This window comes from Lygodium microphyllum, chromosome 9 (genome assembly GCF_053477565.2).
Source record: "Lygodium microphyllum isolate KBCC chromosome 9, Lygodium_microphyllum_v1.1.10, whole genome shotgun sequence".
Taxonomy (NCBI): domain Eukaryota; kingdom Viridiplantae; phylum Streptophyta; class Polypodiopsida; order Schizaeales; family Lygodiaceae; genus Lygodium; species Lygodium microphyllum.
The window spans coordinates 53,092,398-53,236,576 of NC_141143.1; the positions used below are offsets into that span (position 1 = coordinate 53,092,398).

General features: G+C 40.8%; 1 protein-coding gene across 1 annotated transcript; it reads right to left on the minus strand.

Moving 5' to 3' along the window:
* Positions 1-46,178: 46,178 nt before the first annotated feature.
* LOC148031040 (uncharacterized) lies at positions 46,179-103,279 on the minus strand. Its single transcript, XM_087684559.1, has 5 exons — positions 102,999-103,279; positions 102,855-102,913; positions 48,704-48,782; positions 48,050-48,616; positions 46,179-47,607 (listed from the first exon to the last, which is right to left on the minus strand). The coding sequence occupies exons 1-5, from the start codon at positions 103,062-103,064 to the stop codon at positions 46,378-46,380; spliced, it is 2,001 nt and encodes a 666-aa protein (XP_087540685.1). The 5' UTR covers positions 103,065-103,279; the 3' UTR covers positions 46,179-46,377.
* Between the last annotated feature and the right edge of the window lie 40,900 nt (positions 103,280-144,179).

Genomic DNA, 144,179 nt, shown 5'->3' on the forward strand with positions numbered 1-144,179 from the left:
ACTGCTGCGCATCCGAGGTGTGAAATCCACCCAAAAGTTGTGTGTGTGGGATTTGATACTTTGTACATACTTAGTCGTTATGTTTGCATTTTTATTCTGCGTGGGTAATATAATGAAGAGGGGTTTTGCTAAAGGAACTTATCCGTAATGCTCTGGTTGACATGTACGCTAAATGTGACATGCTTGTAGAAGAACAGGGAGTTTTTGATAGATTGATAACTCGAGATGTAGTCTCATGGGCTACACTTATTTCAGGATATGTAGAATGTGGGCTTCGTAGACAAGTGCTGAACTGTTTGGAACAGATGCAAGTGGAAGGTCTGACTATGAAAGCTGTCATGTTTGTCAAGGGGATTAAGGCTTTTGGTGCCAATGGAACCTTAGAAATAGGAGAAGTCTTGCATGTTGAAGCAACCAAAAGAGGTGGAGTAAAGTGATGGATAATTCGAAGTTTCATTGTCTTCTACTCTCCAAGTACTCAAGTTCATTGAAGAAAATCGCATTGGATGGCGACAAAATTGTTTGCACCAAAGTACTCGAGATTCCAAGGTAAAGCAGTCTTGGCTTAGACTTGTGATGTGGGTTAGAGCATCAAGATGAAGGCTTGTATGCTTTTCTAGAGACCGCTTTTCTAGGGCCTATTGTGGAAGGATTGAATGTCCGGGGAAAGAAAAAAATAAAGCCATGGATGGCTATTTTCAAATCGGAGGCTTTTTGGGGGGAAAGAAAAAGCTTGCGGAGCTGAAGTCGAGGAGGGTAACAGAAGAGAAGGACGAAAAGATGAAGACAAAGAGACCTCAGAGGATGTTTGGGAAACTGCTGCTGTGATAGAGGAGGAGGCGAAGAATAGCTGACCTGGTGCTTCCTTCTTGAGGACTAGCTACAACTTGTCTCCACGCACTGTCAATTGCGTCTATCAAGAAGGATTGTTCTGTGACATCCTAACAACGACGGAGAAGAGACGAGGAGAAACAAATGATGCAGAAGCTAGCTGGGAGATGCAATACGGCGTTGCAAAGGAAGAGCTGGAGCCACTCGGACAACACTGTGGCAACTGACGAAAGAGAAGCATTGACGAGCTTTGTGATTTCGAAGGAGAAGAAACGAAGTGATGCTCATGCTAGAAGGCGACGATGATCATCGTCTCAGAAAGCCCGAGACCTGCAAATTCAATCTTGATCAGGGTACAATAATTGGAATCTCCTGCATCAATATTCCTTGCGTTGATCAGTCTGGAGGGTGTGCACACGGTGCAATATTCGAATTGAAGTCTTGTGTGCATTGTGGATCAGCGCAGCAGCCATCTCGACTGCAAAAACGTCAAATTGATCAGTCTTTACAAAATGCACATACAACACTATTGGCTGCTGCTGCTTCAGTCTTGGAGGCAAAGGAGGCTTCAGATGGGCTTCGGACTCTACGAAGTGATGCTGCTCTTGAGAACTTTCATCAAAGCTGGATGCTTTTTCAGGCTCTCTCGCTGCTCGAACTAGAAATGATGAGAGGCCAGGATTGCCTCTACTCAGTGCTGTAAGGCTTGAACAAATGAGCAAGGCTGTCCGTTGGCTTTTAATTGAGCTTCAACATGGTTCTTCATCTCCTGCAGTAACCCCTAATCAAATCAATATGCCAAATGCTACTGCTCCAGCCTCTGATACGAAGCCATGGTGGAGATTGTTAGAAAGCCTCGAGCAAACATGTGAATTCAGCGAAATCCAATGTACAAGTAAAATATGATGATACAGTGAATGCAACAATACTTTCTTTGGTATTAAATCTAGTGTAGCAGAGAATTCGTGGTACATGCACATCATTGTTCTTGCAATGCCCTGCGCAATAGCATAATTGTGCAAAATAATGCATACAATGCATCAGAAATTTTGGATGTGATGTGCTTTTATTACAGAGTACATAAGGAATAAAAAAAACATATGCAAAGTCTTTGTACCTGGAGGTGTCATACATGGCATTCCTGCAATGACACTCTTGGAAATGCTCCTATCATGATTCTTGGATCACATTGTTATTCATGTTACTAGAGCCCTGCAAGTATTGGTATTGCTTGCTGAAATGAAGCAAATTACAGCAGACACATGATATACACCATGCGGAACATCCCTTTCTTATGGCAAGAAAGTAAAGATGATTGCAAAATATTCACAAATTTCAACGATTTGCATTAATCCACATTCTGAAATGATGAGAACGAACCAGAGATGCCAAAAACATGTTGATTTATGATAGGAAAATTCATAGCAGTGAATAAGACTGATGTGTGTGCTTCTTCCTCGTTTATGGAGGACTGCTGGTTCACTCAATACAAAAGGTTGTGCATGACCATGAACACTATTGATCTTTCCAACTGATCAACATCACAGGAGGCAATTGCAGTCATATCAGGCCTGGAACTGAAATTAAATGTTGATGGGCATGATTGTTAAAAATATTCTTTTGCTCAATGCACATTATGCTAGAGTTGCTGTTACAGATTTGTATTCATTCACTTGATTGATCTTCCATCTTGAATTTATCAAGGTCTTCTGTAGACACGACTTTGCTTTCGAAAACCCTTCGACAGCGCGTACAACAACCACAACCGCATCAACAACACCTCCTCCCGTGGTTTTCGCATAGCAATCCGTGCGGTGGGTTTTTATCGTCTCTTAGCGGTTGTTCGCGTGCGTGTACGTGGGAGCGTGTCTTTTTGCAACTGTTCACGCGTGGGACGCGTGTTTGGACTTGTCCATGAGGTGGTGTGTGCTGGTTCGTTCACACGCACCTGTTCACGTGTGTCCGGGTATTCCTTTTTGAAATCTCGAAAATCATTTTTTAATCACAAAATCCATTAAACACATTTAAAATTTTAAAAAAAATCATAAAATTTTCAAAACAAATTTTGAAAAATTACCAAAAATTACTGAAACCTTTTTCCATAGTTTTTTTTTGCCTAAAAAATCCTATTAAAATTTTCTTGAAAATTCTAAATTGGTTGAAATTATTTTTAAATTGATGGAAATTGATTTAAAAAATCCAAAAAAATACATAAAAATCAAAAAATAATTCCCAAAAAAATAAAAATAAAAAATCACATTTACCCTCTTTCCTATTTTGGACTTTTTTTTGGAATAAAAATATTCACATAATATTGGGAATTTATTTCTTTTTGGAAACATCTCATGATAATGTATTTATTATAAATAAAATTTTTCGAAACTCCCCAACATCACATGAACATTTCCATTACATTGAAACAATATGGGTTTCCATCCTCGTAGTGGGAAATTTTGGGTTCTTGGTTAAATTTAAACTTTAAATTTTTAAAAAAAACAACACAAACAAACAAAAAACACCACAAACCCCAAACAAAACAACAACACATATACAACCATACACAATAAACACACACACTTCAACTTAACCAAACACCACAAACTAAAAACATAAAAACCCTACAAATCAACACATCCAAATAAATCCAAGACATACATTTTTCTTCTTCTTTTCTTTTGGTCATCCGTTTCATTATTCTTTGTTGTGGTCATGGTGTTAGCTCGTTTTTGTTTTTCTATCCAACAGGACGACTCTTGGCAGTTGACTGTTTGACCTTTTTTGGATTTTTGGGGGCTAGGCATTCCACTTTTGGAGGTTGTGATTTCAGACTTCGCAGGCACACCCACACATTACAAGGTTTCTTCCTTTTTCCCTCTCTCACTTGCATAATAACAAACATTACTTGTAAATTAAATCAACCGAACGTTGCACACACATAATTAACAGACTGCACCTCATAAATTGTAAATAAAATGAACCGAAAGTTAATTGTAAAAAGAACCCCCGCTGTTGCACATGCACCTTTGCACCCTAACCCACGTAAGTTGTAAATTAAAATTAATTCACAAATGCACACGCACACGCATTTCAGACACATTAACTTGTAATTAAAATCAACCCCCGAAGTCACGCATGCATGCACGCAAGTGCCATACATCATCTAATTACAACAAGGAACTGCATTAGTAGAGACCCAATCAGTCAGTCTAGTCGTGTCAAAATCTGAGTGGGGCTGGGTTACGATGTTGACTCACCATGCATTAATGGGTTAATTTAATAATGAACGATGCTTAATTGTTTATATAATAAAAAATGAGTCGTTAGTTTCACTCACACACTCCACCGCACTGTAGGACGTGAACGCTACGTGGGAGTGGGAGTAGTAATGTGACATTGGTCAACATGGTATTTATTCTCGTTTTTATTCAGAATATTTGATTGCGTCATGATTTTTTTGAGTCTCTATTTGGGCTACGGAATGTAGTTTTATTTTATTTTCTGCCTGATACGGGGTTACAGGGTGCATGTATGTTTGCATACCATGAAGCTTTCGGTCGCACGTGTGTAGAGGTCATGCTGTTTTTTTTCTAGGATGTGGTTTGCCTGGGGGTTGTTATGGTCTAGTCAGTCGTGTAAATTAGTCGGTTTCCTGTCGATGGTCTCAGTCTTGGTTTTGTTTTTGGGTTTTGCAGGTTTTCTTTTTGTTTTCCTGGTTGTGTGTGTGGGTTTTTTTCACCATAGTCTGAATGGCACCTCTTTCTACACCTCCAATTGTGGTCCAGCATGTTCCTCTTATGGTCCATGACTATTCTCTTCTGTTAGAGGCAGATTGTATTCGACGAGTTGGCCTTCGCCCAGTTGTGGCTCTCACTATACCACTTGTGGATGAGAAGCTATGTTATTCTTTCCTCGCTTCTTACAAAAACCAGTCTGGCCTGGCTTACAATCGGACATTTTGTTTATCAATCGCCAATATCAATGAAGCATTATGTTTTCCCTTATCTACTTCCGTTGTGCCCAGTGGTAACCAACTACTACTGATGGCTGAGGAGATAGTCACACTAATGAAGAAGGAAACTTCCACCCCCTTGCTCCTTAACCAGCTCATTAATAGCTCAGGGGTGTCTGTTGCCCACATTTCTTCTCCAGTCTGGAAGCACTTATGCCAGTTCCTACAGGACCAGTTTATGTCAAGGAAAGAATGCATCCAAATACCTGTCAAAAGAATTATTCACAGCTTCTGTGAAGATTCTGGAATGAGCTAAATTCAACTGGGCAAGTTTCATGTTATCTAAGATGGATCAGCATTTTTAGCGTGTCAGGAAGGGTCAAAATAGTATTGTTTCTTATGGTGCCTTCCTACAGAATATCCTTACTTTTGCACCTCCTCTTGGTGGTATTCCAGTGCCAGATCCAGCTCCTTTACCAGTGCAACCTACAGTATCAGTTTCTTCTCCTAGGCCCATGCAGCTTAATTCAGAATATGAGGAGTCACCTGTTATTTTTTCTAGAAAGAAACACCTTCGCACAAAGGGACCTTCCAATCCTTCTATCCAAGATCCACTAGTGCAGACATCCACTCCTACTGTGTTTGGCAGTGCCCTTCCTTCATTCCTTTCCTGTACCAATCTATTTACCGCTCAAAAGGAAGGAAAATTAGGTTCACAGATCCCTTCATCATTACAAACCATTTTAGCTGGACCCATGCTTCCACAGATGGTTTTCAATGTCCAGTCTACTCTGGAAACTTCCCTTACTTCTTGTCTTCAGACACTGTACACCAATGTTTACACTTCCATGCAAGACAAGGTGGATTCCCTCACTAGTCAATTGAGTAAGACACTGGAGGATCTATCTTCAGAAAGGGCTACCCTCAGTGATATCCACAATCAGATGACTACTTCCATAGCCTTAATGGATTCACAGAAGGTCACTATTAAGGAGCTAGAAAAATTCTGCCCTTGCAAAGATGGTCACTTTGGCTAGTAAGCTTGCTACTAGTGAGGGTCAGTTCCAGCAATCTCAGGACACTGTAGAGTCCCAACAAAAACTCATTGAAGAACTTAATCAGAAGGTGGATGTTCTTTCTATTTCCCCTCCTGCTCCTGTATCTTCTATTGTGTCATCCCAAGAGGAGCTTAATCAGTTGCAACATAAGACTAAGCTCTGTGATGGGTTCTCAACTAAGGTCGATCGCCTTCAGCAGAGCGGATGGATTGTGTGTAGAATGATTTTGTGCGTTATACTGAATTGGTGTCACCTCCTCCATCATTTTGGGTGAAATATCATCAACAGAGGTTTGCCTTATATATCTCTTTGAGCAATGTGGATTTAGAGCCTCCATAGGATGGATGGTCCAATCTCTGGCCTGTGGACCTCTTACGAGCTGTTTTTGACATATTTGTGGATGACTTGATTTCCCATGAGGTCCAGTTACTCTCTTTCATGTATCTTACAGGCTATCTACAGATCCCTGATGAGGAATATTTAAACGTTTATGTGGGAGATGTCATCTTATAGGCAGTGATGTATGTACATTCAATTGAGCTTCTGTTAGTAGAGAGTTTACAAACTTATCATGAGCAGACATCTTGGTGCAAGGGATATGCTTGGTATCCACCTTTGGAGAATGTTGCTTTGGAACCTCGCCGCCTCAGAAGTATCTTTCATAAATCAGATATCCAGCCTCTTCAATCTCAGTTATTGAGCTTCATTGCTGATAACCCATTGTTTACTGAGTCTTTCTTTCAGGATTTAAATTTCCGATGTTCTATTTATCCTTTAGATCCTACTGATCTTTTATCATATTCGCTAATGCCTTATCGTTTCCCATTATATGTTTCTCTTCTTTCATCTAGTCCTGATAATATTCCTCTCTTATCATTTACCCCTTCAGGATTTCCTCACATTCCAGTGTTCACTACATGTCCTTTCATTGCTGATCCTACACTATCTCTTACTCCTTCTGACATTCCTCCTACTGTTCCTCCTGTTCCTTTAGTTTTTCCAACAGAATCCCTTCATACATTTTTTATGTATTCTCCATCTTTTCCACCTTCTTTATCCCTTCAATTACCCTCTTTTTATGATCTGTCCTATCCTCCATTACAATGCTCTCCTTCCATTCCATTACGCTCTCCGATAGATTACATTAACCTTCCTCCCCAAACAGTGTTGGATACCCCAGGGTATGATGGTGACATCCTTCGTAGAAGACAGTGGACATTACATGATTCAGTGTGACAGGTCCAGTGTTTAATTGGCCTTTCATTCCAGGGTCCTGGGATACTTCTGCAGCGTGTTCCAATTCTTACCTCCACTTTGCTAGGGTACATGGTACTTTTGGAGATACCACAGTTCGTCTTGCTGCTCATTTTTGCTGGTATCTTGTGTTCATGCATCATTAGTCACATTTGAATACTCGCAAGGGTATCCCCCAAATGCTAATTAATCCAAATGAGGATGTAGCAGTTACTCAAATGGATCTCTTATATTATTTTTCACAGGCCTTTCCTACCAGATTCATCATTTTATTGGAAAGGATGTGTTGCCTACAATTCCTCCAAAATGTACCTCAGTACTTTGTGGATGAAAAAAAAGCCTTGGACCGTCTTAAAATTAGTTTGCAGTTTAAGAAGAAATACCTTCATCCTACTTAGTAGGAGGGTTTTATTGATTATATCCACTCTCTTCATTTTAATGGCACTTTCTTCTTTCTCTTCAACATTTTTGAGGAGTTGTGCCATTCAGATTATATTTGTGTATGGGTTTTTTTTTTCTTGTATTGGGTATTGTTGTTTTTCTTTGTGGATGAGGAGCTGATGAAGATGGAGCTTTGAAGATTGATGATGTTGCTTATTAGCTGGATGAAGTTGCAGTTGAAGATTTGGAAGCTGAAACATATTATATAGGTTTTATGAAGCTGATGTTGGGGTCGTGATTGTAGCTGGTACATTGTGCTGATTGAAGATTTTTTAGCAAAGAGATTAGAGCTTTTATTCATTTTTTCCTTGGGTGGCAAGGACGCTTCCTTTCTAAATGGGGATATGTTGAGTGTGAAATATATTGGTTTTTGGGCTGATTTTTTGTTGTTTTTTATGATAAATGTTGTTTATTTTGAAGTGTTTGGAAAAGTTTGGATAAGTTTGAAGGGTTTTTTATGGTTTTTGATGAGGATGTTTGGTTCTGTAAGGTCTGATTTTCTTCTGTTTTGTTTCTGTTTTGGTAGTAAAGATGGTTGAATGAATGTTTTAAGTGGTGTGAAGAGGTTTATGAAAGATTGAATTGGTTTTGTTTTGGTTTTTATGATTTTTATGGGTTCTGTTGATCTTTTGTGAAGTTCTGTAAGCTTCTGTAGCTCTGTTGTTCTGTACTTCTGTTGCTCTTTAGTTCTGTTCAATTGTTTCTATTGAGTGTTATGATGGATGTGTGGATATTTTGGGAAGTGTTTTTATCTTAGGAAAGGATGAATGGAAGCTCTATCCAAGCTAATTGAAGTGAACAAGTAACTGCTGAAGATTCACAGAAGGTTACAGAAGACAGATCTCACAGGACACTATCATGCAATCTCTGGTGACCCTTCATATCAGATATACTTCTTGGAAGGTGTATCCACGACCTAAGAAGGAGTATTGAGTGTGATTATTGATTAATTGTAGTGAGGATATGATGTACTATTAATTGATAGAGAGAGAAAGAGTCAGAGATAGTCAATTTTATGAAAACAATGTATCTACATGAGAGAAAAGAGAGAATGACTATGAAGAAAATAAAGAAGAATACTATGTGATGTATTTCCAAGCAAAAGTGGTGTATTCCTTTGTGTTCTTTGTTATTTTGATGGAGATTATGAAGATTATGAAGATTATGGTTGATTCTATCAAATCCATCGGAGATCTACATAATGTTGCATGAAGATTTGTTGTGCATGGTGTTCTTTTCTTCATTGTGATCATATAAAACCTAATAAAAAAGCTTGTTGATGATGACAAGATAGATTTTCTTGCAGTAGAAACCCTATTTCCTTAGTGTCTCTCTTGGGGCTCCAATTTAACTTGAAGCAGTTAAAGAATTAATTGTAGCAATTGAAGCTCAAGATAAAGAAAACATGAATGCAAAAATTAAAGAAGTGAAAGCTGAAAATGTAATGGTCGGCTGGTCCAAACCAATTGGACAGCCCACCTCTCAAAAAGAAGGTTGTCTACAACACATGCATAAGGAAGAAGAGGCTCGGTTCATTCCAAATAGTCACTACTCCTGTACGCATTGGACAAGAGCAACAATGGAGACAATCGTCAAAATTGGAGAAAACGAAACACCATGTATTGCACTCTTAGACCATGGCTCGGAGATAAATGTCATGGCGAGTCTCTATGAAAGTGGCGGATGGCCCATAGATGTTGATCCAGGTTGGCAAATGAGAGCTGTAAACAACTCTTCTGGAGAGTTATATGTTGCATGTCCTAATGTGCAGGTAACTATTGGAGACATAAAAGACAATTTTCACTTTTTTGTTCAAGAGTTTTGTAGTTACCCTATCATTCTTGGGCAACCTTACATTTCTGAAGCTTGCTTGGAAACAAAAGCTCTTGATGATGGTTCTTCCTATGCTCGAATCTGAAGCAAGTATAATGAACCAGCTGTCTGATTTCTTACTGTGTGTGTTAACCATCATCGAAACAGAGATTGACTATGTGATTATCCTGTGCTTCCGAATGCCCGAGAATTCAAGGGTTTTCAGGCTGCACCACTATAAAGGGAAGCTATGGTAGTGCGTCATGTAAAAAGATTGAACCTCCTTATGCTACAGAAATTGTCTCTAGCAAATTTGTATGTATGTACAACCAATAGTATGGGATGTTATAAGTCTCTTTCGACCATGACTAAGGCTGAAAGAAAATATTTATGTCATGTAAAAAGGGAGCTGAAAACTTATGACATGATGGTTACAAATGAAGATATTTCAGGCATTTTTTTTGGACTGATTACTATTGATACATTGGCTGAAATATATGCAGCTGCTCATGTAGAAAATGAGGCTAAAAATCAGTCCATAGAAGTATGTACATTGGATTTTTATCAAACAATTCAAGAATTTATTGACCAGGAAGACAATGGTTTACTCAGCAAGGCTAAAGCACAAGTGGAGACAAAATAGTGGATAAGAAAGTCAAACCTGCGGCAGTCCCACTGCCTCCTGAAACTGAAGGGCTCGCTGATATGGCAAAAAATCAACCAAGTCTTCGTGATCCTTCCAACATTGGTCACAAGTTCACATCTGAAGGTATAAAAGAGCTCAAAATAGGTGAAAATTCCTTCCTTTCGTCGGCTGAAAAACACTTTTTTATGCAAATGCTAATGAAACATGGAAAATTTTTTGCATTTCAACCAAGTGAAATAGGTTGTGTGGATCCAAATATTGTGGCTCCTATGGTCATTTTTATGGTCCCACATATGCCTTGGAACCTCAAGCCCATTCCCGTTCCAAGGACGCATCTGCCCAAATTATTTGAACTTCTAAATGAAAAGATCAGAATGAAGATTTTAGAACCTTCTTCAGCACCTTACTCAAACCGATGGTTTACTGTGCCTAAGAAAAATGGGCCTTTACGATTCATTCAAGATCTATAGTCTGTCAATCGATGTCACAATCCGAAATGTTGGTTCGGGTCCAATTGTTGATGAGTTTGCTGAAGCTTTTGCAGGTAGAGCAATTTATTCTATGGGCGACCTATATTCAGGATATGACCAATTTCAGCTTTCATTAGAAAGTCGAGACATTACCACAATGAAGACACCTCTTGGATCGGTCTGCATGTGCACTCTACCACAAGGTGCAACAAACTCTGTAGCCCATATGATGAATGCCATGCACAAAGTCTTAAGGAACTTAATTCCACAACTTACTCTTCCATTTCTTGATGATGTATCTATCAAGGGATGTGAAGTCAATGAAAAGAATGAGGAGCTTGACGAAGATGGTTGCAGGACATTTGTAGTTAACCATATTCATGATTGTGAAAGGATTTTGACAAGGCTAGAAGAGGTACATCTTACCCTTTTTGGAGCTAAGTCAATTTTTGGAGTAGAAGAAGTCCTAGTGGTCGGTCATCTATGTGGCCCCTATGGACCCAAAACTTCTCCAATCAACATAGATGCCATCAGCAGAATGCAAGAAAAATGCACAAATGTTTCAGAGGTGAGAAGATTTATTGGTGCCTGTGTATTCTATCTCATATGGATACCACATTTTACTCATGTAGCCGAAAATCTTTATCAATTATTAAGAAAATACCAAAGATTCTCTTGGAATAAAGAGCATACTCTCACTATGCATAAATTAAAGAAGCTATTAATTTCAACCCCCACTCTCAAAAGGGCTGACTATTCAAAAGGGATAGGATGGGCTATTGGCCAAGAGGATCTTCAAGGTAACAGGTATGCAATTCGTTTTGGAGCAAAAGTTCTCACAATGAACGTCAAAGAAGGTATGCACAAATAAAAATGGAATTGTGGGGAGTTGTAACAGCATTAAAGTGTGATCGTGAATACTTTATAGGTGCTTCCGTAATGGTAGAAACTGATTGTCTTCCACTCTTGGGAATAATTGCCAACTACTCTACACCCAACATTGCTATGCTAAGATGGATTGCATATATTAAGTCTCTCAACCCCGAATTAAAGCATTTTGCAGGAAAGGCGAATCCAGTTGCTGACATGCTATCATGTGCAAGATATGACAATGAAGAAGAGCTGATGGAAGAAGATGAAGCTGAAGAATCTATACTTGCTGAATTTCATTCCATGGCTACTGAAAATACCTTTTCAATTACTGCATATACTGGTCCAAAGCTGAAAACAACAGGATGGTCAACTAGAAGCCAAGATGCTCATTGCATTGCTCAAGTTCTAGTTCATTACCTTGAAGAAGATTATGAAGAAGATTGGCTAATGGCCAATATTTGAGCACAATCAAGAAGAAGAAGACTTGGACTGATGAGGAGTTCAAGCATATCAAGAGGAAAGCTTATGGCTTTTTTCTTAAAGAAGGACATCTATGGAAGCACGCAAAGAAGAAGAAAGGAGCGCATGTCCGAGTTGTAGGTAACAGAAGATTGCAACAATAGGTAATGAAGGAATTTCATGAAAGCCTATGGGCTGGCCATAGAGGCATATGGGGAACCTTTAGTAAAGTCAAAGAAAAATATTGGTGGCAAAACATGTATCAATACATAACATATTTTGTTGAAACCTCTTATGTGTGTCAAATGTATTCTATGGTCAAGCATTGAGATGGGTTACAACCAACTTATCCTTTGTCTATACATTATAAATGGGTTATTGATCTTGTAACCATGCCTACAGGAATATGGAATATGTGGTATTTAGTGCTTGCAAGAGAGAATTTAACCAATCAAGTTGAAGGCAAAGCCTTAACAACCAAATCCACTCAGGCTGTTTTTCGTTTTTTGCTTAAAGAGTGTTTTGTAGATATGGTTGTGTGGGTAAAGTAACTGCAGATAGAGGAGAGTTGGATGCTGATGAGGCACACAACTTCTTTGCTCAATTGGGTATTAAGTTGGCTTTAACATCATCCTACAATCCCGAAGGCAATGTAAAGAGCGAGAGAGGTCATCAACCTATTATCAAAGCTCTAGCAAAGTCTTGTAGAGGAAAGATCAAACAATGGCCTAAAATGCTACCTTTTGCATTATGGGCTGACCGGACTACTCATAGTTCAGTGACTGGCTATATGCCAGCTGAACTTATGCATGGACTACAACCAATTATACCAATTTGTAATATTTCCGTTGATAATATTTCTAAACTGCGTGATACTCATGCAAGGGAATGGCGGCATTGAATAAACGGACGGTGCGATTATACAAACTCTATTTGGCATAAACATAGGAACCGAATATCCTCGTATGAACCTCCTCTTGGGAGGAGGTCAAGAGGATAAGGATTAATTTATGACAAATAAAAAAATCTAATTATCCAGCCGAAGCTGTGCTGGAGGGGAGGGAATAGACGGGGATGAATAAGTTGGCTTGCTGGAGCTCGTGGGAGGGAATGGGCATGCACTCGGTCCGCGTGGGGGAGGGGAGGTACCTCTCCCTCTCCCATATAAACCCCCCTGTGGGGAAGGGAAAGATAGAGGTGATCATGGGAGCCGCCATACTGCCGGCAACTGACAAAGAGGAGGAAGGATGTTTCGAACAGAGAGGAGGAGGCAGTAAACATCCTTGCTGCCGTAGAAGGAAGGTTGTGTGATTGTTGTCGCCGTCGAAATCGTCAGCTGCTGCCGCTGCCGCCATCAAACCCATCTAGCGCCTCCATCCCCTCTCCCCACGTGGCTCCTAACCACAGAATCTTCAAGAAGCTTCTTGAAGCTTCTAAAGGGGGGGGCTCTTCTAAGCCCCCCTTCCCGTGGAGCCCCTTAAGCCCCTTCCCATTGGAACCCAATTTCCTCCCTCATGCCCCTTTTTTTTCTTTACACACCCTTTTACCCCCCTAGTGTTAAAATTTCCCCTCTCACCCCCGTGTTTGACCTTTAAAAAGCCCCTTTTATACCCGTGCTTAAACCCCGTTTCCATTCCCTTGGAACCATCATCACCTTTTTCCCCCGTGCCATAAGCCCTTTCACCCTTCACCTTTCCACCTTTACCCTTTCACCCCCGGGTTTTAAACCCCTAAACCTTTTTCACCCCGTGTCCTAAAAACTCTCCAAGAATCCCCCTTCCTATACCCTTTATTAACCTTTTCTCCCCTCCTGGTTTAAATCCTTTTTCAGGGTCTTCTTAGCCTTTTCCTCTGGTTCAAATCCACCTTAAACCCCCCGTGTTAAAAGTCACTAAGGCCCCTTCTTGTGTTTTTTGAAACCACACTCACACACAGCCTTTTCACCGTGTATAAATCCCTATAGGGCCTTTTCTCTAGGCTTTGTAAACCTTGCCCTCCTGATGAAATTAAGACCTTAAAGGTCTTATTACCCCCTTCTCGTGGTTAATCCCTTAATGATTCCTTGCCTCAAAAAAAGAGAAGAAGAGTATTGAAGCAACGGTGGAATTCCGAAAAGGAGTGTAAAGCTGCTTCCACGTTCGAAGGACTACAACTGCGATGCCGCCTAAGAAAGTCCAAGGAGTAGCTGCGGGAGGGTCATCTCTCGGGATCCATCTAGATATCTCACCCCAAACCCAGGTTTTTCCTTCTTAATTTTATATCGGTTTTTTGCTAGGGATAGGATATATTTTGTCCTAGTTATTTACGACGACGGAATTTAGTCTAATTAAACATGCAAAATAAATAAAGTATAAACATAGTTTTCCTTCAAATAGCATTATGCATTGAAACGAATTATGAGCAAGAATTATTTACCCACTAAAGTAGTGTACTTCGGTTAAGCCTAGAAGGTATAACAGTGCATCTTGCACTCTTTTTACAACGAATCATCATGGAAGGTGCAACTCATGAAAGGTTTCTTACGATGCTTAAACTTTAGGAAGTTATCATTGCTAACTGCATAACTTAGCAAGGGAAAGATTGCTTATTTGGCATGAGTTTTTGTTCGCAAGAAAAAAAGAAGATTCATTGAATTTACCTAACCTCAAAGCGATAAAGTTTAGGATTGAAAAATCAATTGACACATAGATAACAAGTCGTGCGGAAGTAATCTCGATATTACCTTCTAAAAGTTAACCGAATTAATATAACTTAGAAATACCTATGCTGCGAAATATTCATTGGGAATGATTTAAAATCCAAGAAACATTTATACCTTAAATACTTGCCCACATTCCCTCATTGTAGGGTCAGTAAATCGTAAATGTAAAAGAACTAGGGTTTGTCCCTGAGCTTCTTAAAGAAAATAATACAAGCTAGCAAACCCTAGGTTGTCAGCTTAAACGGATTATTTCGTAACTCCATTATCGCATAGTACGATGCATGACTTGCGCGGCAAGTACGAAGTCATATGGTCTTGTGATTGATTCACAGGAGGAAAGGTTAAATACCCTCAATAAGGATGGCGGATCCTTATGCAAGTTATCTTGCAAAAGATGTATTCTTTGATATCCTTCTAAAGTAAGGAAGGTTAAAAACCGGAAACTAAAGTATCCAATGAACTTTAGAGTTGACCAAGTTGGGTTAATAGGGTATGCCCTAACCCAGAATATAAGGGATCTTGCCAAGTTGCAAGACACCCCGGATCGAGTGCTGGATGCACTCGAAAGGAGAGACTCCTTCCTTAGCAGTTTGCCAACAATAAGATCGATCAATGGAAATGTTTGTGCTTGCTAGAGACTTTAGAGCACTGTTTGATTTATTAATTACAAATTAAATGAATATCTATACTTCAGGTTGAAGGCGTGAAGGGAGAGGCAGCTTCAGTTACCCCCGACTGTCTGACCCTATCTAAGGGGGTTGTTGACCGCGCCGGGAACGTGGACTGAACCCACCGCGAGAGGTCTCTCCGTTGAGTGCTACTTGGAGCAGGAGGACCCTTGGGTGCCAGGGGGGCTCTGGCCATAAATCCCTTGCCTTCCGGGTCCTGCGCAAGAGGCTAATGTGACTCAGGATTGGATCTCGAGGCCCGTATACTAGTCTACGGGTGAAAACTTGGAATAGTGATCCCTGAGGATTGCTGGATAGCCTTCGGGCAGATTATGGACAAGCCTACGGGCGGAATTCCTTGTATTTCAAAGATAAATATGATGATATGTTAATAAAGAACTTGTCTGATATTGTTTTTTAATGTCACGTGATAAGATTACGTGAAGGAACCAGTGCTTAACGGATTAATTAAAGAAACTGATTGTTACATGTCCAATTAATGTGTTAGATAATTACATAACTAAAGCAAACCGAGGAAAGTGCGGAGGATGGGCTATGGGTCTGTCCTACGGTTGGGTGGTCCCGGTTGGCCGGGAACTTTTTTCAAATCTCGAAGAACAATGGGATGATTATCAAAGGACTCGAACAACGAAAGCGTTGACCTAGAGTTATGTCTTAACTGATTTACGCTGTTTTAGGGGAACAGAATGGGACTATGCCTTATGACAGAGAGGTTGAGCTTTGCATCCCTCTCATTTCCCATTCTCCTTGAACCAAGTGCAGCATGAATCCGCTTCAGACCTGGCGTTTCTGTGTAAAGTAGTTCGCTTGGGTCCAACGCTAGTTGCTGTTAGGAAAGGACCAATCAGGAAAACCCTAATTCTGGTCGCGATCCTAAGTGGGAACAGCCAGAATACTTCCGCTACATGGCAGACGCGGAAAGCCCTAGATCGCAAATCCCGTAACATTCCATGGGAGTGCCGGGTGGAGATTTCTAGACATCCTTTTCGATGGACTGCTAAGACGTGTCCTGGATGATACTAGTGGACACGTTACAATTGGTATCAAAGCCGACCAACAACGGAATTGTTTTTATGAAATCTTAATGAAATGAAGTAAAGAAATTGTTTTTGTCCAAACATTTCCTTACCTTCAATGCTGTCTTGCAGAATTACGAAGCGTGGAACAAGTTTTTGGTATTTCGGGTCATGTTTATGACTGCAATGCATTCTCCGCTTTATAGACAAAGAATTAGGATGATGAACATCCTGGAGCAGATCTATAATCCATCACCTTTGTACATGGAACGAAGATGGACGGGTGCTTCAGGAATCTACTATATAGCTGCCCACCGGTTTGCTTATCTACAGACCAGCCTAAAAAGGATCAAGTGGTTGGAAGACGTGAAAGCCGTGAAGCTATTTGTTTTTGTGGAAGCTCACGTAAATTCGACTTTACATATTCGAGGTCGGAGGGTTGAGATGAACTCATATGTATATGAGGAAGTAACTCGTGTAATCCCTGCCGACAGGATTAAAGTGTTGGGCTGCTATGAGAAGTATGGATTCCAACGGAAAGGATATCCTAAACTTCCAATGACTTATCGATTCCTGAAGATCCATGACCCAAAACCCTACTATTACACAGTTCCTGTAGATAAATGCAATACAACGTTGTTCTCCCCAAACTAAATGTAACAATTGGCTTATCATCACATGAAATGTTGTATTCAAAAGGGCTATGCCCATATAAATACAAATAAAGACTTCTTTTTACCAATGTCTGGCTGTGCATAAGAGTTGATAAAAAGTTAAGTAGCTACATTGTTTATGAGATAGCTGAATTAAAGATGTAATATAAGCTAACGTCGATTATCGTATAATAACGTTAAGAAAACCTTTATTCAAGCACAACCCCAAGTACAGGTTCCTAATTTGCCTCCTACATCAAGTACTGCTGTGATCCAGGAGAAAAAGTTCCTTCTCAAGCAGATTAAGCCACCCGAGTTTGACGGGAGAGGCAGATTCATTCAAGCTGATGCTGAAATTTGGATTGAATCCATGGAGGATTACTTCAAAGCAGTCGGTACTGCACCCGCCAATCAGGCTATGCTCGCCAAGTTAAAGCTCACCGACGAAGCTAGACTTTGGTGGAAGCAATGGTGCAGGGATCAAGTGATCGCAAAGGGATCCGTTACCTGGGAGAAGCTGAAGAAAGCCGTGCAAGGAAGATACTTACCACCTGCATATCGCATGCAGAAAATGAATGAGTTCTATGAGCTAAAACAGCTGGGACTCACTCTTGACGCATACTACTCTAAATTCCTCCCACTTTTAAAGTATGCGCCACAGATGGACATGACACAGCAGGTGTCCAAATTTTGTGTGGGCTTAAATCCACCAGTAAATGCCCGTCTCGAATCTATGCATCCATCAAATCTTCAGGATATACTCATTCGAGCGGTGCCTATAATTCAGGAGGTACAAGCTAGACCAAGGGGTAACAAAACTTGGTCCTATAATGACCCGAACAGAGGAGCATTCAGACCTCAAATAAAGAGAGTTCAAGGTCATAATCAGGGACAAAGAAAGAAAGCAAGGACGAATAACGTCAACAACTTTGTTCTTACTCAAAGTAATGGCCGAAACCTCCGTTGTTTCCAGTACAACGAACCCGGTCACTTCAAGAGGCAATGTCCCAAGCTCGGCGGAGGACACCGCCAAGTGCCTTTCCAAGGAACAGGACGTGGTCAAGGAGCTACTACCCGAGGAAGAGGAAGAACCACCTGCATTGCCAATAGGCAAAGAGGTGAAGAAGAGGAAGAAGAAGATCTGACCATGGAAGCAGAATTCGAAAGAGCGACAGTCCATGCCGCTTTACACAAAAAAGGGCTGAATCGCCACTTCTCGGTGATTCAGACATCGTCGGACTATCAAGGTAAAGGTTTCAAGACCTTGATTGATTGTGGCAGTACACATTCCTTTATCTCACTAGCATGTGCAAAAAGATTAGGAATAGCCACAGTAGAAGCACCTACCCTGCTTGTGGAATTGGCAAATGGTCGTGAGGTTACTTGTACTAGGCAAACTGCTAAGGTGAAATTCTTTCTGGGAGGAAAGAAGACTTCAGTTAAATTCAGAGTCATGAATTTAGGTATCCATGAGTGTCTACTCGGAATGGATTGGCTTAAGCCTAACAATGCCCACATTCACTGTGGAAAGGGTCAAGTTTCCTTTCAAAACTCTAAAGGGGAATTAGTCACAACTCAAGGTGAGGCAGGAGTGCCAAGAATCCAATTGGCCAAAGTATCTCGAATCATAAAAGGAGTCAGAAAAGGATTACCTGTTTACTTGATCAAACTCAACAAATTAGATCAAAAGCAAGAGTCTCATGAAGGACCTTCTTGGCTAAAGGAATACGCGGACGTATTCCCTGAAGAGTTGACCGAACTTCCGCCTCAAAGAGAAGTAGATCATGAGATTAGGTTAGTATCTGGAGCTACGCCAATTGCAAAGAGACCTTATAGAATGTCCATACCAGAAGCAATTGAGCTGAAGGAACAACTCAAGCAACTGTTAGATCAAGGCTACATCTGGCCTAGCAGTACTATTCTAGAAAAAGAAAGATGGGACACTTCGACTATGTATTGATTACCGAGGGTTGAATCAATCAATAGTCAAGAACAAGTATCCTATTCCTAGAATAGATGAGCTTCTTGATCGTCTTCAGGGTGCAAACATCTTCTCCAAGATTGATCTCAGGTCAGGTTACTATCAGATAAGGATCAAGGAAGAAGATATCCCAAAGACGGCCTTCAATACAAGATATGGGCACTTTGAGTTCCTAGTTATGTCATTCAGGCTTACGAATGCACCTGCCACCTTCAATAGGTTAATGGAGGATATCTTTAGGCCATATCTTGATGATTTCGTGCTTGTCTTCTTCGATGACACTTTAGTCTATTCTAAACGGGAAGAAGATCATGAACCCCAACTTCGGATTGTCCTTGAGACAATGAGATCGCATAAGCTATATGCTAAAATGAAGAAGTGTGCATTCTTCAAGTGTCAGATTGAATATCTGGAATTCATAGTATCATCAGAAGGAATATCAGTGGACCCAGCCAAGGTCAAAGATGTGCTTGAGTGGCCAACACCAGTATCCGTCAAAGAGATACATAGCTTTCTTGGATTGACAGGATGGTATAGAGTCTTCATCAAAAACTATGCTTTGATTGTACCACCTCTAACGGATTTACTGAAGAAGCAGACTTCCATTGCATGGTCAACTCCCGAACAAAATAGCTTTGACAAATTGAAGCAAAATTTAGTATCAGCACCTATTCTAAAACTTCCAGACCTCAATAAGGAGTTCGAGGTAATAACTGATGCTAGCATTCTTGCCTTGGGGTGTGTACTTATGCAGGAAGGTCATCCAGTAGTGTACTCTTCAAGGAAATTGAAGAATCATGAAAGGAATTATACTACGCATGATCTGGAATTACTAGCTGTCATCCATGCTCTAAAGCTTTGGAGACACTACCTGTTGGGTAACAAGTTTACTCTAGTAACCGACCATAAGAGTCTCAAATGGATCTTTACCCAGAACGAGCTCAACATGAGGCAATGTCGGTGGATTGAAGTGTTGGAGGAATATGACTTTGAAATCAAGTACCGACCAGGGAAAGAGAATGTAGTTGCTGATGCACTTAGTTGCAAGGCACTCCTAAATTCCCTAATCTTGCAAAATCCATCAACGGCTAGATCTCTAGCTATAAAAGTATCTATGCCAAACAACCTTATACTTGAGTTAGCTAGAGAGGATGCATGCCATGATTTGGCCTACCAATCAATCCTAAAGGAGATCTCTATCAAGGATCAGAATCAAAAGTTGCAAGCTAAGTATTAGGAATTTTCCATTGATAATGGACTTGTCTACTACAGAACAAGGCTATGTATACCAGCAAGCCAGTCCCTTAAGCAGAAGATAATATGGGAAGCTCATGATTCTCCTTTCACAGGACATCCTGGCTACGCTAAAACTCTAAATGCAGTTAGGAAGAGCTACCATTGGGAGAGGCTCAAAGGTGACGTTCTCAAATATGTCATTGAGTGTTTGTCTTGCCAACATATCAAAGCCAAACATGTCATGATGCCAGGGAAACTGCAACCGCTTGACATTCCCCAAATGAAATGGGAATTCATCAGTATGGATTTTGTTGTAGGCCTACCCCAAGTCTAGGGAGGGTACAACTCCATCATGGTTGTGGTTGACATGCTTACCAAGGTTGCACACCTTATTCTAGTAAAGACAAACTATAAAGCCTTCGACATTGCAAGATTGTTTATCAAAGAGATATTCAAGCTACATGGTTTACCTAGAAGAATCATTAGTGACCAAGATTCTCTCTTCACATCACACTTCTGGAGAGCTATCTTTGAAGCTATTGAGACTCAACTCTGTTTTAGCACCGCCTACCATCTCCAAACGGATGGACAAACAAGACGAGTAAATCAAGTCATCGAGGATATGCTTAGGGCATACTGCTGTTGAGAGCCGAAAAGGTGGATTCAATACTTGTCGTTGGTAGAATTCGCATACAATGCTTCTTACCAGTAGAGCATTCAGATGACCCCTTTCCAAGAATTGTATGGTCATGATTGTCGAAGTCCCCTAAACTTTGTTGATCCAACCTTAAGGGTTGAAGCTTCAAGAAAAATGTTAGAAGACATGGATGATCAAATAAAGTCAATAAGACAAGACATACAAGCGGCCAAGGATAGACAGAAGGGATACGCGGATTCGAAGCATCAAGACAAAATCTTCGAAGAAGGAGACATGGCCTTCATTCGCGTACGCCCTAAAAAGAGTTCTCTATCCTTAGGAGATTGCAAGAAACTAAGTCCAAGGTATTGTGGACTATACAAAATCCTCAAATGCCTAGGACCTAATGCTTATAAACTGCAACTCCCTGAGAACCTAAAAGTTCATAATGTATTCCATATTAGCCTATTGAAAAAGTATGTACCTAATCCTAACCACGTACTTGACGACCAACAAGTTGTAATGCCTAGTCAAGGAGTCCTTGAACTACGGCTTGACAGGATCTTAGATGTTAGGGAAAGACAATTAAGATCCAGAACTCTAAGAGAATGCCTTGTCCAGTGGAAAGATTATCCCGAGGAGGATGCCACTTGGGTAGATGAGGGCACTCTCAACCATCAATATCCCCACTTTACCTCAAAATGAGGACATCTCGATTCCTTCAAGGGGGAGAGAATGTAATATTTCCGTTGATAATATTTCTAAACTGCGTGATACTCACGCAAGGAAATGCCGGTATTAAATAAACGGACGATGCAATTATACAAACTCTATTTGGCATAAACATAGGAACCGAATATCCTCGTATGAACCTCCTCTTGGGAGGAGATCAAGAGGATAAGGATTAATTTATGACAAATAAAAAAATCTAATTATCCAGTCGAAGCTATGTTGGAGGAGAGGGAATAGATGGGGATGAATAAGCTGGCTTGCTGGAGCTCGTGGTAGGGAATGGGCATGCACTCGGTCTGCGTGGGGGAGGGCAGGTACCTCTCCCTCTCCCATATAAACCCCCCATGGGGAAGGAAAAGATAGAGGTGATCGTGGGAGCCGCCATACTGCCAGCGACGACTATCGAAGAGGAGGAAGGTTGTTTCGCACAGAGAGGAGGAGGCGGTAAACATCCTTGCTGCCGTAGAAGGAAGGTTGTGTGATTGTTGTCGCCGTCGAAACCATTAGCTGCTGCAGTTGCCGCCATCGAACCCATCTGCCGCCTCCATCCCCTCTCCCCACGTGGCTTCTGACCACAGAATCTTCAAGAAGCTTCTTGAAGCTTCTAAGGGGGGGCTCTTCTAAGTCCCCCTTCCCGTGGAGCCCCTTAAGCCCCTTCCCATTGGAACCCAATTTCCTCCCTCCTGGCCCCTTTTTTTTTACACACACCTTTTACCCCCTGGTATTAAAATTTTCCCTCTCACCCCCGTGTTTGACCTTTAAAAAGCCCCTTTTATACCCGTGCTTAAACCCTGTTCCCATTCCCTTGGAACCATTATCACCTTTTTCCCCCGTGCTATAAGCCCTTTCACCCTTTACCTTTCCCCCTTTACCCTTTCACCCCCGGGTTTTAAACCCCTAAGCCTTTTTCACCCCGTGTCCTAAAAACTCTCCAAGAATCCCCCTTCCTATACCCTTTATTAACCTTTTTCCCCCTCCTGGTTTAAATCCTTTTTCAGGGTCTTCTTAGCCTTTTCCCCTGGTTCAAATCCACCTTAAACCCCCCATGTTAAAAGTCACTAAGGCCCCTTCTTGTGTTTTTTGAAACCACACTCACACACACCCTTTTCACCGTGTATAAATCCCTATAGGGCCTTTTCTCTAGGCTTTGTAAACCTTGCCATCCCGATGAAATTAAGACCTTAAAGGTCTTATTACCCCCTTCTCGTGGTTAATCCCTTAACGATTCCTTGCCTCAAAAAAAGAGAAGAAGAGTATTGAAGCGACAGTGGAATTCCGAAAAGGAGTGTAAAGCTGCTTCCACGTTCGAAGGACTACAACTGCGATGCCACCTAAGAAAGTCCAAGGAGTAGCTGCGGGAGGGTCATCTCCCAGTATCCATCTGGATATCTCACCCCAAACCCAGGTTTTTCCTTCTTAATTTTATATCGGTTTTTTGCTAGGGATAGGATATATTTTGTCCTAGTTATTTACGACGACGGAATTTAGTCTAATTAAACATGCAAAATAAATAAAGTATAAACATAGTTTTCCTTCAAATAACATTATGCATTGAAACGAATTATGAGCAAGAATTATTTACCCACTAAAGTAGTGTACTTCGGTTAAGCCTAGAAGGTATAACATTGCATCTTGCACTCTTTTTACAACGAATCATCATGGAAGATGCAACTCGTCAAAAGTTTCTTATGATGCTTAAACTTTAGGAAGTTATCATTGCTAACTGCATAACTTAGCAAGGGAAAGATTGCTTATTTGGCATGAGTTTTTGTTCGCAAGAAAAAAAGAAGATTCATTGAATTTACCTAACCTCAAAGCGATAAAGTTTAGGATTGAAAAATCAATTGACACATAGATAACAAGTCGTGCGGAAGTGATCTTGATATTACCTTCTAAAAGTTAACCGAATTAATATAACTTAGAAATACCTATGCTGCGAAATATTCATTGGGAATGATTTAAAATCTAAGAAACGTTTATACCTTAAATACTTGCCCACATTCCCTGATTGTAGGGTCAGTAAATCGTAAACGTAAAAGAACTAGGGTTTGTCCCTGAGCTTCTTAAAGAAAATAATACAAGCTAGCAAACCCTAGGTCTGACAAACGTCAGCTTAAACGGATTATTTCATAACTCCATTATCACATAGTACGATGCACGACTTGCGCGAAAAGTACGAAGTCATATGGTCATGTGATTGATTCACAAGAGGAAAGGTTAAATACCCTCAACAAGGATGGCGGATCCTTACGTAAGTTATCTTGCAAAAGGATGTATTCTTTGATATCCTTCTAAAGTAAGGAAGGTTAAAAACCGGAAACTAAAGTATCCAATGAACTTTAGGGTTGACCAAGTTGGGTTAATAGGGTACGCCCTAACCCAGAATATAAGGGATCTTGCCAAGTTGCAAGACATCGCGGATCGAGTGCTAGATGCATTCGAAAGGAAAGACTTCTTCCTTGGCAATTTGCCAACAACAAGATCGATCGATGGAAATGTTTGTGCTTGCTAGAGATTTTAGAGCACTGTTTGATTTATTAATTACAAATTAAATGAATATCTATACTTCAGGTTGATGGCCTGAAGGGAGAGGCAGCTTCAGTCACCCCCGACTGTCTGCCTGCTGACCCTATCCAAGGGGGTTGTTGACCGCGCCAGGAACGTGGACCGAACCCGCCGCGAGAGGTCTCTCCGTTGAGCGCTACTTGGAGCAGGAGGACCCTTGGGTGCCAGGGGGGGCTCTGGCCATAAATCCCTTGCCTTCCGTGTCCTGCACAAGAGGCTAATGTGACTCAGGATTGGATCTCGAGGCCTGTATACTAGTCTACGGGTGAAAACTTGGAATAGTGATCCCTGTGGAGTGCTGGATAGCCTTCGGGCGGATTATGGACAAGCCTACAGGCGGAATTCCTTGTATTTCAAAGATAAATATGATGATATGTTAATAAAGAACTTGTCTGATATTGTTTTTCTATGTCACGTGATAAGATTACGTGAAGGAACCAGTGCTTAACGGATTAATTAAAGAAGCTGATTGTTACATGTCCAATTAATGTGTTAGATAATTACATAACTAAAGCAAACCAAGGAAAGTGTGGAGGATGGGCCATGGGTCCGTCCTACGGTTGGGTGGTCCTGGTTGGCCAGGAACTTTTCTCAAATCTCGAAGAACAGCGGGATGATTGTCAATGGACTCGAACAACGAAAGCGTTGACCTAGAGTTATGTCTTAACCGATTTACGCTATTTTAGGGGAACGGAATGGGACTATGCCTTATGGCAGAGAGGTTGAGCTTTGCATCCCTCTCGTTTCCCATTCTCCTTGAACGAAGTGCAGCATGAATCCGCTTCGGACCTGGCGTTTCTACGTAAAATAGTTCGCTTGGGTCCGACGCTAGTTGCTGTTAGGAAAGGACCAATCAGGAAAACCCTAATTTCGGTCGATCCTAAGTGGGAACGGCCAAAATACTTCCGCTACTTACTTGGCAGACGCGGAAAGCCCTAGATCGCAAATCCCGTAACATTCCATGGGAGTGCCAGGTGGAGCTTTCTAGACATCCTTTCCAATGGACTGCTAAGACGTGTCCTGGATGATACTAGTGGACACGTTACACAATTGAAGAATCTATTCTCACATGGAATCTTCTACCTTGGGAGGAAGGCATCAGTAGAGAAGAGTTGCTGACTTTGTGCATATGGTAGCTAGAAAGAATGCTTGAAGATGTTCGTGCAGCTATTGAGAAGCTAAAGACATCAAGACTAAAGAACAAAAGAAGATTTGATAAGTGACATCGACTTCGGCCAAGAGCAATTCAAGAAAATGACTGGGTGCTTGTCTATGACAGTGGCCTAGACAATCAATACAGTGCTTCTAGGAAGATGGTAAAGCGTTGGTTTGGCCCATATATGGTAAAGGTCGTTCATGACAATGCCACATATTCATTGGCTGAATTGGATGGAACAAGAATGAAGATACCCATAGCTGGAAAAAGAATTAACCCCTTCAAACGAAGAGAATGTTCAACATATGAGCTAGATGACTTGAATATAATTCAAGGACAGGAAGACATAGAGGAAGAAGAAGAGGCACAAGAGATGAAGACATTGACATGGCAGAAGATACTTCTTCTGACACTGCAAATCCGTAAGACTTTGGCACATGCCAAAGGATGTGTAGGTTAGGAGGGGGTGGATGTCATGCCACTACGCGCACGCTGTGTAAAAAAATCTAGAGTGTGGCTACCTTTTAGATTTAGAGAGCCAACGCCACTTTAGGCATTAGTATTAGTGTCCATGGTTCAAAATATTAGATTTTTTGGACAAGTTTTTAGTCAATTTCTGATATTCTAGATATTATCTCTTGTAAAAATCCATAAAACTATAGATAACTTCTAGATTAGGAGGACATGTAAAAGAAAGCATGTAGGTTTCAGCCAATTTGAGAGGATTTTATGTAAAAAAAGGGATTAGCAAAATCGCATGACACGCGATCGCTACTTTCAGGCAGTGAATAGCACTCCGAAAGTGGGAGATGAAAAAGGAGTGATCTGGCAGGATTCTGGTCAGGTGTCCTGATATGTAACCCCCCTTTCGGAGCTATTGGAAGCATCAGATTGGCGATCTGAATAGCATAGAGGAAGGTATTATTTTGTATACGTTTTTGTCTATTAGAGTTATATTTTCTCATAATGCTGAAAGAAACTGGCAGGCTTCATCTCTGTTAGTATTCTTCTATATTTTCTAATTCTTTTTTGGAGTATTCTTCTACATCTTCAATCTCTTTGAACCCCTTCTCTTCCGTCTACTCCTCTCCTTGAATCTACCTACACCCTGTTCTCTCTTATCTTCAAGAACTTCGCTTGAAACCTTTAACCCTTCTCTTATCTCTACCATCTACGAAGTCTAAGCTCTTGAACCCCCATACATTCTTCTCTTGCCAAATCCCTGTGGTGACCTTCAACCCTCTACGCGTTGTGACAACATGGCTCAAGTGATTATTGTGGAGGTACCGACACAGTGTCTCTGTTTTGTCATTCAGCTGGAGTTGCATCACCTTCAGGATTTGTCACACCTAAAGGGATGTCTACTCTAGTCACTCCGGCTTTTGCTCACTTGTCTGCAGGTGGCACCCCTATGGGTGCTACTCCGAGAGATACTATCCCAGTAGGTACACTAGATGTACAAGGGTCTCCTAGATATGCCCACGAGCATCGTTGCAGGTGGGAGAGGACCCATCTTAGGCATACCCTAGAGAGGTATGCATACCTTGTAGATGATAGGTCAGGAGCCATCATCATGAATCATGAGGGGAGGAGGGTGATGGCTCGCATGAGAGAGTTGTGCCAACACGTTTTTCAACACAACATCTAAGATCATTGGAAGAATATACCAGAGAGGAGCAACAAGGACTACATAGTAGCACCCTTGCATGAGGATTTTCCAATTGTAGCCGCAGCAGATAGGTTTTCTATGGGCTGGATGATGGAGTGCATGTGTGCATACATGTCACACAAACGATCGGACGCATGCAAGGCACTCAAGAGTGGGACTTCAAAGCCCGGTGGCTAGACGCGAATGACTGGCACCGACTCATGGAGGAGGCTACAGGTTCTCCAAGACATTGGAGATAGCAGCGCAAGGCGGCGAGGGCACGACTAGAGGCTGGAGTGGTCCATCATCTTGGGAGTGGCGCACATGACATATCTGGAGGACTTTGTAAGTTTTTCTTTTGTTTTGCTTGCTTATTTTTTTGCAATATCCTTTGTACTAATAATCATGTTTCTAACAGTTGTATTTTGTTTTCTTTGCAGCACTCCATTACAAATCGTGATCTCATCGGCCTTGAGACTCGACATGCAAAGAGGCACAGTCTCACTACATTGATTGACTGATTATATGGACACGACAGCCCTATAAGTCACTCATCTTTCTTGAATGTAGTTACTAAGTTTAATTCAAATGCATTATTGTATGGTGGACTGATATGTAGTTGTTTCTTTTTTTGCAGAGTCCGTTCGATGCTCCTTTGCAACGGGATGAGGTTTCAGATGGCGAGGATCTATAGCTCACCCTTGGATCCCCGGAGCTCACATACTCTTCTTTTTTTGTCACGTGATCTGTGTAGATATTTTCTATATAGTAGTAGTATCTTGCCATGATTGTACTCGTCTCTTTCATTATGCGATCATGTATTTATTTCATGTATCAGTGTTATGATTTAAGTACACTTTGCCTTTATTTACACGAGCATTGTACACATTACTGAAACTATTTTGTATGGCCCAAATAAAGCACATAATGCTATATGCCACAAATTTTTTTCCCTGTAATCGTCGCTATTAGCTCGCAAAATGCATCGCAAAGCGTCGTTATCAATGTCACTATTTAATTTGCGATGCTGATATCGATGCAAATAGCGACGCTGATAACGATGCTAATACCGATTGTTATGTGGCATCACCAATAACAACTTTTTTTGCCATGACGGAGGCAAATTTCTTTATGAACATTTTCGTCGCTTTTAACATCAGTATAAGGCCTATATCTTGTAATGTTTGGTGCACAAACCAAGTTTAATATTGTGTTCAATAAGGCATGAAAATTGCAAGCTCATTACATATAAAGTTCCATTTATATTGGCATGAAAATTACATTTAATCACTTAATGCAAGGATATTGATCCACTTGTAAAAAGTAAAACTCCATTACCACACTACTCCTAAGGTGGATTCTCCAATGCAAGATGGACCTTTCCAAATCCTAACAATGGGATTAATAGAGAACAAGAGAGAATGATGTTCAACTACTGAACCTCAATAATAAATGAAGACTATTAATTGGGTAAATCCAACTATTCTAAATACTAATGGACTAAATAAATTTGTAGTTGAATTCTTTGCATAAGGTTCTCTAGCCACAACATTAGAAAAGGTTCCATGCTTGAAGACCTCCTACACCATTGGATGCACCCTACACATTTTTTGCCAAAATTCAAGGGGAGACTAAAAGACCTACTTATATCTCCTTAGTTATCCATCTCAAAGTTGTGGATGAAGTAAAAATCCACACTTTTTACTTTACCAAACTAGCAAGAGATTTGTGTAACATTTTTTTCTCTTTATAGCAAGTGCAATCTCATTTGATCATTTAGTGAAAGGTCATCTCAATCTCAAGCACATTGCTAATTGGTCCTACCTTTTAGTGGATCCATCTAGATCCTACTATTTTTTATGATAATTATACCTTACAGTTAAAATTTGAGATTAGTGACATCAACAAAGAAAGTAATGAAGATGATGGTACCTATGGTATCATGGATGAGGATGGTATTCCTAGAATAATAGGTTTGTGAGTCCTTGTATTAAAGATGAAAAATGGTGGTACAAAAATTAACCATTTAGAGAAAACATGTCATTTGTTCATTCTTATTTTCAATCAATCCATATCATTTTTTGTAGAAAAATCCATTTTCAACAACATATAGCTCTCATCGTCAGACCACAAAGACTAGGTAAGATTAATGATTTGGTAGATCCATTTATCATTCCCATCGTCAACTATTAAAATTCATTTGATATCATGATCTTTATCTTGTAATAGACCACTTTGTGAAAATATAATCCTTATCTAATTTTTTTCATATTTTCCTACTTTGAACAAAAATAATCTTGTAATCATGTCATTCCCAAGTTTATTTAGTCACCCAAGGTAGAATACTACTAATTTCATGGATAGCCTAGAGATGTCTTTCCTTGTCTTAGGAAGGGATGATGAGGTCACAAACCTTTGTGGTCTACCATTGGTTCTTAAAGCAAAAGCAAGGGTTTGGTATTGTGGCCTACATGATGAAACTAAAGCCACATGGAAGGCCCTTAAGAAGGTATTTCTTCTTCAATATGGAGAATATGATAATCTTGAAGATTTATGAAGATAGCTCTCATAACTATACCAACATTCTCTTGAAGATTATCCTAATTATGAATCCAATTTTGTGAGCACCCAATGGAGAGAGACCCTCTAATTTTATAAGAAAGAAAGATTTGTGGCAAGTATTTTCCTTCTTCCCCAAGATAAGGTAAGGAGCACATTTTCAACTATATTTAAAGAGAAAATGGAAGTGGCAAGAGCTAAGGATTGCAAATTGAGATTCCAATCCCAAGTATCAAGGATGGAATACTTGCAATCACAACCCATACCTGCCTTGTCCAACCACCATCACTACCTACCATTTCCATGAACCCCTCATATGGGGGATCATAATCAAGAATTATTGAAAATGATAACTAATCAACTAAATAATCTTTCAATAAATTTGGAGCATGGTCTAAGGGTTTCACAACAACCACCTTGAGTAGTAGTTAGTGGTGGAAATGATTGAGCTCCAAGGAGGCCAATAAGAGAATATTTTTGCTACAATTGTGATGAAGAGAGGCATGTTACGTATTTTTTCTCTTATTCAAGAACTATAAGAGATGCATGACCTAGACTATACTAATCATAAGTTACACATACTAGAGAAAGGTCTCCTGCCCCGACTCATCCCCTTTTACAAAACCCACCATTGGGAAAAAATTTGAGACCTCCAAGAACACCCGAACTACCAGTTAAAATACCTCCCTTGCCAAAAGATCGTGTTGTGAACATGATTGATTTGGAGAAAACAAAACAAGAGAAAGGAAAAATGGTAGAGATGAATGCCATTCCAATCAAGAAAGCTCAAGTTGATGAATCTCAGCATCTACACCAAAGCAAGATGGAGACTAGAGATTGTAAAGGCACTTCAAAAGAAAGTAAGAAGAGGTCAAATCACCCTTGACTCAAGATAGAGATCAAAGATTACCCATTGGGAGAGAAATTTGAGCCCTATAGTCTAATCAAGGATTTGAGTTCACAAGGACCAAGACTCGCATGGCCACAACTAAAGCATTTGTCACGCTACAAGTGCAATGACAATTAGCCTATATGGTCAGTACAAGAAGAGTAGTAAAGAAGATGGGCTTAATTAAAGCCTAAGGCATTGAGGATGTTTTACCAATAGTAGAGACTCATATCAAAGGACAAAGAGTATCTAAGGTATATATTGATGAGAACCTATAAATTTGGTGCGCAGATCGGTCGCAGATAGCTCACGTGGTGAATCCCGGAAGGTCCCCAAGAACAAAGTACTCTACTTTTTAGCACAAAAACCCATGTAAAAGCAAGCACGACATGAAGCAAGAGACAAATTGGGTTCAATCTCCCCCATGCCTTGTGTGAGCGCTTCACAAAGCATGTATTTAATGTATATTTCCAATCTTCATGCTCAAAAATAGCCCAATTACAAAAATATAACAAGCTTTTAGCTTTTGAGTTTGCTTTCTACCAAAAATAAGAAAATAAAGCTAATGGACGGTGCCCATAGAGTCTGGCACGCCCAATCTCAATGTCCAAATAGAAATAACATATCCAGGCGCATAAGCGCATACAAAATAATAATAAATAATCAATGTCTCTATAGACATAACAAAATATAGGCGTGGCGCCTATCAAAATATAGTCCAAAGGTCGAAAATCCGCTAGACTCCAATGCTTTCCTCCGCCACTGCTGCTATCTCTACACATCAACTGAAGCATTCACAATCGTTAGTAAAATAACACAATTAAACCGACAAAAGTGAATACCTAGCAGTCTTCAGCTACATAAATAAATCAACTGGTTAGAAATAAATCCTAACCTTAATTTATTACGAGTGCGCACTCTAAACTCATAAACGTTTATTAATTTAATATGCATTTTGTGGAATCACCCGCTATGGAATCACCCATGTACACACTAAATTAATGAAACGCCCGAAAAGGACAGGCGTCCCCATCAACTTCTCGCACAAAGAATCCTCTTTGCGTATGAGCCCCGGTCATCTAAGTTTACGGAATCCACCGTAAAACCTCACGGAATCCACCGTGGAATATGCCTCCTGGCATCAAAATTTGTATAATGAGTGACAAGCTAATGCACAAACCACTTAATATAATGAGAAAGAGGGATCATTTTTCTCTCTCATTTCAAGATGAGATTCTCAATGAGATAGCTAGTTATGAAATATACACCATTTGTGATGGATACTTAGGCTTTTTTATTTGCTAAAGAAGATCAAAGAAAGACACCATTCATTAGTTCTTGGGGATATTTTACATATGGGATCATGACCTCTGAGCTAACTTATGCTCCTATTATCTTTCAACATTTCATGAACTTTGTCTTCTAGCCTTTCTTTTATTAGTGACTTTTGTACTCACAATTCTCATGATCTCCACTTGGCTAGAGTGGATGAAGGGCTAAGTAGATTGGCACAAATGGGTGGACAATTCAACATAGATAAATGTTGCATTGGAAAAAAAAATGCAATTTTGCTAGGCCGTGTGGTGTTAGAAAATAGAATTGAAGTTGACATGGAGAAGGCTCATGCTCTCTCGACACTATGGGATCCTACCTTAATTAGGGAGCTAGCTTCTTTCATCCTAAAATTTAGGTACCTAAGTCGATTTATTCATCTATTGGCACACTTGGTCTTGCCCTTATAGTCACTCACTAATATAGAAATACTTGCTTGGGATGAAGTGAGTGAACAATAAGTCCAAAAAATAAAAGAGATCCTCGCATCACTTCCCATTATCCTATCACCATATTGGGACCAAGATTTTTATGTGAATCCTAGCGTGGGATCAAAGTCTCTAAGAGTACTACTCATACAAAATAATCCAAAGACCCCACTCATAAGGCATGTCTACTTTGCTAGTAGAGTAATGAAACTAACAAAGAGCTATACTCTTGTTGAGCATATGGTTTTAGCTCTTATATTTGGTGTGAAGAAGTTTCCCTCCTATTTTTTGTCAAGGTGCTTCATTATTATTACTATAGAGAAAACATATCCTTATGTCGTGCAATACATGGATATTACCACTAGGATTTCTAAGTGGATAATCTAGTTATAAGAACCTAACTAATGTATTCAACCCAAGCATGCCTTACCAATGTATTGACTCAAAGATACTATGAAAAGAAGGTAAAACCAATGACAAGCTCATGCTACAACACAAATTGAGTCACACAAGGTACTAAATGAAGCATTTTCACTCTACTTTGATAGAGCATATAAGAGAAAGGAAGGAAAAGCAACATCAAGTATAATGGTTTCTAACCCTATGGGAGACAAGGTAATGCAAAAAGGAGGTTTCCTATAAGGGGTGAGATCAAACAAAGAGACAAGGTATACAACTCTTTCCATGCTATTGATCAAACAAATTCATAGCACTTGGACCTATAAAAGTGAAAATTTAGCATTAGATTAAGTGACGTGAGAAGTATTATAAAGAATTTTAAAGATATACTGGTACACTTTGTTCCAAGAGACAAGAATGTGATTTTAGTGCCTTGGCTAGTAAAAAAATGAAACATTTGATGGTAGGAGTTTCAAAACTACAATATCCTAAGTTTTAAGGTAGTGAATATCTCTAGGACATTATTTGTATTTTAGAGATACGAGAGCATCCACATCACTTAACTAAGGAGCAATGAAGGTGGCTAGCTCAAAAGGTTATTAGATATCAACACATCAACCATGACCTATATAATCAAAGAAAAGTTCAAGTTCTTGTGGTGGCCACTTTTTCCATGATATCACTAGTAGAAAAATACTCCAAGAAGGATATTTTGGGCTAAGTTTACATCAAGATGTGCAATTTTAGTGAAAGGCTTGTGATATGTGCCAAAAAATAGGGCAAAGGAAGCTCATTCCTGAATCTCAAACCCCTATCAAATCATATACATCATTTGAAAAGTGGTGGGTTGATGCAATTGGTCCTTTTTGATATACCAATACTTAAAATAAATACATCATAGTGGGAGTAGACTACATGACTAGATAGATAGAAGTTATTGCCACAAGTAAGATCACTATCATAGAAGTGAAAATTTTTATTTTTGAATCCATTTGTTGTATATTTGAAACTCCACTAGAGATTATTTCGGATAGAGGACTAGGCTTTCATGGAGATCTTGTAAAGGATTTCATGGGAAGGCCAAGTATTAAACATAGGTATTCTACTCCTTATTATCCCCAATGCAATGTTGGTAGAGAAAGTTAATGGAATGATTTGTAAAATCATCACTAAATGGGTTTATGCTAAGCCTAAGACTTGGGGTAAGCATTTGAATATGGCTTTATGGGCCTACCATATCTCATTCAAGAAATCATTGGGATTTACTCCATTTTATTTGGTCTATGGCCAGGAGGCACTCTTGTCCATTGAGATAGAGCTAGCTAGCTTGCAAGTGCTAGAGAGAAAATATTTTGGGCCTAAGGAGAAGATCAAATAACGGATTCTTGATCTTGAAAGATTGCAATTAGACAGGAAAAAGTCCAATCCAACATTATGCTACCTAAGCAAAGAAGAGTAGAAAAAAGCTCAAAGACAAGCTCTCAAATAAGGAGATTATGAAAGTGTTTCCTTGTGCTTACCTATGATAATAAAAGGTTTGATAATAGGAAGGAAGGAAGGATAATAAACTTTTCTCATACTAGAGAGGTACTCCAATGGCAATTATCAATTAGAGAAAATCTCGAGCAAGGTACATAAAACTTGTGTGAATGGTTGAAGATTGAAACTATATCATTGTAAAGTCTTCCACCATAGTGTTTCTTCATGGAAAGAAGACCCTATCAACCTATTGATACAAAAAAAAACATGAAGATGAAGTTAGAGGCATGAATAACTCTAACTTGAGGGGCGAGCTAAATATGATGGGTGCATTTAACAAAATTTTATTCTTTCCATGTGAACCTCCTCCTAGAATCACGTAATGTGTACATAGCTTTGGGATGTGTAATTTAAGCTTCTATAGGAATCAATATTTATAAAGGATTATACATTTCTACTAAATAAGATTATTTACTTTTTCCCTTAGGAAATTTATTTCTAGAACGGATTCTCTTTGAGAGTGTTTATCTATAATAATTTTAGTATTGGGCTTGGATGGATTTGAATGTGGGCTACATGACATTTTAAAAAACCTTGAAGTTGTGCATGAGAATTTCCGTACATTTAGGAAAATGGTATATAACAAGGGAATATAATGACACCTTCTGTAAAAATTAAAACTTGTCACTCATTTGGAGCTCAAATCTTTGAAAATAAAAGAAGGAGGTGGGACCAAGCTTGGATATACATGTCTTTGAGTATTTCAAAGAAATACTCAATGGCTCTCCTATATGGTGCATACATTTGGTTCTCTTTTTCCTCTCTCATATTTTTCTATTTTCATTTATCTCACTTTTTCACATTTATTATTAAATTAGCTAAGAAAATCGGGAATAATGGAGCATTAGTAGACTAGAAATATCATTCGGTACTACATCTATAGTTAGTGCGTAGTCTGGGAGACTAAGGAGTAGCCCCACATCTTCATGTGTATCTATAAGTATTGCAAGTAAAAGCAAAGGAAAGAAGAAAGTGTCAAATGGTAATGATGCATCTACTAGTCATTTGGAATTTGATGGAGATTCTATTGTTTTAAAGAGTTTGGATGATGAGCTTGGTATTCCTTCAATTAGAACACCAAGTGTATAGAGAGCACATCGTAATGTAAAGGCTCCACTAAGTGATCTAGTGGTATGTAGGTCTAACAGGATCAGATACCCTATTAAAATATTTAGTTTTGAAAGTCATGTAGCTCATCATTATGATTATATGGTAAAGGTTTTTGAGGGTGTTGAGTCCCACTTTCTTTGAGGATATTGTTGGTCATGCTCATTGGAATGTAGCAATGGATGATGAGATGGCTACATTAGAAGCCAATAAGACTTGGGATCTAATACCATTGCCTAAGGGAAAGAAAGTTATTGGCTCTAAGTGAGTCTACAAAATTAAGCATAATGCATATGGTTCTATTAGCATGTATAAGGCTAGGCTAGTTGCAAAAGGTTATGCTCAAACATATGGTATAGACTATCAAGAGACATTTAGTCTAGTTACTAGGATGGTAACTGTTAGATGTGTGATTGCTTTGGCAATAGCCAAAAGTTGGAGTTTATAGAAAATGGATTTCAAGAATTTTTTCTTGCATGGTGAATTGCATAAAGAGATGTATATGGAGCAACTAGTAGGTTGTGAGGATTATGAGCATCCTGCATATGTGTGTGAGTTAAATAAGTCACTCTATGGAATGGAGCAAGCATCTAGAGCATGGTTTGACAAGATCGAAGAGCATCTTATCATCAACATTGACTTTTATATTTTTAATATTGATCACTCACTTTATGCGAGAAAGAGAGATGCACATTTTGTCACTATAGTCATCTATGTGGATGACTTGATTATTATAGTTGATAGTGATAATGGGATTATTGAAATTAAGGATTTTTTGAAAAAAAAAGAGGATATCCAACCCTAAAATATGATCATCCATGGTTGATTGCCATTAAAAGAATCCATTTGTCTAGCTCTCTCCAAGATAGAAAGAAAATTTCTATCTTAGCTTAGTTAACCTTGGATCCCAAAAGACGATAAAATTTTGGTTTGACCTTCGAGAGCTTAGACACCACAAGTCTATCAACCTCCACAATAGAGGCATTGTCATCTACAAGGAAGAGGACTGTCATTTGAGACCCATCTAGTAAAGACAGTCCTTTGATAGTGCCAGCTTGGTTGCACTTATCTATCCTATAGAGGAGTGGATCCATTATGATGGCAAACATCAAGGGTCCCAAGGGGCACCCCTATGTGATGGACTTGTGTAAAGCAAAAGGAGATGAGAAGACTCCATTAATATTAATAGACGTAGAAGCATCTTTAAAGAGAATAGCCACCGTATTGATAAAGATTGGACCAAAATGCATGGCCAAGAGGACAACTAGAATGAAAGTACAAATAACTCTATTACAGGCTCTATTCCAAACCATATTGATTAGGATAAAGTCATCTTGTCTACTAAGAGTAAAGTCCATGGAGAAGATCAAGTTTAGCACTGCATCATGGATGCATTTGTCATGGACAAAGCCAAATTGCTCACAAAAATATGCTTTACTCTAAAGGCTAGGACCTTCAAGGAAAACTTAAGCATGGTTGGGTCACCAATTGCAAACTTTGGTCCGGTCATGTGACTTTAGGACAAGTTTAATCACTCCCTGGTTCATAGTTGATAGCATAGCACACATCTCAAGTAATTAGGTAGAACTACAGAACCTCATCCACAAGAATGCCAAAGCTTTTGAAACGTTTCTACTTTGGGTAGTGTTACAAAACATGGTTGAGCAAGAAGAGAAGATGAGCTATGGGGAAAAGAAGAAAAACAAGTGGAGAAGCATGATGCCATCAAATAGAGTTGATTGATTTAATAGTGAAGCAAGTACATTATTTTATAGCCTTTTAACTATCCCACTCTTCCTTCTCTTTGCTTATGGGATATATTTAATACATTGTAGGTGTCCTCTTTTTAGTGCCAATCGATCCACCCACATATCTATCCATTCTCTTAGACCTAGTTCCCATACCTATTTAATACATTGTAGGTGTCCTCTTTTTAGTGCCAATCGATCCACCCACATATCTATCCATTCTCTTAGACCTAGTTCCCATACATATGCATCAAATGTGCTAACAAACCCCCCCTTAATACGTGGTTGGTGATTACCAATTTCCACTATCATCAAGGATGTGATCACAAAATAAGATTGCCTCCTTAAGTCCCCTATCATGCTCTTGATCAAAGGAAATTCCAAGATAGATATCATGAAGGAAAATAAGTCTAAGAAAACAAAGACATTCAAGAAAATCAAGCACACCATGGAGGTCACTATGAAAACTATCAAATAATGTCAAAGGAATTGAGAAGATCGAAATTGGAGCCAAAGTCAAGGAGAAGAAGATCGATAAAGACTAAACAGTCAAAGAACATTAAGAACCAAATATGAAAAAAAAAAATTGTAATGTCCATTGTTGGCACCAATGATGTAGCCAAGAGGACAAACTTCCAAATCAAATTCAATGTCTTATGATATTTTCATTTTGATGGATACACAAGGATACATTACTTTGGTTTGATAGTTTGCTAAGAGATTACATGGATCATTTTGGAATACATGAGATTTGGAATTTTGTTTGACTTTGGCTTAATGGTTTCATAGCATTGGAATTGATTTTGAACAATAAAATTATGCACTCGTGCATAATGGAAAGAAAACATCGTTTTGTGGAATACGAGAAGGACTTACCACTGTGCATTTTTCACTCAATGGCAATCTCTAATCCTAGTTACAAAGAAGTGAAATATTTGAATATTAAAAGTGCATGTATTAATGCATGAAAGCCTTGCCTCAAGAGAATTTGAATTCACACAGATAATTTGAACTCAACTCAAGAATATCTAGTTCCACATAGTCTAGTGTGAACTAGGTTCAAGGATACCGTATTTGATTTACCTTAATGTGAACAAGGTCTTAAGTAAACCAATTTGGAATCAAGTAAGTGTGAAAGGAGGATTTCAACCTTCATGCTTCATGCAAAGGTTGGAGATAAGACAAAAGAAAGTGTGACGGGCAGCATGGACGGAAGAGCTAGTGGCTATGTGTGGGGAGGGAAAGGGGGGCTAGATTGTCGATGAGTGAAGGATGTCGATGTATGGGGGTCCTCACCTCCTGTGGGGAGGGGGTTTATAGATTCATGAGCTTTCTTTCATGTGACCCCTCATAGAGAGTGGTTTCACTCCTATCACAGTATGACTGGATTTGTCCATTTGGGTAATGACCTAGCATTGGAAGTTGTCGGATTTGGTAATGTTCAACTATATTTTGGTTCGGGTAGCATATTCACTCTTTATGATGTACATCATGTACCAACTCTCACAAAGAGCCTTATCTCTGCTAGCACCTTGGATGATGTAGGTTATATTGTCCCTTTTGGAGTAGCCAAATTGATGACCTTCAAGCATAGATTGAAGGAGTCAAACAACAGATCCCCACTCATGCAGAACAAATTGTTGCCTTTAGATTTGGTCACTACCTACATATCAAGTCCCCCACCTCTCTTCTTTCTATGCCTTCTATTTGACTCAATGAATCATGCCTTCAAATGATTGAGGTTCAGCCTTCCTTGAAGGGGAAAATGATAGCAATTAAAGAAAATATAATTTCATGGAGAACAATGCTACATGGAAGGTGCCAATTTTCACCACATCCAACCCATCCTTTCATAGCACATGAGCAGATTTGGGAGCTCTAAAACCTTCAATTAAAAAGCACACACTTCTCTTTCCTTATCTCTATTGTTGAGACAAAAGCAACCCCTTATCTTGTAGGTAATGACATTCAAAAAGTAAAACATTGAGCTTTGGGGCTAGCATCTAATGGTTGTAAAACACCTCCTCTTTAATAATGATAACCTTTCAAAATATGACAATAATTAAATTGAGAACATGTCCTTTGATACCTTACTTGAAACAATGCATTTTCAAGAGAACCACTAGCCTTCATATGCTTTGCAAGCCTTCAATTGGACATCAGAATCTTTCTTTTCTTGAGCTTCTTCAACCTGATACACAGTGATGGATGCCTATCTACCTCTCACAGCCTCAAGGAAAGAGGCTCTAATGCCATGTTGCAAAACATGGCTGAGAAAGAAGAGAATATCAGCTATTGGGAAAGAAAAAGAACAAGTGGAGAAGCATGATGCCACCAAATAGAGATGATTGATTTGATAGTCAAGCAAGTACATTTTTGTATAATCTTTTAGCTATGCCACTCTTACTTCTCTTTCCCTATGGGATACATTTCATACATTGTAGGTATCCTCGTTTTAGTGCCAACCAATACATCATTATCGATGCACATATCTATCCATTCTGTTAGACCTAGTTCCCATACATATGCATCAAATATATTAACATACCCCCCCCCCCCCCCCACCCCCCCGGTGATACATGGTTTGTCATTACCAATTGCCACTATCATCAAGGATGTGATCATAAAATAATGTTGATCCCCCTAAACCCCCTATCAGGAGGTCACTATGAAAACTATCAAAGAATGTCAAAGGAATCAAGAAGATCAATATTGGAGCCAAAGCCAAGGAGAAGAAGATCAACCAAGACTAAAGAGTTAAAGAACAATAAGAACTAAATACGAAAAACAAAAAGTACATTGTCCATTGTTGGCACCAATGATGTAGCCAAGGCGACAAACTCCCAAATCAAATTCAATTTTATTTTCTCGCATACTAATTGTATCATGCCACTTGACTTTAAGTATTATAATATTCACTTTTTTATGGATATACAAGGACACATTGCTTTGACTTGATAGTTTGCTGAGAGATTACAAGGATCATTTTGGGATACATGAGATTTGGGAAAAAAAAAATTACTTTGGCTCAATGGTTTCATGGAATTGGATTTGATTTGAACAATGAAATTGGGCGCTATTGCATAATGGAAATAGAACATTGTTTTGCAAGATACGTGAAGGTCTTACCATTTGGCATTTTTTGCTCAATGGTAGTGTCTAATCCTAGTTACAAAGAAGTAAAATATTTAAAGATTACGAGTGTATGTATTAATGCATAAAAGCCTTGTCTCAATTGGATTCACACTCCAACATATATAGTCTAAACTCAAGAATATCTAGTTCCAAATAGTCCAATGTGAACTAGGTCTAAGGATACCCTATTTGATCTACCCCAATGTGAATAGGGTTTTTAAGTAAACCAATTTAGAATCAAGTGTGAAAGGAGGATTTCAACCTTAATGCTTAATGCAAAGGTTGGAGATAAGAAAGATAAAAATAATGAGAAACAAATCATCTGAAAGTAGTAGCATGGAATGCAATGGTGACTTGCAAAATTGCTCAAATCGATCAGATTCAAGTGTAGATCTGAAGAAGGAGTCGAACAAATCCCCACTCGTGCAAAACATATCATTGCTTTTAGATTTTGTTGCTGCCTACATATCAAGCCGCCACATCTCTTCTTTCTCTATCTTCTATTTGACTCCATGAATCATGCGTTTAAATAATTAAGATTTAGCCTACATGAAGGGAAAAAGGACACCAATTAAAGAAAATATGATTTCATGGAGAACAATGCTACATTGAAGGTGCCAATTTTCACTAGATCTAACCCATCCTTTCATAGTAGGTGAGGAGATTTGGGAGCTCCAAAAACCTTAAATTAAGAACTAAACACTTGTTTTTCTTTATCTCTCTCACTGAGATAGAAGCAACCCTTAGCTTATAGATAATGACATTCAAAAAGTAATGGATTGAGCTTTGGGGCGAGCCTTTAATGGTTGTAAAACACCTCCTCTTTGACAATGGCAACCTTTCAAAATATGACAATAAATCAAATGGAGTAGTTTTCATTTCATACCTTACTTGAATCAACTCATTTTCAAGAGAACCACTAGCCTTCACAACCTTTCCAAGCCTTCAATTGGACATCGCCATCTTTCTTATCTTGAGCTTCTTCAACCTTGTACGCAACAATAGATGTCTCTCTACCTCACAGCCTGAAGGAAAGAAGCTTTGATATCATGTTGCAAAACATGGTTGAGCAAGAAGAGAAGATGAGCTATGGGGGAAAGAAGAGGAACAAGTGGAGAAGCATGATGCCACCATATAGAGTTGATTGATTTGGTAGTGAAGCAAGTACATTGTCTTATAACATTTCAGCTATACCATTCTTCCTTCTCTTTGCTTATGGGATACACTTCATACACTATAGGTGTCCTCTTTTTAGTGCCAATCAATCCATCCTTATCCATCCACATATCTATCCATTCTCTTAGACCTAGTTCCCATGCATGCACATCAAATACCCTAACAAGTAGCCCATCTGGCCTTGGGGATTTCCTAGCTGTGAAGCTAAATACCATTTGTTTTACTTCCTCTAGGGAGAATGGTGTGTCAAACAAAAGAGCTTAATCACTAGCAATAGAAAACACAAAATCATTGAAAGTTCCATAGTCCAGGATAACCAATGGCTTAGTGCCCACTATGGCTCCCAAATGGTCCTTGAAGATTTGAGTTATTGAGAGCTTATCATGCATCCATATGCCACCCTTCTCTTCCATATAGATTATTGCTTACTTTTTCTATCCATCTTGTAGTTTAGAGAAGTTGAATTTGTAAAACTTCCCATTGTCCTTTGAGGTGTAGTTTAGCTGCTTTGACTACTTCTTCTTCTTGAGACTTGAGGAAAACTTCTATGTCATTAAGGCAACTTTGCAAGGTAGCATCATGCAACATATCACATAGGGTTACAAGACCATTAGACCTTGCCTTGCATGCCAATGCCTGAGAGTTTCTCCTGCCAACAACTTTAGATCTTCCATGCTCCTTGGTAACATGAGTAATAGCTTCCTAACATTTAAGCCATCCGTATAATCAAGGGAGACAAAAGGGTCTTTGGCTCTCTTCCAAGCTTGGGAAAGCCTAGAGAGAAAAGCCCTATCATCCAAGAAGGACACATTCAACTTGAAGGGAAGCAGACCAGTGCAACTACTAGTTATAGAAGGATAACCCTAAATGTTATCAAAATGGGTAAGTGATTGTAGGCAACCAAATCCTCCAATTAAAAAATATTTAAGTCCACCATTAAGCCACCAAGCTCCTTATGTAGCATAGACTCTATCCAATCTGCTTCCCCACCAAGTAGAGCCCATGTGGGAATTATGCCACATGAACTTCAATTTTCTCCCATTGTAGGCCATTACAACAATATCCTTCAACTCACAAGCAAAGTATTGCCAAGAATCCCTTTCTTCCATTACCATTGATCCACTTCATGTGAGCAGACGCCATCTCTACATGTCATGTTCTAATCTCCACCAATCATAGCATTCCTACCTTGTAATTATTGATGCAAAATGTCACATAGCTTTGCCCTAGTTGCTGAGCAGTTAGTTGCATATATATTGAACAACCCATAAAATTTTATTCATAGATTGAAACTTTGGCTCCCAAAATGCTACCATTACCTACAGTAAACGAAAATGAGGGTTTGTACTCCTCCCAAATTAGCAACATTGCTCGCCCCTTGCCATTAGATGCCATGTCATGGAAGGTAATGTAACTAGAGATCTTAAAAGACCTACAAGCCTCCTTATCTAGCATAATCTCTTGGAGGGCAAGGAATTGGTCCTTCTACCTTCTAACCAATTCATACATAACTTCTTTCCTGAGATCCAACATAAAACCCCTAACATTCTAGGAAGAAAACTTGAGTTTGGAGGAAACAAAGGTCCTCTCATCACATCAAAGACGGCTTAGCCAGCATTTCATGATCCTTGATGGGGGCATAAAAGTTTTGATCAACTAAGAGAGGGAATTTTGTTATTTTTCTTGGCTTTACCTCTATCGTTAGCAACATTGGGGTCAATATTTTCTTTGTTGATCCACTTGCCATTCTATGGCACAACCTCCTTACTTGTTAATTGAGGGCCAACCTTATGAAGAGAAGGCACTAAGCGTCCCTTTGCTTCCTTCTTCAAAGCCTTGCCACCCATTTGCTTGTCACATCTAAGTACCACTCCCTCCAGCACACTGTTCTTTGGAGTTCTCAGGGGGTTGAAGAGATTCAGTCATACATGCTTTAGTGGGGTAGTTGTAAGTGAAATGACCATTATAGCCTTGCAATGATAACAAGCACCAATTGTGGGGTTCAAAGGGAACTTGGTTTGTGTCCTACCTTGCTTGTCCTCCCATCTTGACGAGGTCATGTCTCATGAATGTCTGGTGTGGAGTGAGTTTCTTGGGTGGTGGATTTAGTTGGTGCAATCACTGCTACATTGGGCAAAGTGTTATACTCATGACTTTTGCAACATCCTGGAGACTCCTAAAGTCAACCAGTCGTGTATGTATTCTCTAGGACAAACATAACAAGCCCCCTGAGTTCCTACAACTTCAAGTTCGTGTCGGGAATGGAGGTTTTGCTTAGTGTCAAAAAACAATGCATCCTTGAGTGTCATTCTATTCACCCCTTCTTGTCACTCTTTTGTGAACTCTTCATTTATTAACTAAGACTGCTTGATTAAAATATCAAAAAACTACGTATTTTTTGTTTTGAGTACCATATGATGTATATAGGATTTAAGTAACTTGTTTTTTTAAATAATGCAAGTAATATACTTTGATTGGAATAAACATATTTACAAACCTTCTTCATCAAAGATATTGACGAGTTAGGAAAAGAAACTCAAATGCCATAATATCAAAAGTACGTTGAGCGTGCGCCTAAGCCAAAACTAAGCAAGCACCTTCGTAAGGCATGCCTCCACGATGGGTTGTAGGTGACAGAATGGATGATGCACGCTGAGTTTATGCCCAAACTCACGATTGGAAAGGAACACAAGGTTCCTGGAACTCAAAGTTGATTGATCATTCTTTGATGATTGGTGATTGGAATACCATGGACTCCCCCTTGCATCACTCTCATGTGCAAGATAACATCTCAGACGGGCTCAACCTATGGCCCCGACCCTCTTTTTCTACACAAATGCAGTGCAGGGAGCTAAGGTTCAACCTAAACTTTAAAGGTTAAATGAGGGAGATTGCCTTGCGGACACACAGAAGATTTCCAATATTCCTAATGGTCCAGAATGCCTACACTTATCACTAATGATAAAGGCATAGCCAAGGTATGTTGGATGGTCACGGAATGTGAGAAAGGAATATCCAAGGATTGTTGATCATAAGCTACTTGGGATGCCTTCTTCATTTGTGCATATTTATGAAGTATGAGATTTTTATGGCTGTTTGAGAAAATCAAGGTAAAGGTAAGACAGTCGAAGACTTGTTACTTTCATGCCTTGGGAAGTATACTTGTATTTATTTAAAGTGTGTTCTACAATCTCACAGTATATGTTGCTACATATAGATTACGATAACAAGGAAATTTTAGCAAAACACCCTTGCAGTTTATGGAAATACCCAAATTACCCTTCAATTTTCAAAGATTAAAATAAGTTGCTTTTTTCAAACCACTGTGAAATTCGCTTTTGGGTTTCTTACATTACACTACTCGTTAAATGAGCTGAGCTCAAGAATCTTGACTTTCAATCTTGTTTGTGTTGGCATTGGATCATCCCATATTATAAAGTTGCAAAACATGATGTATTAAACAATTTTTATGACATTATAGAGGCAAATTGAAATTTGGAGATTTTGGTCATTGTCACAAACTTGAGGACTATCCAAAGAATTAAGGAGAGCAGAAAGAATGAGTTTTCTATGAATTGGTGTGCACGTCTATTGGAATGTCATGTTTCGGGAGAACCAAACTTGCAACTCTAACTAGGTTGCACAAATGGACAATTATTTATAGTGAAAAGCTGCAGCATGGTGATCAAACGCCAAACAACCACTGCATTGTATTGCTCAACCCAACACCTTAAAGGATACTAAATAAACTACATTCCCTCGCACTTTGGAAAGGGTAACTTATGGAGCATAACAAAAATAAAATTACTAAGCAGAGAGAGAGTATGCTAGCAGGAAACCATTAAATTAAGTGGCAAACTCACTGCAAGAGAGAAGCAGACCACAACTCAAATACAAGTATCAAAATAACTCACTATCCCTCACAAACTCATAAATCAATAGCATAACAACGATAATGGAATTAGGGGGGTTTTCCAAGCAAAACGGTCCATTTAGAAAGATATACTTACACATGGAGAAATGGTTGTTTTGAGCTTGTGAAGCTCAACATTACATCCTAGCCTTGCTTATTCCAAGCACTACCTTAGTTTTCACAAGAGAGCCCTCAGCCCAGTTTTTAATAGCTAAAAAGAAGGGGAACTTAAGCTGAATAATGTTGAATACCACTTTATTCTCTAGACCTGTGAAGTATTCCCGAGATGGCACTGAGCATATTTAAGGTAATAGAGGATGATCATTGTTTCTAGTGCAGGCCAGTCATCTGTAACATCATTCAGCCCATACACAGAGAGTACATCTTTATTAGGTCATCACTCTGCTATTTTCTTTTTAATGACACACATGCCAAACAAAGGCAGGCTTACTATCTGTGTTATGTCATCACTGTCAGGCCATTAAGCATGGACCCTATCATGGTTGTGAGTTCCTACAGGAAGCATATCCATTACATAAAGCAGTTAGCTGACCTCTCACGAGTATATGCTGCATACCCAAGATATCAGCTATGCTTCATTTTTTGCTGCCTTTCGTGCATTGACAGTAACAGGTTAGCTCCAGAAGTCTGACCCAGCACAAGATACTAGTAAGCGCAACTCAATTCACACCAAACAGTTATGACCCTACATTTTAGCACAAATACTCATTTCACGCCAACAGTTATTATCACCCTACCGAGGTTAAACATGACAGAGGTTGCTTGTGCACGTGCCTGCGAGAAGCTCAAGGTCACCATCCCAAAAGGTACGTGCTCACAATCATGGAGTACACCAAATCTTTCCTGAGTCCTGCTTAAACAGGACATCTATGCATCTTTCCAATTGCAAAGCTAGACAGTTCATAACCAACTGAACACACCAACGAACATTTTGCACACATTGAATCGAGGGCCCATTGGAAAGATCACAAAGCTTTAGTACTAGTCTTCTCAAAGGGATTAAAAGTATTACATTAGATCAGTAATCATAAGTCACGGGCAATTACTAATGAGTCAGAAAACAGCCATTCCTAGCAACAAGTTCCCGAAACTCAATAGACAATCCAGCATATACTTTGTTAGCACGCACATAGCCAATGAGAGGTACGACCAAGTTTAGATATCTATTTTCATTAAATGGCAATTTTCTGACACCTACAACCCTGCCTTTAGGCAAATAGTTGGATGTCTGGTATAGAGATTGCAATATATTAGGTATAAATAAATAGATGGGAGTAAGAGTGTTGAATACTAAATTGCCAAATCAGCTATAGCCAATCCTACATTAACTCTTTGCTTCCTCCTTCAACTCAACCTCTTCATAGTCTGCTTCGGAAACTGTTGTATCAACAGCAGCATCAGGTGGCACACTGGCTCCAGACAAGACTTGCTGTAGAAGGAACGTTTTCTGAGCTATTTCTCCCATGTCTTCACCTTTAAGAGAATCCTTCAGGGCCTCCAAAGCTTTTGATATATTGCCAGTATTTCCTTGAGATCCCTTTTCTTTTTCCTCTTTCATTTTTGTTTCAGCTTCTCCAATAACTTGGTCAGCATTTGCTTTGACAGTTGCAAATTCTTTTTTCTTCTCATCCGCCTCTGCATAGGCCTCTGCTTCTTTTACCATTCTCTGTATATCGTCCTCAGTCAACCCTCCAGAAGACTGTATGGTAATTGTCTGTTCTTTCCCTGTTGACTTTTCACGAGCAGAGACCTGGACGATGCCATTTGCATCAATGTTAAAAGTGACTTCTATTTGTATTCTACCCCGTGGGGCTGCCGGTATATCTACAAGCTCAAACTGTCCTAGAAGCTTATTATCTGCAGCCATTTTCCTTTCTCCTTGGTAGACAGATATACCCACCACTGTTTGAAAATCTCTAGTTGTTGAGAAAATCTCACTCTTCTTTGCAGGTATGGTGGTGTTCCTCTCAATTAGCTTTGTAAATACTCCTCCAAGAGTCTCAAGCCCCAGAGATAGAGGTGTCACATCTAAAAGTAAGATATCTTTGACATCACCTCGAAGAACCCCTGCTTGAATGGCAGCACCCATGGCAACAGCTTCATCAGCATTAACATTTTTATTTGGCTCTTTACCAAATATCTTGGCCACAAAATCACAAACCCTGGGCATTCGGGTCATGCCCCCAACCAGGAGTACTTCATCCAGCTCACTAGGCTTCAACCCTGCATCTGCCAGACAATCATTGCATGGTTTGCGAGTTCTTTCAATCAGGTCCATCACCAGAGCCTCAAGCTTTGACCGTGTAAGGGTGAGGTTGAAATGCTTCGGACCAGATGCATCAGCCGTAAGAAAGGGCAACTGTATGTCTGTTTGCATGGAAGTAGAGAGCTCAACTTTTGCCTTTTCAGCAGCCTCTCGCAACCTTTGAAGAGCAAGTTTATCTTTTGTGATGTCCATGCCCTCTTGCTTGTTAAACTCCTGAACAAAATGATTCAGCAGTGCATTGTCGAAATCTTCACCACCAAGGAAAGTGTCCCCATTGGTGGCTTTCACCTGTACAAAGAGATCAACAAGCATAAAAGCATGAGGAAGTCCTAACTCAGTAGTTATACTGCTTTCTCAATCTTGAGCCACCATGTGAATTGACACACAATCAGAACCAGGTAACATGCCTACCGAATGTTCTGGATTAGCTAACAATCAATACTGCCCTGGTTTTGAAATGCACATACTATCAGTTCGTTGCATCATACTATGATGCTGAAAAGAAAAGGGAGAGAGAGGAAGTAGGAAAGGATGTTATTTAATAATGCATTACTCTAGCATATATTTTAGTGGTGCTAATTTAAGAGGAGAAAGAAAGGATGCTATTCAAAAATGCATTACTGTACTATATAACTTTGAATGATGCTAAAAAAGTAAGAAAGGATGCGTAGTATAAACCACCTCCTCTTACTAACAGCCAAGGAGAGGTAACTAGGTTAGATGAAAAAACCTCAAACACACCATCCAGCATCTCCAAAATCGAGACATCAAAAGTGCCACCACCAAGGTCGTAGACAGCAATCAAGCCCTCCTTCTGTTCGAGTCCATATGAAAGAGCTGCTGCAGTTGGTTCATTTATAATCCGTAGAACCTCAAGACCAGCAATTCTGCCTGCATCTTTTGTAGCCTGTCGTTGTGCATCATTAAAATATGCTGGCACTGTGATAACAGCTTTTGTGACTGTTCGACCCAGATAACCCTCTGCCGTATCCTTCATTTTCTGCAAAACAAAGGCCCCAACTTGACTTGGGGACAGCTTCTGTCCCCCTGCTTCTACCCAAGCATCACCGTTTTGAGCCTTAATAATCTTGTACGGCACCATCTTCATTTCTTTCTGTGTTTGTGCATCATCAAATTGCCTTCCAATCAGCCGCTTGACACCAAAGACAGTGTTTGATGCATTAGTTACTGCTTGCCTTTTAGCAGGTATGCCCACAAGTCTTTCACCTTTTGCGGTGAAAGCAACAACTGAAGGCGTAGTCCTTGCTCCTTCAGCATTTTCTACAACTCTAGGGAGCTGTCAAAATGCCATGATTATTCATTCACAGGCCTACTAAAGATCGCAATCTTCCCCATCCTATCTGGAGCAAAAAAAAATACTTACCTTTCCTTCCATTACAGCAACACAAGAATTTGTTGTCCCTAGATCAACACCAATCACATCATTGCCCGAAGCCTTTGTACTGCAGAAAACAACATGACTATCTTTTCAAATGAAAGTTATATTTTATGATTATGCATTGCTTTGATCATTAAAACAGCACAGTATACTAACCAGCAAAAAATTCACCCACTCTATGGGGTGATTAATATGTACAATGAAAAACAGAAGTGTACGATAAGGAAGCTTCCATCAAGGTGCACATTACTATTGAATGCTGGACCACTGATAAGGAATGGAACCAATCAGCTATAATTACCAAAGGCACAGTGAAATTGTTGGAAATTTGTCTCCTATATGTGCCAATTCGTGGGTATATTGCATTGTCAGACAGCAGTATTCATAAGTTGGCCAGCATGTATGACTAATCAGCCAGTTCTACCAACACAGACAGCTTTTGTACAGCATTTCATGTGATCATTTTATTTGCATTATTTGTAGCAAGTCATCCCATATTCAGGTCCAACCTGACTCCTGATACACTCTATTAATTAGCCTGCACATGTGGTTGTCATTATTCAGATTGTCTGAGAGGCTCAATTGGTCTTGTGAGGTTCTCTGAGAGGGATCTACTACACATACTATTGTACAGATTCTTCCCTGATGATTCAGTATTCTCTCTCTCTCTCTCTCTCTCTCTCTCTCTCTCTCTCTCTCTCTCTCTCTCTCTCGTAAAAGGTAATTGTATTAATTACGAAAAAAATGTACAAGTTTACAAGATTACAAGATACACGATGGCTCTAAGCCAGCATGTGTCAACTGTCAGTACCAAACCAGGACAGAGTTACACAAGTCATGGCAAAGACGCAGAGGAAATTGCCATATGCCAGGGAAGTAAGTCTTCCCGAGGGAGCAAGTCAGAGTGCCGAATGAGATCTGGCAATGTGTCCCGGAACATTAGAAGCCGAATCAAAAAGAAAGGCATTCCGAGTGGTCCAATTGCGCCAACATCCCCAGTATCTAAGAAAATGGAACAAGATCTTCATATGCAACTGCGCTGGTGTGGGGTATTTTGGGCGTACAAAAGCCCAATCGAAAGGGCTCAGTGAGAAACCAACCACAGCTTGCCAAACCGCTAACAAAAGCGACCAGATATTCTTAGCGAGAGGGCAAGAGATAAATCGATGACGGGCCGATTCCACAGTAGTGGTGCAGAAGAAACAATTGCCGTTAGAGATTCGACGCTTGGAAAGGGCCGAGGCAAGAGGAAGACCACCAATCATTACCCTCCAAAGAAAGACCTTGCATTTGAAAGGTGCCTTGTTCACCCAGCCCTCCATCACAGTTGCCTTCCACCATGACTGAGATTTCCGCAACCCCCATACAGTATTAGCTTTAGTAACCAACCATTGATGATCTTTAATCAGAAGATGGTACACCTGGTTAGCTGAGGCCTTTTCTAAATTCAACTGCCCTGCAAGAACCCAGTCCTGCCAAGGACAATCCACAGCAAGGGCACGAAAGGGTTGCCTGCTCTGGAGCACTAACAAAAGCTGTTCCCATAAATCACGGTATCCACGAGGGATTCTAAAAAGCCTCCTCGCAGAACAAAACGATATGAAGACATTACGACCGGCAAGGGTGGCATCTGCAACTGAAGTCAAACCCAAACGGGCCATGCAGTTAAATTTTGGTCTGAGCTCATGTTTGCCTTCCCTGAAAGTAATCTCGAGGCTGCCAACAATTCCAATTGAAAAGAGTTATAGTATGTAAGCGGTCAACGCACCTTCTGAAAAACCAATTGCCAAAGAGCCGACCAAATGAACAAGCAAGGATGGGGAAGGACTCAAAACCGAAAGTATACATTAAGAACATGCCACCAGGAGCTTCGAATTTGTGTATTACCATGCATAAGACCGCGGTCCTCAAGAAAATAACGGGCTATAACGGCCCACGGGTGATGCTCCACACACGTGGCACGAAAAAGAGACCAACGAAGTGCCAGCATATGAGTTTCAGCATCCAAAATAGACCCACCACCCACGTGTTTAGGGGTATATGTATGCGACTACGAAATCCACGAAATACTTGCATACAATGAATCCTTCTTCCATAACATGAAACGAATGGGCCGAGTGAGAGCATTCAAAGTAGTCGGAGTCCAAGGCAGCAATGGCAAGAAATATGTGAGCATTGGCAGCATAATTGTCTGAGCCACTTTGAGGCGGACATGGAAGGGCCACGCTTGCGACTTCCAATACAGAAACTTCGCTGCCAGTTTCTGTAAAATCCACTGCAGTACTTGTTTTGGCCAACTGAGTAGAAGCTGCCATGGAAGATAACATCGAAAGAACCAGATGAGTCGCCAGGGCAAAGAAGAGAGGACTCAAAGGACAACCCTGTCTCACAGAGCGTGCAAGGACAAAGGGCTCTATAACACCACCATTAAGCATAACTCGCGAAGAAGCGGCAGCACTAATGGTGTAGATCAAGCGGGACATCCGAGTGCCAAAGCCCATAGTAGACATAAGTTCTACAAGGAAAGACCAATCTCAATAGTCAAAAGCCTTTTCCAGATCCAATTGAATCAAAACCACTTCTTGACTAGAGTACCTTGCATAGTCAATAGCCATTTGCACATTTAAGATATCATGCAGAATGTTGTGGCCCTTAATGAAACCATATTGAAGAGGATGCACAATGGCGGGAAGATACTTGTGGAGCCAATTCACCAGCACTTTGGAAAAGATTTTATACATCAAACCCATCAAAGAAATTGGTCTCCAATGTTGCAACATTGACGGCGAAGGAACCTTTGGAAGCAATTTGATAAGACCTTCTTTCCATGAGGAAGGCATGAACCCTGTTTTCCAAACCTGCTAAAACATAGCCGTCAATGGCTTCGCCAGTTGGGTAGCAGAACTCTCAAAGAATTCATTGGTGAGACCATCCCAACCGGGACTTTTATCTTTAGGCAAGCGCAACAAAACATCCGTGACCTCCTCCTCACAAATATCTGTCTCCAAAGTAGTTTGCATATCAAGTGGAACCTGATATCGGACCAGATCATAGAAGACTGAATGTGCATGCGTAACCTGGTCAAAAGGTGACTGAGAAGAACCAAAAAGATTAAGAAAATAATTCCTGCACATATTGACAATAGTCTGAGAGTCAGTGACCATTCGACCTCCTGAATTCTGGAGTCTAGTCATATTTTCTCGAGCAGGAGAGGCATGCAGAGCGCGAAAGAACTTATGAATTTGACAAGCACTATCTTGCAAATTCTCAAACAAATTTTGCAATTTGGCCTGCTGATAAGACTTCAACTAAAACTCTTTAATAAGATCAGCCAAATGTATCGCCAGTGACAGCAGAAATTCATCATCCGGAGTGTCCACCAGCAGAGAACGAATGAAAGCCAGTAAGTCCTCCGCTGCGTGTCAACACCGCCGACAAAGAGAGACATGGTGGATCCCATACTGCCGAGCGACCCACTGCACATTAAAAAGCAATCGTTCAAAGGAAGTAGTGCCCTCAGAGGCGAAGTCCAATAAAAATCTATCAATCAATTGCTACATATAGCCCCGAAAGATTGAATGCTTCAAATAAGAGGAGTTGAAACGTAAAGGGAGTCTATCCAGCAATTGCATGAAAGGTGCAATGGGTTGTGCAAGTAGCTCAAGCTGGAGAGGGAAATGGTCCGACAAGGTATATTGCTACAAGACTGTCATTTCCAGCATCTCAGGAAGAAAATCATCATCTTACATGATGTACATTCGGTCCAACCGCGACCATGTAGTTGCATACTGTGCCGAATGGAAAGTAAACCCTGTAGAAGAAGGGTGTAGCCAAGACCATAGATCTTGCTTAAGTACAGCAAGAGCAAACACATCCCACACCCGACTTTCCGGAGCGTCCATCACCGAATGCCCTGAAGTGGACTGTGAAGAATCAACACACATATTAAAATCCCCCATCAAAAAACCCCGTCTGCCAAGTGACAAGCAGGTCTTCAAGGTATTCCAAAGATCCTGGCGGGATAAAGGGTCATTCGGAGCATATAGGCCCAACAACCATAAGATCTCTCCTTCAAATAAAACTTCAACTACCACAAAGCGGCCATGTACATCATTTTTAATAAGAACCGACTGATATTTCTCATGTACAATCATAAGCACACCAGAATCTCTCTCTCTCTCTCTCTCTCTCTCTCTCTCTCTCTCTCTCTCTCTCTCTCGTGATTCATTCTGGTCAGACCATGCATTCACTCCTGCATCACAGCACTCTGACATGGTATGAGAACAGCAATGAGTTGTTGCATAGGTGGACAAACCTGGAGGAGGAGTTTCACCATGCAAGTGCAGACAGGAGGGCTGCACATCAAACTACTGCTGTGTTGAGCCAAGAAATGCATTAGAAACTTAAACCATTCAATTCGCTATTTAAAACAGCCCCAAAACATATTATTACCAACTTTTCATTGAATTACAAAACTTCTAGAGTGTCTATGCCCCATAAGCCAAATCCTCATTTGAGGGAAGGTCCACACATCTACGAAAAGAAGGCTTGCCTTCAACTCAGTCCATCCTTGTTGCTGGCGCCCATTTTCCACTACTGCCTACACCCCTCCTTCAGCGGATACTTCAGTTCATGGTGCAGTCAGGCATCCATCAGCCTGAGGCACCCTTCCAAGCTATCATCTACACTTTCATTCAGGTGCTGTCCAGCCCTGTGTTTACTGCCAGCTGCTTCCCTATGCAGTCCAAGCTTGATCAACACCAAACAGTCACCAAAACAGCAGCAGATTGCTGTGTTTTCTACAGCCTGGGTTGCCGCCCCAGCACTTCCAGCCTGCCCAGGAGCAGGGGACTGCTGTCTACACTGCGATTTCAGCCTGCTGCCTTGGCATCTTCTCTTGTGCAGATTGCCCTGCTACCACTATCACTTTCAACCTGATCCACACTCTCAGATCTGCCTTTGCAGCTGCTGATTGCTTACACGAGCTACCTACTATGTTGCAAGGTCTGTTTAGAGTACAAGACACTCTCCAACTCATCTCTCTACCCTGGTCCTTTAAACAAACACTGAAGTTTGAGGTTTAGTATTCACTCTATAGAGTGTGTTTATTGCATTAAGCATTATATTGTTCATTCATTCTTCCATTCTTCACCTCTATGTTCTTCCATTATCACTTGTGTTTTGTTGTACATTTGTGTTTATTTTTGGTGCTTGGGTATTTCTTTGCATGCAAGAGAAGGCTGGAGAGAGTGTCAACAAAGAGAGAAGTGCTGCATTTTCTGATCAAGAGGGCAACCTACACTTGCATTTTGACAGGAGGCCACAAGTGGACCTGACTTTGCGAAGATTTCAACAAAAGTGCTGAGAAGGGTGTGTTTTTCAGCAACCCATGGCAAATGTTTTCATTGTGAAAACAGCCTTTCTTCTCAGATAGGGTGGCGAATGACCTGCTTAAGCACTAATTACAACAAGCATAAAATCCATATAAACTAAAATTACAAATGCTACCACTTAATTTGGACACTGGACACCTAGTTGGCCCCAAAACTAGCGCCCCTTGTGGTATTTCTTGAACTTGTATTGCTAAAACTTAAAGGACACTAATATCTAGCTTAGAACAAGTCTTCAAACCAATTTGCCCCTTGGTTTGCTTGAGGATTGATTGTCAATCTTGCCCCTTGGATGACAAATTCTCCCCCAAACTTAATGTTGGTTGGCTGGCCTCTTAAAATTTTCTCCAATCTTCCTATATTTCAGCTTCTGAATTTCAAGTACTAGGCCCTAAATTCCAAGCACTCTTATCCAAGTGGCTGGTAAACCCTAATTTCTATTGTAAATCAAGGTTTGGCAGTAGGAATTCTTCAATTACACCCTCTTGGGACTGAATTTGACTAAAAAGTTCTCTTTAGGAAAGCTATGAATTACTTAAGAAAATGGACAAGAAACTAAAGAAAGAAATTTAACAGTCTCATCGAGAAAATTGGCTGAATTCGAATGCTGCCTTACTATGAATGGCCGATTGGCTACAAACCCACCATCAACTGGTAGCCCACATGCACGCAAAATGTAGGCTATCTTGTGCACTACACATTGATACCCTTTAATCCAGGATCTGGGCTCCCTAGGCATTTAAACTATCATTGAATGCAGTTGTTGCCCCTAGTGTCCTAGCACTAAGTGACACTAGAGTTAGGGTTTAGTTTAGGGATTCCTATGATAGCTAAGCCATTAGAGTTTCAATTTTTATTATTTAAAGACACTTTTGTTGTGAGTGGCTATCGTGAAGAATAAAGATCTTTAGTAGCAAAAGAGTGAATATGTGAGTGAGAGTGAGAGAGAAAATACGACACGATTTAGGTGTACCAACAATGTGTTGGTACACAAATAATAAAATGTATTTATACATGTGCAACTAAATAATACACGTATGCATACACGGAGGTGAATAAAGGACCTTCATATCCCAACCACAACCTCCCACTTAAAGGTCCGAAGTGAACCTTTAACCAACCCCCAATAGTCGTATGCAATGGCTCATGTTGAGCCTTGCTTAAACTTTTAGTGAGAACATCTACAAGGTTGTCCTATGTTTTGATCTTGATCAATGTGATTAGACCATCTTTCGGAATCTGTCTGATAAAGTGATATCGCACATCTATATGCTTTGTACGTGAATGACACACGGTATTCTTAGCCAAATACAAAACACTCTGGCTATCACATCCCAACACAGGAGTACTCATAGACATGCTAAGATCCTCTGTAAGTCTGCTCAACCATATAGCTTCCTTAGAAGCTTCAAGAGCTGATATGTATTCAGCTTCAGTAGTACTTAGTGCTATGATGTTTTGCAACCTAGAGCACCAAGAAATGGCCCCACCAACAATTGTAAAGACATACCCGCTAGTGGACTTGCGAGTGTCCAAGTCACTTGCCATGTTTGCATCACAATAACCCTCCAGACTAAATGCACCCCTCCCATAGCAAATACACTTTCTTTGTGTACCCTTTAGATATCTAAGAATACACTTGACAACCTCCCAATGTGTTTTGCTAGGATTTGACATAAACCTGCTGACAACTCCCACTACATGAGCAATGTGTGGATGAGTAGCAATCATAGCACACATGACAGAGCCACAAACTAATGCATAAGGGACACCCTTCATAGCATTGGCTTCCTTGTCATATTTTGGGTTGTTGGCTTTACTAAGCTTAAGATATGGAGGTAAGGGCACCCCAAGAGGCTTAGCATCCTTCTTGAACGTTCTTCTAAGGAGGACCTCTTTTTCATATCTACACGGTTGGAAAGTACATGGAATAGAATATAAAGCTTTTACTCTCAATATTTGTAAGAATTTGGCATTTTACTAGGAGAAAATATGGCTTTACTCCATAAGGACTAAGGATTCTACTAGTTGGTGTAAGTTCTAGTTGGCATATTTCAATCCATGCAGAGTAAGAGTTACTAGTGTAAGAAAAAGATTGATAGCAACAAAAAAGTTACTAGTGTAAGAATGAGAGTGAGGTTTTGACTCTGATACATTCTCATGTTGGATCAAGAGCAAGATAGCTTAGGATGGTGAAGTGATAAAGTGACCTTCTCTTTCTAGTCATTCCAAGCAACTTCCCTGTTGTATAGAACTAGCCCTATGTATGGTAGATCATAGGTTTTACTCAAAAACCAAGAGAGAAAATTTGCATGACATGAAGCAAGAAGACTAATTGGGTACAATCTGTTAGAGATCACAACCTGATCAGGAGCAACAGGTGCAGTCGGACAGTTTCTGTCCGTGTGCAATCGGACTGCCACGTAGTCGGACTGCCACGTGGCAGTTCGAACTGTTCAGACAGTCGGCTGCATTTAATGCAGCCGACAGGCTATTTCTGGCCAGTCGGACTGCCACGTGGCAGTCCGACCTGTTCAGACAGTTGGCTGCATTTAATGCAGCCGACAGGCTATTTCTGGCGCCCTGGTTTTCGCCCAGATTCTGGCTATAAATAGCCGAGTTCTCCAGCAATCTCCTACACTTCTCTGCTCACAGATTACAGACCGGTGGCACGCGCAAATTCCGTCTCTGTTCGCAGATTTCAGACAGGAGACAGTGCAGACTACAGCGGACTTCGAGGTGAACAGCAGGTTGCATCATCGAGGTGGAGACACGCAGTCCAGCGCACTGCGCCCGTGTATATATCTGCATATCTTTGTATTCAGCACACTTTATACAGCAGATCTTCATCTTCCACTGTCTCTTTCTCTCTCTCCTCTCTCTGCGTTCTCTCTCTCTCAGTCCTACGCTTCCGCATCGTTGCACTCTGACATGGTATCAGAGCAGTGTTAAGGGGTTGACTGAGCGTAGAACCAACCTGAAGAGGAGTTTCTATCACGACACAAATTTGCATTTTCAGTGTTTGAGGGCAGACAGGAGGGCTACGCCTCGGAACAAGGCTGAAGCAAGCGTGGGCGCGCAGGAAAGGAGTCCAAGTGGTGGATTTGCTGCTGTTTGACGCAGAGGAAATTTGAGTTTTCAGCTTTCAAGTGCAGGTTTTGCTTTTTCATCGCCTCCAGCGGGTAAAGAAGTTTCAAGACACGGAAGAGCCTTAGCAGGCTGAGTTTTCACAGTCAGAGGGGGCTGCTTTTGCGTTTGTGAAGACATTATAGGTGAAGATGTCTACAGAGATTGACTTGGAGTTCTAGTCGATTATGGACCGGAAGGTGCCTGTCTTACCGGCTCTTCCGGTAGATCAGAAGCTCGACGGCGACAACTACCGCATCTGGCGCGTCATGATGTTGGCCATCCTTGAGTCCTACAATTTGGCGGAGCTTGTACAAAAGGAGATCGACCGGTAGAGATCACAGCCTGATCAGAAGCAGCACATGCTGTCAGACAGTTTTTGTCCGTGTGCAGTCAGACTGCACAATCGGACTGCCACGTGGCAGTCCGACCTGTTCAGACAGTCGGCTGCATTTAATGCAGCCAACATGCTATTTCTGGCGCCCTCGTTTTCGCCCAGATTCTGGCTATAAATAGCCGAGTTCTCACGCAGTCTCCTACACTTCTTTGCTCGCAGATTACAAACCGGTGGCACGCGCAGATTCCGTCTCTGTTCGCAGATTTCAGACAGGAGATAGTGCAGACTGCAACGGACTTCGAGGTGAACAGCAGGTTGCATCGTCGAGGTGGAGACACGCAGTCCAGCGCACTGCGCCCGTGTATATATCTGCATATCTTTGTATTCAGCACACTTTATATAACAGATCTTCATCTTCCACTGTCTCTTTCTCTCTCTCTGTCCTACGCTTCCGCACCGCTGCACTCTGACACAATCTCCCCCCATGCCTTGTGTGAGCGCTCCACAAAGCATGTAAGCCATTTTCAACATGCTATTCATGCTATACAGCACCTTCATTTTCATTACCAGCACCTACATTTTCATATTCAGCAAGTCTATCTTGCTGTCTATGACCTCCTTGTGCTTCTATTTGCTATCCATCATCATCTAGCTCAAAAATAACCAACTGATCATCAATTTCAACATGCGAAAAAGCATCATGAGGCTCATCATTTGAAGTAATAGGTGGCTGCAGATTTTGAAATTTGACCTTTTTCATGTCTTCATCACAAGCTAAAGTACTTTTCAGCAACTTTGCTTCATTAAACACAACATTACGGCTGCAAACAATTTTCTTGGACTGTGGTAACCACACTCTATAGCCAAATTCACCCTCATCACCATAGCCCATAAAAATGCCTTTGGTGGATTTCGAGTCAAGTTTACTCCTCAACTCATCTCTAACATGCACAAACACATCACAACCAAATATCCATAAATGGTCATATGAGACCGATTTGCCAGACCAAACCTCCTCAGGGATGCCATTATTTAAGGACCTATTTAGAGAATGGTTGCAAATGTGAACCGCGGTTTTGAGTGCCTCTCCCCAAAATTCATAAGGGAGATTAGCAATGGACAGCATGCACCGCACTCTTTCACATAAAGTCCTATTGTATCTTTCAGCCGCCCCATTTAAAAAGGGTTGTAAGGAGTTGTAAGCTCCCTCTTGATTCCACACAAGTCACAAAGAGACTTAAACTCAGTAGATGTGAACTCACCCCCATTATCAGTTCTCAAGCATTTCCGCTTTCTACCTGTCTTAGTGGTCACAAATGCATGAAAAGTTTTAAAAACAGCAAATACTTCACTTTTCTTTTTCAACATCTTCCTAGAACAATCATCAATAAAAGAAAGAAAATATGCAGCACCACCCAACGATTTCACAGGCATACTACATACATCAGAATACACTAAGTCCAAGACATTGGACTTACGAGAGACACCAGAGTAAAAGGAATTTTTCATTTGCCTTCCAAACTGACAGTCATTACAAAAATCAAGTTTAGAACCTTTTTCATTAACCCTCTTCAAAGAGGTAAGGACATCAAGCCCTTTCTGGCTCATATGGCCTAATCTCTTATGCCACAACTCCAAATGACAACCAATTTCAGCAACTGCAAGAAACTTGCCATTCAAAGCTTTACAGTGCAAACAATACAAAGTGCCCTTCTTGGTTCCTTTTGCAATCAGCATGAAACCCTTTTTCAATTTCCACAAACCACCACCAAACAGTGCAATGTAACCATGCAAGTCAAGCTAACAAATAGATAGTAAACTCCTCTTGATGCCAGACACATATCTAACATCTTTCAACACAAGCTCTTGCACATTATCCAAAGACAAGTGTACAATGCCAATCCCATCAATATTGCAAGCATGGTTATTTCCAAGATATACTTTTCCGTAACTGCCTCCATTGAACATAGCAAATCACTCCAAGCAAGGAGTTACATGGAAAGAGGCACTAGAGTCTACAATCCAAGTCTGAGTGACACCATCATCAACTGACAAAAGTGCATCAATCACATCAACCTTGGTAGTCTGCATATCCTACATGTGACATACAAGGGCATCATAATCTACTGCACATAGTACATCAACCTCTGCATGTGAGAGCTCCTCTATGACTACACTGGAGGCCACATTGGCCTTTTCCTTGCCTTTGGCTGCCTCTCAGATACACCTGTCTTATCCTCTTTCTTCTTTTTGTCTCCTACAGTCTTCTTTTTCTCTTGTTCCTTCTTGTAGTATCTACAATCAGGCTTTTTGTGACCCTTCCGACCACACTGATAGCAAGTAACATCACTCTTTTCCTTTCCTTTTCTCTTGCTTCTACTTCTCTGTCCACATCATTTGCATTTTCCCTTTCAGCCCTACCTCTAAGGTTGTACGCTGAGTTGCTACCTTCTCCACTAGACTTACGTCTAATTTATTCATTCAAGATTGAACCCCTCACACCATCATATGAGAGATTGGGGCTATTACTAAGAGAAACCACCAAGGTCTCCCAAGAATCAGGTAGTGTCATGATTAGAAAGATCGCCCTCAACTTATCATCAAAATCCAAATAAGCATCCTTCCCGCGCGACCTATTCATTGGTCATCTGCTTCTTCAACCCCGTGAGCCGGTCCCGTTAGGTCACACCTGATTTGTCAAGCAGTCCATACCACCTGCCAATCTCAATGAAGAATGTACTGTGTGCAGTGACTGTCGGCTTGTACCGTCAACTCTAATACCAATTGTTGTGAGTGGCTATCGCGAAACGTGAAGATCTTCAACAACAAAAGAGTGAACTAGTGAGTGAGAGTGACAAAGAGAAAGTACGATATGATTTGGGTGTACCAACAATGTGTTGTTACACAAAGAATAAAAGTATTTATACATGTACAACTAAATAATACACATGTACATACACAGAGATGAATAAAGGACCTTTATATCCCAACAACTTTGTGCTTCATTTGCACAAGTGCGGCATTATTCAATGTGATCGCCTGGAGTGTTGTAATCTCTCTCTCACATTAATTCATTACTTCCCATTCGTGATCAAAGTATTGTTGTGCATTAATTAATTCTTTCAATCTCATTCATTATCCATTGAATTAATCGCACAATTACTCCACACTTGGGCCAACAATGGTATGAGAGCAAAGTTCGTTCATTACACTTGCCATCACTCGCAATCATTCACTACCAGCCATCACCATTGAGCTCCTCCCACTCGGCTAACTATCCCACAAGCCATTAGGCCTTGCAACCGACTCAAGTCTCATTGGTAATTGCACACTTTGTGCCACTATCTTTGCTCGTTGGTTGTTACCCATCACTCAAGATTCAAGCTCTTACAAGCTTGTTTTGAATTGTCAATTGCATACTATCGATAGCCCCTATTGATCCTAGCTACCACCTGAAGAGAGCCACCCCTGAAGTGATACTAGTCACATCAACCCACCACCGACCAACTCACACGCCAGTCTGCCTCCCCTCTTCCAATTACTACCACGCTGCCTTGTAACGCCATCAACCATGTTGCATGTTACTTGACACCACACTGACCTGCCCATCGTTCCCTGTTCCGAGCAGCTGACTCTCCTGCAGACACATCATTATGTTCTTGTCGCTTTTATGCATGCCTTTCATTGACTTGCAAATGTGCCATTCAACATGCCAAACGTGTCGCCTATCCATATCACTTTCGCCTATTGACCAACCAACCGAAAAGCTCTTTTCACCATGCCACATCAGTCGACTATCTGACATCCTATTTCCCAACAACCTCAACATTTCAAAAATCGCTTTGAATAAAAGCAATCATTTCTCTCCCTCATTTTTTCAACCAACAGACCACTGTTCACACCAACTATCCCTCTCAAACACAAATTGCACCAAAATTGGAGATTTTTGCCAAACCCACCCAATTTGCTACCAAGCTTTTGCCTAAATACCACCGAGATGCCCAAAATTTAGAACTTTTGCCTCAATTCACTTTCTTGGCTCTCGACATGCTCCAAAATCATATTATTTGGTTGCTGACCCTACTTTTTCCCACCATTGAAGACAAATTTAACTATTTTGGCATATTATTAGGTAAATTTATATTTTGTTGTCATTTACATTATTGGAGCATTTCTAGCCATTAATCTCTATTTTAGCATATTGCTGCTCACTGCCTTCATTGGGTAATTTATTTTTGAAAATTATTTTCTACATGTTTCTCTCTCCTGAGCAAAAAAACAGCAAGATAAATTATTATTCTCCATATTATTTGGCTTCATTGAGGCAGACAACAATTCTTCTATCAGTGACTTATTATTATTCAGGCATCCATTTTCTCTCTCTTCACTTGGAAAATGTTATTTTATTGCCGATTATCACTCATGGCCAGAAATAATAATGATTTGTCAAGCATGCTTGGTGCCAATGACAAGCTCGATGGCACCAATTACCCAATGTGGGTTTACACGATGCAACATGTTCTTATTGCGAAGAATCTATAGCATATTGCCAATAGCAACAAGCAAATGCCGGCTTCTCTAACATCAGCACCACCTCCTCCTTCCGCATTGCGAGGTGGCTTTCATGATGCCAAATCATCTTCTTCTTCGACAACACATCCAACTCAAGATCAGATTTGATGGAATGGCCATGACACCCAAAAGCATACCCTAATCGCCTTATATCCATGAAGAGTGACATCATTCCACACATCTGATCGTGCAAGACATCCAAGGAGTCAAGATGCATGGCAAAAGCTTACATCATTATATCAAGTGCGCAATGAAGTGCGTGTTGCTTACCTACATAAGCAACTAGAAGATGTTTGCATGGAAGGAGGAGGTAATATGGATGCCTATCTCACCAACATCACAAATCTTATTGAGCAATTATTAAATAGTGATAAAGAAGTTCTTAATAACCAGCTTGTTTCCATCACTCTTAATGGTCTACCGGAGTCATACCGAGGTTTTGCTACCACCTTGTGGTTGGTAACTATGAGTAACCAACTTACCTACAACTTCGACCAACTTGTGTCTCTTTTGTTGCACAAGAAGCAAAGCCGTTTGAACCACAATGCCACCATGGCAACCGAACAAGCCTTTTCTACCCATCATCATGGAAAACCCAAAACCAAGGTGAAAAACAAGGTTGCTGGTCAAAAAACAGCCAACTTTCATGCTAGTCGTTCTTCTTCTTCCACTCCTTCAACATCGAAGATACCCTTCAATCCTAGTTCATCCTCTCCTAATCCTTCCAACGGTACATTCAACAAACCTAAGAGGTGTAATTATTGCCGTAAGACAAGGCACGACATCACTGAATGTTGTAAGTGCATTGCATCAAAAAAGAAAAAGGAGTATGATCTTGCTCTTGACATCGAACTATTCTCTGTTTAAGGATTATACCTTTTTCATTCAATGTTAGTTTGATCGTTCTATTCATGATGTGTGTTTTTCTATTGATGATGCATCTTCTACTTGGTATTTCGACAATGGTACATCAAAGCACATCACCTCTTGCCGAACATTATTTTCATCCTTCTCTGATGTACATAAGGGGAGAAAAGTTATGTATGCTAACAATGTCTCTTATGCAATTAAAGGCATTGGACATGTGCAGGTTGTCTCCATCTTGGGCACTTCTTTGATATTGCATAATGTTCTCTATGTGTCCAACATCAAGAAGAATCTTATTTCCAGTTCAACCCTTGCAACTTTAGGTTTCATGTCATTTTTTATGGCCCCTACAAAGGGTTTCGCATCATTTTTTATGGCCCGCAATGTTCGGTATATGATGACAAGATTTCTTCTTCTATTTTCTTGATAGACACTCTCGCTAAAGGTCTCTATCATCTTGATACTTATGATCAACAACTCCCTAAAAATCCTATTGACAATGCCTTATTAACAAAAGAATCTTTTCATGATACACATTTATCAGAGGCTTGATCACATTAACTATCGAGCATTAATGAAGCTCTAGTCAAAGGATATGGTCAAAGATCTTCCAAAATTTCACTTCCCATCAAATCACATTTGTGAGATTGTTTACTTGGTAAGATGCATCGATTCTCCTTTCCTAAGGATTCTCATGTTCATTTGCCATCTATTTTGCATCTCCTTCGCACTGATGTTTGTGATCCTATGACGACTAGTTCTATTGGTGGATTTCTATATTTTGCCACATTCATTGTAAACGCCCCGAACAACGTAGTATGCTTAACAATTATGATATTCGCTTGTTTTCAAGATTAAATATAAAAGAGAATGAACAATTAAGCTGAAAATGAAAATTACTCACAAAATTACAGCCATGAAAATGTAAAAGTAATAGAGACAAGATTGAGGGTTGAAGATGGGCAACCCCCCCCCCGAAAGCAATGTATTTCTGCTCAACCCAAGTTCCTTAGGAAAGAGCTTAGTTACAATCAACCTGAGAGTGAGGAGAAGTAATTCTCACTCTCACAAGATCATGCAAAGATGTACAAACACACATGCATTATCTATTATGCAATGATAAGAATTGATTTCTTTACACTATGAGAGAAGAAAGAGGGGAAATCAGCCTTTCTCCATCGTTGAATAGTAGTACATGGATAGGGCTTGCTTCTTGTTGCTAAAATGGAAGAAAGAGCTTGAGAAGGAGGTGCTGTAATGAATTTACAGGCTTGCTGTCCTGTAAAACAGTAGTGATAGAAGAGGGAATATGGAGGAATTTGATAATGGAGAAGTGGGGAATGATGATGGGAATGGATGGGGCCAGTTTCTGGCTATCTAGGGGTGTTGTACATGAGTTTACAGCAAAGAAAAATGATGCTGAATGAAGAAAAACGAGCTCTTATTTATAGGAGAGGGAAGAGCTAGTACAAAAGGGGAAAGTGGAGCAGCACAAGACAAGTGTCCAGCCACATGTCATGAGATGTGACAAGTGGTGGGACACTTGGAAACTTGTGTGACAAGTTTCTTGACACTTGTCTCTTCTCTATGGCCTTCCTTTTTGGGCTGAATACTGTCAAAAATAGAAACAACCAAATTTAGTAAGCACAATCAGAGTACAGAACTTACTATTTTTAGAATGACATCCCTATTTTTTAGGACTAGCATTTTTAGGCTAATTCGAGGCTCCTAAAATTTAGGGACCTCCTAAAATTTAGGGATCTCCTAAAATTTAGGGACCCCCTCCCCGCCTCCCTCCCAATATGGGTGTCATATGAAAGCTTTTTCCGTGTACATCGCAAAAACGGTATCAGAATCTTCATGTGACTTTCCTATACAAAGAAATGTGCATTTCAAGCTTTCAATCCACACATGCACATTATACAAGCATTTCATGATCATGCCATCTTGTTGATTGTAACTGTCTGTTCTGGTGGATCTAGCCCACACTTCAAGGCATCAATCTTTTCTGTGTGCGAGTCTAACCCTGATATGCGTGAGTTCTGGTCACAGGCGCCCAATCGGCCATATAGGTGGAAGTGTGAACTATCTTTTCTCTAACCCACCGCGTGGGTCCACCATAACCTGTGACCACTCATCAGTGGCCAGCTCCAATGCACTTTTCTTTATATCTAATTAGTGCAAAGGAAATAAATTTAATAAATCATTATATAAAAAAATTAATGAAAAAGGATACAAATTCTGTTTCTACAGAGTTGTGACAACCCTCTGGCTTTTATTCAGCTGTCCTCAGCTGAAAAGCTTCTTGATATGGCTGAAGAATGTTTGGGTAATCCTTCATGAATTTTTCACCTACCCACTGTGCATCTATTGTGGGTAGATTCTTGAATTTTAGTAAGAATTTTTGTCACAATGCCACTTCTCGTGGTTCGACCCTTGTGAAACAAAATCTATTCATGTTCCAAGAGTTGCTCTATTTCTTCAACTTATGGGGGATCTTCAGTAATGGGTTCCTTTGGTTCTGGTTCTATGTAAGATTTTAGCAAACTTACATGAAAAGCATTGTGTATTTTCCAATGAGTAGGAAGCTCAAGTCGATAAGAAACTTCATTTATTTTCTCAATCACTTTGAAGGGTCCAAAGTATCTACTGGAGAGCTTTGGAAAAGATGAATTTTGATCGAAACCTTGTTTGAGCCTACTTTATCAAACTTTAGCAAGACATATTGACCTTTTTCAAAAGCCAAAGGTCTTCTTCGTTTATCTGCTTGCTTTTTTTGTCGCTCTTGGGCAACTTTGATAGTGGCTCGAACTTGATCCATTGTGGTTTTTAAATCTAAAGCAAACTCTCAGCAGAGCAAAAATCTTATCTTTAGTGCGAATAATTGGAGGAGGAATCACTTTACCCTGTACTATTTCATTTAGAGCTTTCCCTGTGGATGAGTGCACTGTATTGTTATAAGCAAACTCCAATAATGGAAGATATTTCTCCCATTGTGACTTAAGTTCACTAACATAAGCTTTCAACATATCCAAAAGAGTGAGATTCATCACCTCTGTTTGGCCGTCAGTTTGAGGATGAAAAGCTGAGGAGAACTTTAAAGTGGTTCCCAAATTCTCAAATAAAGCACACCAAAAGTTACTTGTGAATTTGGAGTCTCTATTTGAAATGATCTCAGAAGGCATACCATGTAATCTGAAGATATGTTGAATGAAAAGTCTTGCAGCTTGTGCGGATTTCAATGTTTTATGACATGAAATAAAATGTGATTGTTTGCTGAATCTATCAATTATGACCCAAATCATATCATGACCTTGAGGTGTTCTTAGAATACCTGAGATGAAATCCATTGTGATAGATTCCCATGGATCTTTGGGCACTGGAAGAGGTTGCAACAATCCTGGAATCTTCTGCCTATCATACTTGGATTTTTGGCATACCAGACAAGCCTCAATGAAGTTATGTGTATCTCTTCGTAATGTTGGCCAATAAAAGTAGCACTCAATTGCACTTAGAGTGGCTGCCCTCCCTCTATGCCCTGCATAAGGGGATTCATGACTTTCTTTAAGCACCTTTTGTCGAACAGGAAGAGTGACACAAAGGCGATTGTTCATGAGAAGGTAACCATCTTTGATGGAATAATCTGGATGAGAATCTCATTGCTGTAAATTTGACCAAATTGCTGCAAAATCAGTATCTTCATCATAAGTATTCTTCATCGTTTGAAAATCTTCATGATGAGCCACTGTAATAGTTGCAATGCGAGGCACTCTAGAAAGTGCATCAACAACTACATTTTGTTTCCCTGGAGTGTACATAATTTGAAAATGAAACATAGACAAGAAATTTTTCCATCTTGCATGTTTCTCCTACAAATGCTTTTGAGTCTTGAAATACTTCAAGCTTTAATGATCAGTTTTAATAAGAAATTCATTGCCTAAAAGATAATGTTTCTATATCTTTAAAGCATGAACCACTGCTAAGAGCTCCTTTTCATAAATGTCATACCTTTTCTCCACATCATTTAGACGGTGGCTTTCAAAGGCTACGGCATGGCCTTCTTGATTTAGCACTGCACCAATACAATCACCGCAAGCATCTACTTCCACCACAAATGATTTTACCAGATCTGGAATGATAAGAACAGGTCCAGAAATAAGAGCTGTTTTCAGCCTTGTGAAGGCTGCCTTCTCTTTTTCCTTCCATTGAAAAGAGATCTTCTTCTTTGTAAGGTCATGAAATGGAGAAGCCATATGTGCAAAATGCTTAATGAAGCGGCGGTAATAAGAGCATAAGCCAAGAAACGATCGCACCTCATGTACATCATAAAGATGAGGCCATTCTTGGATTATCCTGATCTTTTCACGATCCATCTGAATCCCTTCAAAAGAGATGACATGCCCAAGGTAATTTATTTTATGCATGAAAAATTCACTCTTTTTACCATTTACCAAGAGTCGATTTTGTTGAAGTAATTGTAGAACAATTTCCAAGTATTGATGATGCTCCTCTTCATTCTTGCTAAAGACAAGAATATCATCAAAGAAAGTACTGACATATTGTCGATGCTTTCTAAAGATGCACTCCATCATTCGATTAAAGGTGGCTGGTGCATTGGTTAATCCAAAAGGAACCACCAAGAATTCATAAAGACCGTATGAAGTACGGAAAGCAGTTTTGTGTACATCTTGTGGTATTACCCTAATTTGATGATAACCACTCTTTAGATCAATGCGGCTGAAAACCTTTGAGCCTCCTAGACGATCCAAAATGTCGTCAATTCTGGGAATAGAAAACCGATTCTTCACAGTGATTTTGTTGAGGGCTCGATAATCAATGCACATCCTGAATGTGCCATCTTTCTTTTGAACAAGAAGAACCAGTGAACAAAATGGTGAGCTACTTGGCCTAATTAGCCCACGGTTGAGTAGCTCTTTGACTTGCTTTCTGATTTCTTCTTGTTGAGGACAGCTCACACGGTATGGTGCTATATTAAGAGGAGAACTGCCCGGGATAATATCAATATGATGGTCTTCTGGCCTTTCTGGGGGAAGCTGATAAGGAAGATCTTCCGAAAAACAATCTTTATACTTTTCCAAGAGCTGAAGTCGCTCTTGGTTTTCAGCATTCATATTATCTTTTACATCAGTGACATAAAGCAAACAACATTGAACACAATCCTTAATTGCTCTAGAGACTTGCATATGGCTTACCATAGGTATGGTGTCTCCAGAAACTCCAGCTTGGATCTCGTACTTCTTGCCTTTGTTGGTGAGTTCTACCTTCTTTTTCTGAGAAAAGATGGTTGAATCTACTCTATGATTCCAGGGCATGCCAAGAATCACATCGCAACCATCAAGGTCTCCGATACAGAAGGTATCTTCGTCACTGTAGCCTTGAATTTGAAACTTGAGCTTGCCAATGTAGGGTGTCACAGTCTTCACTGTGTCACATTCATCAGCATTTAAAGCTTGGTGAACTTCTACCGGAGTGTCCATCTCTTCATTCTTTAATCCAAGCTCTTTAGCTAATTGCAAGGAAATGATATTTTCATTCTCCCCAAGATCTATCAAGAATAGTGCTTGCTTACCTTGCAACTGTCCCCAAGCTTTTAATAATTTACGCGTCTCTGGAGTGTGAGTTGTGTTTGCAACTACATCACTAATAGCATTGATTTTCATTGGCAACTTAGGCTTGTTGTCAGAAACCTTGCTTTGTCCCTTGTTTGGACATTGCTTCGCTATGTGGCCTATTTGTCCACATTTAAAGCACTTCTCTTCTTTCATGAAGCATTGCTTTTCTTCTTCGAAAAGTTGCTTTGCTTGTGGGTATAGATTGGAGCGAAATTGAGGAGCATTAGGAGGTGCATAGGGCTTCATCTTCTTTTGATTTGATGGCTGCTTTTGCCGTTGTTTTTGTGACATTCATTGATGACAAATCCCGATTCACTTGGGTATATAGGCTGAAATCTAAGTCCGAAGTCTTCTCTTGCTTCCAAACTTTTATTGATATAGTGGAAAACCAAAGCAGCTTCGCATCCAGATCCTTCACACCAACAAGGAGGGCGAATATCTTTCCAAACAATTTTCAAAGTATCTTACATCTCGAGGTATTCATCAGCAACGCACTGTTCCTAACTCCCGACAACAAAATGGAGTAGCGGAACGAAAAAATAGATCACTTATGGAGATAGCAAGATGCATGCTGAAGAGTAAGAATTCACCTAATTCTTTTTGGTTCAATAATATTCTATGTGTCTCTTACATTTTGAACAAGTGTTCCACAAGAGCTTTAAACACCATCACTCCTTATGAGGCATGGACTGGCTCCAAGCCTTCTCTCTTACACATGAGGATTTTCAGATCATTAGTGTATGCTCATGTGTCTTCTCAAAAAAGGCATAAGCTGGATGATAAGGCTGTTCGCTGCATATTTATTGGATATAGTGCTGAAAGCAAAGGAAACCATCTTTATTAACCCTCCACAAGCAAGGTTAATGTCAGCAAAGATGTTATCTTTGCTGAAAATGTTTCTCACCCCTTGCTGGACTATCAAAAACAATCTACTATTGATGCTTCAATTATCTTTACAACCTCCTACCGTTTTTCCATAATGGTTCCGTGGCTAATCCTTCTTCTCAGCCTTCATTTACACCATCTACAAATACAATACAGCAGTCTATTGAGCCTGATTTACAGCAACAGCAGTATCATGATACCTTGTTTAAAGAGCAATCCCCTATTTTTCATCAATTGGAGCATACAAGGGCTGAAATTCAGCAGCCTAAAAGAGTCTCTTGCTGGCTGCTAGACACTCTTCAGGACAGCAAACAACCTCTTGCTTTGGCTGCCCGCACACAAGCCTCTGCTTGTAAGGACCAAGTTAATCTTCTTACATGTGCATTGGTGACTACAACATGCAATGAAGAGCCTCAAGATGCTTTTTCAAATCATCGTTGGATGGAAGCAATGAAGGCACAAATTGATTCCATCCATGAAAATAACACTTGAGAGCTATGTGACTTGCCTCACAACAAGTGCACTAAGGTACCAAATGAGTTTACAAACTTAAAAGAAAATCAAATGGTACTATTGATAGGTACAAAAGCCTGCCTTGTTACCAAGGGAAATACCCAACAACAAGGACTCGACTTTGAGGAGACTTTTGCCCATACATCTCGCATTACTACCATCAAAAGAATTATTGCCCTTGCTGCCCACTTTCATTGGAAGGTGCATCAGCTGGACATCAAGACATCATTTTTCCATGGATATCTTACAAAAGAGATATATGTTTCTCAACCTCCAAGATTTGCAATTAAAGGCTCTGAGCACAAAGTATATCGTCTCAAGAAGGCTTAGTATGGTTTAAAGCAAGCTCCACGGGCTTGGTATGCCTGCATACAATCTCATCTATTGCATCATGGATTTTAGAATAGCCTTACTGAAACCGGTCTATGACTCACATAAACTAGTCCCTTCAATTAATACCTAGTCTTTTCACATACACACAAACAAAGACCTCACTCCCTCACTCAACACTAGATTGGCCCTGAACTTTGAAGACTGGCACCCCTTTCGATATTTATTTATCAATTAAAAGATGGAAGGTTAGAAAAAAAAATCAAATGTTCCAAAGTAAAAAATCTGAACAACTTGGCTTTCATCTTTTTTGAGCAAATTTCAACTGCATAAGGATAGTACAGCATATCCAAAACAACATCCCAAGTAAGAAAACACTTTCTGTGACCACAACTCAATAATTCAATTGCAAAATTGCAGTTTGCAGAACTCTGTTTTTACATGTTTCTTGACCTGTTCTTAGCCTTATTCCATTCCAAATCTGTTCCATATCAGTTGGACTACAAACCCTTTCACCCTGGTATCATCCCAGCAGTAAATCAATCCCACAAACTACACTAAATCAAAACTGAAAACCATGTTTCTGTGTGGCATGATCATCACTTTCTTTAGTGCCTACATTGGAGAAGCAATCAGCTGCTCCTGAACCTGGACAATGAGGCTCTTGCCTAAACAAAAGACCAAAGAAAACACAGAAGTGTACATTCGACGGAATCAACCCATCATGCAGAGCATTTCCTCTAAGAATAGAGAGAGAGTTGTGACCAGAGAGAGCAAGCTCTACCTCCATACATGAGTCAAAGACAAAGTACTCTGCATAGCTGATGTACTTGCAGCAATCTACCCTCACCCTCTGAAAACTTCCCCCTCTGATTTGCCGCTCTTGCCGATTACGTTTTTTTTAATGCTCTCTCTCTCTTTTGGGAATTTCTGCCCAAATTGTGACACATGGCATACACGTAACAACTTTCCTGTTTAAACCTTCCGGTCTGAAATTCTTCATGATTGGTGCAAAACTTGACCTCGGCACAACCCACACAATTAATCCTCGTGCAAAAACGAAGATCATGACGCAAACAAATTTTGGGGTCCAAAAATAGTAACTCCTTAAATTTTAGGGATGGTGACCCTTGCATTCCTCAAGTTGTTCTAAGAAACTTTTATCATTGCAACCACATCAAAAAGTATAATGTGACTCAGTTACGATGACTTTTATTCCGTGGGCCATGTGCATCTTTTGTCTTGGCCAGGCTCATTGTCCTACACTATCTCCAGTTGCTAAGCACACAGTCCCAAACCACTGGCATTCTATTCTTCAATGCCCATTCAATCCTGTCCCAAGGCTCAAACAAACCCTTTCTCATAAATTTGGTAAGTCCTTTCAACAACAGAGAGTACTCTACTCTTGTATGCCACAACTCGGTCATTCTGCATTAATACAACACCAATGTTTTTTCCACATGCATCACACTGCACTATGAATGGCTTAGACACATCTGGCAAAATAAATATTGGATCTGTAGTCATTTTTCCCTTCAAACATCTATATGATGATTTCTCTTTGTCAATCCATTGCCATTTGATATCCTTCTTTTCAAGAGCATCTAAAGGAGAAGCAATCTCTACAAAGTGTCTTACAAATCTTCTGTAGTAAGAGCATAGACCAAGGAAATTGCGCACATCATGAATGGTTTTCAAGTCTGGCCAAGAGACACGGAAAATTCTATCCATCATCCTATTAAACGTGGCAAGAGCATTGGTCAATCCAAACGGCATGACTAAAATTTCATAGAGACCAAATGCCGTTCTAAAAGCAGTCTTATGGATGTTCTCTGGCCTGATTTTGATCTGATGGTACCCACTTTTCAAATCTATCCTGCTAAACATTCCTGCTTCCAATAATCGATCAAGAATGTCATCTATCCTCAGAATCGGAAACCTATTCTTGATTGTGTTCTTATTCAAGGCTCTATAGTCAATATACATTCACCAAGAGTCGTCCTTTTTCTGAACTAGCAACACATGTAAGCAAAACGGGAAACTATTGGGCTGAATTAGTCTCTTCTCCAGAAGCTCATTAACCTATGTCATAATCTCTTTCTGCTGCATTGCACTGACCCTGTACAGTGGCGTATTGGGCAGACTAGTCCCTCAAATAATTTCTATGGTATGATCTTCAGGCCTCTTAGGGGATAACTCTCCTGGTAACAAATCTGAGAAACAGTAACTGAATTTATCCAAGAAAGCCCTTTTACTTTGATCTAGTACAGACACATTATTGTCAACTTTATTAACTTGCTTTGCAAAAACCAAGTACACAAAAATATGATTTTTCGTTACAGAAGTAATTGCATAAGCAAAAACAACTAGGACAAACTCTCTTTTAAGCCTCACATCTAACACATAAGTTTCCTTATGTACAAGAGTAATCGTTCTGTTATAAGTATCCAAGATAGCACGCTTTCTATGGCATCATGGAATACCCAACAAAACATCACAACCCTCTAAAGGCATAATATGGAACTCCTCTGTGTCCACATAGCTCTGAATATGCATACGGAGTTTGCCAAAAATGGAGGTGACAGGTTCGATATGTCCTGGGCATGCCAAATAAGTCTATCCAACTGGTCCCATTTCCTCAGGACGTATATCCAGCTTAGGTGTCAATGCCGGTGAGATTAAGTTTGCGCGAGCTCCAAGATCAAAGCAAATAAGCACTGTGTAAACTCTGATCTTTCTCCAAGCTCTGCACAATTCTTTAGCATCATCAACTGGTTGATCTCCCACCATATCAGGCACTAAGCTAATGCTAGGCTTCTTTTTACTTGGCGCATCTTTATCCTCCGCATCTTTAGAAGATTGTTGTGGGCACTTAGAAGCAATATAGCCTTTCTGTTCACATATGAAGCATTTCCCAACTATCATTAAAGCCTTTCTTCCTTCAAATGATTTGCTAAAAAGTGGCCTCTTCTATCCTTTGCCTTGTTTAAAAGAAGTTTGAGGCTATTGCTGAAAACTTTTCTTCCAAAAATACTTCTTTGTAAAGCTAGTCTTTTCAGATTCTTCTTCTTGCCAGGATCCTACTTAAACTGAGAATCTTTCTTGTCAGTGCCTTTGCCACACCAGCATTTTCAATTAACTATACCATATTTGTAACCCTGGTCTTGGTTCAGTAATCCTTGATGGCTTCAGGGAAACAACAACAATACTTTTCAATTTGTTCTGTCAAGGACACTGTCCTATAAGAACTCACGGACAAAAGTACTTCCCAAATTTTCTTATTGTACTCTTCTAAATCTGCACAATTTGTTCTAACAAGGGCACTGTCCTGTAAGAACTCACGTACAAAAGTGCGTTCCAAAATTTCTTATTGTACTCTTCTAAATCTGCACAATTTGCCGAGTCCAATTTATGCTATGCAATCATAACATCTACTTCAAACGTATTAGTTAACCATGAAGCTGCAAACAATTGTTTGAAATGGACCCAAGTGGCACGTGCATGTCCTTGCATCAACAATATGTTCCACCACTACAAAGCATTACCTTTCAAAAAAGTTGTAGCCTTTCGTACCTTAGAAGTCTCAGTAAAATTCCCTCCAATGTAACCTGTATCAAACTACTGTATAAATGTAAAAGCTTTCTACTTACCTTGCATACCACTGAAGGTTTCAAAATTTAATGCCTGACCACCCTCTTTATAGTCTTTAGGCTTTGCTCTTTTTGGTGTCAGGTTGTCATAGACAGGTGCCTGTAAAAAGGGGAGTCCCTTAGGCGTATTATTAGCATTAATTTCACCTGTCTTAGCTGACATATGCCCACTAGGCTGAAAAAAACCAGCCGCTGCATTTTGAACTCTAGGCATCAAATAAGGACTCTGCAAAGTCTGATAACCAGGCTGTAGACCAATATTAGCATAAAGTGGATTCGCTACCTCAATAGGCATCATTCCTAGTGACCCTCTTGGCAAGTATCCCTGATAACCTGTGGGTAATCTAGCCATTGCTTGAAAAACTGACCCACCACCAAAGTAACATCAACTAAAGAAAAGAAAAATAAAATATTTATATAAGTAAATAAGAAAAGCAACTGCAAAAAGTATCGCCACCTAGTGACACCTACCAAAGCTACTCTTTACATTTAACATTAGGAATCTTATTTTATTATTCTTGTGCTTTATGTTGATGACATGCTTGTTACTGGGAACAATGTTGATCAAATTGCAGCATTTAAGGCTGATTTACAGCAAACATTTGCCATGATAGATCTTGGTCTACTTCACTATTATTTGGTTATCCAATTTGCCATCATTGAGGGGAACATCATTATGAAACAATCATTGAGGGGAGCATCATTATGAAACAGTCCAAGTACATTGGACAACTTCTTCAACGCTTTCAATTTGAGGATTGCAAGCCCATGTCTACTCCCTTGGAGCCTGATTTTAGATTCACTTCTGATAATGGTAGTGGATCCTTTGATACTACTTTATATCAACAGGCTATTGGATGCTTGATTTATCTATATCACACGAGGTCGATCTTTAGGTTGATGTCTTCCAATTGAGCGGACACATGCACAACACTTCAATACTTCATTAGCAAGCAGTGAAGCGTATCTTTCCATATCCTAAAGGCACCCAAGATCTTGGCCTTCTCTACAACGCTAATTATTCACTCTCATTGCATGGATATTCTGATAGTAATTGGACTGGATGTTCAGATTCCTCTCTCTCTAATAGTGGCAACTACTTATTCTTGGGTACATCTCTTGTTTCTTGATTTAGCAAGAAACAAACTACAGTTACAACTTCCATTTATGAAGCTGAGTACAATGCAGTGTATACAACCACAGTGGAGTGTGTTTGGCTCTACAAGTTACTTGCAAATCTTCATATGCACTAGACGGCTCCCACTAACAACTAGAGTGCTTTGGCCATTGCGTGGAACCCAATGTTCCATGCCCGCACAAAGCTTATAGAAGTTCATTATCATTATGTTCATGAGCGGATGTCAACTAGAGAAATAAAGTGGTCTTACATACCCATTGACAACAACTTGGTAGATCTTTTCACGAAGGCTCTTCCTAGGCCAAAGTTCCAAGCTTTTCAGCAAGCTTTGAACTTGATTCCATTTGTTCCATGATATATCATACTTTCCGCTATCATAGGTTGCTATATCTACTTGAATGAACTTGTGCAACCATGACCTTATATTTCTTTTTATTTTCTAGGATTCTATCATTTTTTCCTAGATCAGTCCACCCATTTCATAAAGGGGCATTTTTAGACCATCTCATGGGCTACACGCTGATGCTCTTTGATCCATGAACCAAGCTCCCTAGGCATTTAAATTATCATTGAATGCAATTGTTGCCCCTAGTGTCCTAGCACTAATAAGTGACACCAGGTTTAGGTTATTTTAAGATCTCGTATGACAATTAAACCATTAGGGCTTCATTTTTTATTATTTAAAAACACTTTGTGCCTCATTTACACAAGTGTGGCATTATTTACTATGATCACCTAAAGCGTTGAACTCTCTCTCTCACATTAATTCATTACTTCCCATTTGTGCTCGAGTATTGTTGTGCAACGATTACTTCTTTCATTCTCATTCATTTTTCATTAAATTAATCGCATAATTACTCCACGCACACGCCATCACAAAATAAATCACAAAAACTAAGATGCACACTTTGCCACTTTAATCTTGGACAATGGACAACCTATTGACCCCAAAACTAATGCCCTTCGCAATCTCTTTATCATTAATTGCATTTGGATGGAGTATAACTGAGATTCTTTAATCTCCTCTACTAATCCAAGTGCCTCTAGCTATCAAAAATGACCAACAAGCCTTCAAACCAATTCGACCCTTGGTTTGCTCAAAAATCGGTCTTTAATTATGCTCCTTGGGTAACAAATTCAGCCCCAAATGTTTGCTAGTTGAATGGCCTCTTGAATCTCTCGAAATTACTATAATTATAATGACTAAAACTGAAGTCTCTAGACCTTTAATTTTTGGGCATGGTTGTTGAGGTGGCTGTCAAACCCTAATTTCTACTATAAATTAGGATTCATAGCAAAGATTAGTCAAAATATGGCTTATCTTGCTGGAAATTGTTAAACAAGGATGAGAATAGGCTAAAGGATGAGAGAGAATGCTGAAGAGAAAGAAAATTGAGACTCCCATCACGAGAAAATGAAAGAAATCAACCACCCCTCTATCTAGACAACCATGAAAGCTGTCTTCCCTAATGGAACACCTTGGTTATGATATTGCTTGGTTGAAACAACCCTACTACTATTGTCATCTACTGCCGTAGTCTCTTTTGGGCATGTCACCAACTATTAGAGGGTCTTCTACTAGCTGGAAATGGCCTGTCAATTGTCCCGACAGCAATGACAACCTCTCTCTCTCTCTCTCTCTCTCTCTCTCTCTCTCTCTCTCTCTCACATTTTTCCCACTTGAATAGGCAAGTTTAACCAAGAGGCATTATCAGACTTTATTGAATTAATTTTCAGATTATTAATTCTGAAAATTAACTTAATAATTATTTGTGGCTTAAAAAAATAGTTTGATTGGTCATCAATTAAATTGGCTAGGCCAATTTATCAACCAAGTGGTCTTGAACACTCATTAGCCCTGAACTAGCATAAAGTAATTAATTTATTAATGTCAATTCCCTAGTGTTACCACTGATATTAATGGCTAATTAAATGTTTTAGGCCAAGTTTTAATACCAAGTACTACCTAGTATTTGTCAAGCATAACTTATTATAGCTTTTGCCAATGTCACCTACTAATCACCAAGGTTACTAAGGTCTCATTGTCACTTAATTGACTTGCATTTCACATGTGTACCACATGTGCATAACCTAATAATACCAAAGCCAAGCATTAAAAATGTGTGTCCTTGTGACACAATGCCTCTAGTAGTGAAGAAGACCCAATGATCGAGTAAAGTTAGCCTTGCATTTTCGAAGTCAAACGGAGACTACCAGCAGTCTAAAGGCCCAAGAAGGATGTCTATTAATTTAGACATGGATTTCTAAGCCTCAATAAACCATAAGGTTCTTCTTCTACTTGCGCTTTCTTAAGATCGAAAACTAGATGGAGACAACATTAGCATGTGCAAGGTGATGATGGAGACCATTCTAGAGTCATATGATCTTGCAGAGATGGTGATCAAGATCATCAATTGTCTAGTAATTAAGGATCCCAAGTCTCTTTCTACCTCCAAGAAAGCTAATTTGGAGAAGGCCCTCATGCATTGGGACGAGTTGAATCAACACATCCATTTATATTTCTCTCAAGTGCGCCAAATCATTGCTCACGTGACACATCTTCAAGGTCCAAATGGGTACTTTGAATCCCGACAAGTCTACATCAATGAAATATTACAACAACAAGCTACAACAATTGCAACATGAGATTCTCCAAGGAAGGTGATTTCCTTCAAACATATAATTATTAATTTACTTACGTCTTTAAGGTTCAAATGGGTTCCAATAGTCAATTTACTTACAAAGCTAGCCTCTCGATCTAGTAAGCTTTATTGTTATTTAATCAACCCCAAAAGGGTTGATACTATCACATGGGAACTTGGGAAGAATTGATGCTCATAGTGTTACATCAAAATAACAATTTCTAACCATATTCTCCACCTAAGAAAGAATATGGACCTTTTGTTGAGAATCAGAGTTTGCAGCATTGGAGTGTGTGCACAAGAGGGAGAGGAGAGCTCAAAGTACAAGAATGAAATCTTGCTTACTAAGTTGCTTAGAGTACAACTTGGATACACTCTCTCACCCTTGATAGTGACCCATAGGCTGTTTATATAGCCCTTGCCAGCTAGGGTTAGGGTTTCCCCTGTCCCTAGGGCTATTCACACTCATCTGTCCTTATACTCCCTTGCTTACAATGGATTCCTATGCCAATGCCTGTCTTCTAACACCCCCCCTCAATGCCAAGGTGGCATTGGATTACAAAGTATGTGAGAGATTCCCCCCCCTCTTTTTGGGATGCCTTTATAAATCAAGCTTACAAGGTTGTTTTAGGTAGATGATTTAAATAGTCAAAACAGTCGATCTTCAGATGGATTGGAGGCATAGTTGGCCACCAATTCTTTGGGTATTTCAAGAGTGTTGGAGCATTTACTAGTGATATGCCCTGTCTTCTTGCACTTGTTACATTTCATCTTCTCGGGATACTTCTTCCAACAGTTGTTTACAAGATGTCCTTTTTTCTTACAGAAAGAACATCTAGTGAGAATTGTATGAACCAATACTTGATCACGAGAATTTGAAGTTGTCTGACTGTTGTTGCTTTCTTTGTGGTTTCTCTTTTCTTCATCCAAAGAGGATTGAATGGTACTTGCCAAAGTAGGATCTGGAATGTTGGTGAGAGTGGTTACAAGAGTAGGAAACACCTGTTTTACAGCTTTTAGGAGAATAGCAATAGCATCTTCTTCATGTATTGGAGCTTGTACAGAAGCAAGCTGTGCCATAAGTCCCTTCATATGAGAAATGAATTTTCCCAAATCTTCTCCTAAACGATATTCCAAGCTAAAGAATTCAATTTTTAGAAAGATTTTAGTATTTTTGCCAGTGGCTTCATAGAGCTTTTCTAGCTCATCCCATTTTTCTTTAGCAGTGTTTAGTTCATCAACATGATGAATCAAGGATTCATCTAAGTGTAGCATTATGATTGCTTGAGCACGTTGATCATCCTCTATATCAACCAGATTTGCAGAGTTTACAGCTCTATTGCCTTGAATGAGAGGCCAATACCCTCTCTCCATCATTTTGTATTTTATAAGTACCTGCCATGGGTGGAAATCCTTGCCATCAAACTTTCGAATTTGAGGATAGACATCAGCATATGTGGTGGTCATTGGGAAGGTCTTACCACTTGTTAGGACAAGGGCAATGTCTAGTCCCTTACAAACTTTCCACTGAATGCGGAAGCAAATTAGACAATGTGAAATCAAAGTTGCAATGAAGAGAAAGGCTGAAAATCATATAAGTGTAATATTTCAAAGTATGACTTTGGTGGTCCTTTCTTATGTGCAAACTTCTTCCGAGGTTTAATAGTCTTTTTAGGTTTTAATGAAGTAAACCTAGACTGGACTTCAAGCTCCTCCTTGTGGTATGGCTTAGTGGATGAAGCTTGTGTACAGTAATCCTTAGTGATATCCATTGGTGATTTTAGTGAAGTCCAGAAAGCAATTAACCTGATGATTCATGATTGGTGTTTAGAAAACACTATTGTCAAGCTTAGTGAAGTGCTTGAATGGAACCCGATTGGAAGTAGGCTTCCCGATGCTTAGTGATATCCATTGAGCATGCCCAAGAGCTTTAGAATCTGGAATAGGCTTCAGAGACTCTGCTTCAGTGATTAGAATCACTGTTAATGAAGCTTAGAGTGAAAACATGACTAAATGTCAAGCTTCGAGCTTGTTGGCTATGGCTGCCCAAAAAAACACAGTTAGGGTTTGGCAGAGATCTCTCTCTGTGAGAAGAATTTCCAGGAACCCTTTTAGCTGAGGATAGCCCACTTGGGGGGCTATCAAAGCCCCAAGATAGCTGCACGGATTGCGCCGCTTGCTGCGTGTACAGCAGCCCGAATTCTGCGCTGTCAGAAACTGCGCCTATTTCTAAGATTCACGCAATGCTGCCCATGCCGTCGGCTAATCTTGAGGTCTATCGTGCCAGGCTGATTCGCCCTAAGATAGGCAAGAAATCCCTAGAAGAAATCAGAGGGAGATATGGCCTCCTTTGTCCTCCCCAAGTCCTCCAATGGAGATAGGTTGCAGGCAGCTATGGAGGAAAGAAGGATAAGGTGAAGGAAATGCTAGCTCATGTGCACTTAGTGATAGCTGAGGCTGAGGGAAGCCGAGGAGATCAGAGATGGCTCTGATACCATGATGAGAATCAGAGTTTGCAGCATTGGAGAGTGTGCACAAGAGGGAAAGGAGAGCTCAAAGTACAAGAATGAAATCTTGCTTACTAAGTTGCTTAGAGTACAACTTGGGTACACTCTCTCACCCTTGATAGTGACCCATAGGCTGTTTATATAGCCCTTGCCAGCTAGGGTTAGGGTTTCCCCTGCCCTTAGCCATGTTGAGAATCAGAGTTTGCAGCATTGAAGTGTGTGCACAAGAGGGAGAGGAGAGCTCAAAGTACAAGAATGAAATCTTGCTTACTAAGTTGCTTAGAGTACAACTTGGGTACACTCTCTCACCCTTGATAGTGACCCATAGGCTGTTTATATAGCCCTTGCCAGCTAGGTTAGGGTTTCCCCTGCCCCTAGGGCTATTCACACTCATCTGCCCTTATACTCCCTTGCTTACAGTGGGTTCCTATGCCAATGCCTGTCTTCTAACACCTTTGATAGGCCAAAACACAAACATAAAGACAAGAAGAAAAATGACATATCCAAGGAGGGCTCCACTAGCCGCAAGTGTGGCAAGGCAAAGCAAATTCAAGAAAATTTGCCCAAATAAGAATGAGAAGAACAAGAAAGAGACATCCAAAAGGATTCCAAAGTCTTCAAAGGCAGGATCTACTCCATCTTCATCAATGTTTCTATAATTGAAGGTATTGGAGCCATCGCCCTCCCATGATGCTGTTACATCCTTGGACATCCAAATGGGCACTAGTAGCATTAGTCACAATGGTTATAAAGCAACTTAGTGTGAATACACTAAGTACACTTCAAGATTAAGGCAATCAAGTCCTACTCATAGAACTCAAGGCCCTATTGTGCACATCATTGTGTGATCACCACTCTTGGACTCTTGGCTAGTTGATCAACACATCCGCACACCCGGATGGTGTGGATTGGTGGCTTAGGATGCCAAGTTTCAACCCTTGGGATGTGGTCGTAACCTCGAGTATTGCTAACTTCTAATCTTGAGGATAAGCCTGTCTGTCTAAGTACACTCCAAGGTCAGGGCAATCGAGTCCTACTTATAGGACTCAAAGCCCTATTGTGCACATCATTTTGTGATCACCACTCTTGGACTCTTGGCTGGTTGGTCAACACATCCGCACACCCGGATGGTGTAAATTGGTGGTTTAGGACGCCAACCCTTGGGATGTGGTCATGACCTCAAGAACTGCTAACTTCTAATCTTGGGGTAATATTGGAAAATGACAACTAGCTATGGAGGAGAGAAAAGGGAGACAATGAGAGTGTGCTGAAGCAAAAGAGTAGAATGTACTTATTGAACAAAAAGAATGAAAGGTATAAGATAGGTCTAGCATAGACCTAGCTCTAACTCAACTAGAATTAACTAACTCTAACTCTAAGAGTGGTGACACAACTTGTAACTTTAGTTGTGTTCACACTAAGAACTTAAAAAAAACTAAACACTAAACATTGGGCACTACCCACAGAATTGGCAAATTCTAACACCCCCCTGCAATGCCAATGTGGTAGAGTGCAAGAATTATCAATCATCAAAGGGTAGCAAGTTTAAGCACTTGCGAAAAGCCTTGAACTTCTCACGAGGTAGTGCCTTGATGAAAATGTTTGCAACATTTTCCTGTGTAGGAACATACATCAAGATGATCTCTCCTATATAGTATCCCTCTCTAACATAATGTTAATGCACCTCAATATGTTTCGTGTGAGCGTGAAACACAAGATTTTGTGCCACTACAATAGCACTCTGATTGTCCGAAGGAATGGATGTGGAACCCTCCAATGGTAAATGTAGATCAGCCAACAATCTGCGCAACACATTCCACTGTTGCCGTGAAAGCTGCCATGTACTCAACCTCACAAGACGAGATAGCCACTATAGATCATTTCTTCCTTAGCCATGAAATGCATGAACGGCCTAGAAAGAAACAATCTTCACTAGTAGACTGCCTAGTATCTGCATCACTCGCTTGATCTGAATCACTATATGCCTGTAATTGCAAGTCTCGCCACTTCGAAAATAATAATGCATGTGACTGAGTACCTTGCAAGTATCTCAAGATCCGCTTAACAACTTGCCAATGGATAGTCCGTGGGCTATGCATATACTTGCTCACCTAAGATACTCCATATTGAATGTCAAGGCATGCGTTGCAAAGATAAATAAGACACAACCCAGCTGTAAATTGCAATATCAGATATCTCTTCACCATCATGCATAGACAACTTTAAGCGTAGCAGAGTGCATATAGGGTTGCAATCTTGCATATTAAACTTATGTAACAGCTTATCCACATTCTATGACTGTGACATGATGATACCATTTTGGGTGAACTAAATCCCCAAAGAATAGTATAGACAGCCCATATCTGACATAGCAAATGCATGTTTTAATTCAGCCTTGAAATCTGCAATTTTTGCTTCTGAAGGTATCAGATATCTCTTCACAATCATGCATAGACAACTTTAAGCATGGCTCCATAAGAGTGCATATAGGTTTGCAATCTTGCATATTAAACTTATGTAACAACTTACCCACATTCTATGGCTGTGACATGATGATACCATTTTGGGTGAACTAAATCCCCAAATAATAGAATAGACAACCCATATCTGACATAGCAAATGCGTGTTTTAATTCAGCCTTGAAATCTGCAATTTTTGCTTCTGAAGGTCCAATGAGCAACATGTCATCTACATAAACAATAATAATCTGCAAGTCCCCCTCTTCATTTATATTGTATAGAGTAGAAGCAATTGAACTGTTTTTGAACCCAATGGCCAAATATGCATTGATTTTAGAGTACCATGCACAAGGAACCTGTTTGAGACCATGAAGAGCTTTGTTTAGCTTGCATACCATGTGCTCTTTCCCCTTAACCACAAACTATGGAGGTTGTGACACATAAATATCCTCGTGCAAATCCCCATTCAAGAATGTTGTTTTAATATCCAACTGATGTACCTTCCAACCATAATTTGCAACCATAGCAATAACACATCTCACCGTACTCACATGGGATGTAGGAGCAAAAGTCTCTTCAAAGTCTATGCCCTTCTTTTGTGCATAGCCTTTTGCTGCCAACCATGCTTTGTATTTGTCAATGGTACCATCAGCCTTGCGTTTGAGTTTAAAAACCCATTTTGTGCCGATAGCCTTCTGCCAAGTGGTAAATCCACAAGATCCTATATAGTGTTAGTGGCAATAGAATCTAACTCATCCTGCGTGGCCTGCATCCAATATACATCTTGCTGAGCTTCGTTGAAGGAAGTAGACTCATCATCATCCAGCAGCAGTGAGCTATTAAATACATGCTCATCACAATCATCTACTTCCATAAAATCAGCCAAATGGATCCCTCTGCATCATGTGTTACATGTCTAGCAACCCTTCTAGTGCGTTGAGCTAAAGGAGCATCCATTTTACTCTCCTAGAGAGGTTGTAACAACCATCTTGGGACTGTTTTTGCTGCATTTGTAACAACCCTTTCATACTATATTGCATCTTCCACTGCATGTGGCAAACCATCATCAATGCCCCGTTATTCAAACGCATATAGTGTAGCAACAACTTGCTATATTATGTATATCTAGTCATTAACAAGCATGGACTCCAAAGAAAGTGGCAAGAGACCCTCAAAATACCGCCAATGTTATGGGTGGCTAGCATTTGAAACTGATCATGTGAAAATGCAACATTTTCAGGAAATATGACATCCCTACTGACCAAAACTTTATTTGTGCATGGGTCATACAAGCAATAGCTTTTTGCTTTCCGAACTATAGCCAATAAATATGCATTTTACACCCTTGTCATAAAGCTTCCCCTGAAGCTCTTTCGGAACATGTGCATAGGTTATGCAACCAAACATCCAAAAGTAATCAACCTTGGGTTTCTTGCCATGCCAAGCTTCAAATGAGATGATCTTTAGTACCATAGTGGGTGCACAATTCATCAAATGATTTGCACACTAGAGATCTTCTAACCAAAACGTATGAGGCAACCCCTTGCTTTTCATCATACAACGAGTAATCTCCATAAGATTGTGATTCTTCCTTTCAACAACACCATTCTGCTAAGGAGTCACTCTGATAGTGGCTTGATACGTAATGCCATGCCATCATCAAGCAAATACGAGACATGTACTCCCCCCTCTATCCGTGCAAAGCGTCTATACTTTCAAGCCAATTTCAGCCTCAAGCTTTGCAACAAGATGTTTAAAATGCATAAACATATCAGATTTTGCTTTCGACCCATATACCCATGTATATCAAGAGTAGTCATCAATAAATGTAATAAAGTAAAGACAACCTCTAAGTGCATGTGTCCTCATGGAACCGCAAACATCAAAGTAAATAAGTTGCAATTTCCACACAGCATGCACTGCGCCATCCTTTTTTAAGGCAAATCTATGCATCTTGCCCAAAATACATCTCTTTCGTGAATGAGGAGGAGTCTCCATTGGAGACAATGCATCTACCATATGACACCTCTAAAGGGTCACCAAACTCCCAAAACTCATATATCCATAACGAGCATGCCATAGCTTCACATTCTGCATAGCGGGCAATAGAGTAGTGACTACCAGAGCATCATGAGACTTTGGGCATCATAGGTATCCCACAAAAACAAACCCTTATTCAAGGTTCTAGACAACCTGAGTGCATAATATGTCTCCTTGTCTCTAACAATGCATTTGTCATCCTCAAAGATGACCTAAAAGCCATGTTTTTTAAAAGCAATGATAGACGACAAGTTCTTTGTAATGCCAAGCACAAATAAGACATCTAGAAGCATGAAGTCAGAACCATCTGCATCAATAATAGTGACTATCCCAATGCCAATAATATCATAATTGTTGTTCGCACATGTAATACGCTTCCCAACAAGGGCTGAATACAAAGAGGAAAACAAACACTTCCTAGAAGTGATGTGCTTTGAATCTACATTGTCAAAATACCATATTTACTGCATTTCAACAACAATAAATACTAAATCAATCATTGAAGAATCATAACTGGAGGGTCAGGAATGCATAGTCCCCCTCCACAAAGTTGACTAAAGCACCACAATTAGTAGATTTGCTAGCTGATGTCTCTTGGGCAGCCAAACTGGAGTCATTTTTCTTATCTTTGGCTAATCTCTTATGGCATTCATCAATATAGTGACCCAACTTCTTGCAATAATGACATTTTTCTTTCTTTTTAGACTTTTCTATGTCTTGGACAATCTTATTTAATGGTTGTCCAGCTTCAACCTTTTGCTGATTTTTTGCGTTTTGCTTGACTTTTTCTTTGCCTTTGAACTTGGAAAGCATAGCCACATCCCCTAAACACAATGCAGCATTCTTCCAAGTCAGTTCCTCTTGCAACAGGAGGCCTTCCAGCTTCACAAATGTAAGGGGCTACTACCCCCCTCAGAGACATCATCAAGGAGGTGCAAAAACCAAGATATGACTCTGAAAGAGAGTTCAATGCGATGTTTACCAATTCAACATCCTAAATGATTTCATCCACATTGAGCACTTGCTCACGAAAATCCTCTGAGCAAGGTGATTTGTCATGCTAACACCCCTATCCATGTTCACATTGGCCAACTCTCTGCGGAGATAAGATATTCTAGCCCTATTACCTACTGCAAACATATGCCCAAGTATATTCCATGCTCATTTTGAGATCTTACAAGATTGGATGAGATCCTAGGGATCAGTCACTTACTACAGTTGTTGCTCTATCTCAACAACCTAAAGATAATATCAGCTATTATTGATTGGTCTTCTCTTACACCTAGCTGTCTCAAAAGGTCCTCCAATGGCAATAGATCAAACCAGTATCATCTTCTCGCTCTCTCTTGCAAGCTGAATGCACTAAAAATGCCTCTCTTCAACCTCTAAAGACGTTTTCTAATCTTGCGTAGGCATTTTTGACAAGTGGCAACCTTTCCAAATGGTTTTTCTACATTATCTATATTTAAATATTAATTTTCCGTCTTTAAATGCTGAAAATTAATCTAATAATTATTTCGATGTCCAAAAAAATAATCTGACTCGCCAATAATTGAATTGGATAGACAACTTCCATTCTCGAGTATCTCTGCATCATCTTTGATCATTAGATTGGCATTAAGTACCATTAGACGCAACTTCTCTAGTATCACCAATTGACACTAATGGCCAAAATGAATGACCTAGGCTAACAACTAACACCAAATATCACCAAGTACTTGAGTGTTATAACTTAGAGCAACTTTTGCCATTGACATCTCGTGATTTTCTTGAATCTCGGTCTTGTAAATTTACTCTTATCCCAATTACACCTAACATATGCAACATTTACTTAATCATGTGATTAAAAATTAATCCACATGTTAATTAAGATTTCAAAAATACATGTTCTCATGATAACTCTCTCCCTTAAAATCCTTGCAATTATCCTCGATTGCACTGCCAAATGCATCAAAAGCACAATAGTGGATTGGAATTTCTACAAGGCATCATAGTTAACACAACATTGCGCACTACTGCTCAACCATTCCATATGTCCAACGCATGCTGAAAACTACCAATCAATCATAACATAACATAAGACTCCCAAAGAATCTTAAAAACATTGCCAGATTATCATGTCACATATCCATTTCTCATGAGCTCAACTCATCTAGCAAAACCAAACCATAGCATAACATAATCAAGTATAAACCATAGCTAAAACAGCAATGGCATCATAACATATATTGTTGTCCATGAAACTAGATGTAAATCATTGAAAACTTAGCATAATTTGATCATAAACTAATCACTTGATGGTTTGAGAACTGATCACAAACTCAATGCAAAAATTCGCCAGCAATCAATGCAAAAACTGATGTAAAACTAATCCCAAAAGTGACCATAAATGATTCTCAAGCTGATCAAAAATTAAGCTGAAACTGATTAGAATTTTTATCTCAAAATTGAGGCAAAATTCATGCCAAATTGCCTGGGTGAAACTCATACTCATATGCATATATCTCATAGTGATAAATTGTCTGGCTGAAACTCATACTCATATGCATATATCTCATAGTGACTAGTACACTAAGTAGTGACCTCATGGCAAACATACACTCAGCACAATACCTTGGATGCATGCTGAATACATCCGAGATCCACTACATACGAGAGCTGTCCATAAGTGAAGAAGTGAAAGTGATACCTCTCCCTTGACCATCATACAATACTCTGGACCCCTGCTCGCTTGAACCTGATGGAGCCTGAACTAAAGTTGGCTCTAACTCAAAGGCATCTAGGTAAAGTTGCGACAACTAAGGATGGTCTGCCAAGCTAACCTCTTCCATCCATTTGACATACATTGGTGAATAATTCTTAAATTTCACCAAGTATCTCTTGGAAACTTTACCTTTGGCATTTCTTTCCTTATGAGCCAAAATCTACTGTTGTACCAAAATCTCATCCAACTCCTCAACCTCAGGCCTAATTTTAGCAAGCATATACTCTAGCACATCACCATGAAAAGGCCTTAACAAGCTAACATGAAAGGAATTGTGTATCCGCCAATGTGGAGGTAATTTCAACCAATATATCACAGTACTCATCTTCTCCAACACCTGGAGAGGCCCATAGTATCTCGTACTCAACTTAAGATTCAATCTTTTGTTGGGATATAAAGGCCCGGTAACCTCCGTGTATAGTATACACACATTGTACATGTGAATGTACGCTTTACGTGCCCTAAGTATAAATACATTTTATTCTTTGTATACCAACACATTGTTGGTATATTGTTATCGATTCGACCTTTCACTCTGCTTACACCCTCTACAATTATCACACTCTCACGCTCACTCCTGCTCGATCTCCATCTCTCTCAGTTGTGCCCCTCTTGCTCCAACAACTGGTATCAGAGCACAAATTGTGCGTGCTTCCCGAGACCACTGACTGACAGGCGACAATCATCTCACAAACAGATCGAGCTCGTAAGGAGCCACAGGTAGACGTACAGCAACAAGCGCGGCGTGCAGCCGACGGGGCAATGGCAAGCGTGACATGACTAGGCTGCAGTGGGCAACCGGACAATAGCAGGCGCCAGCATAACCAACAGTCGTGACCTACAAGGCACACAAGCATCAAACACGATGTGCTAGCGACCAGCACGGGAGCAGCGCGACCAACATAGTTAGGCGTGACATGTGTCGGCAAGCGACTGGCAACTCTCACGCTCACTCCTGCTCGATCTCCATCTCTCTCAGTTGTGCCCCTCTTGCTCCAACAACTGGTATCAGAGCACAAATTGTGCGTGCTTCCCGAGACCACTGACTGACAGGCGACAATCATCTCACAAACAGATCGAGCTCATGAGGAGCCACAGGCAGACGTACAGCAACAAGCGCGGCGTGCAGGCGACGGGGCAATGGCAAGCGTGACATGACTAGGCTGCAGTGGGCAACCGGACAATAGCAGGCGCCAGCATAACCAACAGTCGCGTCCTGCAAGGCACACAAGCATCAAACGCGATGTGCCAGCGACCAGCACGGGAGTAGCGCGACCAACATAGTTAGGCATGACATGTGTCGGCAGGCGGCTGGCAACTAGTGGCAGCAAGCAACGGGTAGGACGCGCAACGTGATGGATCTCAAACATTTTTTTTAATCTTTTCTTGAATCCCTCCTCCTTGGCGGAAGTTCACACACCAATTTGAAGCTTTTCCTAGATTTGGTCCCATCTAGACACGACAATAAATTCCTAGTCAAAAATTGAAGACATTGTCAGAGGTGACCCAAATTAATTTGGGGATTTTACCAAATTTATCGAATTTTCGCTCTTCTGGGAAAAATTTCCTGACATTGGATCCTAGAAATTTGGGACTTTTCATATATTGGCAAAGTTTTGCTCAGCTGGGTCTAACTGACCGACATTTATGCAATTTTGGACTTGAAATTTTGGAGATTGAAACAAAATTTGGTAAATTTCTACATCTTTTGTCCGTTTGTTGGCTGGTTCATGTATAAACAGCAGAAATTTACTTCTGGTTGAGAAAGAACAGCAATGCATTTTGCTAGTGCAGCTTGTGCTTTTGCAAATTAGTGCATTTACTCTTGTGTTCCTGATAAAATGGCTGCAAATTCTTCCACTTTAGACATCAAGAGTTTAATGGAGATCAAACAATTTGATAGTCATGGCTTTGACCTTTGGAAAGACCGTATGCAAGGCATTTTGTTCCTAAAGGATTATGAGGATGCTTTGTAGGAAGATAAACCCGCACTAATGTCTGATGCAGATTGGGCCAGAGTGAATAAAAAGGCTGTGGCTTACATAAAGATGGGTGTCACTGATGACATTCTGACAGACATTAAGGGTTTAGATACAGGTTATGCAATATGGAAAAAGCTGAAAACTACTTATGAGATCACCACACATATTAATCAAGTACATCTAATGCGCAAGTTGGTGAATATGCGACTAGATGAGTCAAAGCCTGCAACTGAGCACTTGAGTGCATTTATAGGGATTCTAAATCAGCTCAAAGATGCAAATTTGGACTTTGATGATAAGTTGAGGGCGATCTTCTTTATCATGACACTGCCTGACTCTTGGAAAACCTTGGTGGTTTCACTCAACAATAACCCTAATCTTTCATATGATGAGGTGAGGGGTTCTATCTTGAATGAAGAAATTAGACATGTGTCTAGTGGAGAAGGTAGCAACTCAGCTTATAATATAAGAGAGGGCTGAAAAGAAAAATGCAAATGCAAGACAAAGAAACAAGAGCAAGAGCAAAGTAAAGGAAAAGAGTGACATTACTTGCTATCACTATGGTCGAAAGAGCCACGAGAAACCTGATTGCAGGTATTACAAGAGGAGTCAAAAGAGAAAGAAGAATGCAAGAGATAAAAAGAAGAAGGAAGAAAAGACAGATGCATCGGAGACAACCAAAGGCAAAGAGAAGGCCAATGTGGCCTCTAGCGTGGTCATAGAAGAGCTTTCAGATACAGAGGCTGATGTATTATGTGCAGTTGATTATGATGCCCTTGTATGTCACATGCAGGATATGCAGATTACCAAGGCTGATGTGATTGATGCACTCTTGTCAGTTGATGATGGTGTCACTCAGACTTGGATTGTAGACTCTGGTGTCTCTTTCCATATGGCTCCCTACTTGGAGTGTTTTGCTATGTTCAATGCAGGCAGTTATGGAAAGGTGTATCTTGAAAATAACCATGCTTGCAGCATTGATGGGATTGACACTGTACACTTGTCTTTAGACAATGGGCAAGAGCTTGTGTTTAAAGATGTTAGATATGTGCCTAGCATTAAAAAGAGTTTACTATCTGTTGGTCAGCTTGACATGCATGGCTACACCACACTGTTTGGTAGTGGTCTATGGAAAGTGAAAAAGGATTCCATGCTGATTGCAAAAGAACCAAGAAGGGCACTTTCTTTTGCTTGCACTGTAAAGCCTTAAATGGCGAGTTTCTTGCAATTGCTGAAATTTGCAACCACTTGGAGTTATGGCATAAGAAATTAGGCCATGTGAGCCAAAAAGGACTTGAATCCTTACCTCTCTAAAGAGGATTCATGGAAAAGGCTCTAAACTTGATTTTTGTAATGAGTGTCAATTTGAAAAGCAAATAAAAAATTCATTTTACTCTAGTGTCTCTCGTAAGTCCAATGTCTTGGACTGCATTCTGATGTATGTAGTATTCCTGTGAAATCATTGGATAGTGCTGCATACTTTGTCTCCTTTATTGATGACTGTTTCAAGAAGATTTGGGTGTACTTGCTGAAAAAGAAAAGTGAAGTGTTTGCTTTTTTTAAAACTTTTCATGCATTTGTGGCCAGTCAGACAGGTAGAAAGCTGAAATGCTTGAGAACTAATAATGGGGGTGAGTTCACATCGACTAAATTCAAGTCCTTTTGTGACTTGCATGATATTAAGAGGGAGCTTACAACCCCTTACAGCCCTTCTTCAAATGGGGTGGGCTGAAAGATATAACAGGATATGCGAAAGAGTGCAATACATGCTGTCCACTACCAATCTCTCTCGTGCATTTTGGGAAGAGGCACTGAAAACCGTCGTTCACATTTGCAACCGCTTTCCAAACAAGTCCTTAAATAATGGCATCCCTGAGGAGGTTTGATCTAGCAAATTGGCCTCATATGACCATTTACGCATATTTGGCTATGATGCTTTTGTGCATATTAGGGATGAGTTGAGGAACAAACTTAACACAAAATCTACCAAAGGCATCTTCATGGGCTATGGTGATGAGGGTGAATTTGGCTATAGAGTGTGGTTACCTTAGTCCAAGAAAATTATTCGCAACCGTAATGTAGCATTCAATGAGGCAAAATTGCTGAAAGCCACTTTAGCCTCTAATAAAGATCTGAAAAATGTGAAATTTCAGAGTTTGCAACCACCCATTACTTCAGAAAATGAGCCTCAAGGTGCTGTACCATAGGCTGAAACTGATGGTCAGCCGGTTATTTTTTAGCCAAATGATGATGGACAACAAATAGAAGCACAAGGAGGTCATGGACAGCAAGATAGGCTTGCTGATTATGAAAATGCAGGTGCTGGAAATGAAAATGAAGGTGTTGTACAGCATAGAAGCACAAGGAGGTCATGGACAACAAGATAGGCTTGCTTATTATGAAAATGCAGGTGCTGGAAATGAAAATGAAGGTGCTGTACAACATGAACAGCATGCTGAAAATGGTTTACAGCAGCCAATAAATGCTGAAAATAATATACCTCCAAATGTAGACCCAATTCCTAAAAATGTTGATCATTGGGTACGCAAGTCTACACGCATAAGAAGGCAACCACATAGGTTTGACACTTCCTTGCATTATGTGATGCTTATAGATGAGGGTAAGCCTCTTACATACAAAGAGGCCAAGTCATGTGAGTTCAGTAGTAAGTGGGAGCTAGCTATGTAAGAAAAGATTAAATCTCTATATGCAAATGATACTTGGGATCTTGTGTCATTGCCCAAGGAAAGAAAGCCACTTCCAAACAAATGGGTGTACAAAGTCAAGACAGTTGATGGAAAACCCAAGTACAAGGCAAGGCTAGTTGCCAAAGGTTATGCACAAAAGGAAGGAATTGACTTCCAAGAGGTCTTCTCACCTGTTGTGAAGATGACCACTTTACGTGTGCTTTTTGCTCTTACTGTTGTTTTGGATTTAGAACTGTATAAATGCATGTAAAAACAGCTTTCTTGCATGGTGACATTGATGAGGAAATCTACATGAAACAGCCCCAAGGCTTTGTAGTTCCTGGAAAAGAGTAGATGGTGTGTAAGCTAAAACGTAGCCTGTATGGGCTGAAGTAAGCACCACGGCAATGGTACAAAAGTTTGACACTTTTATGCTATCTCATGAGTTTACACACACCCATGCAGATCATTGCTTTTCCTTGAAAAAGGGTATAGATGGCAGCCCCATCATACTTGTTTTGTATGTGGATGATATGTTACTAGCTGGGAAAAGAAAAACTAGCTTGGATGCTCTCAAAAATCAACTGAAATCAGCTTTCTCCATGAAAGATTTGGAAAATGCATAGCATATTTTGGGCATGAGGATTCGTAGAGATAGAATGCAGAAATTGTTGTTTTTATCTCAAGAAAAGTACATTGGAAAGGTATTGGATAGATTTAACATGGCTGAAGCTAAGCCTTTTGGGATACCCTTACCTCCTTATCTCAAGCTTAGCAAAGCCAACCGCCCGAAAGATGACATGGAAGTAAATGCTATGAAGGGAGTTCCTTATGCATTAGCTTGTGGCTCTCTTATGTATGCTATGGTTGCTACTCGTCCAGACATTGCTCATGTAGTGGGAGTTGTCAGTAGGTTTATGTCAAATCCTGGCAAAGCACATTGGGAGGCTGTCAAGTGTATTCTTCGATACCTTAAGGATACACAAAGAAAAAGTATTTGCTATGGGCAAGGTGCACTTAGTTTGCAAGGTTATTGTGATGCAAACATTGCAGGTGACTTAGACACTCGTAGGTCCACCAACGGGTATATCTTTACAGTTGTTGGTGGGGCTGTTTCTTGGTGTTCTAGGTTGCAAAACATTGTTGCACTGAGTACCACTGAAGTTGAATACATATCAACTACTGAAGCTTCTAAGGAAGCTATATGGTTTAGCAGACTTGCAGATGATCTCGGCATGTCTATGGGTACTGCAGTTTTGGGATGTGATAGTCAGAGTGTTGTGTATCTGGCTAAGAATGCCATGTATCATTCACGCACAAAGCATATAGATGTGTGATATCACTTCATCAGACAGATTCTGGAAGATGGTCAAATCACATTGACCAAGATTAAAACACAAGATAACCCTGTAGATGTTCTCACTAAAAGTCTAAGCAAAGCTCAGCACAAGCATTGCATTCGACTAGTGGGAGTTGGTTAGCTAGAGATTCATATACAACCTTTAAGTGGGAGGTTGTTGGGATATAAAGGCTCGGTAACCTCCGTGTATAGTACACACACATTGTACATGTGAACGCACCCTTTACATGCCCCAAGTATAAAGACATTTTATTCTTTGTGTACCAACACATTGTTGGTACACTCTTATCGATTCGACCTTTCACTCTGCTTACACCTTCTCCAACCGTCACACTCTCACGCTTACTCCTACTCGACCTCCATCTCTCTCAGCTATGTCCCTCTTACTCCAACATCTTTCTCTTTCTTTCATCTTTTTTAGCTTTGCCTTTGCAAAAAGCACCAATATATAATCGCCCTCTGCAAACTACAAAGCACGTTTGTGGTGATGAGCTTCCCTCTTTTTGCTTTTTCTACGATCTCTGAAGTGCATACTTTGTCTTTGCATAGGCTGAGCTTCCCTCTTTTTGCTTTTTCTACGATCTCTGAAGTGCATACTTTGTCTTTGCATAGGCTGCATCCAAGTTTTCCACACAACAATCAGCCTCAAAGATCTTATCCTTAGTTTGTAGAATAGGGTGTACCTTCTTGTCTCCCTGAACCACCTCAAATGGAGCTTTGCCCATGGAACTATGCACTGTGTTGTAAGCAAAGTCAACCAAGGGCAAATATTGCTCCCACTATGTCTTGTAGTGTGAAACATAGCAGCTCAAAAGATCTAACGTTATGGAATTTGCTTTCTCAAACTGACCATCTATCTTTGAATGGAAGGATGATGAGAATTTCAACATGTCCCAAAGCTGGCCAATAAAAGAAATACTCCACTACCTTGACCGTCACATCAATACCTCTATGTCCTGCATACGAAGCAGCATGACTTTCAATGATAACTTTGGATCTTAGCAGCTTTATGACACACAATTGTCCATGGATCATCAAAAATCTATCTCTTAGCACAAAGTGTTCATGCCTTTGGCCATTGCAAAGCTTATCGTAAATTAGCAAAGTCTGAATCAACAACATGTTGCTCTTTCATGGCATCCAATCCAATGTTATAAACCTTGTAGCTTATATGACAGTGCATCAGCCACAACATTCCTTTTACCACAAATATATACAATCTGAAAGTGAAACACAAAAAGGAAATTTACCCATTTCATTTGCTTCTCTAACAACTTTGTCTATGTCAGAAAGTACCTCGGAGTTTAATGGTCTATTTGCGCTGTAAAATCTGCCCCCAACAACCCCCAACAAATAATAGTTCCACATGGACAATGCATGAATTATAGCCAAGAGCTCTTTTTTATAAACATGCAAATTCTTTTTTGCACCGTGGAGAATTCGGCTCTCGTAAGCCACAACTCGACTATTCTACATAAAAATAACTCCAATGTTGTCACCACATGCATCACACTGAGCTACGAATGACTTCCTTAGATTGAGCAACACAAACACAATATCTAATGTCATCTTTTTCTTCAACTTTTCAAATGCTGAAATTTCCACTGCTGTCTATCTAAATGACACATTCTTCTTTTACAAAGCATGCAATGCAAATGCAATTTCACCAAAACCCACGTATATACTTCATGTTGTAAGAACATAAATCCAAGAAGCTATGGATCTCATATACATTTCTCAAAGGTGGCCATGATCATACTACCTCAACCTTTGTGAGGTCCATACAAATATCATTAGCCAATACATAATACCCCAAAAAGTGGATATTTCATGTAAGAAGAATTCACGTTTCTTGTCATTAATAACCAACCTACGCTCACGTAATTCATTGAACACAATGTCCAAATGTCTTTTATACTCTCTCTCATTCTTTGAATAGACAATCATATCATCAAAGATAGTACCAAAAATCATCTATGTGGCTTGAAGATGCGATCCATCATCCGAATAAAAGTGACAGGAACATTCGTAAGTCCAAAAGGCATAACAAGAAATTCATACAATCCAAAAGATATCCTAGAAGCTCTCTCAAGCATATCTTCCGATCTAATGCGTATCTGATGATACCCACTTTTCAAATCTATACGGCTGAATATGGCTACCCCTTGCAATGTATCCATAACATTATTCATCTGAGAAATTAAAAAGTAATTCTTTATCGTGACCTTGTTCAAAGCACAATAGTCAATGCACATACACAATGAACTAACCCTTCTTCTAACAGCTCATTCACTTAACTTATAATCTCCTCATGTTTGGCTGCACTCACTCTATATGGTGGCTGATGGAGCCTGACTGAGCTAAGAGTGAACGCGATGGATAACACACACAAAGAGTAGAAAGCAGTAGAAAGGAGAGAGTGAGCACGACACAATGGATATTCGGTACAAAAGACTAGTGTACCTCTTTAGGTTTTAGATAAATATATATGAAAGTATAAATGTGCTAGGGGTGTGCGTTCACACCCTTGCATATATAAAAGGCACGATGGCCCTTTATTCCTAACAACCTCCCACCTAAAGGCAATATACCTTAAGAGGATTAGCTAGGTCTAGCTATGTACAAAGCTGAAATAAATATACCTATCCAACTCCCATCATCTCTCAGCAATGATCAAGCCACTCTACAAAAAGACCCTTCATGAGAAGATCTGCAAGATTATCATCTGTATGTACTTTGACAAGCTCAATGCTCTTGCTGTCAAGTACATCTCTAATGAAGTGATACTTCACCTGTATGTGCTTTGTCTTTGCATGAAAGACGGGATTCCGTGCTAGCATGATAGCACTCTGACTATCACAATGAAAAACAAGTAACTCTGTAATGCCAAGCTCTCCCACCGGACGTGAAAGCCATAAAGCCTCCTTGCATGCCTCAGTGGCAACCACATACTCTGCCTCTGTAGTAGACAATGCAACACACTTCCGTAGCCTAGAGATCCAAGAGACTACTCCTCTTATGAAGGTAAACACATACCCAAAAGTGAACTTTCTGTAGCCCGCATGACCAGCATAGTCTGCATCCGTAAACCCAACGACAAATGCCTGCTACTTTCCAAAGCAAATGCACATTTGCAGGTTCATTTACAGCAAGTAATTGCTGTTGTATAGCGGGCACATTTTGCTATACAAAGGGTATTTCTTCCCGAAAAACAACCCTACGGACCTCCTCAATCTTTTTTGGTTGTTTATGCATGCGATCTTCCCGAAAGATAACATCATTGTTGCGTACTATTTTTCCTTTTCTCAGGATCCCATAATCTATACTCCATTTCACCCTCATCACCATAACCTAGGAAAATGCATTTACAGGACTCTCGCTCAAGTTTTCTAGGTTCTTCTTTACAAATGTGCACAAAAGCCTCGAAGCCAAACACTATCAGGTGAGCATATGAAGGTGGCTTGCTTGACCACGCCTCCTTGGGAATCCCCCACCCCCCCCCCGAAAGACTTGTTTGGTGGCCAATTAATCAAGTGTATGGTTGTCATAACAGCCTCTGCCCGAAAACCATGGGGTAAAGCAACATGTGATAGCATTGTACGGACCTTGTCTTGAATGGTCCGATTCATACGCTCTGCAACATCATTTTGGGGCGGATTATGAGGGGCAATGAGCTCCTCTTTATCCCTTTGCTGTCATAAAGTGCCTGAAAGGCTTTGGACACATATTCTCCACCATTGTCAAAGCGAAATCACTTAAGTGTCTTATCAGTCTGATTCTCAACCAACCCTAAACACGTATGTACATAAAACGACCAAATGGCGCACAAATTTCACCCAAATAGCAAAAGCCCCAATGTGCACGGGGTCCAATGTGCATCAATGTCGAGAAATTAGGTAAATTTCAGCCCAATTCTTGCATGTACATGAAAAGCCCTAAATGTCGGAGGCAAAATGTCACAAATTCCTGCATTTTCTAAGACAAATATCACAAATCTGGACAAATTCCCAAATCTGGACAAATTCCCAAATTTCTTGGGTCCGATGTGCACAAATTTCAATGAAATTGAAAAAATTTCACTAAAATGTGAAAAGCCCTAAAATTTTTGGGCAAATGTACACCAATTTTGTAATTTCTGAGTCAGATTATCCAATTCTGCAGTAAAGTCCCCAGATCCGAGAAAAGCCCCAAATTCCTTGAAGAAATTTTGGCTTTGTGCCTTTGCGTGTGAACGCCTCATGAAGAAGGAAAAAAAAAGATATTTCCAAAAAAAATGGTGTTGACCTCTGCTCGTTGTCGCTTGGCCTCACATGCCACGTTTGTGGCGACTAATCGTGGTCGTCAATCCGCGTCAGCCTCGCTATCGTCTCATCAACTGCTGCCTTGTCGACAGTCTGAACCAGGTTGCGTGTCGCTTGGCTGGTCGCGTGGTCTTGGTTCATCGAGTCGCAAGTCACCTGCAACATGTTGTCTACAACGTTTTGTCTGTAGCGTGTGGCCTAAGCCTGGTCGCCTCAAACACGTCGCTAGCAACCTGCAACTTGCCAACTGGCGTTCCACATCTAGGATCTGAAGCTCCTACTCGCTTGCGCCTCTGCTCTCACTTGACACCCATCACTGGCTTAGGGAAGCGTGCACAACTTGTGTGCTCTAATACCAATTTGATGAAGCTTGACTAAGCTGAGAGTAAACGCAACGGATAACACACATAGAGAGTAGAGAGCAGTAGAAAGGAGAGAGTGAGCACGACACAATGGATATTCAATACAAAAGACTAGTATACCTCTTTAGGTTTTAGATAGATATATGAGAAAGTACAAATGTGCTAAGGGTGTGTTCACACCCGTGTACATATAACAGGCACGATAGCCCTTTATTCCCAACAGTGGCTTACTGCTGAGAGTCATTTTCTAAACACGGTCACGTCAACAGTGCCACATGGCAACAAACGGAAAGTCCGAATACAATCAGCTACATTGAAACCTGATCGTTTATCGTTTTATTTACAGCCTATAAATAGGCTGAGTTTTCAGCAATCTACACATTGTCTCTAACAAATTTCAGTCTACTGATTGCGGAGATTGCTCTCGGGGCTGACGGAGATCGAGATCATCAAGGTGGAGACACACGCAAATGTTTTCTCTGCACCCGTGTATAATTCTGCATCCCTACACAACATTCTTCATTGCAGATTTTCTGTGTTTCACTGTCTCTTTCTCTCTCTCTCTTCTCACTCTATTCACTCTTTATCATGGCCATTCGCTTCCGCATTGCTTCACTCTCTGAGACCAGCCTTCCTTATTGGAATGGGTAGTGATAACCTGATTTAAGAGTTAATTACAGCAATAAATAAATGCACATAAAATGAAATACACACTTTGCCATAACATTCTTGGTCAGTAGACTCCCTGTTGGCCCCAAAATTGGCGCCCATTGGAATATTCCCTTAGCTTTCATTCAATTGGAAGGAGTACAACTTGAGATTCTTCAATCTCTTCCTACTAACCAATTGCTCTTACTGTCATAAATGACCAGCAAGCATTTTGGGTCATTTGCCCCTTGATTCACCCACGACTTCTTTTCCAATTTGACCCTTGGCTGGCCAAATGCTGCCCCAAATCAATTCGGGATGGGCTGGCTCTTGAAATCCCTTGATAATCTTCAGTTATCAGCTGCTGATTTCAGTCCCTTGAGCCTTCAATCTTTGGCACGGATCCCAAGGTGGCTGCTAAACCCTAATTTTTGCTGTAAATTAGGGTTTACTGCAGAAATTACAGATCAGCCCACCAAAAATGGCTGGAATCTCCTCCAAATGGCTGAGAATTGCTGAGAATGGCTGAGCATAGGAAATTCTGAGATTTGTCGCAACTGCCCTGCTGTACCAGCCCCAAACGAATGCACCAACAACAATAGGAGCATCAGAGTCTATGATCTTCAAGAGAAAGTGCATCAGCAGCAATTGCCAGTTCCCGAGGTCAAGAATATGCAATCTCCATCACCAAAATGGTCTCCAATGGCTGGGAAATGGCCCCAAAAGCTGGCAGCAACAATCCAACACCTCTTCCAAACAGCTCCAAAATGAAAAAACGAGATTTCCCTCTCCCTTCAGCCCTATTCCTTTCCCCCACTTGCATGGGAAAGTTTTCCAAGCGGCAGCTTTCTTAATCCATTTTCAGCAATTTCCAGTCATTTAATTAATTTTCAGAATTTATCCATGCCCAAAAAATTGACCTTGCCCATCCAAAAACTAATTGGCTAGGCCATTTGCAACCCAAAGTGGTCCCATGCATTAATTGCCCTTGGACAAGCATTAATCCATTAATTAATACCTAGTCCCTAGTGTCACCACTGACACGTAATGGCCAATTAATGGTCCTAGGGGCAAACTGACACCAAAATTCACCTAGAATCTAACAAGTGTAACTTGTTACAACTTTTGCCTTTGACACCCATCTTTTTCACAGGGTCCTTTGGCCTTCAATTGTGAAAAAGTAGGACACGTCAGCAACCATGTCAGCAGCCACGTCAGCAACTGGCGCAGATGCCACATGGCAGTCCGCAATTGGCCAGGCTGAGCGGTCAGACAGTTTTTATGCAGTTAGCTGCATTAAATGCAACCGACCTGATGCTGGTCATTTTCTTGATATTTTCTTTTGCTATTTATAGCACTCGTTTTCAACACTTGTCTATCACCTGTATCTGACAAAGAGAACCTACTGGTGATATTAGATTGGACTGGCAATATGGATCAAAGGCGATCTACTACAAGTTCTTATTTTACCTTGGGTACTGGTGCTATCTCTTGGAGTAGCAAGAAGCAACCCACAGTAACCCTATCTTTGACTGAGGTAGAGTATCAAGATGCGTCTTCTACCGCATGTGAGACTGTGTGGCTTCGACAATTACTGGAGGAGCTTGGCTGCCCCCAAACTTGTCCTACTATCTTGCGGTGCGACAATGAGTTACATTGCCTTGGCACAAAATCTCGTATTCCATGCCTGAACAAAGCACATAGAGATCCAATATCACTTCATCGAGGAGAAGCTTCTAAATGCCACCATTGATGCGGAATACTGTAAGACCGAAGGTAATCTTGCAGATTTGTTTACAAAGGCACTTCCCCAAGCTTTACTTCACCAACACTCCAGATCCCTCCGTCTGCTTGCCTTGTCCAAAATCTAGGAGGGGGTGTTAAGAGTCATTTCCTGGATGCGGCCACGTCAGTAGTGCCACATGGCAACAATCCGACTGCAGATGCTTGCATTTAATATAGCCGACCTGATCATTTATTGTTTTATTTACAACCTATAAATAGGTTGAGTTTTCAACATTCTACACAGTCTCTAACAGATTTCAGTTTGCTTATTACAAAGATTGCTCTCAGGGCTGACGGAGATCATGACCCTCGAGGTGGAGACATATGCAGATGTTTTCTCTACATCCGTATATAATTTAACATCGTTATACAGCATTCTTCATTGCAAATTTTCTACATTTCACTCTCTCTCTCTTTCATTCGCTTCCGCATTGCTTCTCTTGACAACTACTATAACTAGGTTGTAATTAAGGAGTTACCACCTATTCACGGAAGGAAGACTTGTTTCACTTGCTATCATAAATGGCCAAGAAGCCTTCTTATCAATTTGTCCCTTCATTCACCCAAGGATTGGCATTCTATTGCCCCGTTGATTGGTCAAATCTAGCCCTAAATCTAAGTGGGATGGGTTGAGCTCTTCGAAATGCTGAAACTATACAATTTCCAACAAAGATTCCAAGTGATAGGTCTTTAATAGTAGACCCGTCATGCCAAAGCGAGGAGCCCATCCCCATCCCTCTAGCACAAAACCTAAGGTGGTTGGTTAACTCCAATTTTCGCTAAAAATTAGGGTTTACAACAATAAATTCTCCACAAATTATTATTGCAATTGTTATTTTACAGTAATAAATGCTCTAACTATCCATCATTAATGATTGAATCTTACTAAGAGCTGCTAAGAGAATATCATAGAATGAGAGAGAAAATCAATTGCATAGAGAATCTTTCGAACGATGGCTCTAGTGGCAATTCTAATGGCACCAACAGCTTTTGAAAGGGGAATAAAACCTAGTGCAACAACAAGTTTCCCTTCTATCACCACCTCTCTAGGGCAAAGAAGAAAGCTTGCTGCCGTGTCCTATCACGCTATGCAATCAGCTATTACATACTTTTGAACTAATCCGACAAACCGAAAATACTATCATTTCATTGTTGGTTGCCTCTCCCTAGTCTCTCACAACTCTCTCTCCATCCAAAATGGCCCTCCAAGATCCTCACACAACCTTTCCTACAATAGTTCATGACTTCCTTTTCCATATTCTCTTTTGATTCTAACTCTTTACCAACGACAAATTTCCACATCTCCTTTTCTTTCAAAACCGATGGCATCCTCCCAAAAAAAAAGTCTCCACTAAATTTCTCAAAACATGAGCTAGTTTCATCAATGCTTGTGATGTTTGCCATGCTTGCTAGCACAGTATATGCCAACAATGATTTTACTCAGGTTTGCAAGCGCACATGCGTGCTAGAAGATATGGCAACAATGTACTCCCTAGCTAGTCTAATTGTGTTCTTACATACCTACTCTGAGAGTGGGTCCAAACTCTATAACTTAATCACTACAATTGAATTGAACGTGCAAGATAGCCACAAGAGCCAACAATGGGATGAAAAATGTAAAGATGTGAAGAGGAAGACGGCGATGAACCTTGCACTAAAGTCTCAAACTGAACTTTCTATTACTAGAAGGGGTGTTGTCATAGTCACTAGGTGAAAGTCAAGAAAGTAGATCCAATGGCCATAACAACTCAGCCTTCAAATTATTGTTTTGATTAAAGCTTTGTTAGGTCTCCTTTGTGCTAATATAGAGACAAAAGAAGCAAACTATTATGGGAGTGGTGTAGAATGTGCATCCTTGAAAAGTGTTTGTGCCTTTTCATGCGCTCTCAATGGGAGCACTATCCCTCTTAAAGGCCACTGATGGTTGTTTCTTTCTTTTGCCCCTGTGCGTTCTTGAGTTTGTACTCTATTTCCATGTTCAAGTCTAGAAAAGCACAACTAGGAAATGCTTTGATAATCACAAGTAGAACATTGTAATATGATAAAATGCTTAAGCTGCTCCCTAAAAGTGAACATTTTTGAGGGGGTGCTAAAGAACACAACAAGTAGCAACCACCTAAAAATCAACATTTCTGAGAGGGGCAGGTGAAACAAGTACCTAAGGGCTCTCAGAATGTCAGCAATACCAAACCTCAGGGCTGTGGAGGGGTCTCCTACCTGCAAAATGATCATTGCCGTGAGTGAAAGCAAGAGAGCAGCATAGCAAACGACGACGAGAATGTGTGAGCCAGCACAGTAGTACCGGAAATGGACGACAGGGCGCTCGTCTTCTGAGTGAGGCTTGACCTATTCTGAGAAGCCTCGCCATTGCTGCAGCAAGAAAGCTTCGGCGACAACCGACGACGCACCCTTTTAGCAGAAAGCCAGACCACACAGGCCTGGCATTCCTCCCCGAAAACGTCTAGCCCTTCTAACTGACTTCTAAAGCCCTAAACCCTTTCTCGTGATTAGCCGTCATCTAGGCTTCTATACTATAAGGTAATGGCTGAAGGGCTGGGAGACGCACAAGTGAATGGTCTTGCAGTAATCAATATGGTGTATTAGACTTGGCTCGATGGTGTTAATCCACAAGACCATAACTTTTTTGTAGTGTGAGCCATTTTTGGCTGTTTATATAGGACGTCACTGGAAGCAAAACATCGAGAGATGGTAGGTATTGGGAAGTTGAACACCTGAGACCGAGATAAGCTCACCCACCCACCTCAATCTTCTAGGCTATGACTCGTTGGTACAAGATCATTACTTGGTAGCACATCTTGGAGACATGGAGAGTTAATGTAGCACCTTTGAAAATGAGGGTGCTATGTAAACTCTAACAAGTCATTCCATATGGCCTTCCAAGATGGGAAAGACATTCAATGGTTTGTTTAAATCTCTCTCTCTCTCTCTCTCTCTCTCTCTCTCTCTCTCTCTCTCTCTCTCTCTCTCTCTCTCTCTCTCTCTCTCTCTCTCTCTCTTGGACTTTCATCAGGACCCACGTCAAGCTTCAACTTACATGTGTCTATGTGTTTCCAATTCATCATTTTCTCTCTCCTAAGTTGGTAAATGTGCATGTGGCAAGAGAGGGAGAATAGGTGCCAATAATAAAACATTTCTTAGCACTAAGAGGGGCTTAATTATATAACATTTCGTGGATAATTATGATGATGACAAAGTGAGTAAGGAGCAATTGGTCTATGGCAATGTAGATTGACAATTTGGCTTGGGATGTAGGTTTAGATCCTATTTTACGATTGAAGCGCCAAAGTCTTATTAAAGGCTCCTAGTTGTTATGTAATTTGCATTATAGGGTGCATGTTTTTACAAAGAATTATGTTGCATAGAATATTCTACTCACATTCTATACTACTCGAGTAAAAATCTATTTTGCCAATAGAGATCCACATTCTAAACACCTCAATACTCTCAAATGTACAAAATTTATATCCACAATCTTCAAATCCTGAGGTGTTTAACTACTAGCCCTTTTACCTTATTTTTATGCACAAACCCTATTGTAAAATTCAAATGCAAAAGTCTTGTTAAAGGCTCATCATTATTATGTAATATGCATTAGAAGGTGCTTCTTTTTACAAAGGAATCCGTCACATAGGATTTTTTTATTGAATTTTGCATTGTAGGAGAAAAACTTGTTTTGTGAGCAAGGATAGGCATTATGAACACATTGATACCCTCAAGCATGCACATTTCATCTCAATAGTAAATTCCAATATTCAAATCCTTTAGTGTTTAACTAATGGCCCTCTTACCTAGGAATACAAAAGTATGGTTAAAGTCTCCTCGTTGTTATGTAATATGCATAATAAAATCATAGGTGCATCTTTTTACAAAGAAGTCAATTGGGTGGGATTTTCAGCTCAAATTCTACCTTATGCAAGCAAAATTTGGTTTTATCAATGGAGATAGACATTGTGAATACATTGATACTCTCAATTCCAATTTTCAAATCCTTAGGTATTCAACTATGGGCCACTTTCCCTATTTTATGCACAGAACTCTATTCTCCAAAAAATGGAATATGAAAGTCCTTTTAATGACTCCTCATTGTCGTATTTATGCATTAGAAGGTGCATTTTTACAAAGAAATCGATCACTTGGGATTCTTAGCTTGAATTTTTCATTGCACAAGCAAAGATTTATTTTTCCATTAGGGAAAGACATTGCAGACACATTGATACTCTCGAGCATAAAAATTTTATCTCCACAGTGAATTTCAATGTTTGAATTCTTATGTCTTCGATTATTGGCTCAATTACCCTATATTTACCCCATGATCACAACTTGTTGCACGTGTGAACATGTAGCACTAGTCGCATTATTGCGCTATGTAGATGTTTAGAGAACTAATATGTTTTGGATTGTTGATTATGCACTTGAGACACCTATGGCATTTTTATTGCATACTTCTAAGGATGGGCATTGTTATTATTATTGAGCCAAAGGATACTATATTGGATTTTAGATATTATTTAGATATTAGAGAAATCGGAGCTATTCACAAAAAGCATGGATGCAATATGTTGTTTTAGGCATAAGACAAATAAAAATTAATAAATGCATGCAATATTGGGGAGAACCCTTATAATGCATGGGGGGGATTGCACCCAATTTGTGTCATGCCTCACTTTTTGCTTCTCTAGCCTTTACAAAGCTTGTTATTACTATTATAAATGTTCTTCCCTCTCAAGGAAATAGGGTCATGTTGATGTTTAACAGCCTTCAGAGAGAGAGAGAGAGAGAGAGAGAGAGAGAGAGAGAGGTCACAATTAAATTGGATAAGGCTTGAACTACTATAGATCAAACTGTATATGGCTATTATTCTCCCTCCAATTTTTGTATGCTAGCATGTTCTTGCTGCTCCTCCAATAAACACACTGCTTATAGTTTGAGTACTTCCAACTAAAAGAAGGGAGGGGGTTCATGATTCATTATGGTAGCATCTTCTTCTTTTACACATGTTGGAAGAAGACGTTGAGGATACACAATAATGAAAATATGAAGATGGTTTGCAATTGGAAATTCTAGCAAAATTAAATGCTCTTCAATCTTCTTCCCTATACGAAGCCATCTCCTATGCTCATAACTATTTGTTTTAGATCTAAGAATTTAAGAGATAATATACATGAACTCCTGGTTCATGTATATCCTCTCTTGTATGTTATTGGATGCACTTACTCTTGCTTGTGGCCTAATTTGATTCCGTATGCCTAGGACAACGGCACTTACTTCTATTATCAGTTTGTCAGTGTTGTATATGCTTATAGGATGTATAGTTTATTGACACTTTAAGTTTGTGACAATCTTTGGTATCGGTGGTCTATGCTTAGTCACTCCTAGTTGCATTCTCTATATATTGGTTGCTATTTGGATATTCTTGGAAATGGTAGCTTTCTTTCTTGGCTATTTGCCTATAGTTGGATTGACATGTACTAGTGTTTTTATTTCAACATTGTTGTAATTATGCTTTTCAGCATTGTCTTGGAGAGTGGACATTATACTTTGGCAGTCTATTGCTTACAGTTTGTGGTAGACATCTCTATACTTTGGTATTCTCTCATATTTTGCCCTTGTTTTGGTGAGTTTTAGGGGTTGGCTTGCAATCATTTATAGTAGTCCATTCTCTTGGATTTTGCATTACTATACTATCATTATGGATGGTTCTTTGAAAAATAGTGATATTTTCAATATTGAAAAACTTGATAGCACAAATTTTACCTATTGGAACACAAAGATATGGCAAGTACTTTCTTAGCATTGATCAATGTTTATGAAGACAATTGCCATGCATCCAGAATGATACCTTGTGTTGAATGCAATGCAAGAGTGGATGATTCATAGTACTCAACCATTTTTTTTCATTTAAAACATCATTGTGATAGTGCAAAACCATTCATTTTCATGCTTTCACTCTACACGTAATTGTTGTGTTGCATAGGGTCAGCATACCGAGCATGCTCGTGCTATTGAGCCCTTTAATTCTCAAAACACACATATCCTATATGCAAAGTGCGTTTAAAAAATCAGATTCAATATGTAATCAGAAATTGAATGTATTTGCTAACTTTCAACATTGGCTTGCTCTTATTGAGAACCAATCTGGGTATAGGATGCAATGCCTAAGGTTAGATAATGGGGGTGAATATGTCTCTGAAGCATTTGAGCAGTTTTGTGATGAGCGAGGTATTAAGCATTAGTTGACCGCCCCTTACACCCCACCCTAGAATGGTGTTGCAAAGCACATGAACATGAAGATTTAGGATAGAGTCCATCATATGCTTAGCCAGGTAGGCTTACCACAACATTCTTGGGCTGAGGTAGTTACTACTACTGTACACTTGATAAATAGATCCCCATGCATTGCTATTGTTTGCCAAGTTACAGAGGAGGTATAGTTCAAAAAGTCTCCCTCGTATGCTCATTTGCATGTCTTTGGATGTGAGGCTTTTTGCTATGTTCTCAAGGACAAATGCAATAAGTTGGACCCTAACTCAATGAGATGCATCTTTCTTAGTTATGCGAATGCATGTGAGATGGGCTATTGCTTATGGGATCTGTAGGCTAGCAAGATCATCCATAGCCATGATGTTGTTTTCCATGAGGAGAAGGTACATAAGCAGTTTGAGGAGGTAGTTGAGGTACGCAAGGTGATATTTCAAGAGGAGCCTCTTGTTACTATACAACTTGTGAAAGAACAAGAGAGAGAATAGAGGTGAAGAGTTGGAGCAGTGAACAAAGCAATGAGCTCTCATCTACCTTCTTCTTCATTGTTCTTCATAGTCTTCCACACTCTTATTGTGACACACACAAGTGTTGTAATCTAGGTCTACAACTTACTAAGGTTCTAACTATGGTTGAGTTACTAACTCAACTTATTGAGCACATACACCGTACAGCTAAGCTATAGCTGAATATAGTTGTATAAGTCACATGAACTAATGAGCTTGATCTTCAACACTCCCTCTCAAACTCAAGAAACACTATTAACCCTAAGTATCTCTCTAAAGTGACTGAACTTATCTTAACCTAGTGACTTGGTAAAGATATCGGCTACTTGGTCTTCAAATTTGACATACAAGAGATCTATCTACCCTACAAATGCCATCTCTTGTATGAAGTGATAGTGTACCTCTATGTGTTTTGTTCTAACATGATACGTATGATTCATATGAGAACTACACAACTCATATTGTCACAATACAATGTGATTGGAGTGTCTATTTGCATATCCAAATCTATCACCAACTTTAGCAACCAAGCAATCTCACGTGTTGCTAATGCAGTATCTCTATACTCTACCTTAGTACTAGAGAGTGCAACTATCAGTTGCTTCTTGCTGCTCTAGCTAATCATTCCACTGCCAAAGTTGAATGCATACCCACTAGTAGACCATCTATCATATGGACAAATTGCCCAGTTTGCATTAGTATATTCCATGAGTTTCATGTGCTTACCACTCTTATAGAATAGTCCATAGTCTAATGTAGCCTTGACATAGCCCATAATTCTCCTGACTACATCCAACTAGGGTTTTCTAGGCTTCTACATGAACTGACCAATAAGTTCAACTGAGTAACTAAGATCATGCCTAGTGATGGTAAAGTAGATGGGACTTTCTACCATGTGCTTGTACATAGTAATATTTGAAATTTTAGCTCTAGTATTCACATCCATCTTAGTATTCTGATTCAATGAAGTATCCAAGGGTTTGAGAGTTATCATAACTTATTTCTTCATCATCTCAAGTGCATTGTCTTTGCATCAGCCATAGTCCATTAGTCGAATTTAAAACCTCAATACTAATAAAGAACTTCAGTTCTCCCAAATTCTTCATATTAAATTTCAGTTTTCAACATGGTCATAACTTTGTGTATCCCAATATTATCATCTCTAGTAATGATCAAGTCATCTATATAAATGACTAATACCACAAGTCTTGCATATGTTTTCTTCGTAAATAGACTATGATCAACTATACCAACTACAAATCCAAGACTCTGCAAGTAAGCACTAATCCGTGCATGCTAGGCTCTTCGAGCTTGTTTCAACCCATAGAGTGCTTTTTCCAGCTTCTTGTAGACATAATTTGGATATTAAGGGTGCAATACCCTTTCGGCTAATCTATGAAAACTTCTTCTGCTAAGTCTCCATTCAAAAATGCATTCTTAACATCCATTTGCTATAATTTCTAGCCCTTTGCTATAGCCAATGCAATCACTATCTTGATAGTTGTCATTTTGGCAATAAGGCTAAATATCTCTACATAATTCAAACCATAATATTGTGCATAGTGTTTGGCCCCTAACCTGGCTTTATACCTTTCAATGATGCCATTAGACTTGCAATTAACAACCAATCAACTTCTTTCCATCAGGAAACCCAACCAATTTCCAAGTCTGATTTCCAACCAATGCAATGATCTTCGCATCTATTGCTTTACACCAAATCTTGTCCATGGTAGCTTCATTGAATGTAGTAGGATCTTTGTATTCCATGACCTTTGTAATATATGCATAATGCTTTCCTAAAACTCACTTATATATAAGCATGTCAATGGGGTATCTCACCCTTTGTAAGCATCTCAACTATGGTGGACTGCTCAATTCCTCTCTTTCATGAGGCAGTACATATCTAGTCTGCCTAACTCTAGGAGTATACACAGATAGAATTCCAAGCTCATTATCTAGGCAATCCATCAAGTCATATCTAGAAGTCAAAATCCTAGGAGCATCATCAAGAACTTTATCTTTTCCTTGGCCTTCTGCTTCACTTCTCCCCCCTCACTAACAGTGTGCTATTAGTGGATGGTGATGCATGACTATATAACCTACCAGTCCAAGGCAAAACCCTTAGAGATACATCACCTATAGGCCTAGTGACAGTAGTACTCTGCTACGAAATCTCAGTAGATACATGATCTGAAGATACATCACGTGGAATAGCAATAAGTGAGCCATACCAAGATGCTAGCTCATCAACGATAACATCTTTACTGATTACCGTTTCATGTGTAGATGGATTGAAGCATTTGTACCCTTTCCACTCCTGTGCATAGCCAATGAGCACAACTTATGTGCTTTAGGATCCAACTTCCTTCTTTTCTCATCTAGAATATGTATATATGCAATGTAGCCAAAGACTTTCAAATGGCTGATGTCAAGTTTATGTCCATAGAACTTTTGATATGGTGTCATGTCATGAATCCCAGATGAGTAGTACAATTTAACACATATATAGTTGTCATAAGATCTTTATCCCAATAATACAGTGGCATATTTTCTCATTGAGCATCGCATACGCAGTTTCCATAAGAACCTTGTTCTGCCTTTCTACTATTGCTTTCTATTATGGAGTGTAATTGCAAGTAAGCTACCTGTGAATGCCATCTCTACCAAGAATCTATCAAATTCATTGGATACATATATCATTGCCACTAACAAGTGATTGAGCAATCAAATCTTTCTCAACTTGTTGCTTAAAGTCCTTAAAAATGACAAGTACCTCGTATTTATGCTTCATGATATACACCCATGTATATTGACCGAAATAATCAATGAATGACACATAATATCTTGATTCACCAAGAGTAGCATTATGGATTGACCCCCAAGCATCAAAATGGATTAATTGTAGTGACCTAGGCTATTCCGAACATGTCTCAGAAATGGAAATTGAGATTGCTTGTTGAACTAACAGGTGTCACAAACATGACCTAGATCGATGTATGTATACTTTGGCAAGCTTGTAACTAGTTGCTTCTTCTACATAGTATGCAACCTTTGAATATGAACATGACCAATCCTCTTATGCTAGATCTCAAGATCTATAACTGCACCTTGTCCACATGCAAACATAACCAATTTCAGTTGGAGAAGACTAGCATTTAGAGTAAACATTCAACCATGTCTTTTGCCCTTAGCAATAAGCTTACAACCATTTCCAAACTCCTCAATAAATTAGTCATGTTTATCGAACCACACTTGCAAATTCTATTCAATCATTTTCCCAACTAACAATAGATTCTTGATGATATAAGGAACATGCAAGACATCATGCAAATTCTTCCTCAGCCCATCATGCATGACCAAGGGAATCACACCCTTATGCTCAATGTTATGTTGAGTATCATCACCTGTATAAACATAACCATGCTTATTAGGAACCATATCAGTGAACCATTCACTATGTAGAGTCAGTGATTGGGAGCTCCTGGAACCAATGTACCATACATACTTTGACTTATTAGCCTCAGTGATATTCTTCTGAACGTAGGTCATAGCAAACAAATTATCACCAATAGTAGCATTCTTAGCCTAACTAGATGTAGCATAATGTCCCTATTACTTGTCTCTTTGATTTTCTTGCTTCTTCTAGCATTCCTTAGCAATATGCCCATATTTCCCACAATAGCGGTAGTCCTTATCTTTATCTCTACTATTAAGCAGTGGGATTTTGTTCCGGAAGCTTAGGTTCAACCTCATCACTTGTAATTAGATTCCAATATCCCTTTCCAATCAGGAAATTCTCCATGCAAAATTTCCATATTGCAAAATTATTGTTATCTAGCTTTTCACCCACTATTTGTGTGATGTTGTCTATCCTATTAGTATTTTCCATGTTTGTTGCTCTATGTCTATAGTGCAATATTCAATCTATCAATTCCTACTTTCCATATCAACCAATTGTGCTACCACACGCTATGAGATTTTGGCCAATGAGCTTGTCCATTGATTCCTTTATTGAAGCGATGAGCTTGTCCAATGATTCCTTTGTTGAAGCGATGAGCTTGTCCAGTGATTCCTTTGTAGAAGAAATGAGTTTATCCAAAGATTCTTTGGTAGAATGGGCTATTTGCTCCATTTTTTCTTTGGTTTAGGCATTAGACTATACCATCTACTTAACCACTCAATTCAACTTTGAATCAAGCTCCATATGCTTGATGGAATGCCTAGTCTCGTGGTTACATAGAGTGGCATTCAAGGTACTATAAGCCCCATATTCTTATGATTTTACTTCCTCATGTTATGACTCAATCATTGCATTTGTTACTTCCTTAATTTATTACTAGAATTTCCTTGTTCTTACCCCTATTCCCTGGCATTTCTATATATTGTCCAAGTGCTATCCAAACAGACTACATGTCACAAAAATAGCTCTAATTGTTGACTTTGATATGTAAATGAGCTAGTTTCTGATTCAAATTAAAGCTAATTATTACCTATTTGAGATGAGATACCAAACACTCCATTAAAATTAGGATAAATATTTTAAGAATATTCTTTCATAGCTATACAAAACTATCCAGTACCTTGTAAACTCACTGCTTTGGTGTTCCAACCACCTGTAAGTCCAAAGCAAGGTACCTAAACCCTACAACAACCTGCATATGACCTATGGGGACTGTGAATGACTTGCAATGATATGGAATAGTCTTGTTTATGCCCTACAATGACTTTGTACCACCTATAAATGAATGGGTATCACCCCAAAACAAGCTCCAATGCCCTGTTTTGCTACAAGTAACCTATAATAGCTCATTGCAGTTGTGAATGGATGGAAGTAATCCCAAAATAAAATCTAGTGCCATGGTTCATCTACAAGTACTTGTACCCTATTTTAAAAGACCAAAGTAACATGTAATCTGTGTGGGCTAATCAGTGAATACCTTGTTTTGACCCTCTTCAGCTCAAGTCTCTAAAATCCTTAATGAGTCCAATTGTGGTACTTGTGTAAGGGATAAAATGACATGACAAGATCCGAATCGCCAAGAGGCGGGCAAAGTCCCCTTCCAAGTTAGTCAGTTGCACCCCTTCAAGATCTTTGATAATAGAAAGGGAGGGTCACCTCTCTTTCGTCCCATTAACTCCCCAACATCAATATTTTTCCTCAGTGGGAATATTCATCATGGCAAGATCATGTTAATAAATGAAAATAGGGATAATATAAATTTCTAAAATTGAAGCTTTTAGCCTTTCATAAAGTGCATGGTTCAATCGAAAATAGGGAATTGAAATGAAGAATGGGTTGAGGGTCTTACCATTGCAATTTAGTGACTCATTGATTGCATAGCTTACTCTTTTACATTGTATTTTTGGGCATAATTAGATCCAATGCACAAATCATGGTTCTCAATGAAAGCATTGTAATTGAAATTGACTCAATGCTAAAATTTGATCAAGAGGCTCTAATCAATCTAAAGAGGCATCTATATCTAATTCATGTTACATCAGAAGCCTACCATAATCTACCATCAACAATTGGATAGGCTTGAACAATTGGCTTAAGAGTGATTTCAAAGATTAAAAAGGTAGATTATCTCATGAAAGATTGAAAAAGAATAATGATTTAATGAGAATCAAGCCTTAGCCTTCAAGCTAGAAGGAAAACCCCAAACTAATCCATAATGCTCAATAGCCATAATCTGCATAGATTAGTCCAATCCAATGCTTCTAGAGCATATAAACCTTGAGATATAAGTGTCTTCAATCATTTTGAAAGCTTAGTAATGAGAAATTTGAGCTCGAGGTATAGAATTCCCAAAATGTTGCCCCACAATGCCTTTGAATGCTTGAATCCTCTTCAATGAATACAATCTTGGTCCCATTGTTGCAGTAGAGCCATGGTAAAAGAGTGTTGAAGGTTGGGGAATGACAAATGTTGAAGAAAATGAGAGCTTCAAGCTTGAATCTATGGATGCCCTACTGTGATTTAGGGTTTTTGACAAAGAAGATGAAGAAATAGAGATCAAATGTTGGTAGACCTTGTTGAAGAGCCTTGTAACTCAGTGATTGTTGAGTATTTGAAGCACAAATGAGAGATCACCAAGCAGAAAGCAGAAAATGAATAACAATTAGTTATGTGCAATTTGTGGTAGATTTTATACTAGTCATTAACAAGGAAACAATGCCTTGTGAGTAGGAAGAGAGATTAGAGAGTAATCCATCATGGAAGCTTTATGAAAATCTTGAAGAGAAGAGAGAGAGAGAGAGAGACTTTGTAAAAAGTGACTAAGACTTGAATAACTCTAATTACCTCTTCTTTAATCAAAATGCCTTTAAAAATAGCATGTATCTTGGTGATAACCTGCTAACTTGTCCATCTTGTTTCCAACTTTGCCTCCATGTCCAAGAAATAGCTTTGACTAGGTCATATTCTGCATTTGAAGGACCTTTGGTTTCTGCACCAGTCCCCTTCAAGAGTTATAGAATATGTACCTATGTAACTTGGATCAACTATCTGAATGGGAAAACCTTGGTCAGGATGTGACTAGATGGAATCAAAGGCCAATGCTCTGATACCACTTGTTAAGAAGAGGACTAGGGAGGAGAGAGAAGAGTGCAAAAGAGAGAGAAAAGAGGAGAGAGGGATTGATGAGGAGAGAAATACTAGAGAGACAAGAGAGAGGTGAGAGGACCCATGAAAGCTTAGAGAAGAAGGTGAGATAAAGAGATTACAATTTTGTATTAATGAATGATGATTTTGAAAAAATACAAGTCTCAACATCTTTTATGCCTATGTCTATGTGAAATTGTATTATTTATCAAACTCATTAAGATAATATCTCTTATCAGTTTCTTACATACAGTAAGAGATAGATTGCCTTTTAAGGGTTTAAGTAAAGTAATATGAAAAGAATTATTGATTTTCTAATAAGGTGGAATATCTAGATGAAAAGCATTGCCATGGATTTGTTAACAAGGTGAAATATCTAAACGAAAAGCATTGTCATTTATCTTGTGAACAATTCTAAAAGGGCCATAATTTCTTGGAGCAAGTCTAATTCTAGGATGCCATTCAATAGATTTCAATCTTCTTTTCTCAATTCGAAGCCATACTAAATAGTTTTATTCGAATGACATAGATTTGCGCTTTTTATTTGCTTGGGTAGTATATCACAATTGTTATTGTTGAATCTTGTCTTAGTAACTTAATATAGAATTTTCTATTGATCATTTGTCAATAAGTCAACTTCTGTAGGTACATTAGTGGGTATGATAGATATAGGTATAGGTAATTTCTTACCGCATATGATCTTAAAAGACGAAGGACCAATAGGTTTATGAGATGTATTGTTATATGCAAATGAAGAAGGTAGATGTTGATCCCGAATATTAGGATGATAAATAGTGTAAGACCTAAGGAGATCAAGGATGGTACTATTGATTGCTTTGGTTTGGCGTTACTCTTAGGGTAAAACAAAGATGTAAAATCCATTTTTGTTTCTAGATTTTTGAAAAGAGCAACCCAAAAGTGATTGTAAAATGGCCATCTCAAACGATCAATAAGGATAACCTTGGAAAGCCATGATAACAAAAGATGGTGAGAATGAATAATTTAGTAGCTTGAGGTGTAGATAAAATCTTTTAATGTGGTATAAAATATGCTTGTCTGTTGAATCTATCACAATTGTCCATATCATGTCATTTTTTATAGATGTGGTCAGTTATAAGATCCATGGAAATTTGCTTTAGGTCCGATAAGTATAGGAAAAAGCATAAGTAAACCATATAATTTTTTATGATGGCATTTAATGCATTTATATATATACTTAGAAACATTATACTTTAGATGGACCAGGTGGGAACTCTAGCCAATTATTGCCTAGAGTTCCCAACTAATACTAAATCAAGTAAATCTCGGTTTTTGCATTCCCTATGATGGACCAGGTAGAGGAAATCAATTGATCTATTTGAAACCCAAAGCAATTGAATAAAAGTGTAGAATAACTTTTAAATAAAGGTATCATATTTTTGTATATTCTGCATTGATCTCATAAGGATCTTATCTTTAAGCGGTGAGTAAACCATGTAAAATATTACACGGCGCAGCGAACAGAATCTGAGAAAGAGATAGAGAGTACACAACAGATAAGAGGAGAATCAGTAAAATTCTTTAACTCCAAACAACTGATACAAAGATGGCTCTGTCCACCCGTGCGCTTCCAATGAATGAAGCTTAGATGGCGATCTAGACAGAAGATAGGTGAAGAGCTTAAGGCTAGCTGGAACAACAACTCTGACTGGGTGAAAGATGAGTGTAAGATGGCTGCGAAGGGGTTTAGCTTTTATAGCCCGCGAAGGTCGTTAGGTCGGCCTGCTGACCGACCTACCATATGAGCCTCCACTAGTCGGCCAGGGAATATTCCAGGGAATATTCCCTTTACCATCGGGCCGGGGGCGCTGCCCCCGGACCCCCGCCAGGGGGGCCGCTGGCCCCCCTGGGACCCCCCAGCCAGGGGCCGCTTCCGCGGCCCCCGGACCCCACAATAGGGGCCCCTTTTAACTCCCTTACCACGCAACTCAATGCAATGTGCCTCGAGTTGCTACCAGCTTAACCACTCCGTCTAACCCAAAGATTAGACCCACAACAGTCACCTTTTTGCCATCCGGTCACATAGACCTCATCTGATATACAAGTCAGGACTCAACCAATGTCCGGGCTCACATTTGGCTTCTCCTCATAATGGGGGCCTTACAACTTTGAGCACCATGGATCATTGGTAGCACCTAATGAGGGTGGGGCATTGATCATATCTAACACCCCCCCTCAATGTCCACCCATAGGTGAACTATCTCCTCGGCCCAATGCCGAGTCTCTGAAGATGAACTTGAAGCAGATCCTTCGTAAGTGCTTTGGTGAAGATATCTGCTCCATTCTCCTCTGTTGGACAGTAGACCAATTCCACTATCCCATCCTCCATCAAATCACGCACATAGTGATACTGGATCTCTATATGTTTGGTGCGTGCATGAAACACTGGATTTTTGGCAATGGCGATGCAACTCTGATTGTCACATCTCAGCACAGTTGGTTCTTCATCCTGCACTCCCATATGCCATAGAATCCTTCTCAACCATACGGCCTCACATGCAGCAAAACAAGCTGCCTTGTACTCTGCTTCGGTAGAAGACAATGCCACTGTTGGTTGCTTCTTACTAATCCAAGAGAAAATTCCTGAACCCAAAGCTTCTTACTAATCCAAGAGAAAATTCCTGAACCCAAAGAGAAACAATAACCAGAAACTGACTTCCTGGAATCAATGTCTCCTGCCCAATCTGAGTCACAGTTCCCCACAAGAGAAGTTCCGAAACTGTATGTGATACCATAGTCAAGAGTTTTCTTCAAGTATCTGAGCACCCGCATCCCAGCATTCCAATGACTCTCATGAGGTTTGTTTGAGAACCTGCTCAAAACACCAACAGCAAAACTGATATCTGGTCTGGTGTTACACAAGTAGATTAGACTGCCGACCAACCTCCTATACCTCCCAATGTCTGCTAGTGCTGATGTATCCTCAACGGATAACTTTACATTCACCTCCATAGGTGTAGCTATCTCCTTGCACTCGGTCATGCCAAATGCCTTCAAGATCTCCCATGCATACTTCTTCTGAGAGATGAAGATCTTTCCTGGCTCTTGCCAGACTTCAATCCCCAAACAATAGTGCAGCAAGCCCAAGTCTGTCATTTCAAACTCAAAACTCAAAGCCTTTCGAGTTTGGTTGATCATATCTTCATAGTCACCTGTAATAAGAAGGTCGTCCACATATAGGACAATCACTACAGACTTTTTACCATCCCTGTAAACATACAAGTTAGCATCTGAGGCACATCTTTTGAAGTTTAGGTTTAAAAAGAACCTATCTATCCGCTGGTACCATGCTCTGGGGGCTTGTTTCAGCCCATACAATGCCTTCTTTAGTTTACACACTTTGTTCTCAGAATGGGGGGCCTCAAACCCTGGTGGCTGAGCCACGTACACCTCCTCCTTGAGGTCACCATTTAAGAACGCTGACTTAACATCCATTTGGTACACTGGCCACTTCTTGTAGGCAGCCACTGCAAGTACCGTGCGAATAGTGGTCATTCTGGCAGTTGGGGCAAATGACTCTTGAAAATCAAACCCTTCAACTTGTGAAAATCCTTGGGCAACCAGTCTAGCTTTGTACTTTTCTAAGGTACCATCAGCCTTGTACTTTACCTTCCAGATCCACTTGGTGCCAATAATCTTCCGCTTTGCTGGCCGATCCACTAGCTCCCAAGTGTCATTCTTCATTATGCTGTCATACTCCGCCTGCATAGCAGCCTTCCATGATGGATCTGCAAGTGCTTCTTCTAAGTCAGTTGGCTCCTTTACTTCTCTCATAATCTCAACCATCAAGGCCATGTTGACTATGTGAGCAGAAGCCCTCCTTTGCTCCTCTATTCTCTGAGACCTCCTTGGTCCGTCTGCCTTCTCCTCAACAGATGCAGGCATAGGATTATTGTGGTCATAGAGCTGCTTCACCCAGCGCGGCAATGGCTTTTCCGGTGGGGTGATGTCAGGTTGGTGAACTTTTTCCTCATCATCTGAAGATGATGCTTCCTCCTCCTTAAGGATAGGGATAGCTCTCGGGACAGGTTCATAGTGGACTACTTCTTCGCTTGATGATAAAGTGGAAGACCTTGCCTTCTCCTCCTCCACTGTATGCGGCTCCTCCTTGAACACCACATCACGGCTCGCGATGATCTTCTTTGCCTCTTGGTCATATAACTTGTAAGCCTTCTGCTCATCACTATAACCCAAGAAGATACATTTTCTGCTTTTTGGTTGTAACTTGTTTCTCTTCTCATCTGGAACATGTGCATAACATTCACATCCAAAAATTCTGAAATGTGAAACAGATGGTTTCTTACCAGTGTAAGCCTCATGAGGTGTTTTTCCCTTGAGAGCCTTTGTGTAGCTCCGATTTAGAATGTAGACTGCAGTATTAACAGCTTCAGCCCAAAAATGGTTAGGCAATCCCTTGCCCTTTAGCATGCATCTTGCCATCTCCACAATGGTACGATTCCTGCGTTCCACAACACCATTCTGCTGAGGTGTGTGAGGCGTCGTCAATTGACGCTTGATCCCTTTGCTCTTGCAAAAGCCTTCAAACTCCTTTGAGTTGAACTCACCACCACCATCTGTTCTAAATTTCTTCACACTTTTCCCTGTTTCATTCTCAACAAGTATTAGCCATTCTTTAAACTTACCAAAAGCTTGAGCCTTATCACGAAGGAAGTACACCCACATCTTCCTACTGTAGTCGTCGACAATCAACATAAAATAAGAAGATCCCCCCAAGGCCTGTGTAGGCATCTTACCACACAAGTCAGCATGCACCAACTCTAGAGGAGCATGTGCTCTATTCTTGCTTTCTTGTGGAAATGCCTTTCTCTGTTGCTTGCCCATCATACAAGCTTCACATGGTTCCTTCAATTCAGTTATTGTAGGTAGGTGAGCAACCATACCTTGCTTTTGCATCTCCTTCAATACTGCAAATCCGATGTGTCCAAACCTTTCATGCCAAAGCTTACTTGTGCCCACTCCAGCGGTGGCTGTAAGAGCACTTAGCTCATACAGGTTGTTCCTTCTTTCTCCTTTGCCAACAATTGTGCCAGCACTATCAATAATTTCTGCACCTGTCTTCTTGAACCTCACTTCATGACCAAGATCAGTTATGGCAGCAACTGATAAGAGATTTCTCCTGATTTCGGGAACATACAACACATTTGAAAGCTTTTTGACTTCACCATTTGCAGCAACAAAAGAAATAGTACCTGTGCCCGCAGCAGGGCATTTAGCATCATTTCCAACCGTCACAGTGATGGATTCTTGTAGAGGCTGCATAGAACTGTATAGACCTTTCTTGTTGGTCATGTGACGGGAGGCCCCACTATCCAACACCCAAGAGTCAGTGGTAGATTCTTCTTGCGCCGAGGAGCACACTTCCTCAATGGTCGCCATGAATAATTCCAACTCTGCTTCAGCCGTATTGGCTGTCTCTTTCCCTTTAGTTTTAAGGGTACCATTCTTTTCATCTGCCTTCTTGACACGACAATCTGCAATTGCATGTCCTTTCTTCTTACAGTAGAAGCACTCTCCTTGAAACTTCTTCTTGCCGCCCTTTTTCTTTTTGTCACCATCATTTTTGGTAGAGGAAACACCTTTGCCTTTTGCATTGGCAGAGAATGCAGCATCTCCATTGTTGCTTCCTTCTCGGGCTTTCAGCCTCAACTCCTCCTCCATTAATAATGCACAAAACTCCTCAAAAGTCAAAGCTTGAGGTCTCACCTGAGTATTAAGGGCAGTTACTAGTCCATCAAACTTTTGTGGACAAATCCGAAGACACCTCCGAGCTAGCTCTTCGCTAGTCTTTTGTATCCCAGCGCCAGCCATCTGGTCGCGCAGATTCTTAATCCGAGTGATGAATGCTTCAACCGTCTCTCCTTCAGCAAACTTCTCCGCTGCTAGTTGATTCTCCAAGTTTTGAATCCTTGTTTGGTTTCGTGTTTCATACTGACTCCTTAGTACATTCCAAGCCTCTGACGCTTTGGTTGTATGCTGAATCAGAGTCAAAACACTGTCAGAACAGCTTGTAACTAAGGCACACAATGCATCTGCATTCCTTCGTTTCCAAGCTCGTAGAAGATCTGCATTCGGAGGAATCATCACACTAGGATTTGATGGGTCGGGGGTAGGCTGTGGTTCTGCGTCAGTCCCCAGCACAGTCTCCAGAAGCTCATAAGAATCAAGGATAGTAGTAATTTTGAACTTCCACAAGGTGTAGTTTGTACCATCTAACTTGCCTTCGCTGAAGGTTGGTGGACGAATCCTCAGTGTTTGAATAGCCGGTACAGCAGCACCACCTCCTGCACCGCTTCCTGATGCGCCAGAACTGCTTCCCGGAGTCGACATCGTTTCTCTTTGCTGTTGAAGCCTTTGCCTCTTGCACGCTCTCCGATCTCTAGAGCCCCCTGGGCTCTGATACCATGTAAAATATTACACGGCGCAGCGAACAGAATCTGAGAAAGAGATAGAGAGTACACAACAGATAAGAGGAGAATCAGTAAAATTCTTTAACTCCAAACAACTGATACAAAGATGGCTCTGTCCACCCGTGCGCTTCCAATGAATGAAGCTTAGATGGCGATCTAGACAGAAGATAGGTGAAGAGCTTAAGGCTAGCTGGAACAACAACTCTGACTGGGTGAAAGATGAGTGTAAGATGGCTGCGAAGGGGTTTAGCTTTTATAGCCCGCGAAGGTCGTTAGGTCGGCCTGCTGACCGACCTACCATATGAGCCTCCACTAGTCGGCCAGGGAATATTCCAGGGAATATTCCCTTTACCATCGGGCCGGGGGCGCTGCCCCCGGACCCCCGGCCAGGGGGGCCGCTGGCCCCCCTGGGACCCCCCAGCCAGGGGCCGCTTCCGCGGCCCCCGGACCCCACAATAGGGGCCCCTTTTAACTCCCTTACCACGCAACTCAATGCAATGTGCCTCGAGTTGCTACCAGCTTAACCACTCCGTCTAACCCAAAGATTAGACCCACAACAGTCACCTTTTTGCCATCCGGTCACATAGACCTCATCTGATATACAAGTCAGGACTCAACCAATGTCCGGGCTCACATTTGGCTTCTCCTCATAATGGGGGCCTTACAACTTTGAGCACCATGGATCATTGGTAGCACCTAATGAGGGTGGGGCATTGATCATATCTAACAAACCATCTTAACCCTGTCATACCAATTTTAAAAAAGGCAGATAGGCATGCTCTTTCCGACAGTTCTAATCGATATTGTTCTTTTAAACTTGTCTATTTGCAAAACATTTCTATATTTATACTTACTAAAGCTCCATTGGCTATTTAACCCTATGGATCTTTAGACACGACTTATTGTGCCCAAAACCTAGAAGTTTAGATTGATATTGCATGTATACTCCTTGATAACCCATATATAGAGGTGCATGCATTTCATTCATAATGAGAGTTCTATAAGATGTAGTTACACACAATTTCTTTTGGTAATACAAGAGTCCATTCACATAAGTGTAAAGATTAACGTAGTAATATTTGTATTCTAAAATTTACTCAATATATTATCAAAATCATTGTTAGACACATAATTATATAACTTTATTTTATTAAATTTAGCTCATTTTGAGTTTTGGTGTTACATTTGGTTTGATGTGCGTGATAATAACTAAAGAAGAAAAACTAGGGAGCTACTAGTTGTAGAATTACAATTCTAATTGAAGTTGAAATTTTGCAACCAATAGTTGCCTAGGTTTTTTGTGCTAGAATAGATCAATTTTATAGGTGTGTTTGTAAGCATGTGAAAATTGTTGATGGAATGCATTTGAAGGAGCCTTTAGACTACCATCAAAAGTTGCATTTAACATTGTGCTTATCTTACACAAAATACATGTGACTATAGACACATGCTTCTTGATGCACAATTAAGCTTTCTTTTTTAAGTCCAATCTACAAGCCTAATCTCTTGTAGTGTCTCTCATGCACACACTAAGTAGAATGGACAATTTTACAACTTACAAATATTATTTAGTATAGGTAAATGTCATCATATTGTTGCAAGTAGATCAAAGGTAAGCATCCTATAAAGATATAGACTCATATGTATGACTATGTTGTGATGGTAGAGAAATTTGAGGAATTTGTGTCTCTATCTCTATCTCTTACTCATTTTATCTACACCTCCTTTCTAAGATCCAAAGATTAAAGGTGGATTCATGTATGGGCTACATAGATCATAGTAAAATGTGATCAAGAGGGCTAGTCATTCGTAATCAGCAACTTTTTTGAACCATAGGATAATAAAATTAATAAAACACAACTTCATTCATGAACCATGCACGTAAATGAGAGAAAATAAGATTTTACTACCTTTTGGAGGCTTCCTGACCCCTATTTAGATGTGATTATTATCACATGTATTTAAGCATCAATAAATTACAATGGATTAGGCTTGTAGATAGCCACATAGATGCATTTGTTGAACTTAAAAAGACTTACGAGTGCATCTATACTTAAGTAATAATGTGTGTCAAAAAGCCTACATCTAACATCACTTGTATTTTGTGAAGGGAAACTGCGATTTTAAACTTGCATTTAATTGCAACCTAATTTTAATTTTCATGACACTTTAAATACATTCTATATGTAATTTCCGCATCCTATTAAATATGCATTTAAACATAAAAATAGACATGGTGTTTGAATGATAAAATCCACATGTTACAGAAATCTACACACAATAACATAGCTAGCAAATTAAAGATGACATAACAACCTTGAAGATTGACATTGTTCCAAGGAGGCATGTTAAGGCCTACCTCAAGTTCATGCCAACTTGATTTGTTAAATGGAATCCCATGCTAGAGGGCAAGGTATTTAGATATATATTGTGCATGGATTGTATTGCAAAGGATTGCTTGATGCATTACAAAGGATTGTGTTAAATAGGTTAATTTTGAGGAGTGTGCTTGGTCTCCACCAAGGCTAGATAGTGAGCTCTTTTAGCAAGGAGCTAATTGTCCATTTGGATGCTAGGACTGGTATCAAACATAAGAAGATTCTTCGTAGGGACCTATTAATAGCTAGGATACACCAAAGATCCAGGGGGCTATGGGCATAATTCCTTGGGTGCACTAAGACTAGCTTAACCCCCTATGAGCCTAGGATAAGTCTCTTGGAAGGTCGTGATGCTAACTAAGGGTGAATTGATGTTTTGTCTTTGATTGGAGTCTACTTTAAGGACATAGAATTGATGGAATAAAACAATTTTACTTTGCGATAAAGATTCATGTTTTCTCATAAACTAAATTTCACTTTGTATTTGTGCTAACATTATGTGAATGAACATGCTCTAATGGGTTAATTAAGAAATCTATATGTATATGTCAAAGATAATTGTATTAGAATTAATTAGAAAACTAAAACTCTACCCTCCTAAGCCTCTGCCTCTTCCTCTTCCTAACACCATCACTAGTATTGGTCGATAGTCCATGAGAATTGGATTGCCCTCTTTGTTGTACAAGACATAAGGGTTCACATAAGGCTCCTCAATGTAGTGGACTAGCGCATCGCTTGGTGGATGGGTTACGAAAGATCCATGCAGCTTAGGTATGCATGTGGGATTGATCTCCATCCTAGGAATGGCTAGTTTCACGTCATTTGGTGCTAGAAGAGCCAATGGGGCTCCTCTCCCCAAGAAATTCAAAGGCTATTCCCTAGGTATGGCTGGTTATAAGGTTGCGAATATGGAAATCTCCTTGGTAGCTTGCAATGCATGGCATCATGACCAAACCTACTACAATTGGCACAAGGTCGAGACCAAGGGTTGAGACACTTAGTCAAAATGTGATTTCACCACAATACATGCATTGGACATGTGGGTGCATAGGTCTTCTCATCATCTCTTGTAGTTTGGCTAGCTCCATTTTCATATGTGGTAGCTTTTGACTTTGATCAATGCCTTTTCCCTTGTCCTTTGAGTGTTTAGAACTGATTGTTTACTAGATGTGGTTGCCCTTTTTGAGGTTCTAGAGCTGGCCTCATCTTTATTTGAGCTCCTAGGAAGCTCCTCTCCTCGAGCTAGTCATCCACTTGTATGGCCTCTTTGAAGACCTAGTTAGTGCATCTCTCTATAGGCTAGAGTTGCTTGCCAAGGCCTTGTAAAGTTTCTCACTGTGAATTCCATTGATGAAGACTGTCGACACCACTCTTTTAGTGGGTTGTGTCGTTCATTGCACATGGGTAACATAGTCCCTGATGTCTTCTTTGTCCTTCTACTTAATGTTCATTAGTCGCACTATGAGATTATTGGAATACCTAGCCTCGTAGAATCTCTTAATGAATAGACTCTTGAGGTTGTTGAAATAGTTGCACTTTGTAGCATCTAGGCTTGTGTATCATGTCCTACCCGTTTTGCCTAGCCATAGGTCAAAAGCTTGCGAGCGCTCAATAAGATTGGTGAGCCCATTGGCATCGCAGACCTACTTGAATTGCTCCACGAAGCTATAAGGGATTTTCGATTGGCCCTTGGATCCCTGGGTCACTCCTAATCCTGCAAGCAATGAGGTTGCTAGTGCTGCTGCACTTTGTTCTGTTGACGTATTGTCTATGAGCCGCTTTGTGAGAAGCTCACTCAATGTCATGTTTGCCTCTAGGGTGCTCTATGTGTGTGTGTGTGTGTGTGTGTGTGTGTGTAGGTTCGTTGTACTTGTTAGGTATGAGTGGGTTCCTTCTTATTTACAGACACCCCTTAATTTACGTTCATTCAATGTGTGTGTGGTGCTCTTTCTATGCACGGTGCGAAATCAGGCTTTCAATTTTTTTTAAGTGCACTTCAAGTTTCAAACAATGTGGGGTGCAATGCAGAATGGTAAATGTAGCTTCTGCACTTTCGTCTATGTTCTCAAAGCCAAATATAGCTTTAGGCTTGGTTGCTAGCTGCTCTCACTGGTCTCTAGGGTTTGTGTTGCATCTTTTAGCTTAGTCAAGGTCTACTGGGGTATGCAAGTCATTTTGTAGCTCTAAGAGGGGCTAAAAGCTAATGTAACTGTCATGGTCGTTTCTAGCCGCCCAGTTGTGATTTTTAAGGTCAAATGCACATGTAAGGCTTTCGAGGATTCCTCTATTTTAGGAGGTGTTCTACTTTGCTCGGGATGCGCCACATTTGTCAATCTTTTGCTATCAAATTTTTTTTCTGATTCTATAGTGTCCAATTCTGTAGCGTCCGATTCTGAGAATTGGATGTCTGCTATGAGGATGGCCCAATCCTACCTCATCCGATTTTTGTGTGTTCGATTGTAGGTGGTCTAAGTGGCCAATGGCCAATTGTTCGATTGTTCAAATTGGACAAGCCACATGTACAATCATATGGGCTGGGTGGTGTCCAAGTGGTTTGAGTGATTTGATTTCCAAAATCAAAATGTTTGATTATTCGGAATCGGATAGTCTGATTCCAATTTTGGGAATTGGACTCTGTCAGTCACATCCAATTTCGACGGTCGTGGTTCTAGTTGGTGCAAAAATTAAATTGTTGGTAATGATTTTAGGCATGCAAGGTCACACAAACTTCCAGAAAGCAAGATAGAAAAGGGGAGATGTTTATATATACATGGTATGTGCAAAAAATGTTTATGGAAGACGATCGATCTACCAGGAGCTCTAGGTCTCTTTCTCTCTCACTGCTGTAGATGAAAATGAGATTCACTTTTACTTTCTAGGGTCTTAAACCCTTGCCCTACTCAGCATTGACCTCTCTAATCTCTCCCCTTGTGACATCAACACATTCAAGCACTCTTTTTCCCCATTTTTCCATTGTTTATGCCTTGCTTGGGCCTGTTTTACAGCAACAACCCTAAAGCGAGTCGCTTCGATTTCTTGATCCTATCCTACTCTAAATGCAAAAAAAATAAAAACCCAAAAACTAAAATTATTTATCCTACTTATCTATGTTAACCTTCAGATGAACAAGGTGGAAAATTTAGAAAATCTAAATCAGAAGACAAGGCCAAGGCAAAAGCGGAATGGAGGACGAAGGTACACCAAGAAAAATCAGGAAACACAAGAAGTGTGCAAAAGTTCTAAATTAAGGAGAGGCACATAAGAAAAAGTGCAAGTCAATACTTTCATAAAAGAGCGCAAGACGCACCTTGATTTATTTTAAGAGCGTCGGGCTCTGACCCGCATGCAAATTGTAAAGGTAGATGGGCAGTAGGAAGGAAGGCTAGGAAGATAGGAGAACAATGGAAAAAATGGCCTAGGCTATAGCCCGCCATGTAAAAAGGGGATGACTGTGCAAAGGGGATTTAGGGCTTTGTATATAAAGTTCAAAAGATGAATGAAAGCTCATTCTTTGGTGTGTGGCAAAGTGGACTCTTCTTTTTCTTTTCTTTTCTTCTCTTCTCTTACTTGCTTGCGAGTGCTTGAGGGAGGGAGTCTAAGTGAGTGAGTGTGTAAGGGTGAGGGATCTTGGAGGTGAAGCCCTTCCCCATCTCCTCTCTGCTTCTTCTCTTCTCTTCTCTTGTCTCTCACGTGGCTATGGAGGATGGAGCTTGGAGGTGGAGGTTTGAGGATGATTGAGCTTGCATTAAGAATCGTGGAGTTGTCGGAGTGCTTCAGAGAGGAAGCAACTCAATCGGGCATCAATGTAAGCTCACTACACTTGTAGAGAGGGATGGTGCATCGAATATGTGAGAGGTAGCCATTAGTGCTTGCATGAAATGCTTAAACAATAAACGGTCCATGGGTCTTGGCAGTTAAGCTTAAGTTCACCTCCACATTTTGGTTTCGTTGCCAAGACAAATGGATTCAAGCTTGAGCACTGCACAATTCAAAGCAAGTACAAAGTAAGGGTTTCATCCCTGAACCGGAGCTTGTGTTAGATAGGATATTTTGGGTTTTAATCTATGCTACAAGTAAGTATTTTTGGTTTTTGATGATTGGTTGAGTAGGAGATTTCAATTCAGTACCTTGCTTTTGATTTTTGTCACATTTAGAGTAGGATAAGAAGGAGAAATTAGAGTGGGAAGCTTACAGTTTACTACTGTAAAACAGTCCTGCACAGGGCAAAAACAAGGCAAATGGGAAAAAGAGAGGGCTAAGATGTCTCGGAGTCGCAAGTGGAGTGATCAAGAGGGCTGAGGTGCTGACCAGCTTAGGGTTGAAGATCCTTAGTGACTAGGGAAGACCTCATTTGCACTCTTGGGTTTTAGAGAGAGAGAGAGAGAGAGAGAGAGAGAGAGAGAGAGAGAGAGAGAGAGAGAGAGAGAGAGAGAGAGAGAGAGAGATTGCAGGTCCATGCCTACGTCAGATCGATCGGGGTCTATTGGGGCTTCTAGTGAGATTCATGTATAGGATGCCCTTGGCCTACACTCCTTGATTCCTAGAAGTCCTCATAGGTGCTAACAACATTTAAGTGAGGATTTTTGGCAAAAACATGATTGATACACACTTTGGCCGATGAAATTGGACACTCCCCGCAGTGTCTGATTCCCAGAATTGGACCAAGCGACCCATTCGATTCTCAAAATTGGACCAACATACCCGTTTGATTCCCAGAATCGGACTCGGACAAACCCACCCGGTTCGATCAAACAAACCTATCCGATTTTGAAAATCGGACCAACTCCAAATTAGATTCACCACTTTTGTCCGATTTCGAGAATCGGATGAGAAGAAATCTGACATCACTTCGTTCGATCGGATGCTTGACCCATTCGATTGCAACAATTGGACCACAGAATTGAACAACAGACCTGTCCGATCAGACATACCTTCGAATCGAACCAAGCACCCCTATCCGATTCCTGGAATCGGACATACCCCAATCGAACCAACTCGAGTTGTTCGATTGGACATATCTATCTAATTGTGATAATCGAACCTGACCTTGTTCGATTCCTAGAATCAGACATTGGTAAATCAGACACTGGTAAATCGGACCCAGTCTGAGAAAGAAAATTTGGGAATGTGACAAACCCCGACTAACGAGGAGCATGACCTGCGCCTGAAGAACCCACCGAATGACTCACAAGTAGTTACAAACCTAGAAATCATGGTCGAACATGCTAGAATTGCGTTTGGTGTTGTGGGTTGATAGCAAGACCCCAACTCTCAACCCTAAGCAAGCCGAATGGGATAGCACAACAAACAAACCCAAGAAGCTAGTGAGAATAGTTGGGAACCAAAAACATAATCCTATCAAGCCAGCCTGTAGATTAGAGAGCCAGAGCTGCACACGCTTTGTTTTCTCGCTCACCCTGGTTTCCATCACTTGAAGCACACTTGAAAATAGTTAAAAGCTTGATTTCACACAGTGCATGGAAAGGAATATACGCATGTACACACTCATAGAGTGAGGGTCAGTTGAGAATTGGTTGCAATTAGCAATAAACTTAATCGAGACATAAAACTTTGAAGGAACCCACTAGTAAGAGAAGACCCAAAGACATAGAGGGGTGGTCGAATCCCCAAAGGTAGGCCCAAGCAAAGAATGTGCACAAATACGATGTTCAAACACGGATAGAACACTGCGGTAGACATATAGAGGACATCATAACAGACCTCGAGGAAGAGAGGAAGCTGGCTCAAGGGCTCTACAAGGCCTAGCTGCGTACAACTAGGACTAGCAAACTAGGAGCTTGCACCAGAGCTTAGAAATGCGAGAGATCGAGAGAGTGCTAGCCCTAGCAGGCAAAAATCGGTTAGAGAGCGAGAGAGTGCTAGAAGGAGACCTCATGATGAGCAAGCTCTTGATAAAGTGGCTGCTAGATAACACGATCATAGAACAAAGCATTGCACCATTAGCAACATCACTGTTGACAGGGCTGTGGGAGTTAACCAAGGTTCTAGGAGCCAATAAAAAATCCTAATGGTAGCAAAGCAGCTAGATAAATACCAAGCAATCGACCCATATAGCTTTGTGGAGCAGTTTGAGCACGTCTACGAGGCCAACAGCCTCATTGATCCTATTCAACGCTCCCAAGCCTTCGGACTGAGCTTAGGCGACAAGGCTTGGGACCTGGTACAAAAGTCTAGATGCTGCGGAGCATGCTGATTTCAATAACTTTAAAAATCTCTTCATTAAGAGATTTTCCAAACCCGGGTACTCTGACAACCTACTAGTGCGACTCATGAATGCCAAGCAGAGAGAGAAAGAGGATATTCAAGATTACGTGACCCAGGTGAGAAGCCTCTTCAAGAGAATCCCAATGGGCAAGAGATCAACCAAAAGAGCAGTGTCCATGGTATTCATCAGTGGAATACAAAGTGAAGAGGTCTACAAAGCCTTGGCCAGGAACTCGAGCTTGCAGCAAGACGCACTGGCAAAGGGTCTTTGAGGAAGCTATTAGAGTGGATGACCATCTCAAGGAAAGAAGCTTCAAAAGCTCGATTTGAGAAGAGTCGAGTACTAGGAGTTCTGAGAGGGCCTCAACATTGAGTGAGAGAGCAAGCCCAAGCACGTAGGACAAAGGGAAGGGCATTGACTCGGGATAGGAGCTAGCAGAGATTAGGATGGACATAACCAAACTACAGGAGATGATGAGATGACCAACATGCCCACATGTCCAATGCATGCATTGTGGGAACCACTTTCCAGCCAAGTGTCAGGACCCTAGGTCACGACCTTGCACCAATTGTGGTAGATTTGACCATGACACCATGCGTTGTAGGCTACCTCTTCAGAGACTCCTGTACCCATAGCTTTCGGTCAACCCTACCTTGAGAATAGGCCACCAAAATTCCTTGGAAGGGGAGCCCCGCTGGCTCTCCCGGTGCCTAATGATGCTAATCCGCCCATCCCTGGGAGGGAAATAAAGCGAGTGATACTCCAGTCTACTATGTGGATGAGCCTAGTGGTGACGAGCCTTATGTAAACCTATACATGTTGCACGATGAGGAAGGCAACGTAGTCCTTATGGACTACCAACCATTGCATGTGATGGCGTTAGGGAGGGGGAGAGGCAGAGGCCTAGGAGCAGAAACCCAAGAGGCAATCTTCTGTTGGAGTTGCGGTCACCAAGGATGTACTTCTTCGTGTTGCTCTGAGAGGGAGCAAGCAAATAGAGATAAGACTGACCTGAGATGCGTTGAGTGTGGAATCACTCATCTCTTTGTCGATTGCCCTTGGCGGAGACCATTCTGTAGTTTGGGAAACGAACCATTGGTTCCGTTGGGCTTGTTCAGTGTCAAGACACTCGATGGGGAGGCCACTCCTATTTGGTTGCATGTCATTGATCCATGCACAGGCGAGGCAGGCAAGCATATCATTGCCAGGGCCTAGCAGCCTTGATGCAACCTCAGTTGGGAAAGAAGAGTTCGAGACAAAGGAAGAAGAGACCAGACGCTAAGGTCACCCTCAAAACTGAAAGTACCACAACACTACTTGTGAGGAGGAAAGTCCTTGATGCAGAGGAAGAAATGTCGACTCCACGGACGGCTAAAAAGGGAAGTGCTGAGGTCGGGGAGTACCCCAACTCAAAGCGCCAACTCGAAGCCATCAAGAAGGTGAAAGAATGGGTGAAGGAGGTCTAGGAGCACCTAAAAGACGTTGAGCCCATACTAGAAGGTGAGATCGATGATCTCTCGAGCATGAGTGCACCAATCTCTCTACCACGACCAAAATCAAGAGAGGCTATAACACTACAAGTAGAGACAACTAAACAAAGGCTAAATGCTTTGAGCTGGGAAAACAGTCAAGGCCATTGGCCAAGAACCACAGATGTAGGAGAGAGGCAAGTGGCTAGCAACCTCCTCAATACACTAGTGACCACCTCTGTAACTCTAAGCTTGGGCGGCCTGCTTAGGCAGCATCCAATGCTATGGCTAGAGCTAAAAAGGTGGGTCGAAGAACCAAACGAGCCAATTATCACTGACTTGCTTGAGCACAATGCAGAAAATCAAATACCAAGTCTGACACTGCATTCCATGCCTAAATCCTTGCACATCAATGCTTTTTGAAAAGGCATGGAAATGCATGGGGATGTCACAAGAAAGGGGATTGTAGACACAGGGGTAGGAGTGAGTATGCTAAGCCATGTAGTACTCCAGACCTGGGTAACCCACCGGTCAAGACTGCTAGGTTCAACGTCACATTGGCTAATGGAATGAGGGTGAAATCATTTAGAATGTTGAAAAATTGGCCAATGAATATTACATGAATTCAATTCTTGGTTGAGTTCATAGTCATGAAGGGAGTGGACTACAACATCCTATTAGGCCGACCCTAGATGCACAACATGGGAGTCATAGAAGACTGGGGCAACGGTCTCATCTTCTTAGGCAATCGAACAGAGGCTGTAAAAGTAGAGATGGACACTTGGAAGACTATGCCAGTCGATTTAGATGCCATCTCCACCATGGTGAAGGGCGATGGACAGCAGACTAGGGGATCCTATGGGGCCCTTATACCAAGTATATCCCATGTCTTGAGGATGAGCAAGATTGGATGCATGTTCTTGCTACCATCGTCTGCCATTCTTAGACATTGAGGAGTACAAACATGCCACCAAGGCAACTAGTAAGCTCAAGGACACACCTTTAGTGCCAGTCTGCACGATGACCGGGAGCCTACATGGAAGACCCAATCATGTTGCATTCCGAGTCCTAAACAGTAGACGAGAGCTCTTGGAGATTCTAGGGTACTTAACCAATAAGTTGTTCAACAATGAATCTTAAGCTGCTCCAAGACCTCTTGGACGAGCCTGAATGGCGATGGTCCAAGATACACGATTTAAACTTGAGATACAATCGGGCTCTAATCCTCGAACAACAAGAAGAGAATTGTCAAAACCAAGAGAACGAGGAGCAACTAGACAAAGATAGCTCTGACGAGACGAATGCGAGGACTGTTGTTTCTTCAGTGACGAGAGCGAAAGGAAAATTGATACTCTAGAGTATGACACTAGGGGATGTATAATCAAACAAATACGAGTAGACCTTAGACCTCGCAAGCAGAGTGTACTTAGAATGTACTTAGAATAGAGAAAGGAGTCAGACGCACGGACTGCAATCGTGAGCACACTGGTGCAATTGACTACGAGCAAGGAAGTGTAGCCCACACTCGAGTGACACACAAAGATTGGATGCACTAAGGGGGACTTGTCCGTCCACCTACAACGTCGACGGGTAAGGGAGGAACAACAGACATTGAGCAATGAATCACGTACACAAGAACAACAAAAATCGCAAGACCTACCCAAACGATTCACAAAGTTCAAAAAGGGAGATAGGGTGGTAATCTTGTTGGGAGCCAAATGACAGGGGCAAGCAAACAAACCAATCAAAGGACCTGCCGAGGTCAAAGAGGTCAATTTAGCCAGGGAGGGGGAGAATCCATGATCTGTCTTTATAGCCGATGACTGGGCTGAGCAAAATGAAGCAGTTTGATTACTCTCTTGCAAGGGTATGTAGACATCTTTGCTTGGTCCCTAGAAGAGCTCAAAGGGGTAGACCCGAGTGTGGTGACTCACAACATACCCGTGGCACCTGACGCAATACCATTCAAACAATGACCATATCCCATGAATCCAAAGCACACCCATGCTGTCAAGGAAGAAATTGACAAGCTAATAAGAGAAATATTCATCTACGAAATTGAACTCACGGATTGGGTTTCCCCCATATTTATTGTATTAAAGAAGAATGAAAAGATTAGAGTGTGTGTCAATTACAAGAAGGTAAACGCAGCTACAAAGAGAGATAATTACCCACTGTCGTACACCAAGCACATGCTCGAGAGAGTGGCTAGCAAGGAGGCCTACAGTTTTCTAGACAGTTTCTCCAGATACAATCAGGTGCAAGTGCACCCTAATGATAGGCATAAGACTGCATTCGCCACTGAATGTGGAGTCTTTGCCTACATAGTCATGCCTTTTGGATTGACTAATGCGCTAGCCACTTTCCAACGATTGATGTGTACAATATTCAATGACATGCTGAGGAAGGAGTTAGAGGCCTTCGTGGACGACTTGTGTGTTCACTCTACTTGGCGAGAACACTTGGACAGCAAGCTCCGAGTGATGTTTGAACGATGTCAGCTATATCGCCTCTCCTTGAACCCCTTGAAGTGCCAATTCTGGGTGAAGCATGGATGTATCTTAGGACACATGGTGTCAAAGAATGGCATTGCCATAGATTTCTCAAAGATCAAGGTCATTGTCGATCTTCCACCCCCAACTGATTACAAGGGTGTTCAGTGCTTTTTAGGACATGTAGGGTATTATTGACGGTTTGTATTAAACTATGCATTGATTGCTAGACCTCTATACAAGCTATTGATCATATTTGAATGGATCGAGGAATGCCAACGCGTGTATGAGGAACTAAAAAAGGCTCTAACCACAATATCGATACTGCGAGCCCCAGATTGGACACTCACGTTTCACGTGCACATCGACACTTTGAAATTCGTCGTAGGAGCTGTGTTGTGCCAGCCTGGTGAACACAACCTGGACTATCCAATGAGCTTTGCTAGCAGAAAACTTACTGAGACTAAAATGAATTACTCAACAACAAAGAGAGAGGGCTTGGCCATGGTATTTGCCGCAAAGAAATTTCAACATTATCTCTTGGCTATGCCTTTTACTTTCTTTGTTGACCATCAAGCCTTGTTGTATCTGGTTAACAAACCATGCGCTACATGCCACATTGTTAGATGACTTCTTTTGCTTTTGGAGTTTGATTTCTCCATGATGGCGCGTAAAGGGAACTAGCATTACATGGTTGACCATCTGTGTCGCATCCCCACGAGAGAACTTGCTGGACAAGGCATTGTGGACGAACTGCCAGACACACATTTATTCCGCTTATCTAGAGAAAAAGATTTTTTTAGAGTTGACATGATGCCATATTAGACAGATGATATAGTTTAAGTGCTTGAACACGGACTATTGGAACGACCGATAGAAAAGGCATGACTCAGGCAGCTCATCCTGAAAATCCAACCCTATTAGTTGATAGCTGGCCAACTTTATAGGCTGGGGCAAGATGGGTTACTACGCAGATGTGTGTGTGAGCACGAGATGCATGACGTGCTAACAGAGGCACTTGACGGAATTGCAAGAGGATATTTTAGTAGAGACGCGATAGCTCCCAAGGTGTTGCAGTCCTAGCTATGGTGGCCCACCCTCTTTTGAGATGCAAAACGACTTGTGAAACACTGTGACAAGTGCCAAAGGACTAAAGTTTTGATTCATAAGGATCACATGGAGCTAACCCCAGTTATCACATGACAACCCTTCGAGAAATGGGGGATTGAATTCATCGGCCCATTAGTCCTGCAGCACAGTATTCACAAGCCAAATACATCATTATGGCTATCGATTATCTAACAAAATGGACAGAGGTGCAAGCTACGAGAAAGAATGACACTCGGAACACTACTAAGTTCCTATGGGAGCAAGTGATCTCATGATTCGGTTGCCCCATTGAACTAGTTAGCAACCAAGGCACGCACTTCATTAACGAAGTTAATAGCTCACCTCCTGTCCTCCTACCTAATCATCCATAAAAAATCCTCACCCTATTACCCATATGCAAATGGTCAAGTGGAATCAACAAATAAAATCCTAGTAAATGTCTTGACTAAAGTCATCTCTGCTTCATGTAGTGATTGGGATAACAAGGTGATGGCGGTCTTGTGGGCCTACTGTACGGTTTACAAGATGGTTGTAGGACAGACCCCCTTTAGATTGACATACGGTACAGAGACAATCCTTCCCTTGGAATTCTTTGTACCAAGCCTCAGGATAGCCCTTCAAGAATGATGGGATGGGAAGGGGGCATGGTCGGAATGCTTGATTGAACTCGAACGCTTAATTGAAACGTGGCTTCTAGCCAACCATGCACTCATATGCGAGAAGGCAAGACACACAAGTTGGTTTGACAAGCATGTCAAGCAGCGCACCTTCGAACATGGTGACTTAGTAGTACTGCTATACTCAGTCAAAGGACATAAGCAAAAACTAAAGTTTCGGGGGCTAGGACCTTTTAAGGTTCAAACCATTAGCCGAACTAGCAACGTAGAACTTGAAACCCTAGAGGGTGAGGGCATAGGATTTTTCAATGGTAGCCGTATAAAGAAGTATTTCCCTCCCACACACCCATTTCATGAGCCCCCAATGCTAGCACCCCTTGTCCACATACAAGTAGCCACTATCACTGAGGTGGATGGTGAGGATGAGGAAGGAGTACCACCATCTTATCTACGCATGACGATCATTGCTAAACACACATGCACCATCAACACATTGATCGATGAAGGAGCCGATTTTAATATTCTGAGTCATGACCATCGGACCCAAATTGGCAAACCGCACTTGTAGCCCACTAATGCTAATCTCACCCCTTATGGGGGCCAACCCTACACGCTGTTAGGAAAGTGCAAAGTTGCAGTTTCTATTGAGTCTGAAAGCATGCAGATAATCTTCTATGTGTTTCCCAACACTAAGAATGTAGGCATGGAATCATTGTTAGGACGAAATTTCAAGAAGAAAGCTTGTTGCAATGTCGATTATCAATCGTAGCATAGCCACCTAGCCGTTGGCAATGTTTGCATTGTTACAACGTTCAGCAGGGGTGACGCGACTCTTTCCAAGACCGTGAAGTCAAGACTAGGGAGGGGGGTTCTGGCTCGTTTGCAACCTACCAAGCCTCGACGCCATCAACCCAATGGCACCAACATTGAAGCCCACGAACCCTAGTTCAAATGGGTACCTAAACATGGAGTGCCGCCTAGGAATAGCAGCCCATGACCTCGCAAGGCTAATGGTCAACACCCGAAAGCTAGGATACCAAGACAATACTATAAACACTGATGTATAGTCAAGTCACGATGGATCCCCAAGGCCTTATTGCAAGTGTAAGACTACTATGCGTGGTAACACTTGGATTTGGTTGCCTAAAACCAAAACAACCAAAGACCCTACACAAACGCCACCCTCAAGATTGACCACACAAAACATCATGCTAGAGACACTCACAACACAAGAGAATCAGGACTCTAAGTCCATACAACCTCAAATGCCTAGCTTAGTAGGGCATGAACCAATCTATTGTCGAAAATCATAGCCTGCTACTCACACAATGACCAGTTCTAGTGCTGATGATACCCCTCAAATATTAAATGCATCTAGTAGCACGACAACCACAGCTAACACCGAACCCATCGAACGTGAGGCCCCAAGCTCCAACCTAAAGAGCAACCCAAGCTGCGACCATTAGTTTAGCTTGGGATCATTAGTTGCAGCTGCGACCATTAGTTGTTGAACTCTCTAGTCCTGTCAAGCCTTAACCACGCCATAGGCTTCGACCCTCTTATGAGCGATGATCAATTTTGTCCTTGGCCGCGGACCTAGTTGGAAATATGGGGGACAACTTGATTGCTTGCCTTCGATGCTTGGATGCTACTTTTATGACCTTGGCTAAAAGCTACGATCCACTAGACTTAGGCCTCTTGGAAGAACCTATAGCAACAGAAGTACGAACACTCCCTTGCTCTTGGGAGGAGTTAGAATTTGTATTCGTTAAGGCTTCTGAAGTAGCTCAAGAGTTAATTCAACTAAGATATCCTAGGAGCGAGCAATCAAGCAACGTATCATTATGTCATATAGCAAGAATACAATCATGGCCAACATAAACCAAGAAATCGAGAAGTTGAAACAACTTATCGACCACGACTCCTCCTTCTTGCGGAAATGGTTCACTTTACGCTTGCAACGGGAGCTAGAGGGATGCCAAATAATGACGAACATTGAACAATGACATGCAATCAAGGCATCTGAATATGACCCAACCTATGTTGCTCTCCAACTTCCTATAGGGTGTTGATTTCCATTCATAACTGACCCCTAGAAGAATACATTGAGGGACATCCTTATTTAGATTGCATCCTCATTGAGTAGGAGTTGCATGTCGCTAGCCAAGTGGATTCCGGTGACTTCTTGCTTGACGTTCTCACTTACATTATGCATGTAGGCATCCGCCCTTTCGACATGGATAGGTATGCTAATTTTGAGTATAATTTGAATTTCTACGCCTGGCTCATGCAAAGGCAAATCACTAAGGTTATGTGCTGAACACCCTTCATTCTCTAATGCTTTAATCATAGGAAGGATTCTTCTCAATTCAAAGAGGGGGAGGTAAGGTGAATCAAACCAAACACATAAGAAAAACCATTAAGGAAAATCACATATGAGGGACCTCAATGGTAGGACGAAGCAACTTGTGACTGAGGAATTGACAATAAAATTTGAAATCAATAGACTACTGGGAGAAAAAAGTCCACTTTTGCACAATTCACCAAGTATGTAGTCGTTTCCTGTTGCTTGTAGTTATTCTGAAAAACACTTATGGTGAAAATGGCTTCATGACAGGCACCCATCATGGCAGGCCACCAAGAAAAGGCTAGCAAATTGCCTTTTTCAAAGGAAGAACAAGCAAAATATGGGCTTTTGGTGGAAACACGAGCCTTCAACTAGTTCAAGCCTTCAACCTAGAAGATGTGGTCATTGAAGAGCGGGCCGTGAGATAGATCATCGAGCAATGCAGTCTACAGAAATACATGGAAGTAGTAAGCCAGGGGTGGACTATTTCCACTGTGTAGAGTTTCTGAGGACTTTCCATAGGAACCGCGGCACTGTAATTGTGCATGAGGGAGAGGAAACTCGTCAGGTGCAGATTGAATTGATCCCAAAGCTGGTGGAAAAGGCAGTGGAATTGGCAAGCAAAGTAGAGAGGAAGCCAAAAAGGGATATATATGCCTTGCTAGGAATGGACAAGGTAAAATCCCACACCAACAATGGCATCAGCTTGGCAGATATCCATGACCCTGAAATCCACCCAACTAAGCAAAAATGGTGCACGTGTTGTTTTCTAATCAAAGATACAACACCATCATGAGCCGCATCAACGTTCCCCTGCTAGAGAGCATTGCAGCAAGGTCGCTGGATGAAGTGAACCTTAGTGGTTTTGTGAGAAAGACCATTGAGACCTCAGCAAAAGCCTTGGCAAAACAGACTATTGGAGAAGAATCGCCTGCCACCAAGGCTAAAAGGAAAGCTTCGTCTTCAAAGACTGCAACCATTGGATTTAGAGGGGTCCTCACCATGATCATCAGGCAAGCCTTGGGACAAGGGCAGGAAGGAGGAGAAGGGGTGGATGAAACACCAAGCAGGTAGCCACCTCACAAGGAATAGAAGTGCAGTCTAGTGAAAGGACACTAAGTGAGGAAGAATAAGATAGGGCACAACAAGAGCAAACTAGCTGAGGAAAGGCTAAGAAGACGAAGAAGAAAATTACACAAGAACAACAATAAGAGGAGAGGAGGAAACATGAAAATACAGACTTGCAAAAGGCCCGCAGAGAGTCCAAAAAGACAGAGGAGAAAAGAAAGAGAAAGCAGGAAGAGGAGGAGGATTTGAGAAAAAAAGGAGGAAGAAGACATAGCCCTCGTCACACGTAGGTCCCTTGAGCAGTAGTCTAGGCACGACGAGCCGGACCTACGAGCCCAATTAGAAACAAAGGGCCAAGCTCAAGCACCTAGGTGCCAGAATTCATGCCACCTGCGATGCAAGAAGGCAAGGGCAATGCCCCAATCACCCCCATTCCCACTCTCTTGATGCCCACTATCACCACCACTATCTCCACTCCTAGTTCTACGACCTAGGTGCATGGCAGCAACCTAATGGATTGGGTCCAATACTTTGTGAATAAAGAAATAAGCCAAAGAGTAGGAACCCCCCTTGTAGGAACCAAAAGACCAGCTGCGGCACACGTTGAGTCGAGGCGAGACCCGAAGAGGCAAAAGATGGCTGGCTCTACAACCTCCATCCCCACAAGAACAGAGAGGCCGCTCGAAGAATATGATGAGTACATCAAGTAGCTCCTCTTAATTAGAGAGAGCCAAGAAGGAAAAGAGAACTACGGTAGTAGAGCTTAAAGCTGAAAAGGAGGCCATGGCTGCATCCCAGTTCGAGAGAACACGCCAAATGGCCATGGCCTAAAGGGAAGTCAATGAGTTGAAAGAGCAGCTACAAGCAAAGGAAGAGACTAAAGTTGAATGGCAAGTGCACTTGAATGAAGAAACCGAGGCAACATGACGCCTACAATAGCACAATGAAGAGACTGTGGCACACTATGAATATCTACAAGCTGAAATGGAAAAAAAACACTGAAGCCACAGAAGAGCTAAAGGAGTTGAGGGAGGAAAGAGCTCGCATGTATGAAAATGAAAGAGAGGTGGAAAAACTAACCCAAGAGGTTGCCACAACACAAGAAGAACATCAAAAGCTAAGGACAGATATGGAAGACCAAGAGCACAGATTGACAGTGCTAGCTTAGAGACAGGGGGAAAGCCTCGAAAATATGAATAGGAGGGCAGAAGAATGGGCTAATCAGAACAAAAAGAGAGTTAAAGCTTTGGCACGCCGTCTCGCTCAAGTAGAAAAAGAAAAAGTACATGCTAAAAGCAGAGTAGAGGTCATCCAAGTGAGCTTCCAGACCCAACAACGCGCCTTCTTGGACACCCTATTGGACGTCACCCAAACAGAAGAGGGAGAGTCCATAGAGGCAATGAAAAGGAAACTGGGAATGGCTCGTAGAGTGCTGAAAGTAGGATTGCAGATGCCACCACAACCTAGCGGGGTTGGCCCAAGCTTGGAAGAACAACGCCATTGTCTCCTATTGACAGTCCTAATCTTGCAAGAAGTAGATGCACTCGGGTTCATCGAAGGAGAGTAGTAAGAGCCACAAGCCAGGAAAGAGAGGTGGATGTGAACTTGGAAATGGGACCACATGAAGAGGAGCTTGTGCCACCACCTCCTTCCCTGCGGCCTAAAGAGCAGCAACATGCAGACACTTCTGGAGAAAGAAAGGTTGCAGTAAGGGAAAAAAGAAAACAAATGGTGGAGGAGACAAGGAGAAAATGGAATGCCAAGGGAGTGAGGGCATCCCAGGCACCTATCCCACCATGTGAGGACAATGCCCCAACAAGCTTCCACACCGACCTTGTAATCTAGGAAAGGCAAGAAACGTCTAGAAGTTTCTAGTTCCCCACCACCTTGCGTAGGATCTTGCCCATCAAGGTGGTGGAGGAGATAATTAACATCGGAAGTAGGCCCAAGTAGAAATGGATGGATGAGAGAGCACATAACCCCACATTATGGGACACTGAAGATGCCAAATTTTGGCAAAATAAAGTTTTTGAAGTACCAAGGTCAGTGCCCATCGGCTATGAATGCCAACCTACATGGAGAAGAAGGTTTTGTGACACCAACCTAGACATTTGGATGGCCTTTTGCAACACTCAACCTTTCGAGTGGAATGACCCAACCTTTATGCCTTACCCTCAAAGGGTAGGAGTGGATTATGACTCTAGTGTCCATGACCGCTGCAATTTCCCTATGATCTATAACCGTCATTGTACTACATATGAAGATGCCCTCGTCTTCACATCAGAGAACTTGTATGATACTCTAATTCGATTCACTAACAAATTCTCTTTATGCCTTGACCCCGCCTTTATTACTAGTAATTACCTTAGATTGCTTAGGATACTCGTTAGGCAAGATCCCACCCCACAAGAGCGCGGCCTCCCAGTACTCCATTTTGATCCTAATGCTATAGATAGTTGCGTGATGGCTCGACTAATGATGTGAGCTGCTCTATTGCCTTCATATTGATTAGCTCTACTAGAGGACATGAATGATAGCCACTTCACCCGATGCAATCATCCATTCCTCTCCACCATCAACCTTGTTGTTCGCCTAAACCTCAAGGGGTATCTCCAAAGCCACATATTTCTTAATAAATCTATTAAGCCCCTGTCTCCACCTCACTCTGATGATGAAGATTAAACTTCTGTCATGACTATGTAACTTTATAATTTAAAAAAAAGAAAGAAAAAGAAAGAGAAAAAGAAAAGACAAAGGAAAAGATTTCACACGTAGCCACCGCAAGTTGTACATAGACCACAGTCACTGTACCTAGGGGTCCTCAAGTTAGGTGCGTCCGTGGCCCCAGCCGACCGGCTTCGTTCGTAACCCCCAAGCCTCATTTTAATTACCCCCTTCATGCTTAGGGCACATCAAGGGCAAGACACACCTAGGAAGGTAACACTCGCCTACGGTTAGATGTGTCACCCTAAGCCCCCTACACCACAGCTCCCTTATACACCAATTAGGTCCTCAAGTGTGGGACACCACCAAGGGCTTGCCCAAGGTAGACCCATCTCCCAGTTCCACAAGCATTGGAACCACGCACTCCATGGTAAGGCAGACACGCCCCCAGGTAGTGCACATTCTTTTCTTCCCAAGTACAAACAAAGGCTTCCACCACGAACTCCAGAGACCCCATCATCCATGCAATGTCCTCCCCATCATATGCGACATGTCACCATGCAGGCACAACAAAGCCAAGGGTAGATGCAACAACCCTAGTCAAAAAGTGAATGAAGAAGCTCATTTAAAACTGCACCGGAGACGGCAACCAGGAGGGGCAACCAACAAATATGTCCAACTTTATCTTCAATTTCAAAGCCGAATTCATCCACCAACCTCCCTCCAGCACCAGGGATCATATCCAATGCAAGGGCATTTCCATAAATCCCTCCAATAGGTCCATAAATCCCTCCATCTCCAGGGATCATATCCAACGCAAGGGCCTTTTAGTTCCATAAATCCCTCCAACACTAGGGTTCATTCCCAACTCAAGGGCCTTTCGGTTCCATAAATCCCTCCAACACACCCCCCAACACGGCTTGTATACAAACTCAAAAAGCCACTTGGCAACAACACTGTTCGACTCCCCACATAGCAAGTGCCATGGGATTGGCACTCAACTAGGAGGGTGTTATCGTGTTTCCCACAGCACAGAGGAGCGGAAAATGAAAAAAAAGGAATAGCAAAAAAGGCGCATGATAAAAGCAGAGAAAGGTGCCTTGACCGGTAACTAGACCCTCGAAAATTTAAATGTTCAGGCACGACCCTCAGAAAACCTCGGTGTCGCCCCAAGACAACAAAAGAGTAGAGGGCGCACCGTCAAAATGTGGGAGCACCCCCAAATCTTTGTAAAAGAGTGCCAGGCTCACTCTTGTGCAAAGTGTACACATTAGTTAGGAATATGATAAATTAGAATGGTGGGAAATGGGAAAGAGGGCCTAGGCTACGGCTGGCCATGTAAAAGCAGCAAAGGGGATGACCGTTCACAAAGGATTTAGGGTTTTGTATATAAAGTTGAAAAGTGAATGAGAAGCTCATTCTGTGGTGTGTGGCAAAAAGAGTCTTCTTCTTCCTCTCTTCTTCTCTCCTTCTTGCTAGTGTGTGCTCTTGAGAGAGGGAGTGTGAGAGTGTGAGGGAGTGAGTGTGTGTGGAGTGAGGGATCAAGAGGGTGAAGCTCTTCACCATCTTCTCCCCTTTTCTTCTCTTCTCTTCTCTTCTCTTCTCTTGCACGCGTGGCTATGGAGGATGGAGCTTGGAGATGGAGGAGGCTTGAGGATGCTTGAGCTAGCATCAAGAATCATGGAGCTACCGGAGTGCAAGAGAGAGGAGGGTACTTGATCAAGCATCAAGGTAAGCTCACCACACTCGTAGGATCGACGACGCGTAGGCTAGGTGAGAGATAGCCATTAGAGCTCGCTTGGAACGCTTGAAACAATAAGCGGTCCGTGGGTCTTGGCGGTTGAGCGAAAGCTCCCACATTTTGGTTCCGTTTTGCTGGGACCAACGGATTCGAGCTTGAGCACTTGCGCGCCTCATATCGAGCATCGAAGTAGGGTATTCATCCCCGAAAAGGAGCTTGAGATAGGAAGGAAGTTGGGTGTTTTTGATCTTCAAAACATGTAAGTATTTTGGGATATTCTAGTTGTTTGATGATTGGAAAACAGGGAGAAATTAGTTCAGTTTTTTGCTTTCGATTTGTGTTGCATTTAGAGTAGGTTAATAGTAGGAAATCACACCCGAGGAGCATAGGGTTTGCTGGCTGTGAAATAGGGAGAAAATCGGGGTAAACAAGGGGAAAATGGAGGAAATGCGCATTTGAATGTGTAGGACTCACAAGGAGAGTGATCGGTAACATCCGGGGAATGTCCAGTAGGGTTATAAGTTTTTGAAGGGCAAGGGAGTCCTCATTTGCAACCAGCTGAGAGAGAGAGAGAGAGAGAGAGAGAGAGAGAGAGAGAGAGAGAGAGAGAGAGAGAGAGAGAGAGAGAGAGAGAGAGAGAGAGAGAGAGAGAGAGAGAGAGAGAGAGAGCTCTTGGGCAACCCGTTCGATCAATTAGGGCGAGGCATGACGTTGCATTCGGCGATCCCCAGGTATATAGATCTCTCCCCTACCACTCCAACATCATTATTGGTGAATTTGGTAGTCTATAGTCATCGATACCTTGAGATTTTAGACGAATTTGTGCTCGTCGGGCCGGCAGAATCAGACACCCGACTCAGTGTCCGATTCTCAAAATCGGACGCTCGGTCTGATCGGACCAACCCGTCCGATTCGGACACTCGAACACTCGGACCAACCCCGTCTGATCGGACTACTTGTCCGATTGTCCGATCGAGGAAATTGGACTCATGAATTAAGACACGTCAGCAATCGGACCACACTCCTGGTCCGATGGGACCACTTGTCCGATTGTCGAAAATCGGACGCCTAATCCCCGTCCGGTTCTGAGACTCGGACGGCCCAAACTCGGACCCACCTGGTCCGATCGGACCACCCTCCTGATCCGATTCCCGGAATTGGACTTGTCTCTAATCGGACGTCCGATTCCCAGAGTCGGACAAAAAAAAGAGAGGGAAAAAACATAAAAAATTGACCCCCATGAGCAATTGGAAGAGCAACTCGCTCCAGGACAACATGGCGAATGCCTTGTAGGTAGTCCTGATGTAGGAGTCAATACCAAGGGACAGGGAGATAGTGTTGGAGCACTCCCTAGCGACCTAACACGTCAAGAACGGAAATCCAATCGGAGGACCTGTGAGATCAACCCCCCTAGTGAACGGAAAGAAGCAGCGCAGACCCTAGAACTCGCTAGAATGGCCAGGACTAGAGCAATGAAGCTTATCAGGCCCGAAACCAACAAGAGTGTGTAAGAAG

Coding starts and splice junctions, on each gene's coding strand:
- LOC148031040 (XM_087684559.1), bottom strand. CDS start 103,064: ATGGCGAGGCTTCTCAGAATAGGTCAAGCCTCACTCAGAAGACGAGCG. Junction 48,617..48,703: donor TTGCTGTAATGGAAGGAAAG/GTAAGTATTTTT, acceptor GCATTTTGACAG/CTCCCTAGAGTTGTAGAAAA. Junction 47,608..48,049: donor TGCTGGATGGTGTGTTTGAG/GTTTTTTCATCT, acceptor CTCTTTGTACAG/GTGAAAGCCACCAATGGGGA.